Source organism: Trachypithecus francoisi, unplaced genomic scaffold (assembly GCF_009764315.1).
Source record: "Trachypithecus francoisi isolate TF-2019V2 unplaced genomic scaffold, Tfra_2.0 Lachesis_group1, whole genome shotgun sequence".
NCBI classification, from domain to species: Eukaryota; Metazoa; Chordata; class Mammalia; order Primates; family Cercopithecidae; genus Trachypithecus; species Trachypithecus francoisi.
Window position 1 is genome coordinate 123,101,299 of NW_022681454.1, and position 144,179 is coordinate 123,245,477.

Below are 144,179 nucleotides of genomic sequence, written 5' to 3' on the forward strand. Positions count from 1 at the left end.
TTGAGATTCCTTAAAAATGTAGAACCAGAAATACCATTTGACCCAACAATCCCATTACTGGGTATATACCCAAAGGAATATAAATCATTCCATTATAAAGATACACGCACACGTATGTTCCCTGCAACACTATTAACAATTGAAAAGACATGGAATCAACACAAATGCCCATCAATGATAGACTGGATAAAGAAAATGTGGTACATATACACCATAGAATACTATGCAAGCAAAAATAGGAACGGGATCATGTCCTTTGCAGGGACATGGATGGAGTTGGAACCCATCAACTTCAGCAAACTAATGCAGGAACAGAAAACCAAACACTACATGTTTTCACTTATAAAAGGGAGCTGAACAATGAGAACACATGGACATGGGGAAGAGAACAACACACACTGGACCTGTCAGGGGAAAAGAGGGTTAGGGAGAGCATTAGGAAAAATGGTTAATGCATGCTGAGGTTAACACCTAGGTGACAGGTTGATATGTGCAGCAAACCACCATGGCACACGTTTACCTATGAAATAAACCTGCACATCCTACTCATGTACCCTCAAACTTAAAATAAAAATAATTTTTTAAAATATGACAGAGGATATGAAAAGATGTTATTCAAAATAGGACATATAAATGGCCAACCGGTATATTTAAAAAAATTCCACATCACTAATCATCAGAGAAATGCAAATTGAAACCACATTGAGATACCATGTTATACCAGTCAGTATGACTATCACAAAAAAGTCAAAAACAACAGATGTTGGCATGGATGTGGAGAAAGGAGAACCCTTACACACTGTTGGTAAGAATGTAAATTAGTACAACCTCTATGGAAAACAGTATACAGAATTCTCAAAGAACTGAAAATAGAACTATATTTGACCCAGCAATCCCACTAATGGGTTTCAATCCAAAAGAAAAGAAAAACTATTCTATAAAAAAGACACATGACTGGGAGTGGTGGCTCATGCTTGTAATCCCAGCACTTTGGGAGGCCAAGGTGGGAGGATCACCTGAGGTCAGGAGTTCGAGACCAGCCTGGCCAACATGGTGGAACCCATTTCTACTAAAAATACAAAAATTACCTGGGTGTGGGCATGCCTGTAATCCCAGGTACTCTGGAGGCTGAGGCAGACGAATCGCTTGAACCTGGGAGGCGGTGGCTGCAGTGAGTTGAGATTGTGCCACTATACTCCAGACTAGGTGACAAAGTGAGATTCTGTCTCAAAAAAAAAAAAAAGTTACCTGCATACATATGTTTATTGCAGCACTATTCACAATAGCAAAATCATAGAATCAAATTAAGTGCCATCGACGGTGGATTGCATAAAGAAAATGTCTATATGTACACCATGGAATATTGTGCAACCAAAAAAGGGGGGAATTATGTTATTTGCCCCAATGTGGATTGAACTGGAAGTCATTAAACTAAGTAAAATAACTCAGAAACAGAAAATTAAATATTTAATATTCTCTCTTTAAGTGGGATCTAAATAATGGGTATATATGCACATAAAATGGTAACAATATACACTGGGAACTCCAAAAGCAGGGAAGGTGGTGGGGGGTGGTGAGGGTTAAAAAATTACTTATTGTGTACAATGTTCAAGCCTCACTATATGCAATATACACATTTTAAAAACCTGCCCATGTATCCTCTGAATCTAAATTTAAAAAGCAATTAAAGGATTTAGATCCTACCTTCATAGTTGCCAGGTTGACAGGATTTGGGAATCTCTAGGCAAAATGTGACCACCAATATTTTGCAAATTTATGGATAAAACCTGTTATACATTGACATTCAATGTTACCTACATTAAAACAACTGAATTAGCCTTAAATTGTACCCATCACCTTTACAGCTATGGTTTGTGGATTTAACTCTTGGGGGCACTTCAGTAAAAATGAAAAGAAGTTTCATACCAAGATGAATTTTGTCGTTGTTTTCATTAGTTTATTTAGGCTAGGCCCAAATGAGGAATGGAGATTTTCTCAGATACTTATTTCTAAGGCATATGGGATTTCTGTTATTTACAACTGAGTGAATCTTGACAAATTTTCTTTGTTAATGTAAGTCTGTTTTAGTGCCACAGATTCAATGAGTAGGCAATATTACACTTTCATACCAGATAGCCAGTCACAGCTGAGGGCTCCGCGTGAATGTGCCAGGATGAACGCTACATGTATGAAATTCCTTTCAGTAAAAGAGCATTTTTTTTTTTTTTTTTTCCTGTCCAGACCGTCTGCTTCACCTGTCCTGGGAAACTTTTTTTTAAAAAAGTTAAATGTATCTTTCCTCTTAGACATTATTCAGTAGACAATCATTCTATAATGATTTTTTAACTTATCTTTTTGAAATACTTATAAAAAGAGCAAGCCGTTTTATACCGTCACCTAAACCCCTACATAAATACTTTTTCCTGACCTTCATTTGAACTGAGAGAATGACAAGAATTTCATAAATATTCTCAAAGCACAAAGTCTTGTCAATTTTTTTTTTAATATATTTCATTTGGACTATAGCTGTCAGTATTGCACCTGCTAAGATATTTTGCACACATGTTAGTAGATTTGACATGTTTAAGATAAATTTACCTCCTTTTTTGTTAAACTGTATAAAACACACATAACATGAAATTTATCATCTTAACTATTTTGAAGTGTACACTTAGTATTGTTAAATTCATTCACATTGAGCAATGAATCCCAGAACTTTTTCAAATTGTAATACTAAACGTTAATATCCAATAAACAATTACTCCCCATTTTAAAACCCCTCAAGGAAATCACAATTCTACTTTCTGTTTTGTCTGAATTTGAGTACCCTAGATACCTAGATGAATCAAACAGTAGTCTTTTGTGACTGGTTTATTTATTTAACTACAGCATAATGTGTTTGATGTTCATCTATGTTGTACTACATGTAAAAATTTACTTCTTTTTTGAGGCTGAATGACATTCCGTTATACATATATAGCACATTTTGTTTTCTCAATTATTCATCAATGAACACTGGGGTTGTTTTTACCTTTTGGCTATTGTGAATAATGATGCTGTGAACATGAATGAATAAATATCTTTTTGAGACCCTGCTTTTCATTATTTAGGAATACACCTAGAGAGACTTGCTGGATCACACGATAATTATAATTTTTAATTTTTTGAGGAATTGCAATACTGTTTTTCATCACAGCCGCACCATTTTTTTTTCCACAACCCCACCAACAATTATTATTTTCTACTATTTTTATGTTAGTCATCTTGATGAATATGAGGTTCTATTTCCTTGTTTAAATGTTGTGTAGGATTTTTTTATGATTATATCATGGGTTATTTGGGAGTGTGATTTTTGATGAACATTATGATTATTTCTATGCTCAATTAATGCTGAAATAAGAGCCTCATCCATATATGTTTGTGTACTTATGCAAATATATCATAATTACATACATTTGTATGAGTGGAGTTTCTATGTCAAATATAAGTGTAGTTACATTTAGGAAAATTAAAATATAAATTTTTCTGTAATTTGTAAATTTTTTACTTTTGAGTCTTTATACAAAGAGAAAGACATTTTCTCCTGCCCCCTTTATCCTGACAGAAATGCTTTTACCAAATATCCTCTAAAAGTGCTCAGCTATTTTGTAGCTTCAACAAAAGGAAAGAGGGGCAATGGTCTTCATAACCCTTAGTTGTCATTGTTGGTGGGGCGGGCTAGTATTTCCTCATTTTGATTCTCTTGCTTTAATAATTTTGAGATTAATTAATTTTTATATTCATTGACCACTTGTTTCTTTTTTTAACTTTTGTGAAATATTCATATTTTAGGGCCATTTTTTCCATTATGGTTTTGTATTTTTTAATTGGTTTATGAAAACTTCTTGCAAATTTAAAATACTAGTTCACTTTTTGCCATATTAATATGCTGCAAGCACCACTAATTTCGTATTTGGTGAAGAAATACCAATTTCATTGTTTTTTGTTTTTGTTTTGTTTTACCAAACAATAGCTTTTGGTCTTATTGATTATTTATAATTTCTTAATACAAATTTTAATAATTTGTTTACTAATTTGTGTATGCTAGACCATCCTTGCATCCTTGGAATGAATACCGCTTGATCTTGGTCAATGATGTTTTTACTGTGTTGTTGCACTTGGTTTGCTAGCATTTTGTTTAAGATTTTTGTATCTATGTTAATCAGTAAAATTGGCCCGTAATTTTTCTTTTTGTTGTTGTTGTCGTGTCCTTGTCTGGATTTGCTATCAGGGTAATACCAGCCCCGTAGAATGAATTAGGAAGAATTTTCTTTGTTTGAGAAGAATTGGTATTGGTTCTTTATAAGTATGATGGAATACACAGTAAAGCAATATGGTTTCTGGGCTTTTGTGGGGAGAAGTGAGGGGAGACTTTTTATTCCTGACTCAATGGTTACTCATTTTTGGTCTGTTCATGTTTTCTATTTATTCTTCATTCAATTTTTTGAGATTGTATGTGTTCAAGAATTTATCAGTTTCCTCTAGGTTCTGCAATGTGTTAGTGTATAAGTTTTTCATAACAGTTTCTACTGATCCCTTGTATTTGTTTGGTTTCAGTTATAATGTCTCCTTTTTCATATCTGATTTTATATATGTGGCACTTCTGTCTTTTTTCTTGGTTAGTCTAGCATGGTGATTTTGTTTATCTATTTAAAAAAACAAGCCTTTACTTTTTTAATCTTTTGTAATTTCTTAGTCCCTATTTTGTCTATATCTGTTCTGATCATGGTATCTTTCCTTCTATGCATTTTGGGTTTGGTTTGTTCTTGTTTCCAGTTCCTCAAGCTGTAGAAACAGCTTGAAGAAACAACTTGTTAAGTTGTTTATTTCAAATCTTTCTACTTTTTTGTTGTAGGTGTTGCTCTAAACTTCACTCTTAGCAATGCTTTTGCTGTATCCCACAAGTTTTAGTATGTTTTGTTTCCATCTGCACTTGTTTCAAGGAACTTTTTGGTTTTCTGCTGAATTGCTTCATTGACCCAATACTTGTCAGAAACATCTTGTTTAATTTTCATAAGTTTGTGCAGATTCTAATTTTCCCCTTGTTATTGATTTCTAGTTTTATTTTATTTTGATCTCAGAAAATTATTGATATAAGCTTGATTTGTAAAAAAAATTTGCTGAGACTTGTTTTGTGGCCTGTCCTGGAGAATGTTCCATGTGCTGATGAAAAGAAAGTTTATTCCAAAGCTATTGAATGAAATGCTCTGTAAATGTCCATTAGGTTTGGTTAAAGAGCAGTTTAAATTCAACATTTCTTTGTTGACTTTTTTGTCTAGATGTTTTGTCCAATGCTGAGAGAGGAGTTCCTAAGTCCCCAGCTCTTACTGTGTTGGAGTCTATCTCTAATAATTACTTTATATATCTAGGTGTCCTGGTGATGAGTACACATATATTTAGAATTATTATATCCTTTTGTTGAACTGATCTGGTTATCCCTATATAATGAGCTTCTTTGTGGCTTTTAACAGTTTTTGATTTAAAGTGTGTTTTAACTGACGTAAGTATAGCTACTCTTGCTCACGTATGGTTTCCATTTGTGTGGGACATTGTTTTCTATCCTTTTCCTTTCAGTCTATAATTGTCTTTACAGGTGAAATGAGTTGCCTGTAGGTAGCATATAGTTGAGTTATGTTTTTCTTTCCGTTAATAAACCTTTTAAGTGTGGAGTTTAATCTGTCGACATTTGATATTATATTAATTGATGAGAACTTATTCCTGTTATTTTCTTAATTGTTTTCTGGTTGTTTTATATATCCTTTTCTCCCTTTGTAGCCTCTTATTATCATTGCAGTTTGGTGGTTTTCTGTAGTGGTACAATTTAACTTCTTTCTCGTTTGAGTATATATTTGACAGTAAATTACATAATTTTATGTGTTTTCATGATTTTAGATATCATCCTTTGGTTTCCAGATGTAGGACTCTCTCATTCATTTCTGTAGGGCCTGTCTAGTGGTGATGAATTCCTAGCTTTTGCTTCTCTGGAAAATAGTTTATTTCTTCCTCATTTTTGAAAGATAGCTTTGCTGGATATAATATTCTTATAGGGTTTTTCTTCAGTACTTTGAATGTGTCATTCCATTTTCTCCTGGTCTGTAAGGCTGCTGCTGAGAAATCTGCTATTAGTCTGATGGGGATTATCATATATGTGACTTGATGGTTTTCTCCTGCTGTTTTTAACATTCTCTTTTTCTTTGACTTGACAGTTTTACTATAATATGTCTTGGAGAATATATTTTTGGTTTGAATCTATTCAGGTATCTCTAAGATTCCTATATCTAGATGTTTACATCTCTTGGACTCTTGAAAAGTTTTCAGCTGTTATTTTATTAAGTAAGTTTTCTATGTCTTTGCCCTTATTTCTCCTTCTGGAACTTCCTGAATTTAGTTATTTAGTCATTTTATATTATCTCACATGTCACATAGAATTTTTTCATTCTCTTATATTTTTAAATTTAACTGTGTTATTTCAAAAGACTTGTCTTCAAGTTCAGAAATTCTTTCTTCTGCTTGATCTACTATATTGTTAAATCTCTTAATTGTATTTTTCATTTTATTTATTGAATTCTTTAGTTACAGTCTTTCTGTTTGGTCCTTTCTTATGATATCCATCTCTTTGCTGAATTTGTCATTCAGATCGTTTTCCTGATTTCTTTGTATTGTTTATCTGTGCCCTCTTGCATCTCATTGAGTTGCTTTAATATTATTATTTTGATTTTTTTAACCATTTTATAAATTTTCTTTTCATTGGAATCTGTTTCTAGAAAATGACTATGTTCCTTTGGAGATGTTATTCTTCCTTGCTTTTTTTTGATGTTTGTTGTGTTCTTAAGTTGATATCTGTGCATTTGTTGTATGTCTCTTCTGTTTATTTTATGGATTGGCTTTTGTAGGAAAATACTTTTTCCTATAGATGCTTCTACAGCGTTGGTTGAGAAAGGTGACATGGCTTTCATTCTGGATGGGCATAGTAGTGTAGTCTCCACATGATTTTTTTGGGTGCAATCAGCATCAGAGGTTCCTGTGAGTTCCTGGGTGACTTAGACAGTGGTCATTAATGGAGGCTGTAGTGAGACTTTGATGGAGACAGTGACTCCAGGAAGGCCAGTATTCAGGCACCAGTGATGGCAGTAGTAGTGAGGGCAGGGCTGTCCTAAGGCCCCTAGATGATGTGCATAAGTGTCAGAAATGGAGGGTGGGGCCATGTAGTCCCTAGGTTCCTGGATGGTATATTCATGTGCTGGCAGTAAGTAGGGAAGACCTAAGGCTCCTGGATGATGTGCATAACTGTCGGAAATGGAGGGTGGGGCCATTTAATCTCGGCTCCCGGATGGTATATTCATGTGCTGGCAGTAGTGGCAGTACGTAGGGAAGGCCTAAGTCCCTGTGATAGTGCATGTGGGCACTGGCAGCAGTGGATGGAGTGTGTTGATCCCCAGGCCTTCAAATAATGCACATGTGTGGTGGCAGCAGCAGCAGCAAAATTCAGGATGGGCCTGTCCTTAGGCTTTCTGATGGTGGGTGCACAGGCACCACCCACAGTGGTCAGGGCAGGTCAATCTATAGACTCCTGGACGCTGCTCTCAGATACTTGCAGTAGAGGTGAATAGTGTGTCAGGCCTGTCCTCAGGTCCCCCAACCCACAAAGTGTTGGCTGTAGCAGTAGGGCTGGTCAGTCCCTAGGTTTCTCAATGACTTGCACATGTGGCAGCAGTGGAAGGCAATACAGGTCTTTCCTCATGCCTCTCATGGTACATGTGGACACCCATAGTGAGGCAGGTTGATTCTGGGCCCGTAGATGATGTGCATGGGCACTGGTGGTGGGTAGGCCAGTCCTCTCCTCAGACCCATGAATTACGGTGTGCTTGTCAGCCAGTGGTGGTTGGTGGGGCAGAATGAATCCCCAGGCTCCAAGGCAATATGCATGGGCACAATGAGCAGAGCATAATTCTCCATGGCCCCCAGGTGACGTGGGTGGGTGCCAGCAGGCAAAGCAAACCTACAACTTCTCCAATTGTTAAATTGCTTTTCCTAAAACATCAGTAAAATGTTTCCAAAAAACACTATACCCTCAATAAAATATTATTTTTAAAGTTATATGGTTTCTAATGTTAGTTATTTCGTTGTAGGGAATTTTATAAATCACACTAGGAAAGTAATGATTACCGTCTAGGAATTTTCTGTCTATTATATGTACTCTCAGATCAATGTCACACCACATATTCAGCTTATAATTTATTCAAAGAGTGAATTAAAAAAATAAGATATATTTGGCCAGCATAGTGAACATCTGGAGAACATCTCTTAACATGCATCAAATGAAACAAAATAACTAAAATAGACAAAACAATGTTACCTGGGGACTAGAAGGTTCAGAGCCATATACATACAGCACTGCTTTTGAGAAATAGCTCCCACTAAAATACTATATGCTCCAAATTGGAGGAGTATACAGTGAGGTAACAGAGAGTTTCACTATCTTAGATTTGTGTACATTGTGTTGAATTAATGTAGAATTCTTTTCATAGATTTATTCTAAAAATCCTTATAAGTGGTATGTATTTGGAAATATGGCAGGTGTTTAGATAATTGAGGATTAACATCCTAAAGATCTATTTCAGCAATATGTTACAGATATGGTGCTAAGTGTGATGGAGAGGGCATATGATGGTAGGGACATCTTTGTGATCTGCACTTAGTTCACAGAAGAGTGATTTCTAGACTGAAGGTTCAGAGACAAGAAACAAATTTATAGTTTTAATTTTGTGGATGAAATTAACTTATTGAGAAATAATTTCATACTTTTTATAAAACAAATGTAGCTGTGAATAGCACACGTTTTATCAACATAAATTCTTGCCATAGTAGCTAGCTAATTCCAAAGTAGCTGAATAAGTCAAATCCTAAGTGGTACACAAATGGTTTAGAAATGGTACAATGTGTACAGAGTTTTGATGATAGGAAATGACATAAAACAAAGATTTATAAACCACTTAAGTTCCCTCATGCCACACTGGAGAGAATAGCAATATATTATTATGTAGAGAAAACAAGGAAGCACATTACTGATATACATTTCCTAAACTGTGAAATCAGGGGAAAATCTTCATTCCTGTGTCTAAGTTAATTCACGTCTTTATATTTGTGAAACATGTAAAACAATTTTTTTTCAGCTGAAGACTAGTTTTGTGAGGCCTTAGATTGCACTCGAATCCCAGAAAATATAGAGTTAAAGACTGAGACTCTTATTTTAAATAAAAATTAATTTAAATCTTTAAAATCTAAGAAAGTCTAAAATAGTTGGTATAAAACAAAATAAAACAAGTGGCAAATATTTTAATAAGACGTTCACAAAAATAAATATAAATGACAGCACATAAAATAACTTTTTTAAAACTAAAAAAAAAAAAAAAATTTATAGCCATAAAATTTAAAACTATAAAAGGTTTAGTAACATTTAGTCATTTTTGCAACAATGCCCAAACCAATGGCAAGAGCTTCTTCCATATGTTTTCTTGTAGTAGTTTTACAGTTTCATGTCCTATGTTTTTTAGTCTATTTTGAATTCATTTTTGTATATGATGTGAAGCAATGCTTCAATTTCATTCTTGTGTACATAATTACCCAGTTTTTTTTTTTTTAACATTGTTTATTCAAGACTGTCATTTCTCTGCATGCATTTTTGGCACTTTTGTCACAAATCAATTGATTAAACATGGGTTTAATTCTGAGTTCTCTACCCTGTTCTATTGGTTGATATGTCTGTTTTTATGCCAGGACCACACCGTTTTGATCACAATTACTTTATAATATGTTTTGGAATCAGGGAATGTGATACCTCCAATTCTGTTCTTTTTGCTTGAGATTGTTTTGGCTATTGAGAGTCTCCTGTGGTTCTATGTGAATTTAAGAACTTTTTTTCTATTTCTGTAAGAATGGGAATTTTGATAGAGATTACAATAAGTTTGCAGATTGAGTAGTATCAACATTTTATGAATATTAATTCTTTCAGTCCACGAATGTGGTTTATCTTTCTATTTATTTGTGTTTTCTTGCCTTTCTTTAACCAGTGTTTTATAGTTTTCAGTATACAGTCATTCCTTAGTATCCTTGGGGTATTGGTTCCAGGACCTCCCACAGATACCAAAATCCATGAATACTCAAGTCCCTGATATAAAATGGAATATTATTTTCATGTAAACTATGCAATCTTCTCGTATGCTTTAAATAATCTCTAGATTACTTATGATCCTAATACAAAAAAAAGCTATGTAAATAATTGCTAGAACTGTGTTGTTTAGGAAATAATTGATTAGAAAATTGTTTTTTAGAAAAAAAACCTGTACATGCTCAATACAGAGGTAAATTTTTAAAAAATATTTTTGATCTACGGTTGAATCCATGGATTCAGAATTTACAAGTAACAATGGCATACTATATAGGTCTTTCACCTCCTTGATTCAATTAAATTTAACCTTAAATATTTAACTTTTTGTTGCTATTGTAAATGTAATTGTTTTGTTAATTTTTAAAGAATAATTCATTATTAATATCTAGAAATGCTACAAATTTTTGTATGTTGACTGTGTATTATTCAATACACAATAAAATTCAACTTTACTGACTTCATTTATCAGTTCTAACAGTTTTCTAGTGGAGTCTTTAGGGTGTTTCTTACATATAAGATTAACTCTATTGCAAGAAAGCCAACAACCTAATTAAAACGTTGGCAAAAGATCTGAATAGACGGTTCTCAAAGAAGACATACACATATGTGAAAAATGCTCAGTATCACTAATCATTAGGGAAATGAAAATTAGAACTGCAATAAGATATCACCTCACATCTGTTAGAACGGCTCTTATCAAAAAGATGAAAAATAACAAGTGTTGGTGAGGATACAGAGAAAAAGAAATGATATAATTTGGATAATTGTCCTTTTCCAGATCACATGTTGAATTGTAATCCCCAAAGCTGAAGTGGGAACTAGTGGGAGATGTTTGAGTCATGGGGGCATATCTCACATAGCTTGGTACTCTTTTTGCAATAGTGAGTGAGCTCTTGCAAGATCTGGTTGTTTAAAAGTGTGTGGCATCTCTCCCTTCCACTTCACTTGTTTCTGTTCTTGCCATGTGATATGCCTGCTCCCCCTTTGCCTTCTGACATGATTGGAAGCTTCCTGAGTCCTCTGCAGAAGCAGATGCTGCTATGCTTCCTGTACAACCTGCAGAACCATAATCCAATTAAATATCTTTTCTTATGAGTTACTCGATCTCGGGTATTTCTTTATAGCAACGCAAGAACGGCCTAATGCAGAACTCTTATACGTTGTGGGTAGAAATGTAAATTAGTACCATTATAGTAAACAGCCTAAAGTTTCCTCAAGAAACTAAAACTGGAACTGCCACATGATCCAGTAATACCACTCTGGGTGTATATCCAAAGGAAGCAAAATCAATATATCAAAGAGATATCTGTACTATCATGTTCATAGAAGCATTATTCACAATAGCCAAGATATAGAATGAACCTAAGTGTTCAGCAATGGATGAATGGATGAAGAAAATGTAGTATATATACACTATAGAATATTGGGAAAATTCTGTCATTCATGACAAGGTTAAATCTGAAGGACATTATGCTAAATGAAATAAGTCAAGCACAAAAGTTCAAATACCACATGATCTCACTTATATGTATAATATAAAAAAGTTGAACCCACAAATGTACAGAGTTAAATGATGGCCTCACATAAAAAATGGTAAATAAGTGAAATGATGGATATGTTAGTTAGCTTGATTTAAACATTCCACATTGTATTCATATATCAAAACATCACATTGTATCCCTTAAATACATACCATTATGATTTGTCAATAAAAAATAATATTAATAATCAAGAATTTAAAATTTTTGAATAAATTAAAGTTGAAAGAGGAACTTCAAACATTGCTATAGAAAAGATTCCTTAATCTTAAGAATCTTTTAGGAAGATTCTTACTCTTCCTAAAAGATTTATATAAAAATTCCATTTTATTACATAAAATATTTTTAAATTCAGTCTTGACATGAGATTTTTAAAAAATAATCTGCAGAAAACTAGGACTTAACTTAATATATAAGATATTTAGTATTTTTGTAACTACATTTATAGCATGAAAAAATTCTAAATTTTGATGAAAGAATCTCACCAAATCTGCCTACCAAATTCTGAAACAATGAAGAACAATGATGCAGAATAAATGAATATATGTGAATACCAACAAAACAAAGAACTCATTTTAACACTTAATAATATTCTAGAAGGCAAAAATAAATAAATAAATAAATACAATCTGAGACATCATTTGGCTTAGTAATTAATTTTATAAAAAACCTCTTCCTGCCTATTATTTGCTTCCTCTTTTTGAGAAAGATGCAAATTACCTGAAGACTGTGTTGGGACATCAAGTTCTAGTATATCTGCTGAGATTGGTATTCTTTTTTTATTTTCCTGTCACATAGTATGTGTTGAATTTTTTTTTTTAATTACATGAGGTACATAGTAGGTGTGTATGTTTATTGGATACATGAGCTGTTTTGATACAAGCATGCAATACGTAATAATCACATCATAGAAGATGGAATATTCATCCTTTCAAGCATTTATCTTTTGTGTTATGAGCAATGAAATTATACTCTTTCAGTTATTTTAAAATGCATAATAAATTATTATTGACTGTAGTCACCTTGTTGTACTATCAAATATTATGCCTTGTTCATTCATTTTAACTATTTTTTTCTACCCATTAGATAGGCATCCCCACCTACCTGCCACCCTTCCATTACCCCTCCCAGCCTCTGGTAACCATCCTTCTACTCTCTATCTCCATAGAATCAATTGTTTTGATTTCTATACCCAATAAATAAGTGAAAACCTACAATGTTTTTCTTATTGTGCCTGGCTTATTTCACTTAACATAATGACCTCCAATTTCATCCATGTTGTTGAAAATGATCGGATCTCATTTTTTTAATGGTTGAATAGTACTCCATTGTGTATAAGTACCACATTTTCTTAATCGATTTGTCTGCTGATGGACACTTAGGTTGCTTCAAATCTTGTCTATTGTGAACAGAGCTGTAACAAACATGGGAATGCAGATATCTCTTTGTTATATTGATTTCCTTTCTTTTGGGTATATACCCAGCAGTGGGATTGTTGGATAATATGGTAGCTCCACGATTAGTTTTTTGAGGAACCTCCAAACTGTTCTCCATAGTGGTTGCACTAATTTACATTCCCAACAACAGTGTATGAGGGTTCCCTTTCCTCCACATTCTCGCCAGTACTTATTATTGGCTCTATTTGGATAAAAGCCATTTTAACTGGGATGAGATATCTCATGGTAGTTTTGATTTGCATTTCTCTGAGGATCGATGATGTTGAGCACCTTTTCATATGTCTGTTTACCATTTGAATGTCTTCTTTTGAGAAATGTCTTTTCAGATCTTCTGCCCATTTTAAAATTAGATTATTAGATCTTCTTTTTTCCTATGAGTTGTTTGAGCTCCCTATATATTCCAGTTTTTAATCCCAGAGTTTGTTATTCTAATATCTCATGGTTCATCAATTTATTTTCATCAAAACACAATATTAAAAGACAGACTGAAGTATAATTAAAAGAAAACATTTAATTTTCTCACACTTATTAAAAAAAGAATAAAAATTATCTCATCATAAAAGCAAGAAAGTTTCTAGTAATATTCAAAAGTGAGGAAATAAATATAACAGATATAAATTTTGTAGTTCTTGAAGCAGTCAATTTAGTGAGTAGGGGGAAATGATTCATCTTTTTTTTTCCTTTTCTTTATTATTATTATACTTTAAGTTCTAGGGTACATGTGCATAATGTGCAGGTTTGTTACATATGTATACTTGTGCCATGTTGGTGTGCTGCACCCATCAACTCGTCAGCACCCATCAACTCGTCATTTACATCAGGTATAACTCCCAATGCAATCCCTCCCCTCTCCCCCCTCCCCATGATAGGCCCCAGTGTGTGATGTTCCGCTTCCCGAGTCCAAGTGATCTCATTGTTCAGTTCCCACCTATGAGTGAGAACATGCGGTGTTTGGTTTTCTGTTCTTGTGATAGTTTGCTAAGAATGATGGTTTCCAGCTGCATCCATGTCCCTACAAAGGACACAAACTCATCCTTTTTTATGGCTGCATAGTATTCCATGGTGTATCTGTGCCACATTTTCTTAATCCAGTCTGTCACTGATGGACATTTGGGTTGATTCCAAGTCTTTGCTATTGTGAATAGTGCTGCAATAAACATACGTGTGCATGTGTCTTTATAGCAGCATGATTTATGATCCTTTGGGTATATACCCAGTAATGGGATGGCTGGGTCATATGGTACATCTAGTTCTAGATCCTTGAGGAATCGCCATACTGTTTTCCACAATGGTTGAACTAGTTTACAATCCCACCAACAGTGTAAAAGTGTTCCTATTTCTCCACATCCTCCCCAGCACCTGTTGTTTCCTGACTTTTTAATGATTGTCATTCTAACTGGTGGGAGATGGTATCTCATTGTGGTTTTGTCTTATCTTACATACTATAGTGGAAGTATCATTCAAAATTTTCTCTTGTCACATGCTAACCTCTTTATAAAATGTATCAAATAGGCCGGGCGCGGTGGCTCAAGCCTGTAATCCCAGCACTTTGGGAGGCCGAGACGGGCGGATCACGAGGTCAGGAGATCGAGACCATCCTGGCTAACACGGTGAAACCCCGTCTCTACTAAAAAATACAAAAAAACTAGCCGGGCGAGGTGGCGGGCGCCTGTAGTCCCAGCTACTCCGGAGGCTGAGGCAGGAGAATAGCGTGAACCCGGGAGGCGGAGCTTGCAGTGAGCTGAGATCCGGCCACTGCACTCCAGCCTGGGCGACAGAGCAAGACTCCGCCTCAAAAAAAAAAAAAAAAAAAAAAAAAAAAAAAAAAATGTATCAAATAATAGAAAGAAATTATACATTTACCTGACTGAAAGTTTTGGAAAGACCCAATCTTTTCACTTATATTTTTAGTAACTTCTTAGTTTACTCAATACTTCTCAGAAGACAAACTTACTTAATGAATTATAAGTTAAAATAAAGCTTATTATTTAGAGGAGAGGACTGTCTTACTGTTCTCTGTACAAACCACCAACAACAAGTTGCCAGGATCAAAAAACTGTCCCAGTCATCATAGCTTCATAATGACTGATAGCAATTCAGTCCAAACAGATCTTGGTATTTCATCTTGATCAGCCACATAAGTGCAAGTATGTTTATCAGCAGATTTGGCTCAACAACTTAAGTAACTTAAAGAATTCAAAGTCAAATGTGATGCACTTGCTTTTATTTTGTTTTGTTTTGTTGCCTAATTTATAGGCCCCTTTAGTGAGAGGGTAAAAAGAACAGTGGAAGCAAGTGGTTAGGTTGAATTGGTTTAGTGAGTGTGAAGGTGGCCTCTCTGCAGAGCAGGGGGCCTGCCAGTAGTCTGGAATCTATGCTTTAACTGTAAAACAGCCTTTACACTGAGCCTCGAGGGTCATTTTATAGGTGTTCTATAAACATTTTAAAGCTATTCTATAGCTGTTCCCTTTTTATAACTGCCTCATCTTACCCCTCCTGGAGATGTTGACCCAGCAGGGGGTGAGGTAATGGCCAGTTGTGGAGATCAGAATGGATTGCTTTCTTTACTCACTCACCCTTCACCTACTGTTTAATGACCACCCAACAACTCCCAGCACAACAAAAAGAAATCAGTAGTAGTAGTTCTGAAAGGATACTTTAGACAAATTCTAGATCTGAAGGTTTCCCCACTGCCACTCAGTGAATGAATGGCCCATCCTACTGTCCTTGTTTAAATACAGGGATAGTTATACGCAATACACACACACACACACATACACACACACACACACAGCAACTAAATCTGATATGGGAAGAGATACATTCTTGTTAGGGCTCTCTCCCTTGTCATACCAGAGAGTTAAGTAATGTTCTTTGCATGGTGATCACTGATGAATAAGAAAATATTCAGTGCCCAAAGCACAATTTTTAGATTATGTGTTTAAACAAGCTACCCTAGGAAAGAAAAAGTAGTGTTTAGGTTACTCTGGGGACATTGTCTATGGTGTAGCCTTGCTCTACAAGGAGTAGCTAAAAAAGAAAAAGAAAAAGTAATGTTTAAACCTGTAGATTTTTCTCAAAATATCAGAGAATTTTTAGTTTCTTTTGAGTCTGGCCCTGATATGTTTTAAATTTCACTGAAAATTCCAGAAATAATGTGGCTAACAATGCACAAAGCAAAAAGTAAGATTTTCCCTATTGTGATTGTCTTAAGTGTCAATTTAAACCATAATCTAGATTTGCAGTGAAGGTATTTGTAGATATCATTTTCTCCAGATATCAGTTTACTTTAAGTGAAGATTATACCTGACAATATGGGAGGGCCTTATCCAATCAGTAGAAGATCTTAGGAGCAAAGACTAGATTTCTTAGACAAGAATTTTTGCCTCCAGACAACACCCTAAAATCTGCCTGAGTTTCAAGGCTGTTGGCCTGTCTTATACATTTCCAACTTGAGAGTTTTCACAATCCCATAAGCCACTTCTTAAAATAAATGTCTCTCTATTTTCTATATAATTCTACTGGTTCTGCTTCTCTGAAGAAACCTGACTAATGCAATTATTAAATATTAAATTGATCAAAAGATATACATAAATTTATCTTAATATATATAAGTTATGTATATAGAGTTTTAGGAAATACAGCAAGGATACAGGGTACAAGATTCAAAATACAAAACTCAACTGTGTTTCCAGCAATGATCAACTTGAAAATAAAATTAAGAAAACAATTTCACTTATGATAACATCAAAAATGATAAAACACCTAGGAGCAACTACAGAACATTGTTGAAAAAAATTAAAGAAGGCCTGAAGTAATGGAAAGCTACCTCATGTTTATTAATGGAAAAATTTAATATTTAAAAAGTGCCAGTACTCCTCAACTTGATGTATAGATTCAAAGCAATGAGTATGAAAATTCCAGCTGACTTCTTTGAAGAATTTACAAACTGATTGTGAAATTCAGATGGAAATTTAAGGAGCTCAAAATAACCAAAAATGTGGGAAAAAAGAACAAAATGGGAGGACTCACACATCCTGACTGCAAAACTCCAGTGTTCAGGACAACGTGGTACTAACATAAGGATAGACACATAGATCAATAGAATTAAGATTCCAGAAATAAACCATCACATCTATAGTCAAATGATCTTCAGCAATAGTGCCAAATAATTCAACGAGGAAAAAATTTTCTTTTCAACAAAATGATGCAGATACAACAGGATATCCACGTGTAAGAGAATGAAGTTGGACCTTAGCTCGTATCACACATGAAAATTAATTCAAAATGTACTAAAGGTCTAGAGGTAAGAGCTAAATTTATAAAACTCTTGGAAAAGCACATATGTGTAAACATTCACATCATGGGTTAGGCAATAGTTTCTTAGACTTCTTAGACATGACACCAAAGCCCCAGCAACAAAGGAAAATTTGATAAATTTGACTTCATTAAAATTTTTAAAAATGCGCTTCAAAGGACAGTATCAAGAAAGTGAAAACGACAACTCACTGAATGTGTAGGAATATTTGCAAAACATATATCCGATAAGAAGCTAGTATTCAGAATACAAAAAGAGCCCTAACATCTCAACCATAAATAACCCAATTAAAAAATGTGAAAAGAAATTTCTCCAAAGAAGATGTACGGATACACAATGAGCACATGAAAAGATGTTCGACATGGTTAGTCATTAGGGAAAGGCACATCAAAATCACAAATAAAAGGATAAATGTACATCAAAAAGACTAATAAAAGTGTTGGCACTAATGGGGATAAATTGAACACATGTGCATTATTGTAGAAATGCAAAATTGTGTATCTACTTTAAAAAATAGTTTGGCATGTGTCTTTATAGCAGCATGATTTATAATCCTTTGGGTATATACCCAGTAATGGGATGGCTGGGTCATATGGTACTTCTAGTTCTAGATCCTTGAGGAATCGTCATACTGTTTTCCATAATGGTTGAACTAGTTTACAATCCCACCAACAGTGTAAAAGTGTTCCTATTTCTCCACATCCTCTCCAACACCTGTTGTTTCCTGACATTTTAATGATTGCCATTCTAACTGGTGTGAGATGGTATCTCATTGTGGTTTTGATATGCATTTCTCTGATGGCCAGTGATGATGAGCATTTTTTCATGTGTCTGTTGGCTGCATGAATGTCTTCTTTTGAGAAATGTCTGTTCATATCCTTTGCCCACTTTTTGGTGGGGTTGTTTTTTTCTTGTAAATTTGTTTGAGTTCTTTGTAGGTTCTGGATATTAGCCCTTTGTCAGATGAGTAGATTGCAAAAAATTTCTCCCATTCTGTAGGTTGCCTGTTCACTCTGATGGTAGTTTCTTTTGCTGTGCAGAAGCTCTTTAGTTTAATTAGATCCCATTTGTCAATTTTGGCTTTTGCTGCCATTGCTTTTGGTGTTTTAGACATGAAGTCCTTGCCCATGCCTATGTCCTGAATAGTACTACCTAGGTTTTCTTCTAGGGTTTGTATGGTATTAGGTCTAACATTTAAGTCTCTAATCCATCTTGAATTAATTTTCGTATAAGGAGTAAGGAAAGGATCCAGTTTCAGCTTTCTCCTTATGGCTAGCCAATTTTCCCAGCACCATTTATTAAATAGGGAATCCTTTCCCCATTTCTTGTTTCTCTCAGGTTTGTCAAAGATCAGATGGCTATAGATGTGTCACTATTCACAATAGCAAAGACTTGGAATCAACCCAAATGTCCATCAGTGACAGACTGGATTAAGAAAATGTGGCACAGATACACCATGGAATACTATGCAGCCATAAAAAAGGATGAGTTCATGTCCTTTGTAGGGACATGGATGCAGCCGGAAACCATCATTCTTAGCAAACTATCACAAGAACAGAAAACCAAACACCGCATGTTCTCACTCATAGATGGGAACTGAACAATGAGATCACTTGGACTCGGGAAGGGGAACATCACACACCAGGGCCTATCATGGGGAGGGGGGAGAGGGGAGGGATTGCATTGGGAGTTATACCTGATGTAAACGACGAGTTGATGGGTGCTGACGAGTTGATGGGTGCAGCACACCAACATGGCACAAGTATACATATGTAACAAACCTGCACGTTATGCACATGTACCCTAGAACTTAAAGTATAATAATAATAAAAAATAAAATAGTTTGACAGTTTCTCAAAAACAAAAAGCTCTTTTAAAGAGTTACCACATGACTCAGAAATTTCACTCCTAGCTGTACACCTATGAGAAATGCAAACATTTATCTATACAAAAAGTTGTACATGAATGTACAGAGAAGCATTACTCAAAATAGCCAAGAAGTGTAAGCAACAAAAATGCCCATCCATTCATGAATGACTAAACAAAATGCAGTATATCTGTACAATGGAATATTATTCAACAACAACAAAGGAACAAAATGCTGATACATATCAAAACATGGATGAACATTGAATACATCATGCCAAGTTAAATAAGCCAGACACAAAAGACTGCATATGGTATGATTCACTTTACATGAGACATCCAAAACAGACAAATCAATAGAGATAAAAAGTACATCAGTGTTTACCAGAGTTTGAAGTGGGGAGGGAGAAAAAGAAAATGGCTGCTAATGGGTAAGTGGGTTCTGTTTGGCCTGGTGAAAATACTCTGGAATTAGGTCGTGATGATTGCACACTTTTGTTAATATACTTAAAACTACTTAATTTTATCCTATAAAGTGGTGAATTTTATGATATGTGAATTATGTCTCAAAAAAGAACATAATAAAGTTTGAAAATCTGGGTGTATTAGTCCATTCTTGCACTGCTATAAAGAAATACCTGAGACTGGGCAATTTATAAAGAAAACAAAAGGGGTTTAATCGTCTCACAGTTCTGCAGGTACAGGAAGTACAGTGGCTTGTGCTTCTGGAAAGAGGCCTTAGGAAGCTTTCAATCATGGTAGAAGGCAAAGCAGGAACGAGGCACTTCACATGGCTGGAGTAGGAGGAAGGAGGTGGAGAGGTGCCACACACTTTTAAACAAGCAAATCTCAGGAGAATTCACTATTGCAACAGAGCCAGGGCTAGTGGGGTGGTGAGGGAGAGATGGTGTTAAACCATGAGGAAAATTCCCCCATGAGCCAATCACCTCCCACCAGACCCCACTTCTGGCATTGGGGATTACATTTCAACATGAGAATTGGGCGGAGACACAGATGCAAACCATACCACATGATGAAAGAAAGAAATTGTATCATTTTGAGTAACTAATCTTTGATGACCTGCAATTTGGAATTTATTGAACTTCTTTATAAATTATTTTAGATGTATAACAAAGATAAATATATAGTATCTTCTATTCTTTGCAAAGCATTTTTGGGAAAGTACCTTTTTTTCATCTTATATTCTAAAATGGTGAATTTCATAGATTGAAAACCTCCAGTTATTTGTATTTTGTTTTCTTCCTTTTGCTCCCAATGTTTTCAAGGCATCTTTCTGTTTTAAAATACATATTTTACTATTATTCAAGTCTGATAAGGCCAACAGATCAAGGGATGACTGACATTGAAAAGATACCTTCCTACTTAGTTCCTAAAAGGGACATACCATGCCATGAAAAACCACATAAATTTATTTATAGGCACTCAGGTCAAATGAGACTTCAAGAAAATTTAAAGAAAAAGAAATTATCACCTGAATATATTAATAACCTTATTCCCTCTTTCCTTCATCACTGGGGAAATGCCAGGTTGGTCAGGAAGCTGCAGAAAAACAAGGTCAAGAGATTTTACCATGGTTTTCAGGGAAAAAAGTGGGCAAGGTGGGGTAAGCAGGTTTAGGGTTCACTACTTTAAGTAATCTTCACAGGTTCTGAGGCATAAGGACTGTTCTTAGATGCCTGGTACCTGACCTTGGGATGTTTGGAGCAAAGGAATATTGGTCCAGAGTTTTAGAACTTTATAGAAGAGGTGGGGTGTGGTGGTGGCTGTGAGTTCTGCACTGGTTAGTCTGCATATAAAAGACACAGTCACAGTGGATCCTTTAATGACCCTGTGGATTGGCTAGTCCTAGGACAGACAGCCTCACCAGGGTTCATAAAGCACCACATATCAAAACTTGCTAACAGAATGACATGCTTCACACACCCTCCTTGATTTCTTTACTTCAAAATCTATCCTCAAATGCTTTTAGTCTAATAAATTTAAGTGGTTGACATAGTAAAACGTTACCATCCCCAAGGGACAGCACATACAAGCAGGCTTCTTACAATAGGTGAATTAAATGTATATTATATAGGAAGTTCTTACAGAGGCTCCACAACAGCTGGGAGTTAGACTACTCTGTCCTGTGTTTCCAGAAATGAGAGCTGATGGAATAGCAAACATAATGTAAAGCACACTACAAATATTGTCTTGTTGCTTTATTTATGTCATGACTCCTCTTTGTGACATTTGGAAAAGTCTTGTAAATGGGACTCCACACCAAATGCAAACCAGTATTCTTAAATAAATGTGGGGGTCATAATACTAAGCTTATCTTAAGTCCACCACTAAGCAAATGTGTTCAGTTGTCTTAGTGGTTTTTGTCAAATACAAAACTTAGGAGAACCAAAAAGTCTTGCCAGGTTTCCAACTCTTCTCTTCATTTAACTAGTTATTGTATTTCATTTTTGTTACGGAACACTTTAAACAAATATTTTTCTCTTAGATTCCTTATGAGCGCTTATAGCTGCAGACATCCAACTGAAACTTTTTCTGCCCACTAGTTCCATATTTCATTTCAGTTAAATTTAGAGAATCCACCCTGGAAAGTGTGGCATATGGTGTCATGGAACAGTGGAAAGAAGAATGTAGATTTGCTTACTGAAGGCAAGGTCAATGAGACTTTAAGAAGATTTCAAGGGCAAAAAAAATCATTGCATGTGCTAATAACTTTATCCTCTCTCCCAAATAAGAAAATTATATTTAAGTACACACACTCACACACACACAATAATAAAATTTTCCATTCTTTTCTTGCCACTACTATAATTCTCAAATATAAGATCTTTCCTTTTAATTGTTCACTCACAACGTTTTTTTTTTTTTTTTTTGAGGTGGAGTCTCCTCGCTCTGTCGCCCAGGCTGGAGTGCAATGGCCGGATCTCAGCTCACTGCAAGCTCCGCCTCCCGGGTTTACGCCATTCTCCTGCCTCAGCCTCCCGAGTAGCTGGGACTACAGGCGTCCGCCACCTCGCCCGGCTAGTTTTTGTATTTTTAGTAGAGACGAGGTTTCACTGTGTTAGCCAGGATGGTCTCTATCTCCTGACCTCGTGATCCACCCGTCTCGGCCTCCCAAAGTGCTGGGATTACAGGCTTGAGCCACCGAGCCCGGCCTCACAAAGTTTTAATTAGCCAAATTTCTAAAATGTGACAATCCAGCTGCCAAAAGTCAGCCATAGTTTTGACTTAAAGGTCTGTAAAGAATTACTTGGTAGCAATCAGAATGAATTGCAAAGTTTATGTCCAAAAATTTTTTCATATGGCATAAACACAGCAATTGGTGTAGTAATTCTTCTTGATTGCACTAGCTGGGGGAATTTAGCAGAAAATGCCAAAAGTTAGTCAAGGTATGCTGTCTACTGGGCTATGTATCATAAAGCTACAAAATACATGTATATGTAGGTTATATACTTACACACACATAAAAATTTGTTCAATATAGAGTTTATTTTTAAGCTATGTCACCAAGAAATGAGTGCTATTAGGAACATAGAACTATCTTCTATACAGACACTAAAACTCAGGATTTACTTGGGGAAAGGTGGAATTCAGCACATTTAATATAGTTTTCTAATTTTCCCACAGCATAGTGCTATTCTTCATATGAGTTTTGTTGTTTGTAAATACTGTTTATGTTGAGGAATAATAGAGGAATAAAAATGAATAAAAGAAGGCTGATTTTCATGTCAAAATGCCAGCTTGAATGCCTATTAATATGCTCTTATAACCAAATGTTATGTTTTCATCAAATCAAACTCTCAAGGAGAATGCCAAGGTGTCAGCAGCTCATAGTCACTATGCAAAAAAGTGATATCTCAAATAATATTAATACCTCTAACAGAAAGCATAGACACCATACACACTAATAACACGGTGTGAGACCTGCCAATCAAAACTGTGGCTGGTTTTTGGCAGCGTGATCATCACATTTTAGAAACTTGGCTAACTGAAACTTTGAGCAAACAATTAAAAGATATATTTGAGAATTAGGAGTGATGAAATAAGAATGCAAATTCTTACCATTCTCTCTCTCTCTCTCTCTCTCTCTCTCTGTGTGTGTGTGTGTGTGTGTGTGTGTGTGTATTTAAATATAATTTTCTTATTTGGAGGAAGGGATAAGTAGGTGTTAGTAGGAGTTCCAATTTCAAAATATGTCTATTTCATTCATCAACTGAACTTTTGAAAGATCAGTCAATTGATCTCAAATGCCCTTAAGGGTGTAAAAACTTGGCCAGTGCGGTGGCTCACACCTGTAATCCCAGCATTTTGGGAGGCCAAGGCGGTGGATCACCTGAAGCCGAGGCGGGTGGATCAGCCTGGCCAACATGGTGAAACCTCGTCTCTACTAAAAATACAAAAATTAGCCAGGCGTGATGGCAGGCGCCTGTAGTCCCAGCTACTTGGGAGGCTGAGCCAGGAGAATCACTTGAAACCATGAGGCGGAGGTTGAAATGAGTCGAGATCATGCCATTGTACTCCAACTTGGGTGACAGTGCAAGATTCCGTCTCAAAAAAAAAAAAAACAAAAGTGTAAAAAAATAAATATTATCCCCAAGTATAGAGATCTTAATATCAACTTAAAAAAAGAATGTTATATATCATGAAGCATGACACATTTATGAGTTGAAAACACTGTACCTGATGTTACCATCTGCTGGAACTAAGGCTGCTTCATGTGTCCCAGGGTGCAGGGAGGGTGGAGGCAATAGGCGAAAGCTCCTCCAAAGAATACAGGAAGAATGATGTCGGATGCAATCCTCTCATAAAAGAATTAAAATGACAAAATTCAGGATTACTCCCAAATGTGTAGCATTAATAAAAGACAAGAGTAATAATGGAATGAGCATTATTAATGTTGAAAACAAGCTACTTATCTAATCATAATCTTTATTTTGGAAAGAAAACACCAAATAATACACCAAATCTCTAAAATTTAATGTACACATGCTATATACCAGTTTTTGTGCTAAGAAAATTATTAAGATTATTTTATTTATTCTTAGAACAACTCTAAACCATAGAAACTGCTAATGGCTCCTTTTTATAAATGAAACCTTAGAGAGTAACTCCCTAAGTCTCACCTTGTAAGTGGGCCCAGTATGTGAAGGGCTCAAAAGTTGTTATCCAGGAGTGATATTTAAAAACATATCAACGTGTTGTTTATGGTTGACACTTCATTATCGGTAAATTTCAGATAATTTCTAAAATGTCTTTTTATATTTTTAATTTGTATACAAAGATTACCAGTAAAATGTAATTTCTCCTAATGCTATGTAAATATCCATATTGAGACAAATCCCTCATGACACAGCTAAAATATAATGAGGCATCTTCAATTGTTTTTTCTTTTTAGAAGTGATACACTTATGTTCAGCAATTTCTTAGTCAGTTCAGGTCAGAAAGTCTAAGAGTGAGTGGGAGATTGTTTTTCCAGTGACAGAGGTTACAGAGGAAGAAAGTAACAATGGAAGCTGGAAAAGTTTACTACGATACTGGTTATTTCCTTGTATGGAAAATTTCTTCCTTTATATGGACAAATTTTGATCAGGGTCAGTGGAAAATAACTGAAGGCTTTCAGAAAATTGCAGGGTTTCTTACACTCTTAGAAGGCACATCTGTCAGGACACTTAATCAAGCAATCATGTTACTGCTATTTCTTTAGAAAAGCCAAATAAATAGGTACACAAAGATGACATCAATTTAAGTGGAAGTTCTTCATCAAAGCTCAAATAATGGATGAAAAACATGTATAACTTGCATTAAACAGATTGTTTTTCTACTCTAATGGCCTAGTTGACAATTGTAGGAGAGATAAAAAAGAGAAGGTGAAAGAAAGATAACTTTAATTCAGATCATCTGTGGCCCTTTCAGTAAAGACTAAGTATAAGATCTTGGGTAAGATATTGAATCTATCTCAATTTTAATTTCCTCACATACAAAAGAAATATGCATAATATTAAACATTTTTATATAGCTATAACTATGTCTATATTGCTTGAGAGAGTAGGAGCTCCAAAACTGATAACTATTATTATTAAGCCGGCTTTAGTCTTATAAGTACTTTTTATTTTTGCTTCCTTTCTTAGTTTTCTTTAAAAAATAATGTGATCAGAACACTTAATGTAAGATCTACACTGCTAACAAATTTTTAAGGGTACAAATGATTATAGGTACAATGCTGTATAGTAGATCTTTGAAGCTTATTCATCTTGCTTTACCAAAACTTTGTGCCTGTTCATTAGTAAGTCTCCGTTTCTCCTCCCTCCAGCCACTAGCAACCATTTTATTCTTTGATTCTATGAATTTGACTATTTTAGATGTGTCATGTAAGTAGAATCATGCAGTATTTTTCTTTCTGTGACTGCCTTATTTTACTTAGCATACTATCCTCAAAATTCACCCATATTGGTCAGGTATGGTGACTCATGCCTGTAATCCCAACACTTTGGGAGGCCGAGGCGGGTGGATCACGAGGTCAGGAGATCAAGACCATCCTGGCTAACACGGTGAAACTCCGTCTCTACTAAAAATACAAAAAATTAGCCAGGTGTAGTGGCGGGCGCCTGTAATCCCAGCTATTCGGGAGGCTGAGGCAGGAGAATCACTTGAACCTGGGAGGTGAAGGTTGCAGTGAGACGAGATCAGGCCACTGCACTCCAGCCTGGGCAACAAGAGTGAAACTCCATCTTAAAAAAAAAAAAAAAAAAAAAAGTTACCCATATTGTCATATACTGCAGAATTTCCTTTTTGTGACGGCTGAATAGTATTCCATTGTATGTATTCACTACATTTTCTTTATCCATTCATCTGTTCATGGACATTTAAGTTTCTTCCATATCTTAACTATTGTGAATAGTGTTGGACCAAACATAGAGGGACTCATATCGCTTGAAGATATTGATTTCAATTATTTTGTATAAATATCTAGAAGTGGGATTGCTGTATATCATACCATAGTTCTATTTTTAAATTTCGGATGAACCTCCATACTATTTTCCATAGAAACTGCATCATTTTGCATTCCCACCAATAGTGTGCAAAGGTTTCAATTTCTCCACATATTCACCAGCACTTGTCTTTTGATTTTTTAATAATAGACATCCTGACAGGTATGAGGAAATATCTCATTTTGGTTTTGATTTACATCTCCCTGATGATTAGTGATGTTGAACACCTTTGTCATATACCTGTTGGCCATTTTTATGTCTTCTTTGGAGAATTATTTTTTTGTTTTTTTTAATAGAGACAGTGGTCTCTCTATGTTGCCCAGGTGGGTCTCTAGCTCCTGGACTCAAGTGATCCTCCCACCTTGGTCTCCCAAAATGTTGGGATTACCCTAGTCCCTTTTACGTCAGGTTATTAGGTTTTTGCTTTTACTATGAGTTTCTTATTTTTTTCCAGATTAACCACTTATCAAATATACGGTTTGTAAATATTTTATCCCATTCGTTAGATCACTCTTTTCACTCTGTTTCTTCTTCTTCTAGTTCTTCTTCTTCTTTTTTTAACAGAGCAGAAGCTTTTTGGTTTTTTGTAGTTCTACTTGTTTGTTTTTGTTTTCCTTGTCTTGCTTTCAGTGTTAGATCACCTTATGGCTATTTCTAGTGGTTGCTTTTGAATCACCTTCTTAATCAGTATTTTCTCAAACTTATTTCTCAAAATTCTCAAGATTTATAAAATAAAACAGTAGAGATCCTTGAAAATACAGATTATATAATAATAATTATGAATTTTATAATGGAAGTATACCAATATTATAATATGTAATCATTCCTAAAATTACTTTAATAATAGGGTCTTTTTTTTCCTGTAGGGTATTGACTGAACCCTGAAAAAACACAATTATAATGAGCATATATTACTTTTTCCCAGTTGTCTTTCTGCAATAACCAGCAGAATAATCAAACATTGAATAAGTTTTTATGTGTACACTGGCACAAAATAAGGTCTTTGAAAACAAAATTGAGTTAAGCTTTTAACATTTTTGAATTATATAATAAAGAAAAGGCTTAGGAAATTCTCTCATCCTTTCCATGAATTCAGATAGCCACTTCTAACAGATATTCAAATAATGAAAGTGGTAAAAACCCAATTTCTAGCTTATAAGCCTGAAGAGACTTTAGAGTTAAATAAAGGATAAAATCCCAAGAATAAAAGCATAGAAAAGCTCCTTATCTTCATCCTGTTTATTCAACATATACGATCATTCTTTGATGTACACACAAATCTATCCCCGGGTGGGTAAAAAAAAATAGGCTGGATTTTTATTTCTGTAATGGGTGATTACTACACAAACTAAAATAAAGAAGGAAGTAAAACTTTTAGTGGAAGATCAGGGGAAGAACACTTCACCTAAAGCATATATTCATTCTTGTGATAAAATTTGAGTGTCTAGTTTTATGCTATGTGCTGGACATAGAGCAGTTACAAAAGCAAACTTTTTTTGCATGTGACTTTATGTAAGCTTACCAACAATGTAAAGGCGAATGACTAAAATATTATATTTTGGAAAAGAGAGTAGAAAGGTAACAATCCTGAGATGTCAATCATTGATATTGTCCTTCGGTCATTCATACATACTTTCCACTGTGTTAAATGTTGCTGAGGGAGTAAGGAGGGGAATTAAATGAGAAGAAACTTAAAGACAGTGGGTGAACTTAGAACAACATCTAATGGAGTGATGGCCCAGAGGCAATTTTACAATGGGTTGAAAAGAAAGTGTCAGATGAAGAAATGGACACATTGATTATAAACATCTCATTTCATCAGCTTGGCTCAGGAGACTAGAAAAAAATAGTGCTGAAACTGGTGTGTTTATTTTATTTTAATTGGTTAAATGTGAGTGTTTAATGGAGAAATTTGAGAGGTAAGAATAGAGTACAGGGAATTTTAGTTAAGAGAGAAGTTGAATATATTGAGGAGAGAAGGAAAAAATTCAATATAAGTTTCTGAGGAACTAGGAGGAGAAAGAAAAATTATGCCTTATTCAGGAAAAGAACCTGCTTTTCAAAAGAGAAAAATAATCAGAAACAATTGGTATCCTCTTTCATTTCAGTGCTTCTCTAACTTAAATATAGACAAAAAAAAAAAAAAACACAACTAGGAGCCTTTTAAATGTAGATTTGGGTTCATTAGGTCTGAGTCCGGGCCTTAGATTTGACATTTCAAACAGATTTCCAGGTGCTTCTCACACTGTAGTGAGCAGATCACATTTGGAGCAGCAAGGCTGTGTTTCTATATTTGGTCCTAATAAATGACAAGCTCCCAGCATCTGGCTGTAATTTTCTATTAATTAGAAATGGCCATCAAACAGTTGGAGGAAGGAGAGTGAGGGTGGTTAGAATAAGGGTGGTTAGAGTGTGGACATAATTTTTCAGAGGCCACGTGAGTTGATTGGACCAGAGACATGGTAAAATTATAAGCAGTACATTGAGGGCCTCCCAGTATGAGTTGTGACCAATTTATAACAGAACTTGCCTCTGCTGATGGGCCTCTTTCCACATTCTCTGTCCAGAGAAAATGCATAGTTGGTATCGTCCAAGATTAGGGTTGTGTGTAGAGATATAATGCAAAAACAACAGAGAGTCAAGAATGTACTTTATTACTGAAAAGGTGTTCCATGTAAACTAAGCTGGTTAAATAAAGGGGGAAGTTAAGCGTTACTAGTACTAACGAATAGAGAGCAATAAAAGGATCCTTGTTTGTAAGTATCACTAAGGTCAGGCAAGGTCAGATGTTTCTTTTTGTTTCTTGGATTTTTTAGTTTAATTTTTTAGTTTAATATGGGTTTTTTTAGTTTAATTTTTATTCTTGACATATATGTATATGTTGCTATGTAACATTAGCTGATTAGAGTCTAATTCAATCAGCAGACATTAATTAAGAAGCCTAAAACCAGGAAATTCCCATGTCTGTTGTGTGCACTAGTAAGGATCAGTAGCCTAAAGACCCATATTGCAATATTATTCTGCTCCTGTTCATAATGTTAAAGATTGTACTCCAAATGGAGGCCTGTGAGTTTAGTATTCTGATCAATGATCTAAGGTATTGGCTAAAGAATTACAAATAGAATACTGGGAAAAGGATAAAACTGATAGTGGGGAAAAAAATGATTGCTGTCAAAATCAAGTAAGAGTGTTTATGGATATAAGCCAGTTGAGCAGGATTCAGAGTTCATAATAAGGCAGAGAGTTCATTACCTGAAGAGAAGGTTTACTTAAATTGTATTCAGTAGATGCAGCTGGGATTACAGAACAGGCTACAGGTCAGCAGACCAAACACCACGGATCTGCAAGAGACCACCAAGGAAGCCTTTGGCCCCCTCTTCTGGGAAGCACTGACCCGTAAAGACCATGTGTGATTCAGGCCAGATTGGCCAGCAAAACTAAACTAGGAGTCAGGAGATAAAAAACACTGCTCCAAAAATCCTTAAACCAAAGTTGCCTTAGTGATGTTCTACTCCTGCTATTTTAAAGGCAAGATTCTCTTAGTAAGAACGCTCTACTGCTGACATTTGAAAGACAAGTTTCTTTTTGTGGAAGGTTTGCCACTCAGGATTTACCAATCACTTCTCTTCTTTGAAAAGCCCTTCCTTCAAAAGAAATACATTCCATCCACCACAGAATAGCAAGCACAATTTGATACAAAAATTATTAATTCATACCAACGGCAAAATATCACACAACAATCAGGTAACCTCCAGGTAGAATGTTTGTATTATTAAATTTATTTGGCTTAAAAGGAAGTCCCTTCTCTTAAAGTTTTGAATACTTACCTCAATACTTTGAAAAAAAATAATTAATTTGATCATAGACAAATGATGGGAGACACCCCTGATCTGTATAAGACTCCTAAAGCTTTCTTCTAAGGTCCTATGCCAAATACTCAAATTTAAATAAAATATTTTTTGTACACACAAGGGTGGCTATTCTATTTCAATAGAACTAGACATTTCATTCAGAAACACCTTGAACTGTGTTTTTCCCCAGCATCCCACACAAGTTTCACGATTGATTTGTGTCTAAGCTGTTATTATTTTTTAAATTCTGTATCAATACTTGTGAATTTTGAACTTGCCCAGATGATAGTATTGCATTGAGTTAGAAGCATAGATAGAGTCAAACAGCTGGAGTTCAAACCCCAGCTCTCCTCCTTAGTAACAGGGTTAACCATCAGCATTTGGCTTAATCTCTCTGCGCCTTGTTTCCGCCAGCTTGGCAAGCTGTGAGTGCTATGCAAGTTTTGTTGAAGAAAAAATTGTTCCTGGACAACGTAAACAGAAAGCGGATATTTTAAGTAAGGTTATTGAAATAGGGGAGAGAGGCCAGAATTCAGTCTGAACACAAATACTGTGAGGCAAAAGGTGGGAGGCTTTTTTTTTTTTTTTTTTTGGAGACGGAGTCTTGCTCTGCCACCCAGGCTGGAGTGCAGTGGCCGGATCTCAGCTCACTGCAAGCTCCGCCTCCGGGTTTATGCCATTCTCCTGCCTCAGCCTCCCGAGTAGCTGGGACTACAGGCGCCCGCCTCGTCGCCCGGCTAGTTTTTTGTATTTTTAAGTAGAGACGGGGTTTCACCGTATTAGCCAGGATGGTCTCGATCTCCTGACCTCGTGATCCGCCCGTCTCGGCCTCCCAAAGTGCTGGATTACAGGCTTGAGCCACCGCGCCCGGCCATGGGAGGCTTTTTAAATGCTGTGGTGAGAGAGTGGAAAAGTACTAGAGGATACTAGCAGAGAAGTTGGTCACTGTGCAGAGCATACTGAGTTATTTATGAGTTTTCTTTTTTTTTTTTCTGCATGGTTAGATCAGCTTTGTATACTATGTGGCACCACTCATCCACATTAGGCTCCTGCCCTGTCACAGGGGCTAGGAGATAGGAACTATCTTCCTGAGACTGTGTCTAGAAAAGGTGGCTCCCAGGTCGTTGAGGAAGACATTCTTGTGTTAGAAAACTAGCAGAAGGCCTTAAAAAAGATTTACGTCTCAAAGGAACAAAGAAAGAATTTACCATGACAAGTGTTCTAAAGAAAATAAATGCTCTTAAGTCAGAGTCTACAGTCAGGATAAATGTCTACAATATAGTCCAGCTGAGGGGAACATTAAGATCTTCTTGACCAGTATCTATTGTTGCTTTAATCATAATCATTATTGATTATGTTAAGATGAAAGTTTGAGCCTTCGACACCTGGTGAGTGAATGCACAGAAATGTCTTTTTTTTTTTTTTTAATTCCTGGGTTGTTATCAAATGATATTAAGATAACTTCATTTTTTTTCAAGGCAACAACAATGGCTGAATTCAGTTCAAAACACTTACCTCTGCTCAGATTTTTCAATATGTGACATATGCATGAGAATCAATGACAAATTGAAACCAAAATAGCACATATTTGTAGGGTGAACAAAAATCCCAATGAAGGGAACTCTGATACATCCAGTTAGGTCTGCGAAGAAATCCCATTTCCTAAACAATTAAACCTAAATAGATTCTAACCAAGGTAGGCTATGTGGCCTGAGTACTACTCTGCTTTTTTCAACTAAACCTCACTGACCTTTACTTTAAAAAATATAGTTTGTGGCTGAGTGTGGGGGCACATGTCTGTAATCCCAGCACTTCAGGAGGCTGAGGCAGACAGATCACGAGGTCAGGAGTTAGAGACCAGCCTGACTTACATGGTGAAATCCGTCTCTACTAAAAATACAAAAATTAGCCAGGCATGGTGGTGCGCACCTGTAATCCCAGTTACTCGGGAGACTAAGGCAGGAGAATCGCTTGATCCTGGGAGATGGAGTTTGCAGTGAGCCAAGATTGTGCCACTGCACTCCAGCCTGGGCAACTGAGCAAGACTTCATCTCAAAATTAAATAAATAATAAATAAATAAATAGGGTTTATAATTCTACTACATATTGGTAACCCAAATTAAAAGTACAGGTTACATACAAAGTTGGGCCTTCTTACAACTCCTGATTGAGTGAATTGGATAGAAATAGAACACAAATCCATGTACTCTGGCTTTTTCATGCTCAGTGCACCCTAGAGTCTGAAAAGTTGGTAGCATTTCACCTTCCATGGGAATATTTGACCCATTCCCACAAAAGACGTTCCTATAGAAGGTGGTAGAGTAGAAGATTATATTCTTTTAAAGACATGAATGCTTGACTATCATTATTTCTCCTCCTAACCCCATTGCTCTCTCGGGCCCATTGGCATTTGATCAGCTGATATTAAATGAAATGAGGACTTGGATATCTCCTCTTGTCATCCACAGAAGGTTAATCTTGCTCTTAAACTTTCAATATCTTTTCTAAGGCTCTTTAAGGTTTCAACTTCTTAGCCTGTCATCTTCCATTATTCTTTCTCACAAATGATTACTCAAATTCTCTAGCCTGATGGAGTCACTTTGTTCTTGAAGAGTAAAATAATTACACAAATGATAACTACATTAATGATTTATATTCTTCCTAATATTGCCAGCAATTCTTGAGAACTTATGTTTCTTCTCAGCATCTCGATATGTGCCTTCATATCTCCACTAAATTTTCAAGTTCTTTTTTTAAAACAGCCATAACTAATCACCCAAAATTTTAACATGATCTTCCCCCTGCAGAAGACCCAAATAGTGATATAAAAGTAAAAATTACAAAGGCAAATCTAAGTATGCATTATTTAAAGATTATTTGAATCATCAGTAAAGTACACTGAAGTATGTAATTTTCCAAGACTAGTTAGACATAAAAAGCTTTAGTCAAAACATCCAATCCCTTTATTCACTTAAAATACATAGGAAAAATGAGAAGATTTAAGGCAAATGGAACTTGCAACTAAATAAAATTAGCAGAGATCTGGTAAAATTATATCAAAACTAAAACTTATAGAAGTTTTTGTATTTGTTCATTTGTAATTTTCTGGTATTCGATGCAGGTAAAATAATTGAGAAAAAAAGTATCAGGGCATGAATTTTTGATAAATATGTTGTAATGCAGTAGAATTGTAAAGAAGGGTATAGAGAAGTAAAATTATTTAGAAAATAGGTAATACATTATCATCTGGGTGTATCAATAAGTATAACCTAAGTAGTTCTGCATAATTATGCCACCTACTCAAATTTTAAAAATAGTTATTTTAACATTATAACAATGTTGAGTTTGGATCTTCAATAGGCTACAAACTACTTAAAGTTTACACTCACTCTTGAGAACATAAAGGTTAAGTTAACATAGTAATCAGAGGACTTTTAACTAAAATGGAATGCCAGATGAAAAATGTACAAGAAAATATGGGAAAGTAGAGGAAGGTAAAACCAGAACCATTGGGGAAGGGTGTACATTTCTAGTGTGGGAGAAGAACCACTTTCACTAAGATAAGACATTAAGGGTGGAGGTTAATGAACATTAATTGGAAGGCAAAAGGTATGTATTTGAGTCACATCCAGGAAAAGATATACATTTGCTATATATAGAAGTATGGGTATAGTTTGCAAGAGTGAAAGTGTATATATCAGAAAAGGGGCTTAAGAAATTGATATAAGTTGAAATAAATGGGAGGAATTAAAGGAAGTGACAGATATAACTGAAAATTGTGCATTTTTGAAAATCCAATTGGAAGTGAAACTTTGGGTTTATTGTGGAACATATTTCTTTAAAAAATGAGGTTTGATTTATTGCAGTTAAAGAATTCCAGCTTGGAGTTTCACCAGTAAGTGTGGAAGAAGAACTGGTAAAGGTGGGGATAGTAAGGAGTAAAAACTTTATGTTGTTACAACATAAGGCAAAATGATATGTGTTATATCCTGGATAGACAAGAAAGGAATCAATAAACTGGGAGACACATAGAAAGAAGAGACTGATAATTGATGACTTTAGGGAATAAATAGAATTAGTGGAAGAGAAATAGTTCATTGTCAGAGTGTGGGATAGTAACATTTCAAGTTTTAGTAGTAGTAGATAGTTTCACATTTTCCTCTTTCTTGAACATTTTAAAACTCTCTTGTGAAAGTTCTCAACTCCTTTCTGTATTCACTCATTAACCCAGTTTCATCTGCCAACAGAAGTATGGTAAAAAGAGAAGCATCATCCAACCCCTTTATCAGTCAAGAGGAACTTTCTGAGAATATGAGAAAATATTTAAATGTTAGAAAATGAATTTTATATGGAACTACTAAATATCTGTTTCTCAGGAGCTTGTAATACAGGTGTTTTCAGTTAAAAAATTATATAAACCTATCATTTTTTTCTAAGACTGCTCACATGAAGTCATCCTCTTGCTTTCCTAGAACGTCTGAGTTCAGTTACTATAGTTTCCTTTGACTATAGGAAACACACTATAGTCAAAAAATTGAGTGAGTCCATCCTGCTACTTTTCTTTACATAAACAAAAAAAGTAGAATTCTAGGTCTGCAGAATATTTTAAGGTACTGTACTATCTGTCCCAACCCCCTCCCCGCCATCCACCCATCTTGCATTCTGGTATCTATTCTTTCAAAGGACACCAGTAGATCAATTACATGAGTACTCAGGCTCAATCCTTATAGCTTTTTGTTTTCTTTATCTCTTTCCCAGATCTGGCGCTAACCAAAATCTAAGGCATTAACCAACAGAAAACTATGGCTTATCATTGGCATAGTGCTTTGGCTTGGCAAATGATGAGTTTCTTATCCAGTATTCTTGGAAGCAATACAAGCATTTTTAATAATCATTTTAAATTACAGTTTAGGCCTTACATAAGCTACATTTAGTAGCACTTTTCATATCACTGGACAAATGAAATTACATCTGCAATGTGATTCTACCCAATAAGAGTTTCCAGTAATTATGCCCAACTATCTTCTCAATTTGGAGCACTGGGATGTAGAACAATATATAACATGTCAGAATGTTTCTGCTTGTCACAGTGATGGAGCTCAGAGTAGAATAAGGGAGCAACTTTTTAAACTTTAGGCGAAAAACAAGCTTGCTCAAGCTTATACGTAAATACATAGCAATTGTATTATTTCATTAGAAATGCATTTAAAAAACACATTTTCATCCACAAAATGTGGTTGAGGGGATTGCCTTTTTCTTTTCCAAACGTTGTCATGAGAGTAGAAAGGAGGAAGGAAACTCAGAAATTCAGATGGCTTTAGTGCAGAAAAAATTATTATCTCAGAATTCCAGGATCAAGTACATTTTTACTTCTGAAGATTGCATGCCCATATGATAGAATGAGAATTCAAATCACTCACTGATTTGGGTTGATGAGTCTTCAAGCTAGAATGCTGCCCATTTACTATAGAACATAAGTACTGCCTCATGGTTATGACTGGTGATGGCTAATAAAATGCCAAAAGCCACCTCAATATGGGTCTTACACAGAAGATGAGTATTAGCTAATTCCTGGGGAGAAATGTTCTGTGCCTGAAAGTTATAGGTTTTTAGGTTATTACTTTTAATGACAAAAACCACAGTTACTTTTGCACCAATTTAATATCAAATGTCCATCCTTAATTATTGTGTTATTACAGTAATGGCTTCATTGACTGAGTTAGTCTAACCCAGGAAGAGAATAATTCTGCTTTTTTTGCCATTCTGGGCTTCCGTAGTTTTCAGAGTGCTGCACAGAGCCCCAAAGTAATTAAGAGGTGCTTCAGGGGCTGCTTAAGAATAAAATAGACCCTGAAGAAAGTGAAGTTCCCACCCTCTGCATCCTACCCTTTGTGTCCACACAACATTTTTTCTATCTGATTCATCTGTGCAAGATGTGTTTGAAAACATTTTCTTAATTAAAAAAATAGAAAACAATGTGAAAACCACTGTTCTAAATAAGTGATATTTTGGTATATATTATTTAGATGATCATAATTGTGCAGATCTCATTTTTACACATAAATGAGAAGCTTGGAAAGTTTTGCACATAAATGACAAGTTTTGTCTAAAACCATAACAACCAAACAAAACAGCATTGTTATTGTCACTGAGCTGCCAAAGATGACCTACTGTGCCTAGTGGGAACATGTTGTAGGCATATGTGCAAACACCTCATACCATGCAACTAAGATAATGGGAGTCTGCACATACAGCAATGCATAATAGCAAATTTTGCGCTAATGTCTGTAAATGTGTCAGAAGTGCCGGTTGAGTTTGATGAAGCTTATCGATTGCTGTCTTCTGGTCAAGGATGATGACACAGAGATTTTTTAAATTTTCACTTCTTGGTTTTATCAAAGGTACAGATGGATTTGTAGGTACTCTCTGAGTGAGTTTAGCATATGAGCACGGTCTCTTGCAACTGAGAATGAGACACACTGTGTAAGAATTTGTCTGAGTCTTTCCCAAGCTGTTGTCCAGATTTCATGGGATCTTGGAAGGCATATGCTCCCAAATCAATTTGATGCTCTTGATTGCTAATGTTTGCTTTACGGCCTTAACACTAAACATGTGTATACACATGTGACCACTTAACAGTCTAATGTCTCTGCATTTGTGCCGAATGTCTAACGGCACTTAATTCACCTAAAGTGATCTTTCCCATGAGACGGGTCTTTTCATTTTCTCAATTTTGAGATAATAGAATTTGAATAAGTTGCATTTGTAGATTTAAGAGACCGCTTTTCATTCCAAGGATCTTTTGAGGACAGGAAGAGTACAACATTCAGCCTTCACTGATACACGTTAATGAAGAAAATCTCTCAATGGCTATGTAACTTATCTCACATATGGTTATTTACATTAATTATTTACTCCTATAAAACCACCAGCAATGATTCATGTTATGTGCAATACTAGAGAGCAAAGTATTTTAAATTAAATAGTGTTACACTGTAAAACTGCTTCACATTTTAAAATATTTTGTTTTTAGAATTTTTTTAAACAATTAATTGGCACTTGCTTTTCAGTTTACCTCCCCATCTTTTCCCATTTCTCCTTTGACTAATAATATTAAATGCCTTTTTGTTATGAAGAAAATATGTAAATATTGAACTATATATTTTTATTTTTTTCTTTTTAGAGTTAATATGAGTTGCTTTTGTACAGGATTAAAAATAGAAGTAAATTGTTGTACTTTACTTCTTTGATAGCTTTGAACTTGAAATCAACTTCAGACTTTTCCGATAACATGGAAATACATAAGAATCATATAAAACTGTTATCTTAGTCAGTGACAAGTGTTTACCTAAAAGATCAAAGTATATTTTCCTATAATAAAATAGTGTTTTGTCTTGAAGGAAGAAAAATTAGAGATGTAAAATTAGTTGATTTTTATTTGTTCTGTAAGTTTCCCAGAAGAATTCAAAACTTAATGTGCATTTTAAATGCTTTACAGATATTTAAGGATTTTAAGGATTCTTAGATCCCTTTATTTAAGCCCCACCACAGTCATTTTCATCTTTTTTTTTTTTTTCTATTCTTTATCAGTATGAAAAAAAAAAAAAACTTAACTGGTTTTCTGTCTCTTCTTCTTTGGTTTGTCTCAATTGCAAATATTTCTAATGACCTCATATTACTTATTTTACCTTTGATTATATAAAATCTGATTATCATTCCTTCTTCAAATGTAACTGAATTGCATCTATTTAAACATACCCAATGATTTTATCTATTAATTGAGTACAGGAATCCTCAATGTTAAGTTCTGAAGAAATTTCAAACCAAATTAACCTAATTTTATTCTTCTCTCTGATGTCAAATCAACTATATAATAGTATGCATTTCACTGAAAGCAGCATAAAGAGAAGATGCAATATGTTGTAGTGCATTTATTGTATCCATGTGGGCATAATCTAAGTCTTTACTGAGAAATAAGCTCATTAGATAACTTGTCAAATTATCTTTTTCTGATCTTGTATTATTTAGATGCTGCTAAGTAAGAAAACATGGTGTGCAAACCTCTACATTTTGTTTCTTAAACTTACACTCATTCATTTGTGCATTTATTAATTGAGCATCAAGTGCGACACACTGGACAAGACTCTGGAGATACGTGGGTTATGTTTCCTACTCTTTTGAACTGAAGCATATACTCCTGGTACCATAATTTATTAGTTCTGTGACCAGATCTTTGATCATTTGACTTTTCTCTGCTTCCGTTTCCTCATCTATAACATGTGAGTCATAATTTTATCTAAAACATCATTTTGGTAGTTGAGAAAATCAAATGACTTAATACAGAGAAGTGTTTGTGATTTGTATTGGGCAGTAGAATGTTAGCTTCTAACAGTAATACACGTTGAGCATCCCTAATTTGAAAATCCAAAATCTAAAACCCAAAACTTTCTGAGTGCCAATATAGTGCTTACAAGTAGAAAATTTTACCCTTGACCTCAGGTGATGGGTAAAGGTGCACAATACACAGTTCGCTCAATGTCCACAAGAGAAAAAATACCCTTGCGGCCCCCTTCAGCTGCAAAAGCTCTATTCTGCATATGCCCAGATTGCCCCATGTAAGCAAGCCCAAAAAGCTCATAAAATGGCACATGTCCAAGTTGGACGCACCAATAACAGTCTCCCCATTATACCCTGCCTTGGGGCCAAGACCTACATGCATTAGTCAAAGATTTTTTGCTTATTATCTGCTCTGTGATGTAAAGATGTTGTTGAAAATGTCAAAAAGGCCTGCAGATATCCCTATAACAAAAAGAGAAAGAGCTTACATTTATCTATAGCACGGAAAGTCAAGTAATTGCAACTGATCAGTGGTGTAAGTGTGAAATGTCTTACAGAAGAATATGGTGTTGGAATGACCACTGTATATGACCCAAAGAAACAGAAAGATAAACTGTTGAAGTTGTGTGCTGAAAGTGATGAGCAAAAGTTAATGAAAAATAGGGAAATGCTGCATTAAGCTAAAAAAATGGAGATCTTGATCATGTATCAAAAGAGTAGATCCATCAGTGTCACAATGAGCATATGCCACTTAATTATATGCTGAACATGAAATAAGATCTATCATGATAAACTGAAGGGAACTGTGAATATTCAACATGCTGGTTGCAGAAAATTAAGAACATAGAATTAAATTTTTAAAGATTTGTGGTGATAAAGCATCAGCTGATCACAAAGCAGTGGAGAAATTCTTTGATGAGTTTGCCAAGATCATCACTAATGAAAATCTGTTGCCAGAACAAGTTTATAATGCTGATGAAGTATAACTGCTTTGGTGTTATTGCCCTAGAAAAATGACTACAACTGATGAGATATTCCCTACAGAAGTTTTAAATGCCAAGAACAGAATAATTGTGCCGAGAAGTGTCAATGCAGCAGGAAAGCATGAGTGTAAACTTGCCTTGATAGGCAAAATCTTGAGTCGTGACTATTTCCAAAAAGTGACTTTTTTTTTTTTTACCAGTCCATTTTTATGCTAACAGAAAAACATGGATCACCAGGGACATATTTTCTGACTGATTTCACAAATATTTTGTACCAGCAGCTCAAGCTTACTGCAGGGAAGTTGAACTGGATGATGACTAAAAGATTTTGTTATTCCTTGACAACTGTTCTGTTCATCCTCCAGCTGAAATTCTCATAAAAATAATGTTTATGCTATGTACTTTCACCCAAATGCATTTCATTAAGTCATCCATGTGACCAGGATTTCCTATTGTGAATATTGCTGCAATAAACATGGGCATGCAAATGTCTCTTTGAGAAACTTTTGTGGGAACACCATTAAATTTTAAAACTGCTCATGAAGGGAAACAACGAAGTGAAAGGCAACCTCTAAAACAGGAAAATATTTGCAAATTATATTTCTGATAAGAGCTTAAGATCTAGAGTAAATAGAAACTCCTACAACTCGGCAACAACATAAAATGTCCCAATTACAAAAAAAAAAAAAAAAAGAAAAGAATTTGAATAGATGTTTAGATATTTCTCCAGTGAAGATGTCCAAATGGCCAGTAAGTATATGAAAAAGTATTCAGCATCACTAATCGTTGTGAAAATGCAAATATAAACCACAATGAGACATCATCTCACACTCATGAAGATGGCCACTATCCACTCCCACCCACCCCCACAAAAAAAGAGAGAAACAGAAAGAGACAAAGAAGAAGAAGAAGGAGGAGGAGGAGGAGGAGGAGGAGGAGAGGAAGAAAACAAGTCTGAAGACATGGAGAAAATGAAAATTGGATCTCTGTGGTGCATTGTTGGTGGGGTTATACATTGTTATAAATCCTACAGAAAACAGCATGGAAGTTCTCCAAAAAGCTAAAAATAGAACTACCATATGATCTATCAATTTCCTTTCTGTGTTACAGTTTTAAGTAAAATGGGTAATATAGATTTCACTGGGAGGTGATATTTAAGCAACAACTTGAGGCCGGTAAAGGAATTACCTATGAAGTTATCTGGAGAAAGAGTGTTTCAGCAGAAAGAACAGCTAGCTAGATGCTAAGAGGAGAAGTGCCTCTGGTATATGAAAACTTGCTAGGAGATCAGAGTGGCTAGACAGAGTTACAGGGTAAGAGTAATAGTAGGTGAACTCTGAAAAGAAACCGACAATGCAGGGTGATGTTAAGGCAGATAACGGATGTCCCTTTGAGGTTTGTTTATGATACAAGTTTTTAGACAACTTCTGTGTCATCTATGACAGTTGTATCAGATACCTTAAATGAATGTTTTCTTGAGGGTTTTCTGAAATGCAGGTACAGGAATACAATTTCTTGTGAGGACTCAACTCCTAATCTCAACTTCCTTTTCATTTGATGAAGTGGTACTTCCCTAGACCCCATTCTAGATGTTACTAAAAAATGCAATAATTGTACTGTAATATCTTTATAAACTCCTACAATTTTCTGAAAATTAATATATTCTACTCTAAGGGCTTCAGATAAGAGATTAGGGGCTCAGTGTGGTGGCTCATGCCTGTAATCCTAGCACTTTGGGATGCTGAGGCAGGGGGATCACATGAGGTCAGGGGTTTGAGACCAGCCTGGAGAACATGGGGAAACTCTCCCTCTTCAGAAAAAATTAGTCTGGCATGGGGCCGCACACCTATAATCCCAGCTACTTGGGAGACTGAGGCAGGAGAATCACTTAAGCCCAGCAAAGCTGAGATTTGCCACTGAGACAGAGCGAGACTCTGTCTAAAGGAAAGAAAAGGAGATTAAGGATCTGTAGTATGAAATCTGAAGTATTTTCTTCACTCCTTCTCTGGGATTGAAATGAAATTTGACAAGTAAGTTTACCTCTCAAGCTTTATTTCCTAAGAATCTCAGTTTAGATATATATTTTTAAACTTGTTTTTGGTTATAAACTACATTAATTTAAAATATAAAACCAACTTACATTTCTAATATATATGATATTATAAAATATTCTGTACATAATGATTACATTACTCAATATTAATACCTGCCATGCCCAGTTTTATCTCACTCAAGGCCAAAAACTTATGAACCACTCAGTTACTGACCAAGTGAGAAGCTGTATTAGGAAGCTTGTCCTCTTCAGTGGCTGATCCTAGTTGTGTTTCTGGATGTCAGACTAGGGCTAGAATCAATAATAGGTGCATATCTCTGCAGTATCTGTCCTATTTTCCACCTTCTTTTGAAAAATTTATGACTGCCCTTATTCCTTGGTTCCCTAGGCACATATTCCAGGACCCCTATCAGACCCTTCTCTCTCTATTAGGGCTGGATCCCTGTTCTGAATTACATCCAGTCCTTCTGGGAGCCTGAACCCTTTCCCAGGGTCTGCAAGTTCCCTTGCCTTCAAGACATGGGTCCTTCTCTGTATTGTCTAGCTGGAATATTTCTCTAAGAAGATTTCTGGGAACTGTGCTGTCAATTACCATGTAAATAATTTTACTTTCGCCCAGGACTCCACTCTGGTGCTCTCTGACTTGCTTAGATCTCCTTAGAGATGTATAGAAACTCATGTTTCATTCAAGATCTGTGATGGTCAGTATTGACTATCAGCTTGATTGGATCAAGGGATGCAAACTTTTGAGTCAGTGGACTGGAGAGGCAACCCACCCTCAATGTGGTTAAGCACCATCTAATCAGTTGCCAGCACAGCTAGGATAAAAGCAGGCAGAGGAATGTGGAAGGCCAGACTGGCTAAGTCTTCTGGCATCCATCTTTCTCCCATGCAGGATGCTTCGTGCGGCCAAACGTTGGACTTCAAGTTGTTCAGCTTTTGGAGTCCTGGACCTACACCAGTGGTTTGCCAGGGGCTCTTGGGCCTTCGGCCACAAACTGAAGACTGCACTGTCAACTTCCCTACATTTGAGGTTTTGGAACTTAGATTGTCTTCCTTGCTCTTCTCAGCTTGCAGACGGCCTACTGTGGGACTTCACTTTGTGATCATGTGAATCAATACTCCTTAATAAACTCCCTTGCATACATACATTTATCCTATTAGTCCCATCTCTCCAGAGAACCCTAACACAAGAGCTGATAACTAATCCCAAAGTAAGAGAATTCCTTGCATTCTAAGCTTTCCCTATCCTAGTTTTCTTCCTTTCTCCTATGCTTTGGAGAATCAGCATGCTATTGCCCTAAAGTAACATGTTTTGATTCACACACATTTTCAAACAAGACCTGGGAGTTAAAGATTTAAAGCCTCTCGCACAATTTATGTATTTTTTTCTGTTTAAGTATTTCTAAATCTCTAATGACAATGATGTTTCTTCTACCAGAGTAACTTAACATGCCAGGTAAAGTGATCCAATAAAGGTTAAAAAAACGGGATTTGTCTGACAGACCCCATGTTATTTTAGGGTGAGTTTTATAGTGTCATATTACCATAAGGTTAAACTTGATGTCTATTTCTTTAACCTATGTTGTCATTGAAAATATTTATCAATTTTGAAGAGAAAGTATGAAACAAATGAACTAAATACATTGTCAAGCTTTGGTTATGGCAATGACGAAGTCATTTCATGTGAGGATGACAGAGTAGCCAAATTGAATAAAATGAATTTCAAGATAGATCATATTTTTCACAAAACTTTTTCTGCCATTGTCCTAATGTGCACTTAAGATCTCAGAGAAAAATGGTTTTCAGACTGATTTTTTCTACTGTGTAACTTAGTTGGCCATCCTAATCAGAATATAGTTAAAATTTCACTAGAATTGTTAGCAATTCCTATTGAGGACATTATTGCTAGTTTTTAATTTAAGTGAGTATGTGGGGATTGGCTGGCCTGTATCTGGGACGGTACCCATTTAAGAATGTGTCACCAGAACACTTGAAAATGTTCAGTAGACCTTTTCTAAATTATTGATTGACAAATAGGAAATAGTTAAGACTTGCTAAACACTGTATGTCAAGCACAATCTTTGTCATTAGCATTTAATAGTTATAAAAAAGAAAACTGTCACATAGATATATTAATTTAATAAATGTAACGTCTCTAGCAAGGATTAATGGAATAGAAACTCGAATTTAGGTTTCCAGAGACAGGATACTACAGTGAAGTTTGCGAATTTTGGAATCAGATTAGGTTATCTCGAACCTGGCATTAGTTATAATTGTGTGATTCTTAATTCAGCAGTTTCATTAACAGTAAATCAAATAAATTATTATCTGTATCACATGACTGTTAGAAAATTGCATATATGCAATAAGAATTCAATAAATGATTATGAAACCTTTTATTGATTTATCAGTCAGGTTCTTGGTTCTTAACTATTCTATGTACTCTGTGATCCAATGATAAGATAGTTATATGAGACACTTTTTATAGTCATAATTGTCAATGAAAATATGTGCAAGTTAGTAAATAGTGCACGAAGGAGAGGGCATGTATTAAATCATATGACATGTGGCTACATATCAGATACAGTGTGGATACATCCTATACATCCTATTTCAATGGCAAGCCAAACTTATTGTGCAGTCATCAATACATTTATTTATGCCTGCTCATGTCATGGCACTAGTCAGTTTCTCACTGCTCATTTTTCTCACTGTGCATCCATTCTTTACTCTCTGTACCACATCCCATATATTTTGCACAACAGAAGGTATGTTAAAATGAATGTTCATGAAATACTTGTATGTACATTTTAGCTGCTATTATTCTTAATAATTATTATATATAGTCTTAATAATAATTCTTAATTCTCCAGATTCATGAAATAAAAAAGAAAACTGTGTTCTCCAAAATGCCTGATGTCTGTGAAAATTATGCCTATACAAGCTATTCATATTGTGGTATACTGATACAAAGAAAGGGTTTTAGAACTTTATCTGGCTGTTGGCAGGGGAGAAAAATATCATTTCTGGACTGCCTTTGACTTGGTAAATTTCCCACACTGTTGAGATGTGTGGAAACTCATCTGACTGTGGAAAACAGTATTAAATAATCTGTAGCATTTTGGATTTAACTTCCATTGTGTGGGCTACTATATATATATATATATATATATATATATATATATATATGTGCCCAAATAGAGCTTTCCATTGACCAGAAATATAAACCACACACAGCATGAGGAAATCTAATGAATTGCTTATGTTTGTAAGCTATTATTTAAGATTATGCACAAATAAATTAGAAAATTTCATCTCTAATCTGTACCAAGAACTTTATATCTGGGTAATTTAAAAGAATAATTGATATAAAAAATTAAGAACTCCATATACAAAAGGTCTACAAGATAATATAAAAAAAGCAACTCTTCTTTATTTTTCTCTCAATATTTACATGAACAAGATAAAATTAATCATATGAGGAATAAAGTTTCTCGTATCATGTATAAAAACTTGCGAAAGGTCTTTGATCTAATTTTAACAATTTTCCAGCGTGAATCAAGCACTTTTTAAAAGGACTTTTATTAACATGAGCTAAAGTTCTAATGACTTTGGAATTTGACTACAGCTGCATAAAAACAAGTCCAAAATGCATTGTCTAAAATAGATGTTTCTGTTCTGTAATTTTTCATTTCCATCAGACACAAGCACCTTTCAACTAACAAATAAATTGACATTTTCCCCTTTACTATCCTAAAATGAAATTCAGAGATAAAGTAAACCTTTATGAATCTTACGGCATGGTCATCCTAAAATGTTGAATTGAATAGATGCTTTCACCAGTTTACAGTGAATATTTTTTTTACCTAAGTTAAGATGCCTAGAAGTTAGTCTTCATGGAAAGAAAGGAAAATGAAAAGCAAAGGTAAGTGGGCATTGAATCATAAACATTTAGTTGGATAAGTAATAATAAATTAGACTTACTTGTCTAAGATGAGAAAAAGGGCAAAAAAAAACAGGCCTTGCCAAAATTACATATTATTGACTGTAAAAGTGAAAAAAATTAAGGTGTGAAATACCTAGCTCTTGTTGTCAGCAAAGGTGTTAATATGTTAAACTGAATATATACCATAAATTGCATATGGATACAGACATATGTATAAATGTATAAATAGAGATATATAATAAATCAGCAACATTATTCCCAGCTTCTTTACTGTTAGTACTGTGGCCTCAAAATTATATATTTACTGATTGACTAGATATGATGTGCTGAATGGATAAATTCTAATGCTTAGTAGGATCAATAAATTACTTTTATTATAATTAATCTTTCATCTTCATATTCATTTTCTCCTAAATTGTTAGCCTCTTTGTGAAAGTTCCTGAAAATTTTGTTTTCAGTAATATAATAATTAGATGTACAGACACCTAGAATTAAGATAAGTTTTGTCCACAGAATATTTATAATTTGTGTGTTCCATGAAGAAATTCTTTGATATGCAGGAGTGTCCTATGCACTGCCTCCGTGGCCTTTGCTCACTAAATACTAGAAGTTTCTTCCCAATCAGTAAAAATGCAAAAATTACAAGTCACAAAAACTAGGTTGTTTTTCAAAGTGACAGAAAAGTTCCTTCATAAATTGTCAACTCTGTCCTAGTAATACACCCTTCCTTTCTTTAGTCCAACAGTCTGATTTCACAACAATCTTCCTTTACTCCATTTCTTTTCCTCGGTACTTTTTAGTCTTTTCCTTAATCAGGGCTCAGTGTCTTTGCTTCCAAAAACCTTTGCCAAGTTATCCGCAGTGTTGTCTCCTATTATTCAATCAGATGCCATCTTAAATTTACTTTCTAATGGAGGCTTTCCTTGGACCAACCAGTTATCAGTAGCCATCTCACCTTGACCATGCCATTACTCCCCATCATGTCACTACTCAACTCATTCTGTTTAATTTCTTTTGCAGCATCTACATTATTTACATCATTTTGTTCCTCCTTCACTGGAATGTAAGCCCTAAGAGGGCATGTACCATTCCAATAGGGTTCAGCACCGTCTCCTCAGTGCCTAGTATAATGCCTGGCACACAGTAAGTACAGAGATAGGGACCTGAGTGAATGAGTGCATCTCTTATTCCTCTCTAGAACACATAATCAACAAGTCCTTTCACAGCTGACCACCACCATCACATTCAAGGTCTCTGGTGTCTTGAACTGCTGTTCAGCTTTCATATAGACATGACAAAAAAGCTACATATGTGGGATGGAGGTCTTGTCACAACCTCCAAATTTATTTTGAAGAATAATGTTGACATTCATTTCAAATTCACTTCCTTCATTCTTCAAATGTTTGCCTTATATCTCACTAAAACTATACAAATAGTTTATTTATTAGGATATTTTTTCCTAAAAATGTTTATATGGATGAAACCATTAAAAATGTGATTGCTGTGACTTCATCATGTTTTTACTTAATACTGGTTCTTTTTAATCTTGTTTTAGCATTAAATAATTTCCCCCAAATAAAATAGAAATGTGGTCATTCCTGGTAGTGGACCTGATGTTATCAGATGAGTTTTCCTCTCCAGATGCCATGGTTTTATGTACTGTAAATGATCCTCTCATTACCAGATGGTATGAGAAAGAAACTGCTTCAGGGAGGTATATGCTATAGAAGTCTGTACATTGAGTAGCAATAAAAAAAGCAAATCTTTGTAAACTAGCCAGCGAAGTATCTTAACACAGCAGTGAGTACTGGGGAATGCAAACAGTGAACTCTCCATCTGACCAGATGTGGACATTCCTAATGGATGGTAAGTTTAGTCAACCAATAAAATGTTTTCAATTTAAAGCTTAAAGTGGTGATTATAATGTTTGTGTTCTTGGCCTAGACAGTACAGCTGAAGCAGAGATACCAAAAAAGCAAATTAGTTTGCAAACCAAATATTTACCAGACTAGCTCTTAATCTAGGCTATTTTTATTGTTCCAAAACTTATGATATGCAAGATGTAGAAGAATTACATGAAAATTGAGGCAATTGCTGAAATAAATGTTGATAACACTTTGCTTTTACTCTACACCTAATTTGAATCATGATTTTAACTGCAGTGGTTCTAAGTATAATTGTATTTTGGAGTTAAGGATTTTCCTTTAAGCATCATTGCATTTTATATATTTCTCATTATACAGTTGGTTCACTTGCTTGTTTTCTGGGTACATGTGATTATTTAATACATTTACACAATATTTAAAGAAAAAAATCCATGTACTTAGGATATCCATCACATTAAACATTTATCTTTTTTCTATGCTGGAAACATTTGAATTATTTTCTTCTAGCTATTATTAAATATACAATAGATTATTGTAAGCTATAGTCACCCTACTGATCTATCAAACACTAGGTCTTATTTCTTCTATCAAACTGTGTATTTTTACTTATTATCAATTTCCCTTTATTCCCTGTCCCCACTGCAATTCTTGTCCTCTGGCAACTGTCATTCTACTCTCTTATCTCCATAAGATCATTTTTTTTTAGCTACCACATATGAGTGAGAGGATGCCATATTTGTCTTTCCGTGTTTGGATTATTTCATTTAATATTATAACCTCCAGGTCAATCCATTGGCGCAAATAATAGGATTTTATTCTTTTAATGGCCCAATAATATTCCACTGTGTATATATACCAAATTTTCTTTCTATTCATGCATTGATGGGCACTTAGGTTGATTCTGTATCTTGGTTATTGTGAATAAATGATGCTGCAATAAACATGGGAGCCAGATATCTTTTAAATATATTGATTTCTTTTCTTTGTGACATATCCTCAATAGTGAAATAGCTGGATTATATGGTAATTCTATTTTTAGTTTTTGAGGACCTGCCATACTGTTCTCCACAGTGGCTGTACTTATTTACATTCCCACAGTAGTGTACAAGGATTCCCCTTTCTCCACATCCTCACTGGCATCTATGGTCTCCTTTATGATAAAAGCCATTCCAACTGGGGTGAGATGATATCCAATTGTGCTTTTGATTTGCATTTTTCTAATGATTAGTGATGTTGAGCACTTTTTCATATACCTGTTTGCCATTTGTATGTCTTCTTTTGAGAAATGTCTATTCAGATCATTTGCCCATGTTTTAAACGGATTATTTGGCTTTTTGCTATTGTGTTGTTAATGCTCCTTGGATATTCTAGTATCAATTCCTTGTCAGATGGGTAGTTTCCAAAGATTTTCTCCCATCCTGTGGGTTGTCTCTTCACTTTGCTGATTGTTTTCTTGCAGAAGAGGCATCTATTGCATAATTCCTTTTCAAGATGATGGGTTCCAAATATTTACCCCCTCCTAATTTGGGATATGTACACTTGGAGGCTCAACTATTAAATCAACTTTGCATATGTAAAATTAAATTCAACCTCATCTTTTTTTGCTTGACTAGATTCTGTCGCTCATTACTTTCTTCTATCATTGTCGTAGAGATAAACTTGAAAAAGACAGTCACTCTTTGACTCCTGTGCTCCCCATCCTTATATTTTACTTGTCATCAGCAGGCTTATTATTCTTTTTATCATATATTTTTCATATATTTATTATGTTTTCTACTCCTAAGCACCTGGTTCGATTTCATTGAAACATCTCTGAACTGCAGAATAAACTTGAGGCTTTTAATTTTTTAATCTAGAGGAAGTATGCTGTTGGCCTAAATCTGATACTCATTATTGTCATAGCATTATTATCTTCAAGAACAAAAATCAAAAATATCTTCTTTTTTCACTCTGAATTGAGTCAAAACTCACTGAGATGATTAGGATTCACCTTTATTCAGCTTTATCCGTTTAACCTCACTTCCAGAAAACATCAGTGTGGATTTGCATCCAATTAGGAGGTCTTACATTTTAACTCCTCTCTACCTTTTTTTAAGCTCCTAAGATTAAGAAATGCAGTTTAACATGTTTCATAGAACTTAAACAGTTAGCAGATAAATAATTATAAATAAATTACAGTGCTTTTTGTAAAGTTTTGTTCCTGTTTTTCAAATACTAGCAGTAGTAGTGCATATATTGAGTTAATTAAAAGCATAAAGTAACTTTAATCATCATTCTGTTGGTAGTCTGCATTCAAAATTTAAATCTTCAAAAGTATTTATTAATTCCCTATTATGTATCAGGCAGTATTCTAGTCACTAAGAATATAGAAGTAAACAAGACATGGCGAGTTGTTGTATCTTACTATTGCTGTCTACTCTGAGTCCTCATATCATAATCCGACCCTTGAAATAGGTTGTTAATTATACATGTGTGTGCATGTGTATATGTGTGTATATAATTATATAACCATATAACATAATTATGTAATATAATTATATGATAACATAATTATATACATATATACACATATAGAAGTATAATTATAATGTATAATTATAAATATTACAATTATATAATATAATTCTATTATATATTGTATATATATTGTGTATATGTGATGTATATTACAGAACACACATATACACATTTGTTTTGAAAAAATTTAAGACAATTAGAAGACCCACAGGGAAGATTTTTATCTAAATATTGTTATGGCTCTTGCTTGATGTTAATTAATAAATTTTCCATCTTCTAAAATACATATTTTACATAAAACATATGTGTATACACACACATATATACACACACATACATTTTTCTTAATTCTATAACAAAGAAACCGACAGAGGAGCTTTTCTGGTCCACCTCATCCTTTATACTGACTATGCATACTTCCTTCAGCAGAGCATCAGTGTGTCATGAAAGATCCTCGGCTTTTCTTATGTTGAAATTAATCTACAAACCCAGACCCTTTATCTTAAATAATTATGATCTGAAGCTGTTTTCTTTACCTGGTTTTAACATAAGTATTGGGAACCGAATTCTTTTTTACAGAAATTGCTATACAATTTTACTGTAATTTCTATATCATAAAAATGTAAACACAAGCATTTGTACTTCACTTTCTCACCAGTCCATGTTACTTTTTATATTCTCATTACAATCCACAAGTCTTTATAAAATTGTCATAAAATTAAAATATTATGCAATGACTACCTTGAATAATGATCATGAATGACAACTCTGAAAATATGCTACAAAAAGATGACAATGAATTCAGAGACTGAAATGCAAAGTGCTCCAGATGGGGACATAATACATGAATTTGGATCTATATCAATATTAAACTTTATTTGAAATCTCTGAATTTATTATGGAAAAAGATATAATATTTATTCAATTAACTTGTTTGAGAGATATTCTTCCTTATCCGTATCTTCTTAATTAGAACAAAATCAAATACTCACAGTACTCATTCTAATCATTGTGGAATCTTCCTACATTTTTTAACTCAAATTGCCTTCATTCTGATCCAATTTTCTTCTGGGTATACATTTTAGGGTCTGTAATCCTACAAATATCATTTCCTCTGGTCACTTAATTTGAATGTGAACGTATTTGAAATTTTAAAATTTCAATTTATCAAATATATTTTACTTTCTTTCTGACTCTAAGTACCTTATATGGTATATGCGAAATTAATTCCAGCTCAGTCCTCAAAGCAGAGTCAAGGTCTGCATACTGTCCAGACTAATCTTGGCTCCTAAGAGGGGAAGGGATTTAGAAAATCAATTAAAATAGTAGAATGATTAGTTTCATTCTTTAGAAGAAAATTATTGTGCTCTCCTTTAACTGGATATACCTTTTACAATTAAGTATACAGAAGAGTATAAATGATTACAAATACTAAATTTTCTTATCCAGGGTAAACTTTTCATAAAGTTAGTATGTTTTAATCATAGATATTTTTGACATAAATATGAACACTGATAATGTTAGTATACATGATGAGCGTATACAGTGCTATCTGGGACCCATGTATTCTCCTGAGGAAAAAAAATTAAGACAATTAGGAGTCCCCAAGAAAAATTTTTTATCTAAATATTGTTATGACTCTTGCTTGAGGTTAATTATTAAATTTGCAATCTTTGAACATATTTCTTAATATTATCAATTTTCATTTTTTTTTTTTTTTTTTTTTTTGAGACGGAGTCTCCCTCTGTCACCCAGGCTGGAGTGCTGTGGCCGGATCTCAGCTCACTGCAAGCTCCGCCTCCCGGGTTCACGCCATTCTCCTGCCTCAGCCTCCCGAGTAGCTGGGACTACAGGCGCCTCCACATCGCCCGCCTAGTTTTTTGTAGTTTTTAGTAGAGACGGGGTTTCACCGTGTTAGCCAGGATGGTCTCGATCTCCTGACCTCGTGATCCGCCCGTCTCGGCCTCCCAAAGTGCTGGGATTACAGGCTTGAGCCACCGCGCCCGGCCTCAATTTTCATTTTAAATTAAGCTATTGCCGTAAATAAAAATTCATTGATACTATTACGTAGGCTGGGATACTAAAACACAAACAAATGTTTTAATGTAAAGTGAGCTTATAATCTAATTTGAAAAGCAGAACATATATTTTTAAAAAAAGAAGAAAAACCACCAAGAGAATTATTTCTCATGTCAATGATTATTTTTTTAAAAACTGATAGAGATATTCCTAGAACAAACATATTAGTGGTTCAGTTGGACGGGAAGGAAAGGCCTCATTCAATTTTGAAGTGAGCCTTGAAGGAACAGTTATCCTTAGTTTAAAAAGAGAGGGGGGGAGTTTTAGGCAGTAGAATGTTTAAACAGTGGAAACGGATATATATAATAGCTCGAAACGGGATTGAACATTATTTATTTGAAATGACTTGCCTTTTAACAAGTTTGGATATATGTTTAAAAAATATTAAAAATATGAATTGAACATCTCAAATTTTTCTCAGGTGGGTCTCATTTCATCAAATCAGTTTCCACACTGATACATTGTTAGGTTTATCTGTGACACTAATATAGAAACTTAAAGATATTTTTAAAAGGAACTGTTATTGTTATTTTGAGGTAGAAAAATCCTTTGAATTTGAAGGCAACAAAAATGGAAAGAGCATTTAACTGCTAAGGGTGAGATCAAGGCATTAAACAGATTTTATTCTAAACTCATAAATAGGGAGCCCCACAGCTTAGCATCTTCATTTTCAACTCTACCTTTTCTCTTTGTTGTCATCATACCATGTTCCATTCTCTCCTCTTTTCAATCAAGCTTTTTGTAAACTCTGTGAACATAAAAATGTTGATAGAAGTCATGAGTCCACACAATATTGTAATGTGGGATCCATGTACCCATCAAATAGAAATAATTCATACAAATTAAATTCCCAGGCTGGTTTTCAATCTAGAGGATCAATTCTGATGCTATGCCTAAAAAATATGCTATAATCAAACATTTAAAATCCGAAACAAGATTGCAAATTGTTCCTGGATTGCACAGTATTAAATAGTCAGCACTTAAAATACATATTATTTGTGTGTTCAGAATGTATACTGTAAAATATATAATTGCAAATATACAAGCTCCAGTATACTAACTTTTTCAGGCCCTTGGACCTAAGTTTCAGAATGGTAGTGGACAGGTGCTAAAAAGAAATAAGTGCTAACAAAATTAAAGCAACATTTGTATATAGAGAAAATTTAAAATAAAACGATGATAAATAAAATTTGAGGGGGATGGTGAAATGTTCTAAAATTAGTGGTAATGGTTGCATAACTAAATACACTAAAAACTGATAAGTTGTACACCTTAAAAGCATGACTTTTGTATTAGTCAGTGTTCTCTAGAAGGACAGGCATAATAGAATAGATGTAAATATGAAAGGGAGTTTATTAAGGAGCATTGACTCACATGATCACAAGGTGAAGTCACACAATAGGCCATCTACAAGCTGAGGAGAGCAAGGGAGCCAGTCTGAGTCCGGAAACCTCAAAAGTAGGGAAGCCAACAGTGCAGCCTTCAGTGTGTGGCCAAAGGTCCAAGAGCCCCTGGCAAACCACTGGTATAGGTCCCAGATCCAAAAGCTGAAGAACTTAGAGTCTGATGTTAGAGGGCAGGAAGCATCTAGCATGGGAGAAAGATGCAGTCCAGAAGATTCAGCTATTCTTCTTCTTCCATATTTCTCTGCCTGCTTTTATTCTAGCCATGCTGGCAGCTGATTAGATGGTGTCCACCCAGATTGGGGGTGGGTCTGCCTCTTCCAGGCCACTGACTCAAATGTTAATATCCTTTGGCAACACCCTCACAGACACACTCAAGAACAATACTTTGCATCCTTCAATCCAATCGAGTTGACAGTCAATATTAACAACCACAACTTTTGTGATGTGTACATTTTATCTCAATAAAGCTGTTATACAGAAGAAAAACAGTACCAATAACAACAGCCAGAAGCAGTAGCACAACGTATCCAGTTTCTGGTTAAATTGAGTTGATGGGACCTAAAAAAATTACACAACAGGCCTAGTGCTCTAACTGTGATCTAATGCTTACTATTCTGGTATCTTTTCTCTCCTCTTTATCATGTTGTAATCCCTAAGGTAAAATGATTTTGTTAGGTTGATTCGTTACTATCTGAAATGTCTTGCTTTATCCACTAATTCCTGCTCTTTGTTGCAGAACTAATTTAATGTATACACTTAATTTAAAATATATATTCACTTTATGCAAAAAAAACAAAAAAAAATTCCATGGGGGTGCTTCCCTCAAGAAAAAAACAAAATGTGACTAGCAGACAATTCGAGACTATCACTTCTTCAGCACAGGGGAGATTTCTGCCTCAACATATAACTCTAAAGTACTCTCTCTTAAGGTAATATAATTCTTCATATACAATCAAATATGGACTTTATCTTTCCATATGAGGGATGGCAAATAAAATAGCAGGTCTCAATTGCTGCTTCCAAATATTACAGAATAGTTGTACCAGGCTAACACCTCCATGAAGAACAAGGAGAAAATCCATCTAAAATAAAATTAAAAATATGTGTTTAAAAACACTGAAACACCATCAGGTTAACTAGTACATGAGAAGCAAAATATTAGGAAAGAGGAACTGTAAAGATATGAGCCAGTACTCCGCCAATACTAATTTTTCTTTATATGTCCTTTTTCTAGGTATGGATCAGAGGTTGAAAATAATGGCAAATTATATGATAAAAGGCTACTTCTGTTTGATAGAGATATCAGCAGTACCTACGAGAGTGTCATGTGACTAGAAAAATAAAAATTAAACATATGAAGTTGCAAGATCTTAACAAAATAAAATCAGAGTACTAAACCAAATATTTTTCCACAAATACATTTGCAAATTTCTAAAGCTCCAATGCACAGGAAGCTAAGAGCCATGCAACAAGTTACTAAAAATCAAAGCTGATAAGCTATACCATTGATCTGAGGAGATTTGGTAGGAGTTCAGATTCCAGACAAGGGAAGACACAGGTAAAGACCATATATTGTCATTTGGAATTCTTCCAAGGCTATGCCTTTGGAGAACAACAAGAGGTAATGCATTCTTTCTAAGATTTAAGCCTAGCCTTACTAAAAATGCAAACCAATTTAGCTCCTTCCCTGATTAGTTTTAGGCTAACAGTCCCATTCTATCTTCCTAAAAAATAAAAAAGGAATAAATTCTCCTTGGAAGAAAAAATAAACATAGACAGCCTGTACAATTTATATAGATTGTATTGCTTTTAGTTACTGAAAAGGAAGAAGAAAAAATTGGAAAATGGAAACAGACCCATAGATGACACAGCTCCTAGACGAATCACAAAAGAACTATGAAATTGCAATGAATAATATATTCAGGAAATAAAAGAACATAAGAAAAAATAAGCGAAAATTTGTTTATTTTCACCAGAAATATGGGAGATTTTATTTTACAATAGTCAATAGGAAATCTAGAACTGAAATATAAAAGCTGAAAGTAAGAATTCAATAGATGAATTTAACAGCAGATTAGACAAAGTAGAAGACGGGATTAGTGAACTAGAAGAAAGGTTAATAGAGAATATTCAGCCTCAAGCAAAGAGAAAAAAAGTGTGAAAAAAAAGAGCACAATAGAAACATTACACTGTAAAAATAAATTTAACAGTTTTATGAAGAGAGAGGAGAGAAGAGAAAAGAAGCAGAAATAGTGAAGATATGCTGAAAAATGTCTAAGACTAATAAAGACATCGAGTTAGAATTTCAAAAGTTCTGTGGACACAAAATAAGGTGACTGACTGAAAAGGATGCTTCATCAATCAACATAATCATAAAACTGAACACCAAAATTATATGTGTGTTTGTGTGAGTGTATGCGTTTGTATGTGAGAAAAAGACGTATCACATGAAAGAACCTAATTTGAGACTGAGGATTTGCTTTACAACAAAAGATTTGAAAGCCAGGAAACAAACAAGTGCACTTTAAATGCTGGAAAAAAGTTCATTCCTAATTCAGAATTTTTTACCAAATGCAAATATAGTTCAAAAACAACTCTAAAATAACATTCTTTTCAGATAAAACAAAACTAAGAAAATTTTCGCCAGCCAACTTGCTTTAAAAAAAATACTAAATAAAATTATTTAGGCAAAATGGAAAAAATCCTATGCATGAAGAATGAGGATAAATATAAACTTCATATATATGTTACCTATCAAAATCAGTGATAAAACTGTCTTGGGTATTAGAATATATACAGTACTATAATACATAAAACAAAATAAAGACAGGGGATAAATAGAATTATATAAAATATCCTAAGGTGTTAGTACACGCTAGGATTTGATATTATAGTTGATCCTTGAGCTACATAGGTTTCAACTGCATAGGCCCACTTATAAACAGTTTCTAAAATAAGTGCATTGGGAAATTTTTGGAGATTCATGAAAAATTGAAAAAACTAGCAGGTGAACCACATAGCCTAGAAATATCAAAAAAATAAGAAAATGTTAGGTAATTAATGAATGCATAAAATATATGTGGATAATAGTCAATTTTATCACTTACTACCATAAAATATACATAAATCTATTCTTAAAAGCTAAAATTTATCAAAACATATGCATGCAGATATACACCATATATAGCATCATTCACAGTTGAGAGAAATATAAGCAAATAAAAAATGCAATATTAAACCATAACTGCATAAAATTAACTGTAATACACATTTTACTACTGTTAGAATTTTGTAGTCACTTCCTGTTGCTATTGTATTGAACTTAAGTGTTACGAGTATCTGCTTACATGCCATGAAAAATCATCTCCACATGAGCAGTTTATTTCTTCAGTAAATTGTGTGTTGCAGTACAAGGTGGTCTCTTGTGGTTCTCACATAATTTTCATCATGTTTAGTGCAATAGCATAAACCTTGAGCAACACCGGAAGACCCATACAAAGTGCCACCAGTGACATTGGGAATGCACACAAGAAGTAAAGAAAATCCATGACATTAAAGGCTGGATTTTAAAGTCAAGGCTGGGTGTGGTGGCTCATACCTATAATCTCAGCACTTTGGGAGGCCAGATCAGGAGGTTCACTTGAGCCCAGGAGTTCAAGAGCAGCCTGAACAACATAGGGAGGCTTTGTCTCTACAAAAATAATAATAATGGTAAAATATTAGCTGGGTGCAGTGCCTGGCACCTGTAGTCCCACCTACTAAGGAGGCTAAAATGAGAGGAGGTCAGGGTTGTGGTGAACTATGATTGCATCACTGCACTCCAGCCTGGGCAACAGAGCAGGGCCCTGTCTAAAAAGAAAGAAAGAAAGAAAGAATGGTAGAACCCTGTCTCTACTAAAAATACAAAAATTACCCAGGTATGGTGGTGCGTGCCTATAATCCCAGCTACTAGGGAGGCTGAGGCAGGAGAATCACTTGAACCCGGCAGGTGGAGGTTGCAGTGAGCTGAGATAGCACCATTGCACTCCAGCCTGGATGACAAAGCGAGACTCCATCTTAAAAAAAAAAGAAAAAAAAGAGAGAGAGAGAGAAAGGCAGGCAGGAAGGCAGGAAGGCAGGAAGGCAGGAAGGCAGGAAGGCAGGAAGGTAGGAAGGAAGGAAGGAAGGAAGGAAAGAAAGAAAGAAAGAAGGAAGGAAAGTAGGAAGGAAGGAAGGAAAGGTTGAGTAGCTTGGTATGTAGATTAGATCCACAGTTGCAGTTGCTCACCATTTGATACAGATAATTCATCTTACAAACAGATGACTCAAACTTGTAGTATTCGTAAACACAGCACAGTACTGTAAATGCATTCTGTCTTCCTTATGGTTTTCTTAGTAACATTGTCTTTCTTTACTTTATTGTAAGAATACAGTATATCATACATATAATATTTTTAAAATGTGTGAACTGACTGTTTATGTTATTGGTAAGGCTTCTGGTCAACAGTAGGCTATTAATAGGTAAGTTTCTGGGGAGTCAAAAGTTATACACACTTTCTACTGTGTGAAGGCTCAGAATCCCAACCCCCCCATTGTTCAAGGATCAACCATAGATTATATTAAATCATATTATATTTATATTAGATCATTTTTATATTAAATCATATTAAGTCAAAATAAATACATGTTTTAGTCTCAGGGAAGTAGTTCTTTTTTTTTTTTTTTTTAAGACAGTCTCACTCTGGCACCCAGGCTGCAGTGCAGTGGGGCGATATCGGCTCACTGCAACCTCCACCTCCTGGGTTCAAGTGATTTTATTACCTCAGCCTCCCAAGTATCTAGGACTATCGGAATGTGCCATCATGTCTGGCTAATTTTTGTATTTTTAGTAGAGACAGGGTTTCACCATGTTGACCAGACTGGTCTCGAACTCCTGACCTCAAGTGATCCACCCACCTTGGCCTCCCAGAGTGCTGGGATTACAGGTGTGAGCCACTGCACCCAGCTGAAATAGTTCTTAATAAGAGGAGATTTGATATCTCAGAGGACATTTGGCAATATCAAGAGATATTTTGGTTTCTTACCATTGGAAAGGAAAGGGCTACTGGCATGTAGTGAATAGACGTCAAACATGCTGCTAAACATCTTACAATGCACAGGACCACATCCATGACAAGAAAAAAAAAAAAATTGGCCCAAAATGTCAATATTGCCAAAGTTGAAAAATCCTGCTCTAGGTAACCAGGAGAAGAAGATATGCGTACAACGTATGTCAAAGTGGAATGATAGAATTATCTACTCAATTTTAAAAAAAAAAAAAGGAAGAGAGAGCAAAGGACTATGAAACAGGTTAACATATTATTCCAAAAAGAAAAAAAAAACCCAAAAGATTAAATGATAGATATAAACTCAAGCCTATGAGAGGTCATATTAAGTGTAAATGGCAAAAATATTTTATTTAAAACATTAGGATTATCAAACAGGATAAAAATTAAGTGTTTACTCTTGTCAAATATAAATAAAAATAACCGAATACAATCTATTATACGAGAAAGGTGGACAATTTTAGCTGGCTTTACCAGATTCTCAGGCCTCAACTAAGGTTTGGCATGGTGTGTATGGTGTGTTTCAATATTAGCATACACAGAGTATTGGGTAGTTTGTATCAGCCTAGTGCTTCCATCATAAACATTATAAAATTTCACCTGATTTGTTTAATGTCTCTCTTTTGAACTTTCAGGAGCCCTTCTGAAGTATCCAAAAGTTAATTCAAGATCAAAAAGACGTAATTTTGATTTTGGAAAGTTTGCCAAAAATTAAATTTCAAAACATTTGATCAAAATCCTTTCACATATTATTATAAAATAATATTTATTTAAACAAAAGTCTTAACAGGCCAGGCGCCGTGGCTCACACTTGTAATTCCAGCACTTTGAGAGGTTGAGGTGGGTGAACCATTTGATCCAGGAGTTTGAAATCAGCCTAGGCAACATGGAGAAATTCTGTCTCTACCAAAAAAAAGTACCAAAAATTAGCTGAATGTGGTGATACGTGCCTGTATTCTCAGCTACTCAGGAAGCTGAGGTGGGAGGATCACTTGAGACCAGGAAGATGAGGTTGCAGTGAGTTAAGGTTGTGCCACCATACTCCAGCCTGGGTGACAGAGCAAGATACTGTTTCCAAAAAATAAAAGTCTTTATAAAGACAATGTAACATGTAAAACCTGTTTTCTTTTCTCTCCCTTCTTTTTTGTAGCTTACTTAAAATGTAAACAAATTTTTTATTATTTTTATTAATACTATAAAATAAATTTGTTTTAAAGAGGACTACATTCTAGATTTGTATTACTGATATTAAAGCTTAAATTTAATGCTCATAATAAACTTAATTTTAGTCAGTTTAACCACACAAGACTTTTCTTCACTTTACAAAAAGTTTTATTTTTATTTATGTTTTTTATTCATCTATTTTGAAAAAAATATAAATATTTTAGACAGTTACGATTTTAATAAAAATAAATTGATGTTTTGAACACTTAGTGCACATTTTAAAAATATTTTAGTTGTTTTAGTTACCTATATTTAACCCAATATTATTATTATTTACCAAAGATTACTAAAATCACATGAACACAGAAAGCATTTGGGTTTATATATTTAATTTACGAGCATTTATTTATTTATTTTACGTCAGTTGAGTACCATGTGGACAATATACAAAAACAGACATGTACACATGTATACATAAAAATATACACAGATATAAAAAAGATTTTATAGGTTCGATTTTAAAATTTTAGTAATGAGACAGGTAAAATTCACTAATTTAAAAGGGTGGTTAGATTTAAACTGTCTTTGTAAATGGAACAAGTTTCAGTTTATCTGTCCCACATGGCTAAAACTCTTCTTGAGTTCTAGAGAAAACAGGGTAGAAAACATCAAAACAGGGAAAAAAAGAAAAGTAAACTTTTTGGGGGGGCGTTGGGGGGATTGAGTCTTGTTCTGTTGTGCAGGCTGGAGTTCAGTGACACAATCTTGGCTCACTGCAACCTCTGCGTCCTGGGTTCAAGTGATTCTCCTGCCTCAGCCTCCCAAGTAGCTGGGACTACAGGTGTGCACCACCACACCTGGCTAAGTTTTATATTTTTAGTAGAGATGGGTTTTCACCATGTTGGCCAGGCTAATCTCGAACTCCTGACCTCAAGTGTTCCACCCTCCTTGGCTTCTCAAAGTGTTGGGAGGCATGAGCCACTGTGCCCTGCCAAAAATGTAAACTTTTTAAGGAAGGACTTTGGTTGTGTCAGTTAGATGAGACACAGAGAAAGATTACACATGGATGACAAGATAACATAAAAGCTGAAAATTTGTCACAGAATTTTAAAAGAAAATATGTAAATGAATTTATGAAAAAATTCAAAATCCCATTTAAAATAACCAGCTGAGAATGTAAAAATTTAGAGACCAACTTAGATGGCTTTTCAATTCAGTTTTTCTTTCTTTCTTTCCTTCTTCCTTCCTTCCTTCCTTCCTTCCTTCCTTCCTTCCTTCCTTCCTTCCTTCCTTCCCTCCCTCCTCCCTCCCTCCCTCCTCCCTCCCTCCCTCCTCCCTCCCTCCCTCTTTCTTTCTTTCTTTCTTTCTTTCTTTCTTTCTTTCTTTCTTTCTTTCTTTCTTCTTTCTTTCTTTCTTTCTTGTTTTTAATGGGATTACAGAGTTCAGGACAGATTCCATTAACAGACAGGACTAAGAAAACATTTGGAGCTTTTAAATCCTAATATTTCCATATGAGAAAGGAGAGACACAGGTGGAACGTGGAGCATTTAGATCTTAAGAAATTAGGAGCCTAAGCTTGCAAAGAAATGAAAAAAATAGAACTGAGAGTTTGACCCTCTGCAATAAGGCTTACTATAACATTTGTCAGTCACCTTTAAAAGTGACTGACAAATGTTACAGTAAGCAATTATTGCTGCAGAGTGACGTGTCAGTGACTTGTCAGTGTCTTGTCAGTTATCATAGACTCAAAGGTCATGTGTTTTTTAAGTATAAAATAACCCTTAGTGCCCCCAAAGACAAAATAAATGGCACGGTGCTCAAATTAAATGAGTGCAGAATTTAAGATCTGAGAGAAAACCATTTACAACTCTTGGGGTTCCTTGAGGAAGACAGTATACTCTACAACAGGTGTTCAGTGGCAACTTTTCCTCCAAGAGTCTCAGGGCCACTAGAAGTCACTTTTAAATCTTTTTATGTGATAGAACTCTGATGTCCCTCTTAGCTTGAGGAGTTTATATCAAGTATCTGCATAAAAAATCAAAGGTGGTGCCGGGCGCAGTCGTATACCAGTTAAACTCTGCCATTTTGCCTCTTCGTGTGCATGTGTGCGCCCACTTGCCTGACTCCTGAGCTCTCATCGGGAAGCTGCCAATCAGGTGTTTCTCTAGAATGGGAACCTGCCTTTCCCTGGCGCTGGTGGTGACAAATTATTATTTTAGAGTAGCAGTGTGACAATTGACTGACCATCGATGGATGGTCGTCTGACATTCCCGATGGAGTCAGGGGAGCTCTCTCCTGCTCCGCTCATGCCTGACTAGCTACCTACTTTACACCTTCAGTCACAGACCCATGAACCTGTGACAACAGGCAGCCACTTCTGGGACTGGCCTTTCCCAGTGCTAACGAGGCAGGTAAAAGATAGAGATGATACCTTTGAAACAAAGAGAGTGCTATTTAATAATCCAACATGTCTCAGGTTCCCAACCTTTTCAGACTTATTACTAGATGCGACCCTTCAGGTTTTCGCTGGAACTACACTAACAACTTTCTGGGTCTGCAGCTTGCAAATGGCAGAATGTGGGACTTCTTAGTCTCCATAACTGTGGGAGCCAATCTCTCTTAATAAATCTATTCCTATTTTTGTAGTTAATTTTTTATTTACCAAAATTTTTTAATTGCCAACATTTTTATTTTTTGATTACCAAATTTTTTGTATGTTTATCATGTACAACATATTTTGGAACATGTATATACTGTGGAATGACCATGTGAAGCTAATTAACATATGTACTTATCACATAATTATCACCTTTTGTGCTTAAGATACTTGAAATCTACTCTCTTAGTGATACAGACAGGCGGCAGGGAAATACTAGGTAGGAAATGATGGAGTCCCTGGCAAGGGTTCCACTCTCAAGCCTGAACTTGCAGCCCTAAATGAGAACTTCACATCTCTATTTTCCCACCTGAATGTTGCCCTTTGGCCTGCCACACCCCCATCCTGTGCCCATAAGAACCCCAGACCCTAGACTATAAACAAACACACACAGAAAAGAGAAGCATGTGAACACTGAGGGAGAAGAATCAGCTGAACATCGGAGACTACCGTTGGAGAGGAGTTTGGCTGGAGACAGTTGGAAAAAACACCTTCCCACTCCATGTTCTTTCCAGCTCCCCATCCCACTGAGAGCCACTTCCATTACTCAGTAAAATCCCTACATTCACCAAACTTCAAGTCCATGTGAACTCTTTCCTCTTTGGGCACTGGACAAGGATCCAGGTGAAGATGCAGGAGGCTGTCATACTGACTCTCCACTGAGCTGTTTAACACTTAAGCCATCTGCAGACAGCAAAGCTAAAAGAACATGCTGTAACACACACACTCTGGGGCCCCAGAGGTCACGGGCAACCCCTAGATGCTGCCATGGCCCGGTACTTTGCTCCTGCCAGCGCCCATAGATACCTGCCCCGGCCCCTGCACCTGCTCACCTGTGTATTGCCCCTCCTGTAAGGGGTTTGAGAGCTGAAAGTTGAGTAAGTGAGCTACCCCTTCATGAGTTCCATGAAGGGGTCAAGGAAATTATTCCACATCAACTGGGGACTCTACTGGGATTCATCAGATAGGTAACTTGCAGATCTGTTTCGCCTTGTCCTCAGCCTTTCCTCTGAGCTATGCCTCTTGCAGGGGACAGAATGAAACCCTGCCATTTCTCTTTCTTTGAGTGAAAGGAATGTTGGCCCTGTTTCCCTTCATGGAGGTTTAGCCGTCCCGTGGGACCAGGACAAAGTCCTGGGGCAGTTGAAGGCAACTGGCTGAAGCCACTCCTTGGTGTTACTGGAAGGCCCCTGGACTGGCCTCCAGTCTCCGACTACAGGCGCCAGCCAAGACCTCCAGACTTTCCTATGGCATCTTTTATTTTCAAAATTTGAAATGGATCCTATCTTTTCTTTTATAAAGTGAAGGGTTTTGCTACAGACTGCAGCAATGATATTAGGCAGAATGTATCTTTCGCCGAGCCATCAGAGGTGCAATTCAGAACAATGTGATTTCTGTTTGTTCTTAAAGGTGCGACCCAGAACCCTACCCCAATAGCCACAGGCAGGCCTTCAGTGGCTCCCCTTCTTGCCCCCTCCCCACCTATCTGGGATGCTTGGACACATCCGTGGCATGCAAGAGCCACACCTAATGGCTACAAAGGGTGGGAGGAAACCAATGCCCAGGGCTGCCTCTGGGGCCCTGCTCAGCAGACTTCCTATAATCTTCCACCCACCATCCCCTCCCGCCACGTGCTGGTGCCCACAGAGCCTTTTCTCCCATGGCTGAGGGGTCCTTATAGGTCTGAACCAAGAGAGGAATACAGTAATTGAAGGAACCCACTTGCATAGAATGGGAAGTTCTCTTCCCCTTTCTTTTTTGTACTTTAAGCTGTTTCTTTTCTCTTTTCTGAGAGGATTCTTTTCCCCAGGACTCTGCTTATGATAAGGAAAACAACGGAGGAGCGGCCCCTGCTATCTGATACCTGCAAATCTGCAGGACCCATTTGGGACTTAATGTAAATACATCCGTGCACCACCATGAAATATCTTTTTTGTCCCAAACTCAATTCCAAGTTTCAGGTTGAAGCCTTAAAATGGAAAAACAGATCTAAGAGATTTAAAGCCAGACAACAGTCACAGAGTAAATGGACAGGATGAATTCCTGCTGATTAAACTCCCACTTCATGAAAGCAGGCCATGCTCCATGGCATAGATGAGGCCCCGAGAACTCAAAGAGTGTCCACAGTAGCGGGGATAGAGGCATAGGTTAGTTTGGATATTTCCTATTCTCTAGATCTTCTTTGCTGTATGGTTGCAAGCCATACTGGCACCCATGGAAGGCACATACCAATGTCGCTGGAATTCAGGGACAAAAAGATGGTAGAGAAAGGAGAGATACCCACTTCCCCTATCCCTCACACCCCAGGTTAGTGCTGAAAGAAGGAAGGGAAATGAGGGACACCTATTTGCCTTTCAGGATGGCAACCAGCTATCTTCATCACCCCAGTTTATACTCCTCTGGACTGTATCCTGAATCACTGGGACTGCTTTGACCATCAGACTCTAAAGGAAAAATGTCTCATAGCCCGCTGCACAGAGGTTTGGCCAAATTATGATTTACAGGAAGGACTGACTTGGCCTTGGAAAGGGACCATTTATTTCAATACCATGCTGCAGTTGGACCTTTTCTGTAAACATGAGGACAAATGGTCTGAGGCCCCGTATGTGCAGCCTTGCTATACCTTGCAGGGCAATCCAGACCTTTGCTGACAATGTAGGATTGATCTAGCCCTGAGTTTACTTTCTCAGGAGAGGCTGCCAGGGGCAATCCCAGGAAACTAAAGAAATGAATCCCAGAGGCACCCTCAGCAGAGAAGCCAGCTCCCTCCAGCCCTGTTCCTCCCATCCACCCGGTCTTCCCTATTCAATTTCTCTCTCTTGCTTGCCTCCTCCTAGAAATCCTCACCCTAGACAAGCTCCAGTCTCACTCTTGCCCCTTCAACAGATGCCTGGTGAATTTGGCCCCAGTAAGGTCCAGGTCCCCTTCTTTCTGTAAGACTTAAAGCAAATTAAGGGGGATCTCAGCAAGTTTTCAGATGACCCTGACAGATGTATAGAGGCTTTCCAGAATTTAACCCAAGTATTTGAACTCTCCTAGAAAGACATTATATTACTTTTGAATTAGACCTTGACAAATACTGAGAAGCAGCCTCCTCTGCAAGCAGCAGAGAGATTTGGGGATGAGCTTTTTATTACATATGGTGTCAGGGAAGGGGCTGAACTTTACCCAACTGGAGGAAAAGCAGTACCAGTGGATGACCCTAAATGGGATTCCAGTGATGAGATGGGAGAATGGAAGAGGAGACACTTGCAGATGTGCATAATAGAGGGCTTATGTAAGACTAGAACCAAGCCTCTCAACTATATGAAACTACTCATCATAGACAAGGGATTTAATGATAATCTTACCACATTCCTGGAGAGGCTAAGAGGGGTCTTGGTAAAGAACACCTTTCTATCTCTTGATTCTGTTGAGAGACAATTAATCCTAAAGGATAAATTACTCAGGTAGCCCCTGATATCAGGAGGAAGCTGCAGAAATGGAACAGACCCTGGGGCCAGATAGTACTTCAGAGGTCCTCTTTAAAGCGGCCACCTTGTTCTTTTACAATTGAAATAGAGAGACACAAGAAAGAGACAGAAGCTTTAATGGCCACCGTGCAAGCCAACAAATGCCAGCATTCCCAAGGTGCACATTTTAACAGCTACAGATGTAGCAAGAGCAGTAATCCCTCCTCTAAACTTTAACCACTCCCATTCAAGGTTTAATTTCTTTCACCAAAGAGCTCAGTGTACAATTTGTTAGTATATTTCACTTCTTTTTTCTGCAATCTTTGCAGTAGATTCTTTTGTTGTAAAATACACGTGTTTGACCCATGCATACTTAACCTTGTAAACTTGTTTTTTCCTTTTTCACCTACAGGCCATCAAACTCCAAACATTCAGGCAACTGGAGCCTCAGATGATGGCTCCAGGAATCTGACTTCCACTTTCCAAAAACAATGCCCCCTAGGCAAGAAGTAGCTAAGATTTGTTGTCATCCATGTTCTAATGGCAGTTATATGTGCTTCTTCAAAGTGGGTAAGTAATTCGGACAGGAGGCAGGGAAATACTAGGTAGAAAAGGGTGGGGCACCTGGCAGGGGTTCTACCCTCAAGCCTGGATCTGTGGCTCTAAATGAGAACTACACATCCTCATTTTCCTGCCCAAATGTTGCCTTTTGGCCTGCCATGCCCCCATCCTGTGCCCTTAAGAACCCCAGAACCCAGACTCAACACACACACACAGAAGAGAGAAGGGTCTGAACGTTAAGAGGAGAAGAAGCAGTTGAACACTGGAGACTATGGTGGCAGAGGAGTTTGGCGGGGAAGACTGCCTTCCCACTCCATCCCCTTTCTAGCTCCCCATCCCACTGAGAGCCACTTCCACTGCTCAGTAAAATCTCCACATTAACCATCCTTCAAGTCTGTGTGACCTCATTCCTCTTGGGCATTGGATAAGGACCCAGGTGCTGGTGCAAGAGGCTGTGGCACTGAGTGAGCTGTTTAACACTTAAGCTGCCCACGGATGGCAAAGCTAAAAAAGCCTGCTGTAACACATTCCCTCTGGGGCTCCAGAGGTCACAGGAAACCCCTAGATGCTGCCACAGGCAGGTACAGGATTGGCTCCAGACTTGCCCTGGCCCCTGCACCCACTCACCTGCATGCTCCCCCTCCTTCAAGAGGTTTGTGAGCTCTGTGAGCTCTGTGAGCTAAGTAAGTGAGCTACCCCTTCAAGAGTCCTGCAAAGGGGTCAAGGGAACTATCCTGTCTCATTAGTGATTTTCAAAAATACAACATATTGTTACAAACTATAGTCAACATGTTGTACAAGAGATCACTTGACCTTTTTTCTCCTATCTAAATAACATCTTGTCTCTTTTGACCATCTCCCCAGAAAATTTTACATATACATATATATGTATATATAAAAATTATATATGTATTTTATATGTAGGTATGTATTTCCTATTGGTTCTACTTCTCTAGAGAACTCTGACTAATACAATTAAGCGACAGAATAAAAAAGTTAAGTGCTGTGTTTCAGGTTTTACTGTCAGGAAATGGCAAAGCAAGGCATCCAAGATCAAAATGAAGGTTTCCTTGATGCATTGCTTGTATGAAATTCTTTATTTAGTGTTTTATAATTGCAATTTAAAGAGTTTTTCTCTTTTAAATAAAAACAAAATGATCACGCTAGAGCTAACTGTAATTTACAAAGCAACTTCAAAATCAACTTAGTTTGTTAACAATATATTATCAAAATGACTCTTTAAATGCTGTATGTACCAGCATTTCCATTTTATCTGTAACATGAGATCCTTTATATATGACACTTGACATTTTACATGCAACCATACATAATTTTTCACAGGCATAGTTATCCTTGCATCTGAAGAAAATGTATCCTCCCAAAGTCAGTTTGTTTATAAATTTTCTATTTTTTTAATGGGAGAAAAAAAAAGCCAACTCTGACTCTATCAGAAATTAAAACTATGTTTGCACAGCAAATCTAGAGTAAACGTATTTTTAAGTAAACTAGTCATCATATTTTACATAGAATTGTATTGTATGCTTTGTAGTTAGTATTTCTCCTTTTTGCACTAGTAATTCTTCAGATACATTTTCTGAAAATTTACAAAATCTCTATTAACCTTTCATGAAAAGGTTAATTGAAAGAAGAATCTCTGCTCATAATAATATTCACCTGAGTCAAGAAGTTTGAGGAAGAAAATGACATAATGAATAATGTGCTTTGAAGCAGAATACTTCTTAAAGTCTATGATGTATTTGATCCCAATTGGATTAATTGGGACTTAGCAGTGATTTGCCCAAGTTCAAACATAGCTCAAAATTCTAAGGAGACTGCTGCTTGACTAATCTAATATTTTAAAAAATCATTTTCTGTCATTTTTCAGGAATGAAAAGGAGAAGGGGAGGAGAAAACATAAAAGGATAATTCCTGTTTTTACTGGTGACCCTTGAGCTGTGTTTAGAAATATAGGGACACACAGAATATCTTGGATTTAGGATCATTGTTTGCACACCGTGTGAAGACCAATTGGTTGACATATAAAACGTACTTAAAATGTTTTTGAGAATTTTATTATTTGCTATATAACTTAACATTATTACAACAACAGCGTATCAATACATGACTATGTGAAATTGTTTTACCTGTACTTACCTACATTGAAAAGATGGATGGATGGATAGAACAAGTTTTTAAATGATCGGAGTAAATGTAAATTAGATGGCACAACGCAAATGTAAAAAAATAGAAACAAGAAACCAATGCAAAGAAAGCAACCCCAAAATATTACTTGGTGTGTGTGTGTGTGTATATATATATTGCTGTTTGAAGGTATTCAATTTTTTAATCATTCAAAACACATAATCAAGTAGAATAAAGAGCTACTAGAGATTTTTCCAATTTTCTGTGTTGATCAATTGAACTGTTGCCATACTGAAGTTTTTAAAATAAAATATTATAACAATTCTTGTTTACTCTGTACTATGTATCACACTTTAAATATCATTCAGTTATTTTACTTTCAAAATAAATCTAAAAAAAATATAATTTTATTATCCAATTTTTAGGATGAGTGAATTGCAATTCACAGAAGGTATATATAATTTTCTCAAGGATGCACAGCTATTAAAAGTTTGGGTCCAACATATAAATCTTGCAGTCTGACTACATTTCCATTCTTTTATCTATTGATGCATACAGCTTTCTTGACTGTCAATAGTTTTGGCTCATCTGATATTTTATTTCATTAAAGCTAAATTTTCAAACATGACCTGTTAGTGAGAAACTGCAAAGAGGTAATTTGAGATACTATCATCTACCTGAGTGATCTTTAGCATATATGGGGTCAGAATGATAATGTTTGTATTGTGTAAAATGTATTTCAAATATTACCACAAATATACAATTTTTTAAAATCAGGCGGCATAAAGAATAGTTTATCAGATTTTTCTTTGCTAGATTTTCTTACAAAAAACAAGGACCCTAAATAAAAATACTTAAGAACATATATTTCAGTTGAGCTAGGGATGATAAAAAATATATACATAGAGCATTAGATATTTCCTGGAGAGACCTGGAGTGCTTTGACAAAATAATGGTCAACTCAGAAGAAAAAAATACAACTATTATTTATTTTTATTTATTTTATTTTTTGGGGGGGGGATACAGTCTCACCCTGTCACCCAGGCTGAAGTGTAGGTGGTATAATCTTGGCTCACAGCAGCCTTGACTTCCTGTGCTCAAGCAATCCCTGTCTCAGTCTCCTGGATAGCTGGGACTGCAGGCGTGTGCCACCATGCCCTGCTACTTTTTGTATTTTTTGTAGAGATGGGGTTTCACTTTCTTGCCTAGGCTGGTCTCGAACCCCTGGGCTCATGTGATTTGCCTGTCTGGGCCTCCCAAAGTGCTGGGACTACAGGAGTGGACCACTGCACCTGACCACAAAATCACTGATTCTTAAAAAAAGAGTTCAGGGATTTGAAAGAAAGGAAGGAATAATATATTTGCCAACAATTCCTTATCTAGGATGTGTCCCAGAAACCCCGAGTGCAGTGCCATATTTTCCTCTGACAGAATTTTACAAATATTTTCTGTATCTTTAGTTCTTTACTGCAGATGTTCCAGAATGGTGAGAACAATATTGAAGCAAGAGAATCTGTAAGAGAGAATTTATGAAATAATACTGTTGTGTGCAAACTTGGAACAATCAGATGAGTGAAAAGTGTCCCTCAAACAAGAAATCAAGGCCTAGCCTGATATAAAACCAGGTTGTTTCGGCAGTTGTAAAAGTTGCAAAACGAATGTTAGTGTCAATGCTGAAAACAAATGCCACTTTTCCTTCAAAACAAACAAAACAAGGGAAGGAATAAAGGAAATATTCAAAACTGAAATACAAATTAATTGTGAACATGTAATATTGTTTTTTAGTTTCAGACCATGCTCCTGTATATTTATGACTTGAGGTTTCATTTCCCTTCACAGTCAGGAAGGATTAAGAAACTTGCCTCTTTAGGCATTACGTTTCCTGGCAGGGAGATGGTGGGGTAGGTCTAGGACAAGATATTTCCAAAAGAGAGCATCTAAACGTAGGATAGGCATGACAAATCATGGTAATTCAGATATTTTATGAAGTGATGCTGGGAACTAATAAATTCACAGACACAAAATACTAGAATTATATATTAAGTTTCTCAGAAGTTATTACACAGACTTGTCACCTCCTCCTTACCACCATTCCTACACATACATAGTTCTCCAGTAAAGTAAATGAAGCAAATAGAATTTGGGAAAATTGTCTAAGATCACACAAATGATCAGCTGCTCATCTGCACTGGAATTCATTCTCCTGCAGCCTTAGCAGTTCCCTAAAATTATTTAGAGCTCCAAAAAGACCTATAGGAATTCTATCCATTTGGGAATTTATTTTCAGGCCTTGAAATCAACCCAAGTCTGAATGGTTTTCAAAGCAATTGCCAATCAGTAGATTCCCCAGCAGCCTGAAAGGCACCTGGGAAAATCAGGATTGTCACAAAGCCATGTAAGTATTTTGGAAACATATTTTAATGAGGTGCTTTTCTTTGGGAAAAGGTTTGATTCTAATTAAAGAAGAAGCCAAGCTAATTTTTGCATTTTCTTAAATATGATTTTGGGAGCGTCTTTTAGTTATGAAAGATATAAAAATTTGACTCTGGACAAACTTCAGGCAGAGTTTGTATTATTAATATGTTCCCAAGCAAGTATTATACGGAAAATTTATGCTTTAATTTGTAAAGAGAGCGTTCTTAAATGGAAAATTTCAATTTTGATGGACATTTCTGGATTCTAAATTTATCATATTACTGGACTTTGGAGTTTAAAAAAATGAGGACCACTGCATTGTTACACTAGCTTACACATTATAGGTCATTTTAGAAGAGGTCATTTTAGAATGTCTCTTCCATCAAAGCGGAAGCATAAGTTGTGCAAATGTGCAAAAATATTTATTGTCCTGCTTCTAAATTTACCATAGAAATGTTTTCTATAAAGTTATATTGTCCTAGAGCTAAAGGTGATTTTAAGATAATGAGTTCAAAAGTTTCAAGCTCACTTCTAACTTTAGCTCTTACAGTTAGCAAAATGTTTTTCTCTAGAAAAAGTGGCCCTGCTTTCACATTGTTGTTAACATTAGTAATTATTGAAATGTATCATATTCTAGTGAATATCAAGAAAATGCAGATTTTTAGTTAACTCCACTTTATATCATGACATACATTTTCAATTTTTTACTATTAAAAATAGGATTACAGAATTAAGAAATAACTCAGGAGAGTATCTAATTATCATGCAGGTAATTTTCTTAGATTAATATGAATCCCATGCCAGTTCTGTGATCCTTAACTCTATAAAGTATCTTCATCAATTTTAACACTTCTTGTGGTACCACTACAAAACTATACAGAATAAATGGGCATATATATATATATATGTATGTGTGTATATATATGTATATATGCATATATAGTGTGTGTGTATATATGTATATATACATATATATAAAGACTTTGCAAAACAACAGTCAGAATCTCTCAGTAATTCATTACAAAATTGTAGCACAGGTGATGCCAATTGAATATTTATTGAGCCTAAAGCAGCAGAAACTGTGCTAGCCACTGGAAATATAAAAGTTTCTATGACTTGGCTCCTCTCCTCAAGAAATTTAAAGCCTAGTAGGGAAGACAGACTTGTACACAAATAATTATATATTTCAATAAGCTATTTATTATAATCCTAGAAAGTCACAACGGAATGTTTATAAATTATAATAAAGAAGATTAGGGAAAGTCTCTTGGAATAGATGATATATTAAGCAAAATATGAGTAGGATTTTCCAGAAAGACAAATACAGAAAAGCAGAACAGCAAAGAATTGCATGTTAAAAAATAAGTAGGTAAGAAAAAGCCAGACATAGTAAAGTAGGTCATTTCTTATGACTTGTTAATTCAATATGTATGGGGATAGAGGTTGGCAGCAAGTTAAATTAATTCAATGTGTATGGGTGTGGTGGGAGTAAGATCATACTAATAAATGTTCTTCATGCTGTGAGCAGTGAGAAGACATTTAAAATATCACAGTCAAAAAATCAGATTTCCCTTTGTAGAAAGATCAACCCTGGGATGAGAAGATCATTTCTGATGTTTGGTATAAGTCTGGGAAAGAGAATTAATGTAGAGGTCACCAAGATGGAAAGGATGAGAAGATTTGAGTTTGGCTTGTCAAACTTGGCTTCACAAGTTTGATGAGTTCCACATGGTAAGGTGCATACATGGAATTACTTTATTTTTTTTTCTGATAACTGTCACCAAACTTTTGTTAAACACCCTATTTTTCTGGGTAGCAATGATACTTAAGCTTATCAGTCAGTAACAACTCAGTCTAATTTAATAACTTTTCACTAGATTCTTGCTTAAAACCAAGTTTAGGACAATTCAAAACATCCTTTCAAAGAGCTCATGCAGAAATTTCTACAAATACAATAAGCTGTTACCTGCAGGAAAATCTGGGGGTGGGAAAAATTTCATATAAGATCTTGGTAACTGTAGAGTTGGCTTTTTTGGTTATGGTAGAGTACACAGCTATTCTTTCTGGTGACCAATCGGATGCAACTGCATACATACTGATGACTTTAGAAAAGAGGATTTTCAAATAATACAAATATATGCATTTAGAATCGTAAATTATAAATTATTAATAATAAAGAGATAAAATAATTTTCAAAGACAAGGCAGATTTATTTAAACATTGCAAAATTAACTAGAAATAAAAAATATTCTCACTGAATATATTGGTTAAGGTTTAACTGGGAAAGAACAACAACTATGACCCATGATAACTAGAAATGTATTTTTGGCAGTATACATTATGTAAATAAGGGAGGTACTAGGGAATTAAAAATCTGGAAGTTGATGCTGTATAATGAGAGAAGGAATTACTAACCAAATGTCCTGAACAACTAACATTGGAAAAGTCAGAGCTTGCAGGCAAAGCCAGTGGTCCAAGCACATGCAGGCACTAGACTGATGATGCAGATTGGGAGAAGATGGAGCAGTTTATGGCAAACTATTGCTTTTGTGTACCACTGCTTCTGCATCTGGTGGTGGGTCTTGGGCCAGTGTTAGTCAGCAAGGGCAGCATTCAAAAACACAAACGAGCATAAGACAAGCTGGGAGCCACTGAGGGCCTACCTATGCCTGAGACTTATCCGTCCATGCAACCTTCTGAGTAATGGTCACTGCTTTATTTTCACCTTTCAATTTTCATGCAACATTCTCATTTGGCCAATCTAGCTATGGTGACGTGGCATCTTATAATCATCTATTTACCATTTTTAACCTCCAAATAGAGAGATTATCAAAATTGTTATTCTGTTTACCTTTATTTTATTCTCTGCTTTACGAAAATATGCTAACACTTAGCTAAAAAAGAAATACATAGAATCCCACCTTATCCGCCTTAGGTTAAGTCCATTCTCATATTTGTCACACTCCCCCTTTGATATTCTGTAACCTAAATATTAACATATAAGGTTATCTTCTCTTAGCATATTATGTACACGGTAGAGGAATAAGAAATTTTTAAAAGAAAAATAATTGGTAATATATACCTGCATACAAATATTCACATCAAAGCAAAAAACAAATAGAATGATGAAAGTCTTTGTTCCTACTGCTCACACAGTCATAGCTGCTGTTTAAAATATTCTTCCCTTTGTCCTCAGCAAGCACCTTATCGACTCATGGTTTGTTACTTGGTACATTGATCCAATCATTTATTCATGAAGCATCTCTGGCAGTAAAAGTCTTATCTTTATCAAGTTATGTTTTATTTTTCTATTGAAATTTGTTACATGATACGCATGTGCTAGATCTCCCAGAAGGCTCTTGCCTTCCAGACATACTCCTCTCTATCACCAGAAATTAAAATGGGTGTATTAACAACCCAATTTTCCCGTAATAGAATCAACTCTTCCAACAAATCAGTTTCTTTTTTGCCTATTGGTTCAGTGACACGATAAACTCAAAGTGGCCAGGAAGCAGTTTCAACTTCCAATTTAATAGGACCATTGATTTGTTCCATGGTAAATGTAGTCTTCCCTTGAAAACTAAAACCTGTAAACTAGCAGAAGCCTAAGGTACAGACATACAAAGGAAAAAATTTGTTAGAGAATATTTCAAGGTAATTGTAAGAGATATACTCTGTTTGTCATGCCATGACCCTTGAGTCCATATTAGTGACTTTATCAAAAGAGCACCATTTATTGACTGCTTATTCAGTGCAATATACAGAAGGCCATTAGATTGGACTATCAGGGCAGCTACTCCAGGTGATAAGGAATTTAAACCAGTGAATTACAGGAGCATGAGCCCATTTCTAAATTCAATTTGCTCTAAAATGAATTCCCAGATCAGAATTAATGCTCTGTGGATTATCCTGATAAATAAGGCATTCAATAAATATATAATCAGTAATTTTGGCAGAAACATTGTGAGAAAGACATATTCATATCTATAGTGTCTATTTCAGTGATAACAAAGAACTGTTTTTTTTTTTTGTTTGTTTGTTTTGTTTTTTTCTGGAAGTGTTCCAACATAAGCAATCTACCATATTGATTACTATTGGCCTCTCTTGTTGGCAAATGGGTACCCAGCAATGTGCTCAAGTTTAACTTTTAGTCTTATCCTTATTGCCACTTTGTCCATTAGCCTATTAAGCAAAAACAAGGGCAGCTGAAGCAACAGGCAGACAGCAAGGAATAACTCATTTTGTCTACCCAATTAGTAAAATTCTCTCCAGCCAAGTTGGCTCTTTCAAAAGCATTTTGCATATGGAAAAATAATGCCTTTATACTCTTTGCTCATTTGAAGAGAGTCATTCATAGTCATCTTACTCAGATCACTATTCACCAGTGTACCAAATATGTCCTTTTTATGCCTCTATCATCCACGCAAATAATTATCTACTACCATTAAATAATTGAAGATCCGTATCTCCAGCCACCTCTCATTCCAGGTAAAACAGACAACAGATGGACTGCACTATTCAAAACTCTCCCATTTTGAGGCTTTTCTTTCATCATTTCTTTCAGGGCCACCCTTCAGGCAGTCATGCTGGATTTATCCACTTTTGAGTGGTGCTAGGATAACCATGCAGAACCACTACTAAGCTGAGTCTAGTTTTTTTTTTTTTCTTTCTTAGACATATAGTCATAGGGAAGATGCTATGAAGCTATACATGGAAAGAAAGGGAGGCAGTGTGGCAGGATGAGGATAGATGGTAGGAAACACAGGAGAAAACACATTTGCTCCTATAAGTTACTTACAGCTTCAGGTCCTACTCAAGCCGAGTGTCACATATACCACTCACCATAGGCATAACACTTTCTGCTTCTGTAGGTCAAACCACATGCATTTCATGATAAGTCTCTCAGGTATCATAGGAACTTGTTAGCACATTTTTAAGTGTTTAGTTTCTACTAGAGCCTAGTAGTAAGAGAGATGTATTTTTCCATAAAAAGAAAAATAGTATATACAGAGGACAGCATTAACTTTGCTATAGATCCTATGGGTCTGTGTGGTAATTTACACGTAGGAGCCAGCTAAAGCCTCCACACAGTATCTCTCTCTGTCATAGACACCTGAATCACAGTTGTATCTAATGAAAAATACGTAAACAGAATTTCATGGACGTTTGAGATAGAGTACTAGAGTCCCAAAAAGAGAGAGAAGACAGATGGAGCATAAAACAATATTTGAATAAATAAAGACTAAAAACTTTCCAAATTTGGAGAAAGACATAAATATAAAGATTCAAGATGCTCATTGGCCACACAGGAGAATAAATACAAACATAAAAAGAAAAAGAAAACATGCCAAGCACATTGTAGTTATACAGAAAAAATTCATTACATACTCATGTGCAAAAAAAAAAAAAAAAAATTCAAATGACTGAAACTTTCAACTCTTCAGCTACCCATAAAAATCCCTTCAAATTCTAACATATTGAAGTCTAAGCCTCTGCTGTTTCTGTTCTGAAATAAAATTATGATCTAAAGCAAGCTTGTCCAACCTGTGACCTGTGGGCCGCATGCAACCCAGGATGGGTTTGAATGCAGCCCAATGCAAATTTGTAAACATCCTAAAAACATGAGATTTGGGCAGAGTGTGTGTGTGTGTGTGTGTGTGTGTGTGTGTGTGTTTTCTCATCATCTATCATTAGTGTTATCTTATTTTATTTTATTTTTTATTTATTTATTTTTTTTAAATGGAGTCTCGCTCTGTTGCCCAGGCTGGAGTGCAGGGGCACGATCTCGGCTCACTGCAAGCTCTGCCTCCATTAGCCGGGCATGGCGGTGCTATTGTATTTTATATGTGGCATAAAACAGTTTTTCTTCCAGTGTGGCCCAGGGAAGCCAAAGGACTGGACATCCCTGATCTAAAGAATTATAAATTAAATGATGTTAGCTGACAAACTCCTTTCAAGTACACAGAAATCTCAGCTTATTATTCAATGCCTTTCGCTTAAAGATTCATGAATATACAAGGATCATACATATTTGAGGGAAGTCAATGTCTTTTGTTGCCATCCTTAGAAATAAAACCTGAGAGAGTGATTATATATAAGTGATTTTAAGGGAGTTTTATTGAGGAAACTTCACTAATGAGTGAGGAAAACAAGATAGGGAAGAATAAGGAGCTAATTAAATATTTTGTCTAGGGAAAGTCTAGCTTAAGCCGTAGAGCGTAAGTTACATTGCAACACTGTTCCACCTTGACAAAAGGGACCTGTGTACCCCTTGTATCAATCAGTCATTATCTGCAGTCTGCCCCAAGGAGAAATGTAAGCCTTCCCAAGCAAGGCAGCTGAAGGCAACTCTCTCAAACAGAAGGCAACTCTAAGCTATGAACTGTTAGTAGACACCACAATTATCCACTAGAGAATGGGAAAATCAGCCTGGTAAAGAGGGACTGTATGGGGTACAAATAGCATTCATTACAGACAATAACCTAAAAGAAAAATAATATCAAGCCAAAAAGAAATTAAATCTAAGTTGATTGAATGAGAGATAATAGACAACAGAATATGGAACACTCTAATTACTAATTTTTGGCATAGTTTGGATATTTGTCTCTACCCTAATCTCACATTGAGATGTGATCCCCAGTGCTGGAGGTGGGGCCTGGTGGGAGGTGTTTGGATCATGGCTGTGGATCCCTCATGAATGGATCAGGCCACCTCCTTGGTGAGAAGTGAGCTCTCACCCTGTGTTCACATGACATCTGGTCATGTAAATGTGTGTGGCACTTCCCCCTCCACTCTCTCTCCCATTTGCTCCTGCTTTCGCCGTGTGATGTGCCTGCTCTCCCTTCGCTTTTTGCCATGATTGTAAGCTTTCCTTAGAAGCTGAGCAGATGCCAGCACCATGGTTCCTGTAAAGCCTGCAGAACTGTGAGCCAATTAAATCTCTTTCCTTTATAAATTATCCAGTCTCGGGTATTTCTTCATAGCAATGCAAGAATGGACTAACACAATCTTCAAACAGATTTCAGAAGATTTTTCAATCAATTAAACAAAAGCGAAATACTATTTTAAAGAGGTTTCACCCTAGATAATGTTAGAGTAGTTTGTTTAAGATTAGCCATTTGCCAATAATCATTATAAACTCTGGCGGAGAGGTATAGAGGAGAAGATAAACAAACAAACTGAAGTCTCAGAAAAATCACCAAAAGCAAACAGGAACTAATGGGGCATACAACAATTTTTAAAGAGGTTGTGTAACACACAAGATCAACATCTAAGCAGAATTTTCCTTCAGTGAATTTCCCAGTTAACAGCAGCACTAGGGATAAGGCTCTAGCAGAAAATGTTAGCATTAAAGGGTTACAAAGTCAGGATTCAGAGTTCTGAACTACTTAGAGCAATGTTTTCCAACCTTTTTGGCATCAGGGACTGGTTTTGTGGAGGACAATTTTTCCACAGATAAAGTAAGGGTGAGCATTAGATTCTCATAAGAAGCATGCAACCTACTTCTTCTGCATGCATAGTTCAGGAGAGGGTTCACACTCCTATAAGAATCTTTTGCCACACTAATCTGATAGAAGGCAGAGCTCAGGCATAATGCTTACTTGACTGCTGCTTGCCTCCTGCTGTGTGGCCTGGTTCCTAACAGTCCATGGACTGGTACTAGACTGCGGCCTGGGAACTGGGGACCTCTGACTTAAAGGCTATAGAGCAGGGTGTCCAATCTTTGTGCTTCCCTAGGCCAGACTTAGAGAAGAATTGTCTTGGGCCACACATAAAAAACACTAACACTAATGATAGCTGACGAGCTTAAAAAAAAATCTCAAGAAAAAATCTCATAATGTTTTAAGAAAGTTTACAGATTGGAGTTGGGCAGCATTCAAACCGTACTGGGCCGCATGTGGCCTGTGAGCCATGGGTTGTACAAGCCTACCATGGAGAATCACAGAGAGGAGGGCTTAAAAATCCCCTTGTAATTTTCCTTGAATCCTTGATTGATTCCTAAAATGTTTATGCACAAGACAAGATTTCAGGGAACTCTATAGAAAGCAAAATTGCAAAGGCAAATCCACTGAGCAGAGAATTTTACAACCACCAGGTGCTATGCAGACAGTTTGGAGTCTCGCTGAGTTAGAACATAGCACATTTTCCACTGAAACTCAAGAAGGAGTGAGCCTTAGAAATAAGAAACATGATTTATGACCAAAGGATATGCTCTAGAATTAAGGGCAGAGCTAAAATCACCTACTCCCTCAAAAAAGTTGAAAATGCAGCATCCACAAAATAATGTTCATCAGTAACTTCCTTCCCTGCAAGGGCAAAACTAAACACAATTTGGACAAAGATAAGTAAATTCTAGAGTCTCTATAATGTATCAATGTACGATATAAAACATCGATTACATAAAATAAAACTTAGTATACAATAGCAAATAGGGAAAAAGTGCAATCCACAAACAAGAGCAAAACCGGACAATATAAGGAGACCCATAGACTACTTAGCAGATCAGAAGTTTAAAATAACTGTAAATATTTTTTAAAAATTATAACAAAGGTTTATTATAATGGGTAGGTAATCACTAATCTTAGGACAAGTATAAACCATTACCTTACCTGTATCCCACCCTTTCAATAATGGAGACACTAGAATTTAAAAATATAATAATAAAATGATCATGTGGGCTCAAAAACAGACTGACATTACAGAAGAAAAATGATCAGTAAATCAGCGGAAATGTTACAAAAATTCAAACTGAAGCACAAGAGGAAATATATAAGAAAAATAGAGAAAGCTTCAATAACTAATAAGGCAGTAAAGAATATGCTAATATATGTGCAATTTCAAGAAGAAAAAAAAATTCTAAATTTTGATAAAAAGAAACAGAACATTAACTGTACAAAATTATATATTTGTATACTTCTTATGCTTTCTAAATAGTTGTATTATTGAGATTTTGGGCCAGACAGCTGTTTGTTGTTGGAGGCTGTCCCATGCATTGTGGATGCTTAGCTGAATCTCTAGCCTCTACCCACTGTAAGCCAGTAGCACCCCGCAATACGGCCAATCAAAATGACTGCAAACCTTGTCAAATGCTTCATGGGTATGGGTGGGGGATAAAATAATTTTCAGTTAAGAACACATGATATTAGCTTTCTGTATTAATTTACCATTGCCAGTGTAAGAGGTCTTCACAATTTTAATGACTTAAAACACTACACACTTACCATTTTAGAGTTTTTCTAGTTCATAAGTTCAGGTAGAGTGTAGCTTAAGTAAGTCCTATGTCTAGAGACTCACAAGTCTCAACTCAAGGTATGAGCATACTTTTCTGGAGGAAACTGATATATCAATTTCCAAGCATTTTCAGTTTGTTGGCCAAAGTCAATTCCATACTGTTGTGAGACTGAGGTTCCCATTTCCTTGCTTGCTATAAGCTGGGAAATATTCTCCACTTCTGGAGGTCACCTGCATTTTCTGGTTTGGAGACTGTTTCATCTTCAATGCCAGGAATAGCAAGCAAAATTGTTTTCATGTTTCAAATCCCTCTGTCTTTCCTTCTGTCACATCACTCAGCCTTCACCTGGAATAAGTCATGCAGATGTTTATCACTGTAGTCGTAGTGCCAAATTTAAATTCTAAAAAAATAAAAAAAAGATCAAAATAGAATATTTTGTTTTTTCTTTATGACAGTAAAGCTTCAAAATCAGTTTAATCTAATTTTTTCTTTATAGTTAAGTTGACTTTGTTTCCATTATAAAAATAAAAGTGTCTCTTACTAAATGTACATGCAATCTGAAGGTGCTATATGGAAATTCTATGACTTACCTTATTACCTGATATTTAAAACAATAGTTTAATTTAAATCTGCTGCAATAACTTGGTTACCTACTATAGTGAAAGAGAAAAGTAAAAGCAGAATTGATGAGATGTTCTCTCTCAGTTCAGAAATTCTATGATTCTACAGTGAAATTAAAAAGTTCTGAGGAAAAAAGCAGTACAAATTGAAGTTTTGGATTATCTTTTTGATAAAGGTAGAACAATGCTTTTTCTCGATTGATTATATAAGAATGCATTTTAGTTGAGGCAATGGTTAACAGGCTAAAAACAAAATAATAACTTACTTTTGCATGTTTAGTACTCAGCAGCTCTTCGGGGATAAGTGAATATTTTATTACTATAGAATGCTTTAGCGATTGAATTGACAGTTGGAGAAAAAATGATTGCTAATTACAAGACATAAAGGCATGAATAACATAGAAATAGCATGTGAAAACATAGACATTATTCTTATAGAATATATTTTGCATATTTAGTGTCCCAGATAGAATATAAGAAAAATTCCAAGCTTCCATCACATGGGATTATTTTTCTGTGTGTTTAGATATTCTGTGAAAGAAAGTAGCAGTATACATTACTTCATTACAATTAGCTGATACTTTTCAGTTCCTCAAGGGAAGCTATGAATATTATGCCATAATCAGTGTTCTAGAATTTTGATGTGAGGAAGTTAATAAAGAAAAGAGAGAAGAATCAAATAGACACAATAAAAAATAATAAAGGTGATATAACCACTGATCCCACAGAAGTACAAACTACCATCAGAGAATACTATAAACACCTCTATGCAAATAAACTAGAAAATCCAGAAGAAATGGATAAATTCCTGGACACATACACCCTTCCAAGACTAAACCAGGAAGAAGTCGAATCCCTGAATAGACCAATAACAAGTTTTGAAATTGAGGAAGTAATTAACAGCCTACCAACCAAAAAAAGCCCAGGACCAGACAGAGTCACAGCCGAATTCTACCAGAGGTACAAAGAGGAGCTGGTACCATTCCTTCTGAAACTACTGCAAACAATAGAAAAAGAGGGACTCCTCCCTAACACATGTGATGAGGCCGGCATCATCCTAATACAAAAACCTGGCAGAGACACAACAAAAAAAGAAAGTTTCAAGCCAATAAACCTGATGAACATCAATGCAAAAATCCTCATTAAATACCGGCAAACTGAATCCAGCAGCACATCAAAAAGCTTATCCACCATGATCAAGTCGGCATCATATCTGGGATGCAACACTGGTTCAACATTTGCAAATCAATAAACATAATTCATCACATAAACAGAACCAATGACAAAAACCACATGATTATCTCAATAGATGCAGAAAAGGCCTTCCATAAAATTCAACATCCCTTTATGCTAAAAACACTCAATAAACTAGGTATAGATGGAACATATCTCAAAATAATAAGAGCTATTTATGACAAACCCACAGGCAATATCATATTGAATGGGCAAAAGCTGGAAGCATTTCCTTTGAAAACTGGCACAAGACAAAGATGCCCTCTCTCACCACTCCTAATCAACATAGTATTAGAATTTCTGGCCAGGACAATCAGGCAAGAGAAATAAATAAAGAGTATTCAAATAGGAAGAGAGAAAGTGAAATTGTCTCTCTTTGCAGATGATATGATTGTATATTTAGAAAACCCTATTATCTCGGCCCCAAAACTCTTTAAACTGATAAAAAACTTCAGCAAAGTCTCAGGATAGAAAATCAATGTGCAAAAATCACAAGCATTTTTATACACCAATAATAGAGAGCCAAATCATGAGTGAACTCCCATTCACAATTGCTATAAAGAGAATAAAATACCTAGGAATACAACTTACCAGGGACTCCAAGGACTTCTTCAAGGAGAAATACAAACCACTGTTCAAGGAAATAAGAGAGGACACAAACAAATGGAAAAACATTCCATCCTCATGGATAGGAAGAATCAATATTGTGAAAATAGCAATACTGTTTAAAGTAATTTAGAGATTCAGTGGTATTTCCATTAAGCTACCATTGAATTTCTTCACTGAATTAGAAAAATCTACTTTAATTTTATAGGGAACCAAAAAAGAGCCCATATAGCCAAGACAATCCTAAGCAAGAAGAACAAAGCTGGAGGCAACATGCTACCTAACTTCAAACTATACTGCAAGGTTACAGTAACCAAAGCAGCATGGTACTGGTACCAAAACAGATATATAGACTAAAGGAACAGAACAGAAACCTCACAACATATCTACAACCATCGGATCTTCAACAAACCTGACAAAAACAAGCAACAGGGGAAAGGATTCCCTATTTAATAAATGGTGCTGGGAAAACTGGCTAACCATATGCAGAAAACAGAAACTGGAACCCTTCCTTACACCTTACAAAAAAATAACTCAAGATGGATTAAAGACTTAAATGTAAAACCCAAAACCATAAAAACCCTAGAAGAAAAAGCTTGGCAATGTCATTCAGGATATAGGCATAGACAAAGACTTCATAACTAAAACACCGAAAGCTATTGCAACAAAAGTCAAAATTGACAAATGGGATCTAATCAAACTATAGAGCTTCTGCACAGCAAAAGAAACTATCATCAGAGTGAACAGGTAACTTACAGAATGGGAGAAAATTTTTACAATCTACCCATCTGACAAAGGGCTAATATCCAGAATTTTCAAGTAACTTAAACAAATTTACAAGAAAACAAACAAACAAACCCATCAAAAGGTGGGCAAGGGATATGAACAGACACTTCTCAAAAGAAGACAGTGATGCAGCCAACAAACACGAAAAAATTCTCATCATCACTGTTTATTACAGAAATGCAAATCAAAACCACAATGAGATACCATCTCACGCCAGTTAGAATGGCAGTTATTAAAAAGTCAGGAAACAACAGATGCTGATGAGGTTGTGGAGAAATAGGAATGCGTTTACACTGTTGGTAGGAGTGTAAATTAGTTCAACCATTATGGAAGACAGTGTGGCAATTCCTCAAGGATCTAGAACCAGAAATACCATTTGACGCAGAGATCCTATTACAGGATATATAGCCAAAGGATTATAAATCATTCTACTATAAAGACACATGTACATGTATGTTTATTACAGCACTATTTACAACAGCAAACACTTGGAATTAACCCAAATGCCCATCAGTGATAGACTGGATAAAGAAAACGTGGCATGGAATACTATGCAGACATAAAAAAAAATGAGTTCATGTCCTTTGCAGCGACATGGATGTAGCCAGAAACCATTATTCTCAGCTAACTAACACAGGAACAGAAAACCAAACACTACATGTTCTCACTCATAAGTGGGAGCTGAACAATGAGAACACATAGACACAGGGAGGGGAACATCACACACTGGGGCCTGTTGGTGGGTTAGGGGGAAGGGGAGAGAGAGCATTAGGACAAATACTTAATGCATGTGGGGCTCAAAACCTAGATGACAGATTGATGAGTGCAGCAAATCACCATGGTACATGTATACGTAAGTAACAAACCTGCATGTTCTGCACATGTATCCCAGAACTTAAAGTAAAATAATTATTTTTTAAAAAATCTTACCAGCTAGAGAGTTTAACTTTCAGAGAAAAAGTTCATCAAAATTTTATGATAACTCCAGATGTGCTTCATATAGTCTCTAACAAAAGCAACAAAGGATCTTTTTTTGGTATTCTAACTTTTTCTACTTTGCTGTATTTTCATAAAGACTCAATTTTAAGTGCTATCCATGTTATAATATTAGACAGATTTCAAAACCATCTACACCCTGAAGATGGCTTGCCATAACTTCCACAAGTGTATAAAGTATGTTTGAGGGAAAAACAAAAATTACCTATACCATAAAATAGCATTTTATACAAGTTAATAATGGGAAGGGATATTAATCACAGTCTGAATACTGAGAAAATTCTACTATTTGCTCACTTTGACTCACTGTAGTTGTTGAATTTTAGCAACTCTAAGAAATGTTTCCTTGCAGTTCTACAACCTAATTTTAAACCTAACATATTCATACTAAGACATTCTGATAAGATTCTCTTCAGAATTGTCATTTATAACACTAAGATTGACAAGATAAATTCAAATGAAGAAATAAATGAATTAGTGAAATAGCTTAAAACCATACATGGAAATTTCATTAATCAGTAAAGCTAAATATCACCCTTATTTATCAACAATTTGCAAAGTAAAAGATATTGAAAACAACAGGTTTTCATTAGCAATAGCAAGTATTAATCTTCAATTTAGTATTAAACTTAATGAGAACCGGGTTAAAACAAATAAGAAAGTCACAAATTCTAATGGAAAATTTTAAAATAGAAAGTAATCAATGGTAAATATACTATGTTCTTAGAAGAAAATACTAAGTGCTATAGAACGGTCTGTTTTCACCAAGTTAATTTATAGATTTAACATATTTCAAATTAAAAATTCAACCACATTTTAAAAGGCATTACTTAAAATAATTATAAAATGTATAAGGATACATAAACAATCAAGAACATTCAGCTGTATTCTAAGGAAAAATACATTCTTGGGTTGCAGGAAAGATGTAAGAATTATGAAGTCAGGAAGACCTGCCTCATATGATAATGTGTCTTAAATATCTTAAAACACACCATGTAAACTCAGAAATACAGATCGATGGATAAAAATTGTGAATTCATGAACAAACCTCTTTTTTGATAAATTTTACCAAGTCATGAGTAAATTTTTAAGAGAAAAACAAAGCTGTAAAAGTAAGAGAAAAGTTTAATTAATCCTACCAGAAAATCTCGAGTTATATTAAGGGAAAATATACATTGTATTATAAACACTTGTAAGGAAGAAATAAACTTAAAACAAGTTTAAAACTCAAATGACAGGCCAGTGAAAGTAAGTTATATTTTTTACTTTGCTTGAGAAACAAAATTTCTCTTGTTTTATGTAGTTGTGAAAAAAATAACAATTGATCGGAGACTATCCAATATATATTTTTGAACTTATCTACAATAAAAAATACACCAATCAACTAGATCAGTCTTTGAAGGATATAGATGTATATATTCATACATGAGATATACATTCATGTTATGTAATAGTGAAACCTGCAATTACTTTTGCACCAACTTAACATTAAATTTTATATTATATACATTATATACACATATATTACATTGTATTTTATACTAATTCATTCTGCAAAAAGAAAGTTACATGAAACATCTTACAGTAAGGATTGTCAAAAACAAGTAAACTATAAAATCTTAATAAAAAGTCTTTGAAAGAATATTCTTGTTTTAACTAAATATTAGACTTTTTAATGTCTAAAACCTTTTTAAGAGAAAAATAACTATGGCAAAGTCCTCCATGAAATATATTATGATATAATAACGAAAAGATGGCTTGATAAAGCTAGCCAAAGCTAAGTGTAAGTTAAATCCTCTGTGTGGGTGAGGTCTTATGTAATGATTAGATCATTTATGAGAAATTAATATTGGAAGGCAAGTGAAAAAATATCTCTAAATCAGGGAATATAGTATGTGAGAACTATGTAGGTGTATGACAGTGAGTGCAAGATGTCGAAATATTTTTACTCTTTACTTTGCAAAGTATAATCACTGTAAAATTGTGAAGTGTGTATATTTAGTGCCACATAGTATATCTTTAATGGTGCAAATGGGAACACACTGTACAAAAAGCTCTCTGTTAAGGTATCCATCAAGGATGTTTAATTCTACATCTTTGTAATGCAGATGAATTAATGTAACTATGGGCATTTTGACTTTGGAATTCCTGACTCTTGCATTGTTAACTTCTCAACCTTAATGTTCCAATATTAGATCCAAATGACTACACATGGTGGATATTTCTATCAGCTCAAGATGTTTCTAGAATGTAGAATTTACACTTAAAAATCATTTGAGCGGGAAGAAAAAAGCAAAAACAATCAGAGTCTGTTCTGTTGATTAGCAGCAGATCCCTTTATTAGTTGGATGAGAATGTGAAAATGAACCCACAGTAGTGACAGAAGGTGGGAAAGTGACAGAAAAACAATGATTATTTTGATCATTTATACATGTAAAATGTGTGAAATAAACCTCAGATTTTGGAGGAAAATGTCTAAAGGATAAAAAGCAAAGAACTATATTTGTAAGTGTTTACTGACTTAAAGTAAAGCAAAAATTACCTTTAAAGATAATGTACATAAACACAAAAATAGTTGCCAGAATGAGATATCCAGGGAAACTTTTGAAATATTACTGTGTTACCTCATGAAGGATGTGGCATAAGCAACAACATAGTGAAGATGTTTCCTTGCATATTCTCTAATATTGCCTGTTTTCTGCTTCATTGCTTAGGTTAGGAAAAGTGGTAGAAAAGATTGGGTAATTATGGTTTTTTCATTTTTATAAGAGAACATCATGATTGGAGATTGTGGTGTCTAACTAGAAACATTGCATTTTTAACAACTGATGCTCATAAGACTTTACCTTAACAGCAATCAGGCCCTTGAAAGGCATCTTAAAACAGATGTACTTGAACATGACTCCATGTTTAGAGTTTGATGAGCCAGAGGGGCTTCCCAATTCTCACATGGACTGTTTCTTATCTATTACACATCATTCCTCTTTATCTACAGTGTTACACATTCAAGACATGCATGTAATTTCTGTCTGTTTTGCAGTCATCACTCAAGTAATGTGGAAGGTTAAATAGGCATCTCAAAGCTTGGAAAATGTGTTAGGTTTCAGTATTCCAGTGCTGTCGGTTTACTAGAAAAATATTCATTTTAAAATTTATTTATAATTCAATTATTGATAGAATTTATTAAAATTTTAATGAAAGACAAAAGTAGGGGTGTGTGTGTTTGTGCATGTGTGTTGTGCATTCCAGAGAACAAAAATCAGTTTTAAATGCTGAGAAACTTTTGACAGAAAGTTCTAGTAAGGGATTTTAGAATTCAATTTGTTCAAATAGTATAGATAAATGCTAAGTTTTCTCATCAAATCTGCTGTAGTAACCAAAAGAGAAGTGTTTTTTTTCAAATAAATATTATTTTCATAATTATCACCATATAAACATTTATTTATGCTTATAGAATAGACATACAGATTGACATCCTTTGTTGCTATAGATATAGATTATCCAAATAAAAAAACTATTGAATGCATAATACATTTTGGTGATTGAATGTCTATTTATTCTGTGTATGCAAAATAATGAAGAAGGCAATGAATTAGTCCATGAATGTATCTCTCCCCTATTCTTCTTGGGTGCCCCTTCTCCCTTCAGATATGATGACTCTTATTTGCCTAGTGATTTGCTCTTTCACTCAGATGCTAAGTCTTCCCTCTTTGTTTCAGTGGTATTACAGCCAATGCTTTGGCTTTTGCACTGTTCACTTCTCCTTCTACTATACTCAAATAATCAAATATTAATCAAATACCCTACTCTTTATTGTAATGACTGAGATAGATTTGAAAATATTTTTTAAAAGACATAAAAATTGTTCCCAGATATTTAAATCCAGTAGAAGAGAAAATATATGTATGCAGATCATTTAATAAATTATAGAATATGATAAAAAGACATTGCTGGAAACTGGAGGATAAAGAGGTATGAACAAAGCAGGGATGAGAAAAAATATGCTAAAAGCAGAAAAAAACAAAGTAAAAAATATGGAGGGATAAAAATTCTAGGCAGATGTGAAGAATAACAATTATATTTGGCTAGAACAGTGGTTAAGGGGAAATGATCAAAGTTCATCTTTCATAGTACTTTGTAGTACTTTGATTTTAAACCATAAAAGTCCTTGGGTGAAGAATGCAAGTTTCATTCTTTGGCAAAGGTAGGCAAAGGTTTTTGAGAAAGGAATGGACATGATTAAATCTATGATTTAGGTAAAACTATTCTGGAAAACAGTGGGAATTAACTTCACAAGTAAATACAAACAATATTTTTACAGTTTTAATTTTGGTAGCAGTTAAAATGAAGGAATGAAGTTACTAGTGATAAAAATGAATTCATGAAATAAAATTGAGGAAAACTCAAAAGACAAAGATAGGCATGGAAGAGTTTAATGTGCTTCAAAATGTACCACTAAATCCCTTTTTCATTTAGGCTAAAACTTGTGAGGGCAGGAGTTTTAAAAATTTTGTTATCACTGCTGAAGTCTCATTGTCTAGAAGAGAACCTGGCACACAGTAGTTCATCAATACCAATTGTGTAATGAATCTCACTTATCTTGATATTAATCAAAATCTTAGGCTAAAAAATCTAATTATCTTCCATACTCAGATTTATATTAATTATGAACTCATTTTCTAGTTCCCAGTGAATTAATTCAAATAAATAAGTCACTGTCAAAAACTGTTTTCACTCCCATCTCTCACCATATGTAGAAATCAATTCAAAATGGATTAAACACTTAAATCTAAGACCTCAAACAATGAAACTACTATAAGAAAACATTGGGGAAACCCTCCAGAACATTAATCTGGGCAAAAATATCTTGAGCAATACCCCCCAAGCACAGGCAGCCAAAGGAAAAATGGACAAATGAGATCACATCAAGTTAAGAAACTTGTGCACAGCAAAGAAAGCAGTCAACAAAATGAAGAGACATCCTACACTATAGGAGAAAATATTTGCAAACTATCTATCTGACAGAAGATTAATAACTAGAATATACAAGATGATCAAACAATTCAACAGGGAAAAGTCTAATACTCTGATTAAAATGAGCAACATCATTGATCACCAGAGAAATGCAAATCAATAATAAAATATCATTTCACTGCAGTTAAAATGGCTTTTATCCAAAAGACAGGCAAGAACAAATACCGGAGAGAATGTGGAGAAAAGGTAACTCTTATACACTGTTGGTGGGAAAATAAATTCATATAACCACTATGAAGAAGGTTGGAAGTCCCTCAAAAAACTTAAAATAGAGCTAACATATGATTCAGAACTCTTTCTTCTAGGTATATATCCCAAAGAAAGGAAATCAGTATATCAAAGGGATATCTGCACTCCCATATTTATTTATACGCTATTCACAATAGCCAAGATTTGGAAGCAACCTAAATGTCCATCAACAGACGAATAAATAAAATGTGGTACATGTATACAATGGTGTATTTACTACTCAGTCATAAAAAGAACAAGATTTTGTTATTTGCAACAACATGGATGGAACTGGAGGTCATTAAGTGAAATAAGCCAGGCACAGAAAGACAACCATTAGGTAATCTCATTTATTTGTGGGTGCTAAAATTTAAAACAATTGAACTCATGGAGGTAGAGAGTAGAATGACAGCTACTAGAGACAGGGAAGCCTAGTGGGGGAAAGGAAGTGGAGTTGTTTAATAGGTACAAAAATACAGTTAGACAGAAAAAAATAAGATCTAGTATTTGATAGCACAGTAAGTAGAGTCACTACAGTCAATAACAATTTATTGTACACGTTAAAATAACTAAAAGAACATAATTGGATTGTTCCTAACACAAAGAAAGAATCAAGACTTCAATTGATGGATGCCTCATTTACCTTGATGTGATTATTTTTCATTGTATGCAATATTAAAATACTTCATATACCGCATAAATATGTAAACCTACTATGTACCCACAAAAATTAAAATAAAATAGAATTTTTAAAAAACAATAAAATCAATACCAAAAGGCAAAAATAGACTCTATTTTTGAGTATGAGTACAGGGCACTACTTTAGGTACTGTATAGCATGAAGATATATAAAGTTTTGACCTATTTATTAATTGTGGTTGTTAGCCTGACAGAAACTTATGTTTTATTTCATGAGGCAGATAAAGCATCTGTATTATAAAGCAGTTTATAAAGACAAGAGCTTAAGGATAAACTTTATCACTAAATATTGGCAGCAACACATCATGGGTCCCATGAGGGAGACAGTTTAAATTAGGTGTATTTGCATCATACAGGCACAACTAGATGTCTGTCTGTATTTTCCAAGATGCATTTTCTTAATAGCGATCATGAATCAATCAACTCTCCTCCTAAAAGCAAACCTAGATCTTATGAGACTGTTTTCTTTTATTTAAATTGTCTTTTATTAAAGGCTTAATATGAATGGTTTTTTAAAAAATGAAGAGATATAAAATGTCAAAAGAATCATAAGAAGTTTGAAACAATGTCTTGTTTTCTTTTCCTTTTTAGTTGACACATAATAATTATACATAATTATGGAGTACAGACTGGTACTTTGATATGTGTATACAATGTGTAGATCCAATCAGTTTTACTGGCATATCCATTACCTCAAATATTTATTATTTATGTTAGGAATACTCGAAATCCACTCTTCTAGCTTTTTGAAAAGATACAATAAATTATTACTAACTATATACAACAAACAGAAGACTAGAACTTATTCCTTCAGTATAGTTGTAATTTTTTACTTGTTAACCAACTCTTCCCCTCCCTTTTCCCTTCCCAGACTGTAATCATCACAATTCTACTCGTTGCTTCTATGACCTCAATGTTTTTTTAGCTCTCATGTATGACTGAAAACATGCAGCACTTGTCTTTCTGGGCTTGGCTTATTTTACTTAATATCCTCTAGGCTCTTTCATGTTGCTGCAAATGACAGGCTTCCATTCATTTTTCTTTTTTTTATGGCTGAATAGTATTCCAATGTGTATACATACCACATTATCCACTAATCTGTTTTCTTTATCTTTTACTCTTTGGCAAGTCAACATAAATGATCATAGCATATCTTACAATATGGTAGTCTTGACTTCAAATAATGATATAAATAATTGTCTATTCAAGGTTTCCTTTATGGAGTTTGAATTGTTTCAGTCCATCACAGTACAATAGAATACTTCATAGAACCTTAAGAGTGATACACCAACAAGCCTGGTGCAGTGGCTCACACCTGTAATCCCAGCACTTTGGGAGGCCAAGGCGGGTGAATCATGAGGTCAGTAGCTCGAGATCAGCCTGGCCAACATGGTGAAACTCCTTCTCTAGTAAAAATACAAAAATTAGCTGGGTGTGGTGGCGGGCGCCTGAATCCCAGCTACTTGGGAGGCTGAGGCAGGAGAATCATTTGAACCCGGGAGGCAGAGGTTGCAGTGAGTCAAGATCGCTCCACTGTACTCCATCCTGGGTGACAGTGTGAAACTCTGTCTCAAAAAGAAAAACAAAAATAGATTGATACACCATCCAAAGCTATAATCTCCATTCTATGATATCAGGGCTTGTTCCTCTCCAACTCCATCCTTCCAATCAAGCACCCATTCTTCATGTGTCAGGTACAGTGTCTTCTTGAGTCACTCTGGTGACACAGTGTTAAATAAAGCAGAATCCCTATGTTCAAAAAGGTTTAGAGCTCATGGAAAAGTTTCTCCAGAGACTTTTCTATGTAACATTGAATCCTAGAGAATATACAGATGGTCAAAATCAACATAATTTCAGAATTTCTCACAACCAGTCTTTTTAAAACAAAAGTGCAGTCTCTGAGATCAGGGCATTCTAAATAGAAGTCCTGGTTCCACCCTACTGAAATAGTAGTCCAAATGGTTCTACTAACTTCTGGAACAATAGTGGTTAAAGCAGTATTTTCATAGGAAAATTAAATTAAGCAAATTTGTAAAAAAAAAATCAAATCAGAATGATCTGAAAATTTTTAGCATAATTCCATAACTCAAATAGCATTTTAGCCCATCATATAAAACTAAGTATGAAATTATATAGTATAGGAGGTAACTAGAGTACCAGTAGATTCAAAACTTCTAGCTTAGATCCAAGCTGTTTTAAATTGACAAACAAAAAATTTAAAATTTATGTATCTTATCAAATTACTAAATAGTTGTTATAGCAGTCACTAACTAAAATATTTTATACATTATCAGGAGATAAATATATAGAGTGGGCTTTCAGAGAGTATGTCACAAACAATGTAAGAGACAATACAGTGTAATTCTAGCCTGTATTTTCCATAATTACACTGTGGATAATTTTGCTCTACCGACAGTCTGCTTTGCAACGTTTCTGGACTTTCTCAAAAGAAGCTTAGCAAAACTCTACATATTGTGCATATGCAGTGAAGCAATTGTATATATTTTTATTTATTGCTGTTTCTAAGATAGAAATTGACAAGTCTCTTACTTGAGAAGATACCTAGTATATTTCTAGGTAACTATCTTCAGATGTGTGTGAATATCAGTATCTTGGAAAAGAATTCCAAGTGGTATGGCAATAGAAAAGGTCCAGAAATACAAACAGGCAAAGCTTATAATAGGCTTTGAAATGCAATGAAAGATAGAATTTGCATTGACTGTAACCACTCTCTAGTCATTTTAAACACATCCTCACAGTCTAATCTACAAAGGGCGACCTGCAAATTTTTGCTATTACATCATTCTATAATTACGTTTTATATCTTGGTTCACTAAAAGATGCCTGAATTTACATTTTATTTAGTTGGAAAATCTCCCGGACCTTACATATTATTTGCTAATATCTGGCAATGTTCTAGAATATTTCTCTGTTTCCACTGCTACTCTGTACCCCTTATTTTGTGGTCTCAAGGGTAATTTCTGGTGTTTCACCATAAACAACACTAGCTACTGGCAATCTGGTTCTCTTTATTTCTTTAAATTTCTCTGATACTTCAGCACTTTGTTTGCTATCCACAGGCTGGTTGATCTCACATGTTAACTGATATGTTAACTCTCCTGCTCAGGAAAAGGAATTACATTCAGGAAGCTAAGACTGACAAGGAAATGAAGCAAAGCATTCCTGATGGTACATACTCTTCTGCCTAGGAGAATCTATAAGCATGTCTTAAATTGTGGTTTTGCACATAAAAAATGTACTGGTACATAAGAATGCAGGTTGTGGATCACCACTATGCTTGTATAGCTACTGCTTTATAATGAAGTCATCCATCGAAATGCTCAAAATAACACTGGAAGAAATATAAGTAAGTGACAACACAAATTCCAAGCTTTAGTAAAATTTACTTTTACCTTTTAGATATGAGATCCATAATGACATCATTATTTTTCTAATCTCTTTTTGCAATCACTATAACTATTCATTAAGTTTAACCTAGAATCCAAACTAAAAACTGTTCTTAAATGATCAGACTGAAAATTGAGCTAATACAGTACAGTTTTAATTTAGCAATGTCTTTGACAAGAGCATAGTGACAATATTAATGATCCAGAAGGCAGTTCACAAAGTACGAAGGCATAAAATATAAATGTGATAAAATCTTAGAAACTATTGTAAGCTAATGTTGAAACTTTGAAGAAACGCATTATACTAAGAGTGGCAAGGGCGTTAAAGCTCAGATGCATGTGAATTATGGAATGTGGAAAAAAATGAGATAAAATTTGCAAAGGCTTCATCAGTGTTCTTACTTGAATATGAATTATAATGGAAAATATTTAACTTAATTAGCAAAGTCTCAACAGCGAAAGAACAAAAACAAAAATAAATTAATAGGAAGGATAAATAAACAGAGAAATACTGACATTAATAGGGCATCTTTGGCCGGGCGCGATGGCTCAAGCCTGTAATCCCAGCACTTTGGGAGGCCGAGACGGGCGGATCACGAGGTCAGAAGATCGAGACCATCTTGGCTAACACGGTGAAACCCCGTCTCTACTAAAAAAATATAAAAAACTAGGCGGGCGAGGTGGGGGCGCCTGTAGTCCCAGCTACTTGGGAGGCTGAGGCAGGAGAATAGCGTAAACCTGGGAGGCGGAGCTTGCAGTGAGCTGATATCCGGCCACTGCGCTCCAGCCTGGGCTACAGAGCGAGACTCTGTCTCAAAAAAAAAAAAAAAAAAAAAAATTAGGGCATCTTGTGAATGACAGAAACAGTTACAGGTGATTATTAATTTTATGAAACAATGTACGCTGATGTTTCAGCATAGTGCAATATGTGTTATATAAAAACTAGAAGTATGCCAAACCTCCTCAACATATATTCCATATATCACAGTCATTTTGTAATTTAACCCACACAACACCACAAAGTGACTTTACTTCCTGTCTCTTCAGATGAGTAAATTGGCAGTGTATATGAAAGCACTGGTAATAAACCACAATAAAGTCTGACTTTCTTTTTTCGTTTTTTTAAAGTTTAATCTGATTTTTTAAATTACAATATTAATATATGGTCAAAACATAAATTTGAATACAAATATAAAATCAAATCAAGGATAACATGAACCTGAAAATAAAAATAAATTTTAACTCTTTGTTCCATAAATAAGTACATTTAACATATCAATATATGTAATTCTAGTATGTATATCTGTATTCCTAACTCACATGGTAGTACCGAATATTTACAATTTGTAGCATGTTCTCTCAATATATCAGAGGCATTTTCTATTTTCATTACATACTATTTAAATCTTGAGTGCAATGTTTTACAATATTCTATCTCAAAGCTATCCTTTATTTAGTCAGTGCCTTTTTTTGTTGGTATTTTAGCTGTTTGTAATAATTGTCATTATAAACTATTTCTAAATTAGTATATTTACATATACATATATTGTCTCTATCATTTTTTATTGTCTTAGGTTTGACTTCTAAGAATTTGAATTCTAGGATAGATTATATGATTTTTAGGACTCTTAAGCAATATAATTTTTGTAAATATTTTTATTTTGAAATTATTTTAGACATACAGAAATCTTTCAAAGACAGTACATAGAATTTTCGTATACCTTCACCTAACTTCAGGAAGTTCCCCTGAAGTTACATTTTACGTAATCACTGTATATTTGTCAAAACAAAGAAATTAACATGGGTGTAATGTCATTAATTAACCTACAGACTTAATTTGGATTCACAGCTTTTTCACTAATGTCTTTTCTCTATGTGAGAATTCAGTCCAGGAGATGACATTGTGTTTAGCCATCATGTTTCCTCGGTCTCCACCAGCCTGGGAGGTTTTCTTGTTTTTTCTGTTTTTCATGACCTTAACACTTTTGAAGAAGACCAATAAAGGAATGTTAACATAATTCTAGAGATATTATAAACTTTAATAATAAAATTTTGAAACAATAAATCAGTTTTAAAAGAGTGAATATTAAGGGGAATGATATAGTTTAGATGTCTGTTCCCTCCAAATTTATTGTTGAAATATGATCCTATTGTTGGAGGCGGGGCCAAGTGGGAGTTATCTGGGTCATGCTGGATGGATCCATTATGAATGGCTAGATGCCCTCTCCTTTGTAATTAGTTCACAAGAGGTCTGGTTGTTAAAAAGAGTTCTGAACCTCCCACTTCTCTCTCTTGCTCCCTCTTTCACCATGTGACATACGTGCTTCCCCTTCACTTTCTATCAAAAGTAAAAGCTTCCTAAGGCCTCACCAGAAGCAGATGCCAGCACTATGCTTCTTGTACAGTCTGCAAAGCATGAGCCAAAATAAACCTCTTTTCTTTAAAAATTATCCAGTCTCAGGTATTTCTTTATAGCAATGCAAAATGAACTAATAAAGGGCACTTGATTTCATAAACATACAATAAATTAAATACTTTGTGTAGGTTTAAGAGTCAATATGCTAAGCAATAAATATTACAAAGGTAGGAAATAACTACAACCACAAGTCAAAAACATGATATAACTGAATATATAATTAAAAGAAGCATCAAAAAACTATTAAGAAGAGATTCCTAAGCAAATGCTGCTTAGGAAAATGAATATTTTAACAAAACTGGGTATTTAAAGTTAGGCTGAGTTAAAAAATTATGGCAAAAAGATAGAAGAAGTAGTCTCTGTGCTCTGATTCCAGAATTCTGGTTAATTTACTTTTATATTTTAAAGTGTTTTCTTCCAGAATATATTTAAATAAGTTAGTAAAAACATTATTCTTATTTTTAACAGACTCTAAGATAATTTGTCATTTTCTTTTTTTTTTTTTCTTTTGAGACGGAGTCTTGCTCTGTCGCCCAGGCTGGAGTGCAGTGGCTGGATCTCAGCTCACTGAAAGCTCCGCCTCCCAGGTTTACGCCATTCTCTCGCCTCAGCCTCCTGAGTAGCTGGGACTACAGGCGCCCGCCATCTCGCCCGGCTAATTTTTTGTATTTTTTTAGTAGAGACGGGGTTTCACCGTGTTAGCCAGGATGGTCTCGATCTCCTGACCTCGTGATCCGCCCGTCTCGGCCTCCCAAAGTGCTGGGATTACAGGCTTGAGCCACCGCGCCCGGCCAATTTGTCATTTTCTTCTTGGATTATATCACTTTTCTTTTCCAAATCTTTGATTGGCCATCAACTTTTAGAGGTTAGATAGTTTAAAAATTTGTTATTTTCATATTTCTGGGACAAATTTTTCTTGGGAGAGATTTGCAGAAAGCCAGATAAGGGATATTACCCATTTAGTTCAGAGTTACTTTTAAATCTCAGGAACTATATTTAGTCATTTTTTAGCTTTAATATGAGGGCTTATTGAATAATTTTCATTTAAAACTCTGCAACAGGCACTTTCACTATTGATCTATGTTATCTTCTCATTTTCTCAATTTCGCTCATTTCTCTCTTTCGCTGTCTTTGTCTCGCTCTTTCTCTAATTCCTTCTTCATTGACATTTATTAATTGATGCTAATATGGGGAAAATGATAAAAATATTACATGATTTAATATATATTTCTTAAGTTACCAAATTTAAAAATTGGAAGAAATCTTAAATATTATTTAATCAACCCCTTCATTTCACAGATTAACAGACTAAGGTTCAAATAAGATAAATAATTTCAGACACTTCCATTTCTACCTGTTAACTAGTGGGACAAATGTTTTCTCATGTTATATTCCTGTAAGCAGGACTTAGGTTCTGTGAATATCTTCACAATTATTTGTAGGTGCTCATTCTTCTGGTCTCAGTTTTATGAAATCAAGCTAATTAGATTTAAATAATTACATAAAGGAAATGTTCATATTAAGGTTTAATGACTGATCATGTGAGGACACTATGTCAAAATATGACAGAATCCTCAGTGACAAAACTTTATGTAAACTGTCTTTGCTTTAGGTCATAGATCACTTGTAGAATTTCCAGATAATATATATGAGAATAAATAAGTAGTAAAAGTGTCTTAAGAACAGAAAAAAAGTCAAAATAGAGGAAATAAAAAAGATATTTTCAATAAAGAAGTTTGAATATATGCAACTGTTTAAGATGTTATTTGAAATACAGCAAAATGTTGTAATCATTGCATTTTGAAGAAATGAGAAGAAATTACCAAAAGAAAAAAGCAGGTTGTACATAGAAGTGACACTGGTCTGGGCATGGCGGCTCGCGCTTGTAATCCCAGCACTTTGGGAGGCCGAGGCGGGCAGATGACGAGGTCAGGAGATTGAGACCATCCTATCCTGGCCAACATGGTGAAATCCCGTCTCTACTAAAAATACAAAAATTAGCTGGGCGTGGTGGCGCGTACCTGTAGTCTCAGCTACTCAGGAGGCTGAAGCAGGAGAATCATTCGAACCTGAGAGGTGGAGGTTGCAGTGAGCCGAGATCATGGCTCTGCACTCCATCCAGGCCACAGAGCGAGACTCTGTCAAAAAAAAAAAAAAAAAAAGAAGAAGAAGAAGAAGAAAGAAGAAGAAGAAGAAGAAAGAAGAGACACTTGCAGGTTTCCAGATAAGGCTGATTTTTCCATAGATGTGAACCTCCCCATAGCGAATCATTCATCAGATATCTGTATATTGCAATGATATATAGATCATTAAGAATCTGTAATATACGAGAGAATATATGAGAGAATAAAGATTTGAGTTATATCATTGAATAAATTAACCATGAATAAGAAGTGAGAGTTATGTCAATATGTCTAAAGATTAAACTGGAAATTAACTGCTGCATTTATTAATCCTCTGACCAGAACTGTAAGTAAAGTGTCAACAGAAATAAAGAAAAATTTCTGGTGATGAGAATTTCATTTCTACTCAATAAATAGTAATAATCAAATAATATATTATTCTGAGCAAGTTATAAAAGACTAGCTTCGGGGTTCACATGTCTTACAAGTGACTATGTCAGTTAGTGTGAAGTTAATTTGAATGTAGGTAGTCACACCCTAATTTCTGGACCATACATGAAACTCAGACAAAGGTAAAGAGTACGATGAAAGCTGCTTATTAGTGTTATATCCTCTAATGTGTGAGAATTCTGCTGAGTATGAAGACTTGATAGCCTTTATAAAATAGTCTTAGTCGTTTCTGCTGAAGAGAAGCCAAGGATCCATGTTTAAAAGTCAAGTAGATGATATCCCACTTCTAGGCTCCTCCTGTCTAGTTATTTTACTAATATCCTATGGCCCTAGTCATTTCAATGAAAAGGTAGATTCAGCTCAGCCAAGATTTTACCGTATTAAAGATCACAAGCCTGGCCCTTTGCAAATTTGCTTTAGTAGAACTTGGTCTCCATAACATCAGCTTATTCCTTGTGATGAAAGCCTCTGTGAGCCAGATCACTTGTGAAGGTCAGAAGCTTGCATAACCTCCAGTCATGGAAATCTTGCCTCTATGAACTACTGATTAATAAACTGTTATCTAGTGTAAACAATTAAAAAATGAAAAAATATAATTAATAATTTTCATATATTTGACAACAGGCAAAGTACAACTTGGCACAGGAGAGATGGGAAAATAACACAAATCCTATGATCCTCAAATTTTTATCTGAAGGCACTTTCTGGACAGCAGCAAAAGGAGAGGAAACCCAGTGAAGAAATTAAGGAGTTAAGGAGACACAGCTTGGAACATATTATTTGCAAATATGCAGTGAAAATTTGTAAATGTATATTGTAAATACCTCAACAACAATACAAAATGAAGATATAAGTAATAAGAGGAAATAAGTGGAATACTAATAAACATAATTCATTCAAAATAATGCAAATTAATCTAAAAAAAGGACACAGGAGAAAATAAAAACCAGTGGATAATCATAAAACACAATATTGATAATTATGCTAAATGTTGAATATCTAAACACTTCAAATGAAAGGCGGAGACTGAATAAAAAAGGAAGACTCACATAACTATAGGCAATTGACAAGAAACAAAGAAAAAGACAGATGGCTTAAAATCGAAAGATAGAAAAAGATGATAATTTTCTATTAATGATAATAAAACTGGAGGAACTATATTAATATCAATGAGGCTAATACCAAATTTAATGAAATATATTTCATATGCTTATCAAGAAAACATAGCAATCAAAAAATGTATGTGTAATCCCAAAGTTTCAAAATACATAAAGAAAAACTGAAAGAAGTAAAAGAGAAAAACAGACAACTTCACAACAATAGTAATATCTTTCAACAATCCTCTCTTAGTTAATAGACAAATAGAGCATTGTTGGAACTAGAGAAGAATTAGGACAACTTTACTAATCAAATTTATGTAATAAAATTTATAGATTAATATAAATATAAAAAAATTACAGAGTACACTTTTTTTCTCCCCAAAGTCATGCAGCATTCACTGAGTTTGACCATAATTTGGGCTATAAAACCATTCTTAACAAATTTTAACAGGATTGAAATTTTATATGGCAGTTCTCTGACCACAGTGGAATTAAATTAGAAAATACTAACAGAAGTATGCCTAGAAAAATTCCCAAATTTTTGGAAAATAAACATCATAGTCACAAACAAATCCACGGGTGAAAGAAGAAATTACAGAGAAGTTAGGAAATAATTTGAACTAAGTAAAATTAAACACATACTGCCAACATTTTTGGAAAGCAACCAAACCAAGTTTAGACAAAATTTAATATGTTCAAATGTTTGATCCAGAAAAAAAATTGTGACCTAAGATTCCTTCTTAAAAAACTAGAAATATAAAAACAAATTAAACTTTAAATAAACAGAACTGATTTAAAAAACTTACATTAAGGCCGGGCGCGGTGGCTCAAGCCTGTAATCCCAGCACTTTGGGAGGCCGAGGCGGGCGGATCACAAGGTCAGGAGATCGAGACCATCCTGGCTAACACGGTGAAACCCCGTCTCTACTAAAAAGTACAAAAAACTAGCCGGGCAAGGTGGCGGGCGCCTGTAGTCCCAGCTACTCAGGAGGCTGAGGCAGGAGAATGGCGTGAACCCGGGAGGCGGAGCTTGCAGTGAGCTGAGATCCGGCCACTGCACTCCAGCCTGGGTGACAGAGCGAGACTCCGTCTCAAAAAAACAAACAAACAAACAAACAAACAAACAAAAAAAACTTACATTAAACAAATGGAAAATAGATAATACAGAAATAAATTAATAGATTGTTCTTTGAAAAGATAAATATGATTGATAAATTTCTTCTTATATACAGATCAACTGAAAAACAGGAGAAACAGATTCATAACATCAATTAGGTAAGAGTACATATGTACATTTATTATTTGTCAACTAAAATAATATAAAAGTACGTAACATATGAAAGATTAAAATTTTTTAAATAAATGGCTTGAAAATAAATTGGTCTTAGTCTAATGTTATTTATTATTTTCAAAATCAAAAGGTGCTTTCTTCTAGAAAAGCAATTGTCTTCAATGCTGCTTGAACATTTTACTTGAAAAATTTGAAAATATGTAACTCTTTTCTTTGATAGTTATAGGTACTTACAGTACCTGGATCTTTGTGGAAAAAAAAAATTCTATTACAATAGTCCCCTCTTATCTGCAGGGGAATTCAAGGCTCTTAGTCTATGCCTGAAACTGCAGATACTACTGAACCCTACACAGACTATGATTCTTCCTATACATACATACCTATGACAAAGTTTAATATATAAATTAGGTCCATTGAGATAATACAACAATAACTAATAATAAAATAGAACAGTTATAACAATATGCCAGCATCACTATGCTTATGTTTTGGGGCCATTATTAAGTACAATAAGGATTACTTGTCCATAAGCACTGAATACTGCAGTAAGTTTGATAACTGTGATGGCAACTAAGCAACTAATTGGTAGGTACTATTAACAGCATGGTTTCACAAGACAAAGAGGTGATCTACAGCCAGACAGGATGGAGCAGGATGGTGGGGGATTTCCTCATGCTATTCAGAATGGCAGTAATTTCAAATCTATGAATTGGGTATTTCTAAAATTTTACATATAATATTTTTGAAACACAGGGTAATTGAAACCCCAGAATGTGAACTCTTGGATAAGAGGGAGGGGGACTACCATATAGTATTTTTAATAGTACTGTCATTGAAATGAAAGACCACTGGATTTTTTCAGCTTTCGTTGATGCTAGATATATTGCCTTAGCCTTTATTATTATATTATTCTATTCTATCTCAGAAAGGCCTAGAGCCTTTCTCAGAATAATTTAAATATTGCTTAACTCAAGACATGGAATACTTTATTGGACAGATAGAAAACATCCTCTTTTTCCTTGAGGAAAGAGAATTAAATAACATTGGCAAAATCCTGTGAGGTGCCATCCATCAAGAAAAGTGTACCAGTACCTATTATTCTATCTCTTGTCCAAACTGCAACTATTTCTAGATGATTTTCTTTGATATTTGACTGCTGGGAAGTATCATTTCAAAATCACTGAAACGATGCAATTATAAGTTGAGACAAATTGCTAATATACTTTCAAAATATGTATGTACATATTCTTTGCTTTAAATCAAACCCATGTTCTTCATATACGTATATGTAAAAAATATACTCAAAATTCAAAACTCTATTTTCCATAAATTCTGACATTCTGAAAATGCAAACTACTCCTAACATTTTGAAACATTAGTAAATTAATGTGAAAATATTAATTTATCACAGATTAATAAAGTATAATATATAAACACATTTGTATTCACAATAATATTTTTACTAAAGCATGTTTTAGAATTTTATGTTATTTGGAAATAACATGAACTTAGTAGTTTTGCCAAGGCTAAACTGTAGAAGAAACTGATATTCAATTAAAGAAAACTGATATTCAAGTGGAACTCAAAAAATACAGATTATGAAATCATTATTTCATTTAACAAGGAAAGTCGGTCTTATTAGAAAAATCTTTACTTTATTCCAGTAAATCTGAAGTTCAATTGAACTTACAAGTTTTATGTTCAAAGGCTGACATTTGTTCATTAAGTAATAGAAAAATGCTCAGAGGAGGTGTTCCATAGCCATGTTTTATTACTATTCACCATGTTGTTTCAAGCAAAGGTACATACTGGTCATTATTTTTATATCTTACTTACTTCAGTTGGCATTAACAAAAATTCTTGTGTCCTTTAAGCTCAGTAGTAGACTTGTACTTACCTGCTGAAGGATAAACAGTACAGCCCAGACCAAGTACCAGAAAGCAATATTCTAGAAACAATCAAATAGAAAAAGGCAAAAAGAAAAAAGCTTTGGTTCTAAAAACCATAACAAAAATAATATTAAATTTTGGTAAATATGAGAAATAGCAGAGGATTATTTCTTAAGGATGATCCAAGCCATTTACTTTGGTAAGGCATTTATTTTTAACCTAGTGGTCACTGATGCCCCTAGCATGTGTTGCTATGCACAATTCATTTCAGATATGTATTAATTGTCATAGTTTGTAGTTTAAAGGTAAACGAATTTGCAGCTTCCTGACCAGTACTGATGGCCAGTACTTATTTCTTTCCAAGTGAAGTTTACCTTCTTTTTATGACAGTAGGCTGACTTAAAAATATTTCTCAGAAATTAATCATTTTCTTATTCTTATGCAAGATAAATTAAAAGCCTGCTAGAAGATATAACTCAATATGCATTTATGAATCATTCATAATTTGATAAGCCTGTTTGAGGCTGTAGATAGAATCTAACTGGGAAAACGGGGAGAAAAGTATCTGCAAAGCAATGTTCACTCTTAATTTACGTTGGGACTTGCCTGAGCATTATGTTTCCAATATTGCTTCTGTTATTTCATATGCATCAAATATCTAGAAATGTTTGTATCAGATCCAGATACTTAGAAGAACAAAATTCTGATTGACTTTTTCCTAGGTTGTAATAAATATCAGATTATGAATGGATATAACTAAGTTATTTATTGATGTTCTTCCTTTGATATCTATGATATATCTCAAGGAAGCATTCATTACTATACCATAATAGCACACATTTATATAACTATGTATGAATATTTTACTACAAATTTTTAAACCAGAATACATTTAATCCTCACAATTACATTTCAGGAATGCATAGACCAGAAGTTAAGAAAGAGGAAGAATACAAAACTTGTCCAAGTTCATATAGCAAATAATTATTGTGGCCATTATTTGGAAGAAGTTCAACTGGCTTGAAAGTTCACATTCTTACCTTAATAAGACATCCTGTGGTTAGAAGAAATAGTCTGATACAGTGTAGTGATTTAAAAGCAGGTCAGAAAATTCTATGATATCCTCATATTGAAAGATTGTTCCAATGTTTTCCAGTTGAAATTAGTCATGCTCACGAAGGTTTTAACCAATAGTGTAGAGTGAAAGTGATACTGTATAACTTTCTATGCTAAGTCATAAGAGACAATGCAACTTATACTTAATTGGGATAGGTAGATTTGGAACTTTGATATACCAAATAAGAAGTCTGAATACCTTGAATTCCTTCATGTAGCAAGGAAGCAAAGACATCTGGAGAGGTTACATATAGAGATTCTGATTGAGAATAAGATATCTGTGCCTATGTACCAGACATGTGAATTAATGAACCTTCATATTATTCCAGCACCCAACTTTCAACTCATCACCAGCATTCAAGTCTCTCTAGCTAAAGTTTCAGAAACCATAGTATAAAAATGAGCCATCCCCTCAGTGCCCTATCCAAATTTCTAACACATGGAATTCTTGCACATATAAAATAGTTTGCTTAAGTCACTAACTTTGGGCATAATTTGTTATACGACAAATTGCTGAAACAAATTTGGTACCTAGAGGAAGCATGCTGCCATAACAGGAAACTAAAGCATCTGGCACTGACTTTGAGGCTGATTGGCAGGAAGAAACTATAAAGGTTTTGAGGAGACTGTTGAAGACTGAAGACAAAATATAAGAAATTGGTATTGAAAGATAACCTTTGTTATGTGTAGTTTGGCAACACTGACATCAATGATAGTGTGGAAATAGAAAATATGTCTAATACACTAATGATTCACAGGCATAATATGGAATATTCCACCTGTTTATTTTCATTAGCATGATAAAATATGGAAAAGACAAACTAAAAAAAGGAAAAAAAATCTCATTTACAAGCAAAATATAGAGGAGATAGAAAGGATCCAGGAACAACTGGATTCAAAAATAAAACCATTTCTCTTCTCCCATGTCTGAGGACAATGTCTCAAATCTTAGGCATGTCAGCAAAAAGTCACAAATGTGGCCCAGCTTTTTACAGCAAAATATAATAAAGATGAAGCACAGGATCTGACAGTAAAATGCTTTGATAAAATCTAAAAAATAAAAAAAATAAAATAAAAAGTTAAAGTAACATATTAAAAACTTCCAAATACAAGCATGTGGTGCTTAACGATGAGGATAAGTTCTGAAAGACACATTGTTAGGTGATTTCAGCATTATGCAGACATTATAGAATGTACTTATGTAAACTTAGATGATACAGCTACTACACACCTATGCTATGTGGTATAGCTCATTGCTTCTAGGCTACAAACCTGTGCAGCATTGTTACTCTACTGAATACTGTAGGCAGTAGTATCACAACAGTAACTATTTGTGTATCTAAATATAACATAGAGAAGGTACAGTAAAAATACAGTATAAAAGTAAAAAAATGGTGCACCTGTATAAGAAACTTACCATGAATGGAACTTATGGAACTAAAAGTTGCTTTGGGTGAGTCAGGGAGTGAGTGATGAGTGAATGTGATGGCCTAGGACATTACTGTACATTACTATAGACTTTATAAACACTATACATTTAAACTCCATTAAATTTATAAAACAATATTTTTACTTCTTCAATACTAAATTAACCTTAGCTTACTGTAACATTTTATTTTGTACATTTTTATTTTAAATTAAGTTTTGGATTCCTTTGGGATAATACTTATACAGCTATATAAAAATATTTTCTTTATATGCTTATTGTTAGCTTTTTTCTCTTTTTACTTTTTCAACTTTTTGTTAAAAACTAAGGCATAAACACACACATTAGCCTAGGCCTACACAGGGTCAAGATCATTGGTATCACTGTTCCACCTCTGCATCTTGTCCCATTAGAAGGTGTTCAGGGTCCTACCAATAGTGTAAAGGTGTTCCTAGTTCTCCACATCCTCTCCAGCACCTGTTGTTTCCTGACTTTTTAATGATCACCATTCTAACTGGTGTGAGATGGTATCTTATTGTGGGTTTGATTTGCATTTCTCTGATGGCCAGTGATGATGGGCATTTTTTCATGTGTCTATTGGCTGCATAAATATCTTCTTTTGAGAAGTGTCTGTTCATATCCTTCGCCCACTTTTTGATAGGTTTATTTTTTTCTTGCATGTTTGTTTGAGTTCTTTGTAGATTCTGGATATTAGCCCTTTCTCAGATGAGTAGATTGCAAATTGTTTCTCCTATTCTGTAGGTTGCCTGTTCACTCTGATGGTAGTTTCTTTTGCTGTGCCGAAGCTCTTTAGTTTAATTAGATCCCATTTGTCAATTTTGGCTTTTGTTGCTATTCCCTTTGGTTTTTAGACATGAAGTCGTCACCCATGCCTATGGCCTGAATGGTATTGCCTAGGTTTTCTTCCAGGGTTTTCATGATTTTAGGTCTAACATTTAAGTCTTTAATCCATCTTGAATTAATTTTTGTATAAGGTGTAAGGAAGGGATCCAGTTTCAGCTTTCTACATATGGCTAGCCAGTTTTCCCAGCACCATTTATTAAATAGGGAATTCTTTCCCCATTTCTTGTTTTTGTTAGGTTTGTCAAAGATCAGATGGTTGTAGATGGGTGATATTATTTCTGAGGGATCTGTTCTGTTCCATTGGTCTATATCTCTGTTTTGGTACAAGTACCTTGCTGTTTTGGTTACTGTAGTCTTGTAGTATAGTTTGAAGTCAGGTAGCATAATGCGTCCAGCTTTGTTCTTTTGGCTTAGGATTGTCTTGGCAATGCAGGCTCTTTTTTGGGTCCAGTTCAACCATTGTGGAAGACAGTGTGGCGTTTCCTCAAGGATCTAGAACCAGAAATGCCATTTGACCCAGCCATCCCATTACTGGTTATATACCCAAAGGATTATAAATCATGCTACTATAAAGACACATGCACAAGTATGTTTATTGCAGCACTAGTCACAATAGCAAAGACTTGGAACCAACCCAAATGCCCATCAATGATAGACTAGATTAATAAAATGTGGCACATATACACCATGGAATACTATGCAGCCATAAAAAGGGATGAGTTCATGTCCTTTGCAGGGACATGGATGAAGCTGGAAACCATCATTCTCAGCAAAGTATCACAAGGACAGAAAACCAAACACTGCATGTTCTCACTCATAGGTGGGAACTGAACAATGAGAACACTTGGACACAGGAAGGGGAACATCACACACTGGGGCCTGTCACGGGGTGGGAGGAGGGGGGAGGGATAGCATTAGGAGATATAACTAATGTAAATGATGAGTTAATGGGTGCAGCACACCAACATGGCACGTGTATACATATGTAACAAACCTGCATGTTGTGCACATGTACCCTAGAACTTAGAGCATAATAATAATTTAAAAAGAAGGTATTCAGGGACAATAATATGCATGGATCTGTCATCGCCTATGATAACGATGCCTTCCTCTGAAATACCTCCTAAAGACCTATCTGAGGCTGTTTTACAGTTAACTTTTTTATATACAAATAGAAGGAATGCACTCTAAAATGATGATAAAAAGGATACTATAGTAAATACACAAACCAGTAACAGATGTTTATTATTATCAAGTATTACGCACTGTACATAATTGTATGTGCTATCCTTTTATATGACTGGCAGTGCAATAAGTTCGTTTACACCTGCTGTATTAGTCCATATTCATGCTGCGATAAAGACATACCCAGGACTGGGAAGAAAAAGATTTAATAGGACTTACAGTTCCACTTGACTGGGGAGCCCTCAGAATCATGGTAGGAGGCAAAAGGCACTTCTTACATGGTGATGGCAAGAAAAAATTAGGAAGAAGCAAAAGTGGAAATCTCTGATAAACCCATCAGATCTCATGAGACTTATTCATTATCACGAGAATAGCAGGGGAAAGACCAGTCCTCATGATTCAATTACCTCCCCTTGGGTCCCTCCCACAGCACTTGAGAATTCTGGGAGATACAATTCAAGTTGAGGTTTGGGTGGGGACATAGCCAAACCATCTCATTCCACCACTGGCACCTCCAAAGCTCATGTCTTCACATTTCAAAACCAATTATGCCTTCCTAACAGTCCTCCAAACTCTTAACTCGCCCAAAGTCTCATCTGAGACAAGGAAAGTCCCTTCCACCTATGAGCCTGCAAAATCAAAATCAAGATAGTTATTTCTTAGATAAAATGGGGGTACAGGCACTGGGTAAATACAGCTGTTCCAGATAAGAGAAATTGGCCAAAACAAAGGGGTTACAGGGCCCATGCATGTCTGAAATACAGCAAGGCAGTTAGATTTTAAAGCTCCAAAATTATCTTCTTTGACCCCAGGTCTCATATCCAGGTCATGCTGATGCAAGAGGTGGGTGCCCATGGTCTTGAGCAGCTCTGCCCCTGTGGCTTTGCAGGGTACAGCCTCCCTCCTGGTTGCTTTCATGGGCCAGCATTGAGTGTCTGTGGCTTTTCCAGGTGCACAGTGCAAGCTGTCAGAGGATCTGCCATTCTGAGGTCTGGAGGATGGTGGCTGTCTTCTCACAGCTCCACTAGGCAATGCCCCAGTAGGGACTCTGTGTGGGCTCTGACCTCACATTTCCCTTCCACACTACCTTTGAAGAGGTTCTTCTTGAGGGCCCCGCCCCTGCAGCAAACTTTTACTTGGGCATCTGAGCATTTCCATACATCTTCTGTAATCTAGGCAGAAGTTCCCAAACCTCAATTCCTGACTTCTGTGCACCCACAAGCTCAACACCACATGAAAGCTTCCAAGTCTTGGGGCTTCCACCATCTGAAGCCACAGCCCAAGCTCTAAATTCGTATCTTTCAGCCATGGCTGGAGTGGCTGGGATGCAGGGCACAAAGACTCTAGACTGCACCCAGCTCACAGACCCTGGGCCCAGCCCACAGAACCACTTTTCCTCCTGGACTTCTGAGCCTGTGATGGGAGGGCCTGCCGTGAAGTTCTCTGACATGGCCTGGAGACATTTTCTGCATTGTCTTGAGGATTAACATTAGGTTCCTTGCTACCTATACAAATTTCTACAGTTGGCTTGAATTTCTCCTTAAAAAAAAAAAAAAAAAATGGTTTCTCTTTTCTACTGCGTTGTCAAGCTGAAAATTTTCTGAACTTTTATGCTCCGTTTCCCTTTTAAAATGGAACGCTTTTAACAGCACCCAAGTCACCTGTCGAATGCTTTGTTGCTTAGAAATTTCTCCCACCAAATACCCTAAATTATCTCTCAAGTTCAAAGTTCCACAAATCTCTAGGGCAGGGGCAAAATGCCACTAGTCTCTTTGCTAAAGCATAACAAGAGTTACCTTTGCTCCAGCTCCCAAGAAGTTCCTTATCTCTGTTTGAGACCACCTCAGCCAGCCTGGACCTTATTGTTCATATCACCATCAACATTTTTGTCAAAGCCGTTCAACAAGTCTCTAGGAGGTTTCAAACTTTCCCACATTTTTCTATCTTCTTCTGAGGCCTACCAAACTGTTCCAACCTCTGCCTATTATCCAGTTCCAAAGTCACTTCCACATTTTCAGGTATCTTTTCAGCAACACCCCACTCCTGGTACTGTATTAGTCTGTTTTCATGCTACTGATAAAGACATATTAGAGACTGGGAAGAAAAGGAGGTTTAATTGGACTTACAGTTCCACAGGGCTCGAGAGGCCTCAGAATCATAGTCGGAAGCAAAAGGCACTTCTTATATAGTGACGGCAAGAGAACAATGAGGATAAAGCAAAAGTGGTAACTCCTGAGAAATCCATCAGTTCTCGTGAGACTTAATTCACTATCTTGAGAATAGCATAGGAAAGACCGACCCCCATGATTCAATTACCTCCTCCTGGGTCCCTCCCACAACACATGGGAATTCTGGGAGGTACAATTAAAGTTGAGATTTGGGTGGGGACACAGCCAAACCATATCAACTGCATTACCACAAACATATAAATAATATGCTGCACTACAACATTAAGACTGCTATGACATCATTGGGCAGTTTTTCAGCTCCCTGATAATCTTAAGCAACTACTGTTGTATAAATAGTCTGTTGTGGACCACAACATCACTATATGGTGTATGACCATACACAAAAGCTTCCGAGGATCTTAAGGAAATGAATGAGAAAAGTCTCCAGCAATAGAATGTCTAAGAACCTCCAGGGCATTGTCCCACAGCAACTAAAAGAAAGCCTAGCATAAAAAAGGGCTACTTTCAGGAGATTTATGAGTGTGGCTTTTGTCTAGTGAAGTAGATTGTAAATTGATATATGAGAAATCCACAAGGCTTTTAAAGGGATTATAACATATTAGACTAATATGATAAAATTCAAGGGCAAACTTTGTACTTCTTCACTGCTACAATTAGGAAACAAGCAGAGAAAAGCACTCAGCTGCAAATATGGACCATTTTTTTTTTTTATTATACTTTAAGTTCTAGGGTACATGTGCATGACGTTTATATCATGTATAACTCCCCAATGCAATCCCTCCCTCCTCCCCCCTCCCCATGATAGGCCCCAGTGTGTGATGTTCCCCTTCCCGAGTCCAAGTGATCTCATTGTTCAGTTCCCACCTATGAGTGAGAACATGCGGTGTTTGGTTTTCTCTTCTTGTGATAGTTTGCTAAGAATGATGGATTCCAGCTGCATCCATGTCCCTACAAAGGACGCAAACTCATCCTTTTTGATGGCTGCATAGTATTCCATGGTGTATATGTGCCACATTTTCTTAATCCAGTCTGTCACAGATGGACATTTGGGTTGATTCCAAGTCTTTGCTATTGTGAATAGTGCCGCAATAAACATACGTGTGCATGTGTCTTTGTAGTAGAGTAATTTATAATCCTTTGGGTATATACCCAGTAGTGGGATGGCTGGGTCATATGGTACATCTAGTTCTAGATCCTTGAAGAATTGCCATACTGTTTTCCATAATGGTTGAACTAGTTTACCATTTTTTAATGGAAAAGGAAGGATGACTCAGAGGGTGAAACTGAGATCTCAGAAGCTGAAACGAAAAGCCATATAAAAAAGCAACTCTCAGAGAACGTAAAGCTGATTCCTACTTAAGAAACTGGCAACATGTTCCCAGATGCAATTAAGAATTGCTACAGCACAGTGACTACCACTTACCCCCCATTTTCTTGCCTTTTTATTGGAATAGTCTATAGTCATGACCTTACATTTGTCCTACCAATATATGTTTAGGGATTGGAAGGCAAGTAACTTGTCTGCATAGTTCGTAGGTCTTCAGATGCAGACAGACCAAACTACTCCTGAAAATATGAGAATCAGAAGAAGCTCATCCACACCTGGACCTGGTCTAGGTGAAAAGTTTCCAGAATTTGACACCTACGCTCTTACTATAAAATAGAGAATTCAGAAAAGTCTAAGGGATGAATATATTATAAAAAGTTGTAGGAACACAAATGGTTTATAGTCAAAGGTCAGAAGTGGGGATTTAAAAGTTACATCCACAAATGTTTGACACTTCTCCAATTGAGAAGCAGCTCTTGAATGGAGGCATGCATGTAACCACTTCAATTAACAGAGTTCAGTGAAATTGGCACAGTGTGATATGCAAGGCTAGGTCGTCACAAGAATGAAACTTTGGCTCAAATTTGCCCTTGGACTCCTGAGTCACTTTGTATGATGAGTCTGACTGCCCTGCGGTCACCATGCTTTCAAAAAGCCAGTCAGTGGCCTGTAATCTCAGCACTTTGGGAGGCAGAGGCAGGTGGACAACCTGAGGTCAGGAGGTTGAGACCATACTGGCCAACATGGTGAAACACCGTCTCCACTACAATTTCAAAAAAATTAGCCGGGCATGGTGGCGCATGCCTGTAATCCCAGCTGCTAGGGAGGCTGAGGAAGGAGAATCTCTTGAACCCAGGAGACGAGGTTGCAGTGAGCCAAGGTTGCACCATTGCACTCCAGCCTGGATGACAATATCTCAAAAAAAAAAAAAAAACCATGTCAAATAGATTACTAGAATCTTATTTTTCTTTGTTAATTACACAACTACATGACAGTCATTAATATTTAAGAGTTTTGTTTATTAATAGGTTTTTTTTTGTTGTTGTTTTTTTAACATGGAGTCTTGCTCTGTTGCCCAGGCTAGAGTGCAGTGGTACGATCTTGGCTCACTGCAACCTCCACTTCTCAGGTTCAAGCAATTCTTCTGTTTCAGACTCCCAAGTAGCTAGAACTATAGGTGCCCACTGCCACAGCCTGCTAATTTTTATATTTTTAGTAGAGACAGGGTTTCACCATATTGGCCAGGCTGGTCTCAAACTCCTGACCTCAAATGATCCACCTGTCTCAGCCTCCCAAAGTGTTGGGATTACAGGTGTGAGCCACCATGCCCGTCTATCAATAAATTTAAGCAGTTAATTGAAAAGGCTGAACTGAAAAGAAGATATTAGTCTAGAGAGAAGAAAAATATCTAAGGGGAGCTGTCATTATTTAATTCTGAAACTTTTGTCTTATACTCTGGAATTAAATCTCTCCCAAATGAGCAAAATTCTGGGCTTCTATACTCAGGTTTGATTCTGTTGAATACGACATTAGACAAAGTTGTCTTGCTAAATTTCCTCATATGCTCCCAATTAGTGTACATACTCCCCCTTCACCCTTCAATAAATGCCTCCCTATTAGTCTGTTTTCAAGATGCTGATAAAGACATACAGGAGACTGGGTAATTTATTTTTAAAAAAGACATTTAATGGACTCACAGTTCCATGTGGATGGGGAGGCCTCACAATCATGGCAGAAGGCAAAATACATGTCTTACATGGTGGCAGACAAGAGAGAAACAGGACCAAGTGAAAGAGGTTTCCTCTTATAAAACCACCAGATTTCATGATACTTATTGACTACCATGAGAACAGTATGGCAGAGACTGCCCCTATGACTCAACTGTCTCCTATCGGTTCCCTCCCACAACACATGGGAATTATGTGAGCTACAATTCAAGATGAGATTTGGGTGGGGACACAGCCAAACCATATCACATAACATTTTGTTTTAAGTTCTAGACAACTCCCAGACATCACAGCTTCAACCAACAATGAATGAACATGCTTAATGGATAAAATGAAATATTCAAAAAAGCAAAAATAATTTTTTCAATTTTTAAAAAGGTTATTTTACACACCGTAATTGAAAATCATATACAGAACTGTGAAATACAACTTATCAGCAATCTCTCTGTCACTATATGTACATATATATACACACACACACACACATAATTATATATATGTGTGTGTGTTTGTGAGTGTGTATATATAGAGTTGACCCATGAACAACATAAATTTGAACCATGTGGGTTCGCTTACATGTGAATTTTCTTTCACCTCTGTCATCCCTGAGACAGCAAGACCAACCCCTCCTCTTCCTCTTCCTCCTCAGCCTACTCAATAGGAAGAGGACCTTTATGATAATCCACTTCCTCTTAATGAATAGTAAATATATTTCTCTCCTTTTTGATTTTTGTAATAACATTTTTTCCTCTAGCTTACTTTATTATAAGCATATAGAATATCATCTATAGATAAAATATGTTTTATTCTTAGGTTATTGGTAAGGCTTCCATTCAATAGTTGGCTATGAGTAGTTAAATTTGAGGGGAGTCAAAAGCTAGATGTAGATTTTCTACTGTTGGGGGGGCAATGCCCTAACCTTATGTTGTTCAAAGGTAAATTGTATATCTATGTATATATCCCCCAAACATAAAATAGTTACTTAGTATTTTTATAACTTAATAAACAATTATCACCACCTAAGAAATTAGTGTGTTCTGAACGTAAAGAATAAAGCATTCCAGCGAACTTATTTTAAGCCTTCTTGAAACTATTTTAAACTTATATGGTAAAATTCATTTTAATAATTAATCAACATAATTTTAAACTAATCCAGTATTAGTTTCTTCTCAGACCATTTTTGAGGCTATTAGTAAAAAACATTTATTAATTCTGAGTTACAAAAATCAAGCATAAACACATAACCACTATGTAAAATTAGTTTTCCATTTACTAGCTTCTAATGAAAAACAGTGCTGAAAATAAGTGAATAATAACCGAATGTGCTATTAACAAAATAGCCAACAGCTGATGTGGTATCAAATAAATGCTATAAATTGATGAAGGTGGTGATATTGTTATGATATGTAAAGTGATGTTTTCCTGTTTTTTTTCATTAGCTAGGAGGATTTCTTGAACACCTACTACATGCCAAAAACTCTTCACTGGTCTCTGTCCTCAGGAGATTGTAGTCAAGTAAATTTAAAAACACTGCAAAGAAATTTTAAAAAGCATTTTAAAAGCATGGAGAGTGGGGATTTTCCATTTAAATTTTAAAATTTAAATTTTCCAATTTAATAGCATTAAATTTTGTGTAGATCTTTCAGTCTATTTAGTTTGTTGACAATACAAATCACAATGTGGGCTACTGGAAACCATCTATAGATCTGTGCTAAATATTATCCATCTAGTATGTAGAAGGTGGATTGCATTCTTCAACTGATAATTCACAACTCAATTTGGGAAACACTATTGAAAAGGTTCAGAGGGAGCTGACCTCACAGAGGGAGTCCCCTGAACTGAGTAAACAGGGTCTGTATTCAGCAAAGTGGAGACTCATGTACATCAAATTATAGATTTTTGGTTGGAGTTAGAAGAATTGTTATGTGTAATATGCTAACTTGGCATATGGAGAAATATCATTTCAAAGACATTTAGTTAATGCTTCAGATATTTGCAAATATTTGCATTTTCTTTGAACATTTTTAACACTCTCTAAAAACAAAACATAGTTGAACTTGACTTGCCTAGTGCACATTTCAAGTCATGAAAAAACAATTGAAAACTACTAGTTTTATATTAAGATGATGAAAATGAACCTACATTGATTAAATGCTTAAATAAGTTTGGAACGAGTTTAACAAAAGCTTTCCAAACATTTGTGAAACTTTTTATAATCTTCCTTACATGTGGGATTGGTAGTAAAATCTGATACCAGGGGTAGCTTTTCAAATACATTTCAAAAATAATAAGACCTGTCAGTGTTCCATTTGAATCATTAACTGTATATGGTCTCTTCCCATATGTATCAATGGCTTCCTCCCACATTTGTGGTTACAACATTACCTCCTACTGCTAAATGCACTCCCACCCCAATATACCTGCCTGCCTATTGTATAATATCTTGAGTTTCCTATAAAATAAATTCAAAAGAATAAATGTAGTTAAAGGACTTTTTTTTCGCCTTTTACTAGTATTCTATTTTTGTTCACACATGATTATTTTACCCCCAGATACTGGAAGAGAAAGAATTCTAAATTCAGAGTTAGAAAACTGTAGATATGATTATAGATAATTTTGTGACATGGGAAGATTCAAATAAAAGTCTCAGGCTTGCAGTATGATTGTCAACAGAAAGAGACGGACTGAAACTCAGGGAGGGATGAACTGAAACTCAGGAAGGGTTTCATCTTGGTAGCAACTTTAATCAATTTGGTAGTGGGTGTCTGAGAGCTATTCTGAGACAGATTCTGAAAACAAGTCCATTCAGACTAAGAATCCCAACACCCAATGTGGATGAATGCCATGAACATGGGCTCATGATATTTGTGACAATGTTGCCATGTAGTTACCATATCTGCCCAAGATAATGTGCTAGGTTGTTTCCAGCTCTAACAGCTTATGATTCACTTATTCCAGTCCCCTAAATTACTTCTATCTCCAGAGGAAATAAGTCAATTCTTATTTTCACAGCTGGGGAAATTACTGTCAAAGTAAAATTTGAAAGTTATATAAGTACCCCTTGTACCCTTTCTTAACTTTACATTTAGTGATAATGTTTATACTCAAATAGGAGAGTGGACTACTCATAAAAATAAAACAACAGAGGACTAAAAGGCTTTGCCAATACATGTACTCAGATATTATTTCCAATTTCCAGAATAAAATTTGAGTTTCTTACACAACAATTAAAATATGGTGGTGCTCACCAAAACTACTTTCATCTTGCTATAGTGTACAGCTTTGCCTAGGTAAGGAAAGCATGGTAGGGTTGCTGAAAATAGCTCAATGTAAAAACCATTGAGTCTTTTCCTAAAGTCTTAATCTTGGCTTATTTGTGAATATTTATTAAAGGATAATTATGTGGCAGACCTCTAATAATATGGAATCCTCAGATCTAACTTTGAAGTGTTGATGTAAGAAGCAAAAATCTATTTCATGACAATAACACTAATACTGCCATTAATCCTGATACTACCATAATAGTAACATTAGTAATATATAATATTTACCATTTACTTTATGCCACTGTGCTAATGGGATTACAAGTATGAATCCATTAAATCCTCACAACAGCCTCCCTTATGTATTACCACAATTTGAGATAAATATGTAGTAAATAATTTGTCTAAGATTATTTAGATGGTTGAGTCCATGATTCAAACACCAGCATTCTAGTACTATGGTGTCTTTAATTGGAAATTGTCACAGCAGAATAAAGGTCTTCAATTTATAACTAACGAGATATTTATTAGATTGCCATTGGAATAAAAAACTTCAAGAGCTTGTAAGTCTTGGTTATTTTGTCATTCAACAAATATTTCTTGAGTGCTTACATGTACCAGATAAATGCAATGATGAGAAGATACAAGTTTCTTCATTTCACAGTATCTGGAGTCTAGCCTTCTTCTGAACATAGATGTCAAACCCAGACCTGTGCTATGCAGGTAAGGAACATTACAATAACTATAACATAGAAGAGGCTACTGAAGCAACCTGATATATAATACATTACATACAGTCTTACCTGAACCTACAAAAATTGCAGTTTAAAGACTTTGTACATTAATAAGAAGAAGAATGCACAGAAACTCTCAAGAGCTTCCTCTGCAGGACTAGCTAACATTGTTTCATTGCTAGACATGTCAGAGTCTTAGAAAGGAGCAACTGGAATTCCATTTAACAAAATAGACATGAAAGGCAAAAAAAATAGAGATAGCAAACTAACAGTCTAGTTTGTCTGCTAGTCAGTAATGTGCTGCCCTCATTCAATGCCTGAATTGATCAATGTTCCCATTGTAAGCTAAGTTTCTTTCAGAGTTTTTGAGATCTTAATCTTTCACTCCATTAAATCCTATTGTAAATAATAACGATAAAGCTACCTCATTGCAATACATGGTGTATTTGGCTCTCCTGAATCATCCCTGGGTAGGGAGTTTCCTATATACACCTAATTCAATCATGAATAGCAATTACTACAGATAATAAAGTGGGACTTCTGCTGCTGCAGCTTAAATAACGTGGTTGGGGAGTATTAAGCAGATATTTGTATATTAAGGGTTTTGCAATCTTGGTTGCAATATTGTGATGTTACTAACACTTTGTAAATATTTACTTTAGCAATGTCACTCATTTTGAAGTAGAAATGCCCATGTAATTTCACAAACTTTGTAAATCATCATAGTTTTCATTTATGAATGTGTTTTCACAGTATAGCCCCTAAAAATGGTAGTAATACAAATGTACTTCAGTGCCTCTGTATGTATCTTTATCTTAGATATGAAATTTAACTTAGAAAAAAGTATATTGTAAGCATTAGAAACAGATGTTTTTTATGCATACTGATTAGACCATTAATTGGTTTTCTTCTCAGTTCTTCCATAATTACTCATGACATGTCATTCACTGGCACAGTGCTACCTTGCCGCTTTCAGTGACCCAAAACTAACCTTTTCCAAAGAAGTGCAGAAAACTCTACTTTTTCCTTTGGAAAGTTGGAGGTCAACTGAAAGGTTGCTTTGGTAGAAAAGGGTTAAAATTCCACTAGCTAAAATCTCCGGAGGGATTACATAACTCAAAACAAAGGAAGTTAAATACTTAGCTTACCAAAGTATGCAGAATGACAGAAAAAGCATGTCTAGAGAGAACTTCATCCTCATGACTATAATCTACCTCTTTGTTTCTGGCTGGTGCACTGAATGCCTTCTTGTAGCCTTTAACCCACCGGGGCTAAGAGTGGCCTTGCTAAGAGCCCAGATTGCACAAAGGTACCTTGAAAGTTGGCTGAGACAGAGTGTAAATCTCCACTTTAGCCCACCAAGATGACACCATACTTTCTTCCAAGTCTCGGAATCCCAAGCCAACATAGGAGATGAGTAGGAATATAAATTAAAACTCCTTCATGCTTAAATTCTTTCTTTTATGGTTCTTATTCCCACATATGGATTAAATTTTTACTTTTGCAGAAGGGCATTCTTTTCTAGAAACATGCTCATATAACAAAGTTCAAGTCCCGTTTCTCTTTCATTTGATCTTCAGGGTCTCCACTGAATGTCCTCTGCTCTCTATTAATGTGACTTTAGCAAGTTTGTCCACTTGAGTAAATTTGGGTTCCAGGAACACCAGGGGGCTCTTTGCCCTTGTGTTTACCTTCAAGGTCAAAGCCATGGAAATCATGTCACACAGCTTCTTTCTGAACATGTTGGCTCATTTATTTCAAGGGTTCCATATTCCCTGGGAAGTTGTTCTTTCCAAAGTCAATTTTAAGGTTAAGCAAATATTAGTGCATCTAGCAGTGCGTCCCAGTGCTTTCTTCTTTGATTTCTTTTACATGCAAAATTCTAAGACACTGTCATGAGTTCTTCACAGAAAAGTTTCTCTGCACTTCTAACAGGTCATTTTTTCTTTTAGACATATTTTTCCATATGCCATAGTGAATGGATATTAAAGATGTGTTTAGAAACCTATAATTGATGAAAACCGAATCTCAGGTTTATGATATCTCTCGTAATAATATAAAGAATGAAAGTTCTGTATCTCTCATTTTCTATTAAACACATACACACAGAAATGGGTATGAAGTGTCCATATAAATAGAAAACTATGGAAAACTTTCTGTCCAGTATTAACTCAACTGGAATATCTATGAAACTTCATTCCATAAACTTGGTTTGTCTGGCCTCTTATCTGCGTTTTGGGCTTTTCAGTTGACAATAAAGGCAAATTAACTTGCATACAAAAAGGGATTTTCTTTACTAAAAGATAGTTAATACTTTATTTTAAAATGTGTCATAGATCATTGCATTTTGAAATTAAGGTCTCCGAAGAAAACTAGTTGAGATGTTAATGTCTTTGTCCATTTAATTGCCTGAAATGATAATAACTAGAATAGTATTTAGTCATTCTAAAACATAAAGAATGCTGCTTGCAACAGTAAATACATCTTCAGGTAAACAACTTTTATACTAGAACATACATACATATATATTTGTATAGAATATATAGATGTGTGTGTGTGTTTGTGTGTGTATATATATCCATATGCAGGTACCTATGTATTATTGAAGCACATGTTTCAATTTAATTGATAGTTTAATAAACATGTTTGTTCCATTTGATGAATTTATGGTGAATATCACCTTACTAAATAGTTTTCCTTATGTAATTTTACATACATGAGATTGCATTCAAAATTGAAATCCTTGCAATATTGAAAGTTAGATGACAAAAGTTGAAGTCTTTATACTGCTATTTATCAGTTTTTTCGTTGGCATTCCTGAGCCTCATTTACCAGCATCACATTTTGAAATTTTGTCACTGTTTACCTCCAATAGATTAAAAAGGTGTCTACCGTACATGGTTGCTCAAAGCCCCAAATAAGATACTACTTGGAGAAATAATTAGTAAACTATAATGTTTACAATAACCTCAGGAAAATTAATTAATATACAACATTTGGCAAGCATATTTCATATTTAATTATACTATTGGTGGGAATTTAAATTAGTACAGCCACTCTGGGAAACAGTATGCAGTTTCTTCAAAACACTAAAAATAGAAATACATATTACCTAGCAAGCCTACTGCTAGGTATATATCCAAAAGAAAGAAAATCAACATATTGAAGAGAGATCGGCACTCTGATATTTATTGCAGCACCATTCACAATAGCCAAGATATGGAATCAATGTAGGTGTCCATCAAAAGACAAAAGGATTAAAAATGGGATATATTTACTCATACAATGAAATGAAATTCTGTCATTTGCAGCAACACAGATGGAACTGAAGGACATTAGGTTAAGGGAAATAAGCTAGGCACAGAAAGATAAACATTGCATGTTCTCATTCATATATGGAAGTTATTTATAAGGAAGCAGTGAACAGAATGGTGGTTACCCAAGGCTGGAAAGGGGAGTGAGGAGAGGGAGATGGAGAAGGGTTGGTTAATAAGAACATATACACAGTTAGAGAAGAAGAAATAAATTGTAGTGTTCAATAGCACAATAGAGTGAATATAGTTAAAAATAATTCATTGTATATTTCAAACAGCTAGAAGGTAAGATTTGAAATGTACCCAACATAAAGAAATGCTAAATGTTTGAGGCTATAGATTTTTCAGTTACTCAGATTTGATCATTACATATTTTATCCTTGTTACAAAATATTACATGTACCCCATAAATATGTGTAACTATCATGTATTCATAAAAATAATAAAACCAAAATAAAAATAAATAATGTTCACTTGTGATGTGTGTAATATTTGTGTCCCCTCCGATAGATACATATGTTGAAATCCTAACTCTCAATGTGATGGTATTAGGTGGTGGGATCTTTGTGAGGTGACAAGGTAATATAAATGGGGCTCTCATTAATGAGATTCATACCCTTATAAACGGGACCCCAGAGAGCTCTCTCACCCTCTTTTTTATTTTTATTTTTTTGAGACAGTGTCTTGCAGTATTGCCTAGGCTGGAGTGCAGTGGTGTAATCTTGGCTCACTGCAACCTCCGCCTCCCAGGTCCATTCTCTCGCCTCAGCCTTCCAGGTAGCTAGAATTTCAGGCATACACCACTATGAAGAGCTAATTTTTGTATTTTTGTAGAGATGGGGTTTCTCCATGTTGGCCAGGCTGGTGTCGAAGCCTGACTTCAAATGAATCACCCTCCTCGGCCTCCCAAAGTGCTGGGAGTACAGGCATGAGCCAGGGCGCCCAGCCTTACCTTCTTTTTTTGTCATGTGAGAGCACAGCAAGAAAACGGCCATCCATGAACCAGGTGGCAGGTCTTCTGGTGCCTTGATCTTGGAGTTCCCATCATCCAGAATTATGAGAAACCAGTCTTTGTTGTTTAAACCTCCTAGTCTATGGTATCTTGTTGTAGCAAAGTGAATGGAGACACTGGCATTTTTCACATTACTTGTTGAATCTCTCTACTTTGATAGCAGTTCCTGAAGCATTGAAACATTTGTAAAACATCGTTTCTCTGAGTACTTTTATAGCCAAAATGTTAGCTCACCATATTTTATACAAAGGAGCAAAATACAGTTATTAATACCAGTAAACAAATTGGATGTGTTTTGAAGATCTTGAAGGAAAATTAACTAAAAATGATAGAAGGCTTATTGATCCATTGACTCAAGTAAATTCTTTTCAGTGAACCCACTGGAAGAGATTGCTTCCAGGTCCTATAGGCTTTGTCCACTGAATAAGTATTATGTATCTTAGATAAACCTACTCTTCTTGCTATTGGTCTTTTAGTTCCACACAGCAGTAGGAAGCCATGGGCAATCCGGAAGATAGAATGGCGTATGAAATTCATCTACTAGTAAAGGAGTTCGGAGTATAGAATCAAGCTAGACATTGGTTATGGTATATGAACTAATATAAATAAAATTCCTCTGTTACTGGAAGCAGTAAACCATGGGTCAGCTTTCCTTCTACTTTCTCTACTATTCCTCAGGCCAGTTCATTTTCACACCATTTCCTTCTGCAGTAAGCATTGCTATATTATGCCTAAGCATAAAAATGAGAATCAAACTAATTAATTTGCTTAACTTTTCTCGGGTTTTCTCCCAAGTCAATGACTCAACTTAGTTCTCTGCACAATGGCTAGCCAATCAAGTCTCATTTTGTTTTTACCTCTTTCTGTTGCATTAACAAATGGTAAGGTTTTTACAAGAGTGTAGTATTATTTTGAAATTTTATGCGACCATATGTGAGGAAATTCAAATTTATGATTCCCTCATCAGTAAGCACAAGCTGACTGTGTTCTGACAATCCATATATACCATAACAGCTTCTGTAAAAAGAGACTTCAGAGACTCATATTTTTATACTTTGGAAAATTCCAGAACCAACTCTTGTGCTAAAATGGTAGCTATTATTTTTATTTGTTTTAATCATCATCATCAACAAAATATGGTTCATTCTCCAAAATATTTGGAATGTGATCCATTGCAGATGTAAGGTCAAGTTTGACGGCTATAATGACGAAAAGAACTACTTATTGGTATTAGGTCATTTCATCTGGGTTGGTGATTAGTGTGCTAACCCGGATCTGTCATTGCTTGAACAAATCTCAAAAACAGAGAACCAACACAAGTGCTTTGCTTATGAAGAATCACTACGCTCTTGTGTTCCGGTCATGGATTTATAGCCTCACAAACTGTCTACCCTCTACCAACTTTTGATGAGATACACAGAATAAATGTTTTTTCAGATTCCTTCCTTCTTCCTCAAATCCGATAATTATTTTTGGAGTTTGTATCCTGCATGGAAGTCCATTTCAGCACTTCCTATTTTTGATGCTGATTGTTGCACATGATGCAAACTTGACCTGCTGTGTCCCATATATTCCAGATTCGCAACTGTGAATGGCTGGTTTTCAGATTAGGTCTTACAAAGTTCCTAACCTTGGTATCTCTGTCACTCTGTACGTGACCTTATCTGCAGAGTAAACACATAAATATGAGGTTCTCATGAATTTATAAAGCCTTTTCCAAGAGGTCTAAGTTCAACCCTCCCCCTTTCTTCTCTTGGGCTCATACTCTTCTCCCTTTAGCACTCTGCCCTATCAAAACACTTCATGAGAATATCTGGTTAGCCCATCACACTGTGATTTATAAAGCTTGGTGTATTGTCATTCCCAGGTGCATTTGAACTTTAACCCCCGACAAGGAGCCTTAAATCAAAAAAATGGGTCTGTAATTAACTTTAATAATTTATGGTCTCTGTGAGCAAGTGAAAGATGGATTTGGGAAGTTAGGGAGTGGGTTTCTATTTAACCCTGAAACCATATATTAATTGATATGCCATCTCTGTGATAAGGACCATTTAGAGATTAAATCATTTAAACATTCTTCTATCTGTTATGGAAATACAGAAATCTTTGCCTGAGAATTCATAAGAGGTGATGAAAGGAATAAAAAATATTTTATATAATGGTCAAGTCAGAGTGAATCAAAGAGTCAGTTCCAAAATTTTAATATATTAATGAAACCTCAGAGTCTTAAAGCTCACATGCTCCACTTCACAAAATCCTAGGTGACTATGTTCCTTATTCTAAAATTTCCCCCACTAATAAGAAATAGAAAGTCATGGAACTAAAGGTGACTATCTTAATATCAATTCCCAGGGAGGCTCCCTGCTGGATCTGTTTTCTGCATGGATGACTAAGTAGAATAACACAGAAGGGGATCTCTTTAAATTGTTGTGGAGAGTTAGAGAGTCTGGGTATAAATTTCTTGGTCTTTCAATGTATCTGTCTCAGATATCTGAATAAAAAGGTTATGGATACTTCACTATAACTTGTTTATACATCTGTGACTGATTTTGCCTCCATGGGTTTGACACTCTAGAGTTGTATGAAGCAATAGTGATGCCTGTGGCAGAAAGCGATGAAACAGAACTTTACAAATTAGGAAGAGTCCTTGGATAGCTGTCATTAGTCCATTCTTGCCTAAAAGCATCCATTTTAGAGGCAGAAGTGTAGTCCAATTTCCATAGAAGGAAACTGAGTTGTCTAATTAGGAAAAGACCAGAATTCTCAGTTTAGCGAAGTTGTCAAGTAGAGGAACTTTCAAATAAATAGCATCTTGGCCCCAAATAAACTACGTTAAAATCAGTCATCACCATTTACTGCTTCTATGACCACGAAGTAGTTATGTAACAGTCTAAAGGCTCAGCTTTGTCTGTTATACAACGGGGATAATAATGATATCACCTACCTTAAATGATGGCTGTGAAAATAAAATGAGGCAATACTTGAAAATTTCCTGACACATTTTAAATGTTCAACATTATTTTTGTTGCTGTTGTTGCCATTTTATAATCCTTATCTCCAAGGATAATATATTGGCAAAGCATCAGTTATCAACAACAGCCTTGAAGGAGAGAGTTGAAGAGAGTAATTTTTTTTTTTGACATCACAAGGGTAAATATAAAGCTGTGTCATTAGTTCAAGTTTAAGCTAAGACTGCTCCACATTTCCACACATTGAATGTTGAAACCATACTTGACTTTGGCATCAGGCAAAGTCATTTAATATGTTCATATGGCTTTGCATGCCGTTAAGCATGCACTGTGTATTATTTTATGATGTTTGAGTTGGACTCATACTTTTTGGGTGCACGTATTTGTGTTTTTCCAGATTATTGTGAAAACCTGGAGAAACCTGTTTCCAATTTCATGATCGTTTATCGCTAATCTAAAATGACTGCAGCATTACCTACAGACCTACAGACAGGAAGCTCTAAGAATTGGATCCATCATATATTTGCACAGAAGCTCTGTTAAACCAGTTTTAGGCTTACATAGATGAAAGTGACAGTCTGATGGGAAAGGAGACAAAGTATTATACTTAGCTATGGAACAAAAAAAATAATAATTTATGTAATTCAACAAAAGGTAAAGAAACAATATTATTTGTGCTTTCAGCAATTGTTTGATCACTGGAAACTTACTGTCTCTTTAAGTTTCTAATATTCTCTATAGAATCACCCTCACCTGGAGTTTTCATTCACGAACAAATTTAAGAGAAAGAAAGCCAAATTATGGTTTTCTATTTGGGATAGTACCCTTAATCAGGCATAAAGTGCAATTTTCCTGGAAAATCTTCAAACGAGTTTGGAAATATTGCAGCTGTGAAGTAATTAAGGTACTTGGGGACTCTAAAGCAATTTATGTGACTATAATTACAAATGTCATCATGTTAGGGTACACTTAATGCTCAAAAACAGCTTTTGCTATCCCCTACAGATTCCTTCTTCTAAACAAATGATCTGTGGTAGTAATGTAAACTTTCTTACTTCAATGACATTTTCATTTGCTCAGTCTCTCACAAAGGTACTTGACAAAAACCTATAAAAATGATGCTCTATTTAAAACAACTCATTTAAGAAAATTATGATATTTACTCTATGTTTAAAGATGTTCTTAATATTGTTTTACAAAGCATTTTTGCCTTTAAATTCCTAAGGTCTATAATAAGATATTTTTAACAATTTAGTGTTTTAAAAGTAAAAAAGGCTTTTGTGCAAAGATGTTCATAGTATCATTATGTAAACTTGCTAATATAGAAAAAGTCAAATAAAACTTCAGAAAATAGTTGAAAAAGTTACAGAGAATACACTCATTGGAATAGTAAGTAACTGAAAAAAATGTTTATAAATATTAGATAGGAAAAATATCTTATAATGACAATGAGAAATACAGTTACAAATTTTACTCTACATGATTCTCACTCATAGGTGGGAACTGAACAACAAGATCACTCGGACTCGGGAAGGGGAACATCACACATCGGGGCCTATCATGGGGAGGGGGGAGGAAGGAGGGATTGCATTGGGAGTTATACCTGATGTAAATGACCAGTTGATGGGTGCTGACGAGTTGATGGGTGCAGCACACCAACATGGCACAAGTATACATATGTAACAAACCTGCACGTTATGCACATGTACCCTAGAACTTAAAGTATAATCTAAAAAAATTAAAAATGAGGCAATTAAATGCTATTTTTTTGTGGTGGAACTACAAGTCATACAAAATAATTCTCCTATATAAATTGTTTCAATAGCACTCTATTTTTCTTAAAACAATTCCATATTACTAACTATTCTTCTCTTATTCTCTAAACTCCGGTCATACTGGACTTTCCAAAGTTTCTTTTTGCTTGATAATTTCCATTTCAACTCCTTCTTCTGCTTGCAATGCTTTCTCCACTCCAGCTGACCTTGACTTCCTTGAGTATTTAACTTGTGATAACTTTAAGATATTAGTTAATACTTTATTCTCCTGGAAGCATGTTCTAATTCAACATGGGAAGTAAGGTTGCCCTGGTATATGTTTGCATGTCCCCTTGAAATTCACTTTCTTATCTCTTCTGGCAACTGCAATTAATCATTTGGTGATTAATGTCTCTCTCCCACAGTGGAATATATCTATATTTACGTCTATATGTCTATATCTATAACTATATCTATCTTCTATGAGAACAGAGGCCATATCTATTACTACCACTTAGCACAGTATACAACACACTGTAGATACTCAATGATTATTTGTCGTCTGTTTGAATAAAAGTTGTGGTTCTCTTATGCATATTAACTTAGACAAACTCTCCTGCAGAAAAATTGTAAACTTTGGACAAACTTGGACAAAGCATATGCATATATATGTACACACACACACACACACATCTCTGAAGGCAAATGAGAAACAAGCAGAAAACGGTGAGTAGTAAACAAGTTGGCAGAAAAGAACCACACTTGTCTACTTTCCTTGGTTTATTGTTATTTTTTTTTTTCCGAGGGAAGTTTTAGTTCCCACTGTGAAGGCCAAATCTTTCATGGAAATCTGATCTCTTACCAGCTTGAGGAATCAGAGGAAAAATTTCTGGGCTCCCACAGCAGCTGGAAAATAAAGAGGAAAATCCCAGGAGAGAGCAACAGAGGCTGAGCCTAAGTTTCTGGCTATTCTCTGAACCATGCAATTATAGGGCAGACTTGAAACAGTAAAGCTAAGGTTAAAGAAGGGAACATACGTTTAGCTGCTGCACACTGCAGAGGCATACAACTTGGAGTTCAAGTTCAGCTAAGTTAATTGCCTGCTAAAACAAAAAATCAACACTATTTTGGCATGGGGTTTAAATTCACACAAAAATGTCTCTGAAGAGGCAGTATTTCTGTACATACATGAGAGATTTGTACGAATTAGGAGGAAAATAGAATAAAAATATTTTTGTCAGAGAGAAGCAAAGCATGTGTGAATGTTCAATATTGGAAAAGTTGGCACATTTTGAGACAAAATGAAGACCAATGTGGCTGATGAATAAAAGTGACAGGGAGAGAGAGTGGTATGAGAAGGCTCTGGTATGAGGCAGAGGGAGAGTAATTTGAAGTCTTATATGTTAGGTTACTTATTCTTCCTTTGTTCTAAGCACTCTCAGAAGACTTCAAAGGGTTTTAAACAGTGTAATGATATAATCAGATTTTGTTTTTAAAGATCATTCTGATTATACAATACAAAAGCAGCTGAGGGCAGAAGTGGATAGAGAAAAAACAGAATATCTTGATATTTTCCAGCTATAATCTAATGTGATGTGGGAGTTGGTAAGGCAGAGGAGAATGTAAAGATTGACACCCAGGTTTCTGTCATAAGCTCTGGTAGTTCTAGTTACCAAGATACATAAAATTAGAGATGAAGAAAATGTGGAGAAAAGATTAAGAATTGAATATATATCATGTTGATGATGTCACTTGAATATAATTGGTCTGGAGTTCAGAAAGGAATTATAGTTTAACAATATAAATTTGGAAGTCTTCAATCTAGAAATGGCATTTGAAGCTATAAAAGTGGAAGAGAGTGTAACAGGAAAGGGTACAATGAGACATAAAGTGGACTGAGAACAATCCCTTAGGAATTTCACTATTTAAAGTTTAGGTAGAGAAGAGCCAACAAGGAAACTGAGAATTAGGAGCTTGCAGGGAAAAGAGAATAGAGTCAGCAGGATGTGGTGTCATAAAACCTAGGAAAAGACCTGCTTTCATGGGAGAGGAAGGAATGAGGGCAGAATAAGTGGTTGAACTAACCCTTCTGAAGACGATGATTATAAAATCTTGAATTTGTTTTCTTTTTTGCAAATTTGAAGGCACAGATAGTAATGCAACGGTTCAACCCATGAAGGGTGGGAACTGAACCTGTTAAAGCTGGGTGAGATGCTCCAGGTTGTCTATTATACTCTCATCACTTTGTACATATCTGAAATATTCAGTCATATTTGTGTATATTTATATGTTATTTTTAAAGATAGAATTATCTCAAACATGTTTTAAAACTGATCAAATCAAGCCCTAGAGCACTGAGTTCAAGATAGAGGGTGAAGAATGAATAATGGAGATTCCCTGAATCCAGTGCTAACTGTCTGGACGGAGGGAGGGAGGGAACAAAAAGAACAAAGGGACTAAAATGGCACATTTCCGGGTTCTTCATTGTTAACTTTCCCGGCCTGGGAAAGACACGGGTGGACTGCGCAGGCGCAACCCGACCTCCGAGGGAGAAAAACCGGAACCTGCCTAGCCACACCTACCGCCCGGCCCCCGACCTGCCTATGTTCTGCCCACTGCCCTCCCACTCCCGGGCCCAGGGCATAAAAGCCGCTCCCGGCGGGCACGCAGTGCGAACTTCCTTGGCCCCTGCTCCTGTGCCGACCTAGGAACCTCGCCCCAGAACGCGGGAGCGACTTCGTAGGCCTCCACTGCTGGAGACCGGTGAACCTCGCCCCTCCTTCACATTGGGTTGTAAATAAAGTTTTCTTTTACTTTGCCTACTTACCTATTCTCTGGCATTTACTCTGGTGGTCATCTGGAGCAAATCACTAACCAACTGAATTTTACCATGCAATGATTGTATAATACTTATTAAACCACCATATTTCTAGTTATATTAAGATTTCAAACTATAGACATACCAGCAACATACCAGCTCAGTATTCAGAGACCATAAAATAGAGTTAAGATAATAATAGCAAGACCACAGGCCAGCTTAATGAAATGTACAATGTAATGATCAAGATTTCAGAGATTTTCCATATTCCTTTAAACAAATGTTTATTGAAGATCATCACAATACTTAAAACACAGACTCCAGACTTAGACTCTAATAGTTCCATCCTTTAGTGTCACCTGGGCAAATTTATTTAATCTCTTTAAGACTGAATTTACTTGTCTCTAAAATGGTGATAATACTACTGCTTATCCTATCTAAATTCCTGACCACCTGCTTCATACATACTTAAACAATGATGAAGATAGTCAATAACCGTAGCTCTGAAATAAAATTCAGAAACTAAGAAGAATACATTTCAAAAATGTACACATACACACATGTACACACATATTCACAGAAAGACTGGGAGTAGCAATGTAGTGATAAATAACACTGAAATAAAGAACAGCTAAAGAACCCATTATTTCCCTAATGAGTTTTTAAAAATATATAATCTTGTCTTGCAAATAAAAGTATTTTATGAATTAGGTGACATTTAATTTGAACAGTATGTTCATAAAAATTAGAAATTTGACCTCTGAAGACAATTTGACTGGCTTTATTTCTCAGCTCTACCTTTTACTCCTCATGAAACTGTGTGATATTTATGAAACTCTTCATGTCTCAGCTCGCTCATCTGCAAAATGGGGATAATAAAGTAACTATGTTGTGAGAATTAAACAAATAGATATGAATGCGGCACAGGCTAGCAAAATGTTCACCAATCCCATTGTTTTTTCTCAGTCTTGGAAGATTATATCTCCTTGTTTCCCTTTCAGTTAGCTTGAGGCAACACCACTGTGTTCCTGCCAGAGGACTATGGTTTGAAGTGATGTATGCCCCTTCCATGTCTGCCCACACAATATTTGGCAGAGTCTTTGTTCTCTCAATTTGCTTGTCGGCCATTTGAAGCAGAATTGGAAAGAACCAGCATCCTTGATTAACACATGGAAGGCTGCCTCTTAAAAATCCAATTAAATGAGACATGGATCAGAAATAGACCTTCATTGTCTTAAGCCACTAGTTTTTGATGAGTGCTTTACACAACACTAGCTATGTTTTTCCTGAATACTACCACAGTACTTAGAGCAGTGGCTGGCTAGCTAGCTAGTATTCAATAATTGCTAGCATTTAAAACTATTGCCAGACCGCCATGAGGCCCAATTTCAGAAAATATATTGAGTATGTAAAAAGACTCCAAATATCACAAATAAGATTTCTTAATTATAAAAACAAAACTTGAACTTAAAACCAAGCATGGAAAATATTACATTCTGTGTTAACATCTAATATCAGTATCAGATTATATTTTTTGAAACAGGGTTCCCACTAAATTTAGAGAGGTAAGCTAACAAGGTAGCATTGTTAGATAAATGATATTATTGCCTCTAGCTATTTGATCTCTGTTGAGTACCATGTTACCTATTATGTGGATTGTCCTTAATTCAGTGGAACTCTAGATATTGTTCCCAATTCATTAACTAATTTTCCTTTTCTCCAGATAGAAAGAATATGGTTTTCATATTTTTTACAAGTGATGTAAATTGTATTATATTGACTACATATATGTTAGAAAAATGTGAAAATATATCAAAAGCACAGAAAAATGTGCTTCTTTGTGTAACATTTAAAGAATATATACCATGGTAGAACACCAGATATTTAAAAATAAAAATAATTACTCCATTTGGCATCATGAAACATCTTTCAAAGCACCATATAAATTTCAAATAAACAGCTGAGCAGAAATTTTCAACCAGCAAAAGAATACACAAATACTTATATTTTTTCCATATGGGAAGAAATTATCTACATTACAATCATTTTATTGTTCATTGCAGAGGGATATGTGAAGCAGATTGCATTGAACTTTTTTATTTATTTTAGAAAACCAAACCTGAAGTGTTTTTTTTTTTTTTCCTGCAAGAAATTGCATATAGATTTAGCACATTCACTGAACCCTATTACAGGCGATTTTTTTTTTTTTTTTTTTTTTACCAGAGCCAGCAACTGTGAACTTCTCTTAATCGCTCACTGACTACAGGGTGTGTGTTAACAGGAGACACACAGAAGCCATAAAGTAAATCGCCCCCAGCTGTCTATGACCTTAACATTCAGATATCCATGTTTCCATATCCTTTCCCAAAGCAGGGGTGCATGAAACAGCTTCTAGTTCTCATGTGTTTTTACTCTTAATCATGGAAGCACCTAAACTAGCAACAGAATCTTACAGTGATGTTCAGGTAATCACCAACTTCCCCATTAAAAGGGTTCCCCCCTAGTGTTATAAGCATTTTCATTCCCTTTCAGGACTTTTTCTTCTTAGTTGAACATGTTGCAAGTACTCTAAGCCCACAGGAAAAACTATTCTGGGTAATTCTACTTCAAAATCTAAGTAAGGCAAATTTTAATGAAATCCCTTTACCTCAATATGTTTTTTTCCCATTCTAAAACAAAAGTTAACAACAATGCTAGAACAATAAACAAAACTCAAGATCAGAACTGAATCTCCTTTATCTTTTTATCAAATATGTGCTTTGTGCACTGTATAAAACTTTAGGTATTAAGGGAGGAGACCACCCCTCATATTGTCTTATGCCCAATTTCTGCCTCCAAAAGAAGAAGTAAAAACTAAAAGGCAGAAATGAAATCCACAGGCAAACAGCCTGGTGCCGTGCCCTGCGCCTGGTTAAAGATCGACCTCTGACCCAACTGGTTATCTATAGATTTCAGACGCTGTATGGAAAAGCACTGTGAAAATCCCTGTCCTTTTCTGTTTCATTCTGATTACCATTCCACGCAGCCCCTAGTCATGTACCCCCTGCTTGCTCTATTTATCACAACCCTCTCATGTGGACCCCCTTAGAGTTGTAAGCCCTTAAAAGGGACAGGAATTGCTCACTCGGAGAGCTCGGTTTTTGGAGACATGAGTCTCGTTGAAGCTCCCGACCAAGTAAAGCCCTTCCTTCTTTAACTCGGTGTCTGAGGGGTTTTGTCTGCGGCTTGTCCTGCTACAGTATTAGTTGTTTATCTTCCTCTCTGATTGAGATTGAATGGCCTTTATATTTGGGCACAGTGGTAGGTTCAAAATACACAAATACGAAGACAGAGTCTGGCCCTTTATGGAGCTTGCAATTAAATTAGTAAGAAAACCAATGAGGAAATACATGATTAACAATAATTTGATTAATAATCAATGATGAATAATATTTTTATGAGAATTATAATGAATATGTAGACACATAGATGTATTCCCATCTGGGAAGAGAAAATAGGAGGTCAGACAATACTATGATTCTTGAGACCTTGAGATTAAAGTTGGGAAACAGAAAGACATTATAGCTAGAGGTAAAAAAGCATGTACAAATGTATGGCAATGCAAACAGGATGACCCTCAGAATCCTGCGTTCAGGATGGTTGGGTTAGAGTCAACAATGTGTATGGCACATACAAAAGGAGATAGACAGGGGGTTTTACATGACCTATAAGTATTCAAATGCATATAAAAGGGATTCTCCTGAATGATCCATATCCATTTCCATTTTATATGAAACAAAACAAAATAAACAAATAAAAACACACCAAAAACAGCAGGAATGAAACAGAAAAGCAACTCTATTTGATGAAATAATTCAGAGAGGAAACGTTGGACCAAATAGATGAAAAATGGCACCCATTTCTGAGAATAAGTGAGAGAGGGAAGTCAATATCTTTAATTTTTTTTCTATTCCTCTGTTTCTCTGGGATTATGATACCATAGAGAGAGAATTTGTGTAAGTTATTTTCGATTTCTAATCCATGGGTTGCAGTTAGGGCTTATTTTCATAAGTAACTTCCACTACTTAGAGTGCAATTGTGGAGCTATACCTACTTGAAACTACAAAACAGCTGAACAATTCCTATCCTCATCCAAGTCCTCCTTTGGACCCCAAAATCCAAAGAAGTCCAAAGTTCAAAGAAATATGACCACTAGTATCTTTTCCCACATGGTCAGTTTGTTAACTTTAGTCTTTGCAAAATAAAGCATCCTCAGGGTAAAATAGTATTCTCAAATTAACTTTACTATTTCTAGATGAACCTATTACTTTGGGTTTAGTTTGTAATGAAAAACAATACAGATTTAATTATGATCATAGTTAAATGTGTTCTCTGAGAAAGATACGGCAGTGTTCTTTCACATATTTGCTTAATAAAGTTGCCCAAGCTGACTTCATTTACAGCCACTTAGCAGCTTCCTTCTAACAGCCAAGTCAAAAATCATGAGGCTCAGTGGCTCTGGCAGTCTGCAGAACAAGTATGGTGGCAGTACAGCTGTAGAAACCACAAAGTATGCTGACAAAAGAAGTTATGTGCTCAGTAATCTTTCAGAAGATAAATCTAGAACAGAAGATGTGATACTGTATAAATATTATTTCTTTTATCCCATTGTATAATGTGTCAGTCCTTAGATAATTTTTTAAATGTTTTAGTAAAGATGTCTCATGAAATAGGTATTGTTATATGCATTTTGGGAGAGGGCAAAGCATGCATCCCAAATACATTTAGAGAACTATAAGTTTGGAAAGGATATGAAATACATCGGGCTCAACTCTTTTCTATGTGCAAAAAAACTAGCTAAAATGGATTGCTCAAAGTCACATAGTGAACAAGCAGAGACAGTCAGAGAACACAGGTTCTTCTTCCATGCTCTTTCCTAGAGCTTGCAGCTACATCGTGCTACTAAATATTCCAATGAAAATTAAAATGATTTTTAAAAACTTACACCTTGGCCAATTTGAATGGTTCCCCACACAGATAAAGCATCCCCCCAGGCCATATACAGTATCCTCTTAGGCATATACTTGCCCTCATATATGCAGTCCTCACAATAGAGTGCACTGCACAGATGAATGAAGAAATAATTATACCTGCAGATATCCATGAATAGAAGAGCATTATCTCTAAAATTTTTAAACAAAGACTTCCATTTCTTTTATGCCACAAAGGCACTCCAAAATTTAGATTCTGATATCAGAGAATGGGACTGAAAGGAATATTTTAGAGTGCACATAGCCAAGTCATCTCATTTTATGCATGAGAAAAAAGTCTGAGGTCATAAAAGTAGAAATGACTTGCAAATGATCACACTCTTAGCCAAATTATGCCTGACAAATAATCTTTAAAAACTATTCACGTAATGTAGGTCTCTTGGATCCTAATCCAGAGATTTATTTCTCCATGGAGTTTTAAATTGTGTTTTTTCCCTTGCAGAGAATACATAAATATAAAATAAATAAAATTATTCAAGTGGAATTTAATCAAACCTAAATCAATTTTCTAGGTGAAGAAAATTCGTTCCAAACATTTGACCCTTGAAGCTCATTAGACCATGGCTTCTCTGCATGTTACATTTTCTAGACTCAGCATATTTTTATGACAACCAACAGCACTTCTAGAGTTTCCAAGATATATAACATTTTAAGAATGCAAAATAAACACACATACACACAAAGCAATTTCAAGAATAGAATTCAATCTTCTTCTAGTTGATAAATAAATCTTTCTGAAATGAAAGTTCTGTAAGAGACAATATTGTAGTATCTTAATATTAATAACATTAATAATTAATAATATAAATAATATTGTCTATTTTTATTTCTGTCATATACACAGTGTCTAGAAGAGTGTTTGGCACAAAGTAGTATTTTAAAAATAATTATTGAATAAAGAATAGAATTACTGGAACAAAATTGCTGTTATTACACAGGAAGATCAAGTAAAAAAAATTCATAGAGTAGGAAGATTTGATTTATATTAGCTTTCTCAAAATGTATTGAGAAAAACATAAGATCTACTCATAATACCGATTACCTAACACAATCCTCAAAAAAGTATATGAGCAAACATGTTCCACATTTGATCAACTGTTCTGGACACTCACAATGAATTCATCTATCTGGGAGCCCAGATTGATAATAATGATAAGGAAAAAAAGTGTTGAAATTTTTTTAACTAACAATTTTCCTAAACTCATTTTACCACAGAATGTTCTTCTTCCCTAAACCTGGCATGGGAGACACCAATTGTGCTGTGGAAATTGTGATTGATGGAGTACGTGGAAATGCCACAGAAAGAAAATGTAATACATTTGAAATTATACAACTGTCAAAAACTATAAACAATTTAATTTTGTAATGAATATTTTTCAAGCCTCTTTAACTTTTCTCAAATTCTTACAATATGTATAGAGAAGTGCTAACCATAGTTAATCAAATACCTGAAAGACAGAGTTCCTAACCCACATGAAATGTAAAACAAATTTCCTCAACTGGAAAATTCAGAAAAAGAGTCAATGAAATAACTGAAGGTGTATGTTTGTTAATATTTGATTTGATTTGAACATTTGTTTATTATTTGAATGATGGCAAAAAAAAAACCACGGTTAAACAGAAGTTATTAAATAAAATTTGAAGTGGCATATGGGAAAATTTTATATTTCAGGGAAAATTTCAGGTGTGGATCGCATTTAAATTTTAACTATTTTAACTGAATTTGTTGTACAGATTCAGATCCAAGTAAAAGACCTAATTTCTTAATGAGAAAAATTTCCCTTTAATATAACCGTCCTAAACTTCACTATTATTATAAAGACATAACTGTAAAGAATTAAAGTTTCAAACACATCCAGTTCACTAAATATTGACAAAGAAAAACTATGCACTAACTAGAGTTATATATATATAAAATATATGAACCCAATAAATTGCAAGTCTCTCAATTCTTCTATCGTAAAAGCAGAAGAAGGATTCGAGGAACAGCATCTTAAATATGGCAATGGTAATGCAATATCTTCTTTATAAACTACACTTTCTCCTAACAAAGATTATTCCTAAATAGGATTGCTTATCAGTACTTACTCTGAGCACTACAGAAAGACAGACACAAAGATGAAAAAGACAGCATTTGACATAATTATCTAGTTGACAAGTAAAAAAGAAGAAGAAGAAATACACTATAAAACGAAATGTAATGGAATAGTTTAAAAAAAATAGCAGGTGTACACAGAGGTAGGAGTTACTAATTTGGACTAGGAAGACAGGGAAGCTGCATAAGCACTGGTACTTGAAAGGGGTGTTGAAAGAAGAAGTTCCAAGCTCCCAAGTGGAGAAATAATAGAAAGGAATTCAATGTAGAGATAATATAATTCCAGGAAAGATTGAAATATAAACGACAAATTCAGAAAACAGAAAATGATGTGTGTTGCTGGATTAGGGATTATAAAAGTTGAGAGGATGAAACTTCAAACATAGGTTAAAGTCAGATAAGACAGAATCTTACATGGCATGCTAAGGGGATACATATTGAAAAGCTAAGGATCCACTTTATTTATAACCAGTTAATTTGTCCTTCTCTTATTACTTAAGTATTTCAGAGACATGGGGAATTGAGTTAGGCTGATGTTCCTTTTCTAAAGTTTCTTACATTCTTCTTTTCCTTCTGGCAACATTCAAAGTCTATTATCAGCAGGATGGTAGAGGTGCTACATCTGTCCTGTGCTTTTTAGGCATCAGAAAGTCAGAATACCTCTTTGAAGAGTGTATTGAATTTTCACTTCCCATAAAACATTAGAAAATCAAAATCCTTTTTTTGAAGAAACGTAACAATTAAGTAATCAAAATTTAGTACTTTGGTATTAATAATACTAATAGTTAATAGATTGTAGAAAAAAAGATAACGCCTTCCTTCTAGAAAAGCAAAATGTTATAAAGCCAAAAATAACTTTAGATTTAGATTTTAGAATTCAATTATTGAGTTTCAGGAGTGGAAAAGTTATGATATTTTATCAATATTATTTAAAGACCTTGAAAAAGCTGCAAATATCTTTAATTCCTCTTGAAATTTCCTCTTTAGCTGCAATAATATAGAGCCCTGAATTTTCCCATTTTAACTATTGCCAGGTCTCCAATCAATTCTTCCATGCTACTTTAAATTTTACAAAATCTTCTGGGGCTAGATCTGGCTAGCATCTTGTAAAATGTCTTTATGTGCATTCCATTACTCTTTCACAGCTTTATATTAAATTATTGTCCTTTAAGTCTGGGCAAGGAGACTGAATTCTTTGAAGCATGGGGACAACTATATAAATCTGGCATTGTATTAACAACAGTGCTGAACTAGTTCCAATTCTGTAAGTAGCAACATCTCTTCAGCTCAACCGTACAGGGCCTAGGTCTCCAGCCTCAGAATCTTTTCCAGTATATTAATAACTCAGATATTCATACATCTACTTATTTAATAAAACAGATTGAATTAGAGGCAAAAATCCTAACAGCCTTTCAGTAAAAGATCTCACAAAGTGCCCTAATTGTGGCATGTAATTATTGATAATAAGACATAGATTTTATTTTATAGGGTACCTGACCATATATACATCAGGAAACTAAAAAGTGTGTTCATTCTTTTTTTTTTTTTTTTTTTTTTTTTTTTTTTTTTTTTTTTGAGGCGGAGTCTCGCTCTGTCGCCCGGACTGGAGTGCAGTGGCCGGATCTCAGCTCACTGCAAGCTCCGTCTCCCAGGTTTACGCCATTCTCCTGCCTCAGCCTCCTGAGTAGCTGGGACTACAGGCGCCCGCCACCTCGCCCGGCTAGTTTTTGTATTTTTAGTAGAGACGGGGTTTCACCGTGTTAGCCAGGATGGTCTCGATCTCCTGACCTCGTGATCCGCCCGTCTCGGCCTCCCAAAGTGCTGGGATTACAGGCTTGAGCCACCGCGCCCGGCCAATGTGTGTTCATTCTTTACAAAGACAGTGTATAGTTACATGATGGGCTTTGCTTAAATTAAATTGAATATTGTATTTAACATTTTGAAGAGAAAATGAAAACTTTGAAGCAAATAAAACTAGTTTTTCTACTATTGCATTTAGGTGTTTATTCATGAAACTCATGTCTCATGAGCTATTCTAAAAGTAAAAATGTACAATTCTTTGGTTGTTTCCCTGAATGTTATTTTTTTCCAATATTGGAAAGACAATTGGGTTAATGTTTCTGAGAAAGCTTTGAATATTATAATCTAACTATTCAATTACTCAATTTTGATGACTAATTATACCATTCTGCTGTAGTAGCAGCTATGCGTCAGGAAATTGTAGCTATTTCCCAGTAAGTGTTGAAGTAAGATTTTAACAGCAATGAACTCTGTGTGGACATCACACAGAGATTTATAATACTTGTATATTCTTAAGTTTGCTTTTCTGCATCTCTGTTTTTGTTTTACAAAGTTCTTTTACCTCCTGTCACTGAAGGTTGATAATATCTATCGCAGTCTCCATGGTGCAGGACAGTTCTCTGGGTGGCTTTGGACTGAACCAGTTCTTTCCACTTGTTTTGCTTGCAATTCTAAAGAATAAGCGTAGAATATGCTGAGAACATGACATCCAGCGATAAGGAGGGACTGGTCAGGAAAGCCCAGGTTCTGTTCCAGTACCCCTCTAGAAACAGGATGTCCTTCCGTGCTTTAGCCAAGAGAGTAGTGTGTCCTTTGTGCATAAAACCATGGAAGGCTGCTTTTCAGGTTACCTTAGGTGCAGTGCAAAAGGAGCATGCACAGATGAGACTATGGATAAAATACATGAGGAAAGGTGGAACTGTCACATTTATATTCAAAGAATAATGTAATAAAACAACTCTGTGCTCTATCTCCAAGCCTGCTCTAAAGACTATAAGAAAAGTTACAAACAAAAGTACCAATTCTTCTCTCACCTCCAGCATATGTGAAAGGAACAGAGGGCTTTACACTAATCTTCACAGAGCCACATTTACGCATACCATGGACCTGATTATTGGGCAATTGATCACAACTTTATTGGATCCTTCTTTTAATTTCTAGCACAGCAGAACTGCACAGATTTCTGTGAAGTTTTTCCGGTGAGCAAGTTCATACAAAAATATTGTGTTTCATGACCTGAAATAAGTATATTGGCACATTTCTTAAGTACATTACTCCTTATGCCTTTAAAGAGTCTAGATTGAAACAAAAGACCTCCAGGTGAACAATGGAAAACATGTATTTTGTAGGTGAATGCCAATGAATAAAATAAAAATTTCTACTAATTTCCCAAAGCAGGCCTGAACAATGATTATGTCCTGTCTTTCAAAAGACCCATTCTGAAATAGCAACATTACAAATGCATTTACTGTTGCCTTTTGCTGCTGGTGCTTAAATTTGCAGAAGAACAAATTAGTGTTTTATAAAACTTGAACTTAAAGAAACCCCTTAAAGGAATTTATAGTGCTATAAATTTCCCTCTACACACTGCTTTAAATGTGTCCCAGAGATTCTGGTGCGTTACATCTTTGTTCTCAGTGGTTTCAAAGAATATTTTTATTTCTGTCTTAATTTTGTTATTTACCCAATAGTCATTCAGGAGCAGGTTGTTCAGTTTCCACGTAGTTGTGCGGTTTTGAGTATCTTAATCCTGAGTTCTAATTTGATGGTGCTGTGGTCTGAGAGGCAGTTTGTTGTGATTTCTGTTCTTTTACATTTACTGAGGAGTGTTTTACTTCAAATTATGTGGTCAGTTTTAGAATAAATGCAGTGTGGTGCTGAGAAGAATGTATATTCTGTTGATTTGGGGTGGAGAGTTCTGTAGATGTCCCCACAAGAGAAAGAAAGAAAGAACTAAATTCGACAACCTAACATCACAATTAAAAGAATTAGAGAAGCAAGAGAAAACACATTCAAAAGCTAGCAGAAGGCAAGAAATAACTAAGATCAGAGCAGAATTGAAAGAGATAGAGACACAAAAAACCCTCCAAAAAATCAATGAATCCAGGAGTTGGTTTTTTGAAATGATCAACAAAATTGATAGACTGTTAATAAGACTAATAAAGAAGAAAGAAGAATCAAATAGACGTAATAAAAAATGATAAAGGGGATATCACCACCGACCCCACAGAAATACAAACTACCATCAGAGAATACTATAAATGCCTCTACACAAATGAACTAGAAAATCTAGAAGAAATGGATAATTTTCTGGACACTTACACTCTCCCAAGACTAAACCAGGAAGAAGTTGAATCCCTGAATAGACCAATAGCAGGCTCTGAAATTGAGGCAATAATTAATAGCCTACCCACCAAAAAAAGTCCAGGACCAGATGGATTCACAGCTGAATTCTACCAGAGGTACAAGGAGGAGCTGGTACCATTCCTTCTGAAACTATTCCAATCAACAGAAAAAGAGGGAATCCTTCCTAACTCATTTTATGAGGCCAACATCATCCTGATCTCAAAGCCTGGCAGAGACACAACAAAAAAAAAGAGAATTTTAGACCAATATCCCTGATGAACATCAATGCAAAAATCCTCAGTAAAATACTGGCAAACCTAATCCAGCAGCACATCAAAAAGCTTATCCACCATGATCAAGTGGGCTTCATCCCTGGGATGCAAGGCTGGTTCAACATACATGAATCAATAAATGTAATCCAGCATATAAACAGAACCAAAGACAAAAACCACATGATTATCTCAATAGACGCAGAAAAGGCCTTTGACAAAATTCAACAACACTTCATGCTAAAAACTCTCAATAAATTCGGTATTGATGGAACATATCTCAAAATAATAAGAGCTTTTTATGACAAACCCACAGCCAATATCATACTGAATAGGCAAAAACTGGAAAAATTCCCTTTGAAAACTGGCACAAGACAGGGATGCCCTCTTTCACCACTCCTATTCAACATAGGGTTGGAAGTTCTGGCCAAGGCAATCAGGCAAAAGAAAGAAATAAAGGGCATTCAGTTAGGAAAAGAAGAAGTCAAATTGTCCCTGTTTGCAGATGACATGATTGTACATTTAGAAAACCCCATCATCTCAGCCCAAAATCTCTTTAAGCTGATAAGCAACTTCAGCAAAGTCTCAGGATACAAAATTAATGTGCAAAAATCACAAGCATTCTTATACACCAGTAACAGACAAACAGAGAGCCAAATCATGAATGAACTTCCATTTACAATTGCTTCAAAGACAATAAAATATCTAGAAATCCAACTTACAAGGGATGTAAAGGACCTCTTCAAGGAGAACTACAGACCACTGCTCAGTGAAATAAAAGAGGACACAAACAAATGGAAGAGCATACCATGCTCATGGATAGGAAGAATCAATATCATTAAAATGGCCATACTGCCCAAGGTCATTTATAGATTCAATGTCATCCCCATCAAGCTACCAATGAGTTTCTTCATAGAATTGGAAAAAAACTGCTTTAAAGTTCATATGAAACCAAAAAAGAGCCCACATTGCCAAGACAATCCTAAGTCAAAAGAACAAAGCTGGAGACATCACGATACCTGACTTCAAACTATACTACAAGGCTACAGTAACCAAAACAGCATGGTACTCATACCAAAACAAAGATATAGACCAATGGAACAGAACAGAGCCCTCAGAAATAATATCACGCATCTACAGCCATCTGATCTTCGACAAACCAAGAAATACAAGAAATGGGGAAATTATTCCCTATTTAATAAATGGTGCTGGGGAAATTGGATAGCCATAAGTAGAAAGCTGAAACTGGATCCTTTCCTTACTCCTTATATGAAAATTAATTCAAGATGGATTAGAGACTTAAATGTTAGACCTAATACCATAAAAACCCTGGAAGAAAACCTAGGTAATATCATTCAGGACATAGGCATGGGCAAGGGCTACATGTCTAAAGCACCAAAAGGAATGGCAACGAAAGCCAAAATTGACAAATGGGATCTAATTAAACTAAGGAGCTTCTGCACAGCAAAAGAAACTATCATTAGAGTGAACAGGCAACCTACAGAATGGGAGAAATTTTTTGCAATCTATTCATCTGACAAAGGGCTAATATCCATAGTCTACAAAGACCTTAAACAAATGTACAAGAAAAAAAGAGACAACTCCGTCAAAAAAAAAAAAAAAAAAAAGACACTTCTCAAAAGAAGACATTTATGCAGCCAACAAAAACATGAAAAAAATGCTCATCATCAGTGGTGTTCAGAGAAATGCATGTCAAAACCACAATGAGATACCATCTCATGCCAGCTGGAATGGCAATCATTAAAAAGTCAGGAAACAACAGATCCTGGAGAGGATGTGGAGGAATAGGAATGCTTTTACACTGTTGGTGGGAGTGTAAAGTAGTTCAACCATTGTGGAAGACAGTGTGGCCATTCCTCAAGGATCTAGAACTAGAAATACCATTTAACCCAGCGATCCCATTACTGGGTATATACCCAAATGATTATAAATCATGCTACTATAAAGACACATGCACATGTATATTTATTGCAGCACTATTCACAATAGCAAAGACGTGAAACCAACCCAAATGTCCATCAAGGATAGACTGGATTAAGAAAATGTGGCACATATCCACCATGGAATACTATGCAGCCATAAAACAGGATGAGTTCTTGTCCTTTGCAGAGACATGGATGAAGCTGGAAACCATCATTCTCAGCAAACTATCACAAGTACAAAAAACCAAACACTGCATGTTCTCAGTCATAGATGGGAATTGAACAATGAGAACACATAGACACAGGGTGGGGAACATCACACACCAGGGCCTGTTGTGGAGTGGAGGACTGGGGGAGGGATAGCATTAGGAGAAATACCTAATGTAAATGACAAGTTGTTGAGTGCAGCAAGCCAACATGGCACATGTATACCTGTGTAACAAACCTGCATGTTGTGCACATGTACCCTAGAACTTAAAGTATAATAAAAAAAAAAAGAAAAAAAAAAAAAAAGAAAGAAACCCCTCAGCATTATGCATTTAACATGAATATAATGGAAAATAGAACAAGTAAGAGAGGGAAGAAGATAAGGAAAAATAAAGAATTATTGCTGCCCAGATGGTTTCTTCCAACCACAGATAGACTTGAAAAAATATAGCACAGGAATTTTAATTCTTATCAGGCCCAAAATACAATAGAGTAAGGGTTTAAAAGTATTAGGTTGGTGCAAAAGTAATTGCAGTTTTTGCCATGACTTTTAAGGAACACACACACACACACACACACACAATTACTTTTGTATCAACCTAAACCATAAGAAAGTACCAGTTATTTTTTGTGCTAAAATGTTTAATGATGTATTTTCAAGAAATAAATACACACACACACATAAATTATAATGCCTTCACAATCTGTTGGAATAAGTTGTCAGATCAAAACAGACTTGTAAGTAGAAACATCAGCATTAGCACGTTGTCAGGCATAAGGCTAGTTGGACCAAGTATAGCTGAATTATCAGCAAAACCAGATCTTACGGTATAATCATTGATTTAAAAGCAGAGTTCACAGGGGATCAAACCTACAGGTCCTGAACATGTATCCCAGAACCTAAAATTAAATCAAATTAAAACAACAACAAAGTGCCAGAGTTCCAAACAGGGCCTGAAAATATGAGATAGATTCCAGAGGGGACCTTCTGAAAAGGAAACTATTGCATTGATAACACATGCAGAGCACACTGGAAGGTAACTGCTATGGTCTGAATGCTTGTCATCCCTTGTAATTTGTATATTGAAACCTAATCCTTAATGTAGTGATGTTAAGAGGTGTGGCACCTGGGTAGCAATTAGGTCATGAGGGTGGAGTTCACAGGGAATAAGATACCATCTGTGAACCAGAAGAGTGAGCCCTCACCAGACACAGAATCTGCTAGTGCTTTGATCTTGGACTTCCCACCATCTAGAACTGTGAGAAATAAAGATCTGTTGTTTGTCAGCCACCCAGTTTATGGTAATTTGTTATAGCAGCCCAAGGAAATTAATCCCAGTGGATTGTAGTAGACCAAAAGTCAGACACCAAGGAAAATCAGTAGAATAAGTAGCAGTTTTAGAACAAGACTACTTTTTGGTATAAATAAATAAATCTATACTAAACTATGGGATTCTAAAAAAATTCAGAGTTGGTTTGAAAACGTACATTTTGCCCTCAGAAATAAAATAACTTCTGGTGCCCAAAAGAAAAGAGGCATTTGCAAGATGGGGATGAAACAACAACTGGAAAAAATAAACAAAACCAAATACAAGATTAAAGAGGCTATCAAGTATTGAGCTGTCTCTTAATGTTGAGAGACAGAGAATGAACAGTTTTATACTTTATTACCCCATATATGCCCAACCCAGTTGTTAAACACACACACACACATACGCAAACTCACACAAAGTATTGTTTTAACTCAATTCAT